Here is a 144,179-nt window from a genome sequence, read left to right as displayed (position 1 = left end):
TGTGAAAAAACATATTTAAAAAGCCACTTTGGACAAACAAGCCTCACATTTGGAAAAACAAATATTGTCTGTACTTAAACAGATTTTTTCTAATAACTTTGAAGAAATTGGGTGTTTGTCATAGACTGAAAATTTTGCTTTTCTATAACCTTTCATTGCTTGACACATGGAAAAAAACTAAATAGTGAAGGAAATCCGTAATAACTTAAGAAAAAATGAAACTCCACATAATATTTTGTTAATATATGACCATGAAAATGTATTTTCCATCAGACTATTAAGAAATGAAAGTGCCATATCTTCATTAAAAGCTGACTGTTACCCATGTACTTAGTAGTTTCGTGACTGGAGGCGATTTAGATGATAAACAATTAATAGAGAACATTACTCCCTTATTATCTGTACTAATAAGCAAGCGATGGTTACTAAAATATTTCCACCAAATTTTATAGCTACTGCAATTGGGAATAGTTCTAATAAAATGCTATTTTTTAATAAACCAAGATGTTTCCACCGTAAAGGCCATTTTTTTGCACACCAATGATTTTTCCATATTGCAGCAAAACCTACTGACCCAGAAGAGTCAGTTGCTAAGCAAAATTCTTTATCTGAAATAAATTCATGCTGCAATATGGTTCTTTCATTAAAGTGTGTTAAAAATTTTATCCACACAATCATGTCTTCTTTCATATCTGAGGACATGCGTATATAAGAATAAGGATTTTTTTTCCGACGAATTTTGGGCCAAACTTGTCTTGCATACACACGGTCGCACAAAGTTGTCGGAAAATCCGATCGTTCTGAACGCGGTGACGTAAAACACGTACATCAGGACTATAAACGGGGCAGTAGCCAATAGCTTTCGTCTCTTAATTTATTCTGAGCATGCGTGGCACTTTGTGTGTTGTATTTGTGTACACACGATCGGAATTTAAACGGTCAGATTTTGTTGTTGGAAAATTTTATATCCTGCTCTCAAACTTTGTGTGTCGGAAATTCCGATGGAAAAGTCAGATGGAGCCCACACACGATCGGAATTTCCGACAACACAATCCGATCGCACTTTTTCCATCGGAAAATCCGACCGTGTGTACAGGGCATTACTGTTAACTGGCAAAGTCTGAGGACGCACCATCTGAGGTTTTTGTGGCAATAAAAGATTTAGCAATAAGCTAATGTCTTTACTTCCCCATGGAAGGTTTTTGTGCACTGCTAATTTCTGTCTAAATGACTCATCATAGACGAACCAACCAAATCGTCCAAAATGTTTATAAGCTTCTAGAATGATGTCTATGTGATGAAATAGGCCCATACTACGCTCAGGGTATTTTTCACATATTATGCTTGCATAAATGCAAAAGGCCTGAAGCCAGTTGTTAAAATTCCTGGCAACAGGCCTTCTCCTATCATCTTCAGTTTTTTCTTTATCATTCCGAAGAAATTTTTTGCTGGAAGGAAGCAATGATAATAAATCAATGAATTCTTCATTCCGTATTTTCTCTTTAACCATTGAAGTTAAATGAAAACCCTGCGGTGAAGACTGACAAGGCATATTTTCTTTTATACATATTTCACGTACGTTATTTTTGGTTATTTAGCACAACTCCTAACTAAATGTTCTGAGTTAAATGTTGTAGCTTTATTTGTAACAGCTAAGTTAGCATTGGAATATAACTGATCTGGAACTGTCCCGATACTAATTCACTTCTGTGAATTACTACTATTACCAACTTGATTTGTTGACACATCTCTGATAAATGACAAAGAAGAAGCTAATTGAGAAATTGACCTATAATGAGGAAAATTGTTATCCATACTTACCGTAATTTTCCTTTCCTGGATCCTCCCCATGTCAGCCTACTATGGTTCAGCTCCGCCGCCTCTGACCCCTCCAGGACCACCTCTTTTCTAGCCCATAAAAGGACGGCTGTCTGCCCACACCAGTGTTCAAAAAAACCCTGCCTCGTGACGGATAAACTGGGTGGGAATCCTCCGGCTGACATGGGGAGGATCCAGGAAAGGGAAATTATGGCAAGTATGGATTTTCCTTACTCCTGGACCTCCCCATGTCAGCCTACTATGGGATTATACCAAGCAATATTAAGAAGGGAGGGAAGACAAAAAATAAAAAAAAAGCCAAACCCTCAATGCAATGCTACTCAAAATTTTTAATGGACAACAGCCGCCGTAATAACCGTAGAGCCAAATGTTTCCTCAGGCGGACAAGCCATATTAAGCCTGTAATGCCTAATAAAAGATGTTAGGCGTGCTTCAGCCTGCTGCTCTGCAAACTACCTCAGGGGCGACCTTCGCGTATGCCCAGAATGCTGCCATACTCATCGAATGTGCTTTGATCTCTGAAGGAGGAGGAAGGCCCAGCGTTTTGTATGCAATATGCATGGTCTTGACAAACCAGGAAGACACAACTCTGGATGTTGCTGGCATACCCTTTTTAGGCCCCATTGGGAAAACCTACAGCTGATCTTGTTTTCCAAAGCTTTTAGTCCATTTCAGGTAGGTTGAAACCACAGAGACCAGGTCTAACCTACTCCACTCATCATCAGCTGTATCCACCGGAAAGGCTTGGAGAATGACCTCCCAGTTCATACAAAATTATGTGGCCACCTTAGGTAGAAAGCTTGGTATCGGCCTAAGGACTATCTTGTCTGGGAGCACCAAACAATATGTTTCTTTAGATGAAAAGGCGCACAATTCGGAGTCTCTTCTGGCCGAGGCCACGGCTAGTAAAAAACAAAAACAAAAAACTGTTAAAAGAAATAATGAACAAGAGAAAACTTGATCAAATGGAGGAACCAGCAATGTTCCCAAAACTAGTGTTAAGTCCTCTTTTGGAAAAAACGATTTCAATGGAGGTCTGATTTCTATGGCTGCCCCTAAAAATCAGATTACCAATGGATGTAGAGCATATCCTGTACACGACATAGCTGATAAGACAGGGATTTGACCCTTCAGGGAATTATAAGCTAACCCTTGGAGACTACTCTGCAGAAACTCCAAAATGTTAGATACTGAAGGAGATCCAAGGTCCCAAGTTTTCCAGATCTGGTGATAGGTTACATTTGTTCTGACGATCCTGTAATAATGTCATTAACCTTATCCTCCTGCGGTTCGTGTGTCAGCCCCCACTCTGAAGAAGGAGATTTTGACAAGGAGGCAGAGGGATTGGTGAGCCCAGCGTTATCCTCCAAGCCAGAGGGAACCACAGCTCCCTGAGTCAGTAAGGTAGGACTACTATTGCTGTGACCTTTTCTCGCTGAATCTTCAGCAGGATTTCGAGAGCCAATGGAAGTGACGGGAACACATACACCAAGGGGAAGTTCCAAGACCTGGACAGAGCACCCTGACCCAATGCCTGTGGATGCTAGGTCCGGGAGAAGAAGCAAGGCAGTTGACAATTCTCCAATGCCATAAGATCTATCGAAGGCGTCCCTCAGGCCCTGAAGATCTTGTGTAGGTACTTGGGGTTGAGGCCCCATTTGTTGTGATCCCCAAAGCCTTGACTCAAGCGATCTGCTAAAACATTGCCAGGCCCTGGGAGTTAAGATGCTGTAAGAGAGCTGAGATTCTTCTCTGTGCATTGGAAGATTGACATGCCACCTGAAGGAGAGGGTGACTTCTTGTGCCCCTTTGATGAGACACATAAGCCACCGTAGTTTTGTTGTCCAAAAGAATCTTGACAGTTCCACCTCGCAACATAGGTTGGAATGCTAAGAGTGCGTCTGATAGCATCCAGTCCCAGGAAATTTGAACTCTTCGTCCCATAAAGGTTCCATTGGCCTTGAACCTGCTGTCCCAGGCAGTGTGCCCTGCAGCCTGCCAGACTGGCATTGGTCGACACCACTATTGGTTCTGAGGCCTTCAACGGAACTCCGCGGGAAAGATTGCAAGCTACTGACCACCAACCATGGACCAGATTATCGGAATTGGCAGACGATCCCACTGAAGAAGAAAGTTGCATTGAAACCTCCTTCTGCACCACCTGACCCGCGGGACTACTGGAACTGTGGCTGATAAAACTCTCAGATACTGCATGCATTCCTTCAGCATTATAGAAGGCCTGGCCATCACTGTTTTGTCTGAGACTGGATCTCCTGGACCTTCCTCTGAGGAAGAGAAACACGACCCCGATCTGTGTTGAATTGTACTCCTAAATACACCAACATTTGGGTCAGATACATCTGGCTCTTCCAAAAGTTGATCAACCAACCGAAACAAGCTAGTGTTTTGCAGGTGAATTCACATGAACTAGAAGGAGCTCATTTGACGGACCCAGAAATAGCATGTCGTCTAGATAATGGAATATTTGCACTCCGTTGACCCTGAGAGTCGCAACGACAGCAGACAGTAGCTTTAAAAATGTTCTCAAAGTCGTGTAGAGACCGAATGGGAGAGATTAAAAATGAAAATGAGAGCCTTCCATGGAAGGCCTGAGAAAGCGATGGTGAGATGCGTCTATCTCAGCCTCAGATAGATTCGAATTGCTATCGACTTCAGAGTTAAAACGCACTGAAAACACATGATATGAATCTGCAGAGGGTGAAGATACAGCAGGATTCCTTGAAACACTCCTTAAACCTTCCTTGACTGCGTGCTTAATGTAGGATTTAACCTGGCGTGCTTTCGCAGCATTGTCCTGAGCCGTCTGATGTCTTGACCTCTCTTGACTTGGGTCCGAGCGACTAAAGTGAGGTAAGAGCGAGGGAGATCTGGAATGCTGTGACAACAGGCGTCTATCCAGCTGCATGCGACTCTGCGATTTGTCATGTCTAGTCCCTTCTTTACTCTTTTTTTGCTGGAATGCTGATTTGGAACCTCTTTGCGGGAGTTTATCTCACAGTGGGCCCTTCTCTCGGTAAAACACAGAGGATGTGCTCTCTTTTAAAAAATAAATAAACAAAAATTTTTTTTTTTCAAAACAAAAATAAATAAATACAATTAAAATAAACTTCTCCATCCAAATCTTCAGTGCTAAGGCAGCTAGGCAGGAAGGCAAAATTTCCCAGTCCTAGAAGGTACAGGATAATAAAAATACTCTGACGGACAAGTAACACAGCAGAAAGTAATGAGAGACCTGGAAGGAGGCTTACCAGAGCAGAGCAGAGTAGCAGATTGGCCAGCTGGAGACTGAGATCAGCCTAGAGGACAGAGGCTGCTGCAAATCAGCAGTGAGCATTCTGGTGTTTTCTAGGCAACCCAAGAGGAAGCTGCCTCTGACCTCACCTGCTCAACTCTGAGCTTCCTGAAAGGAGTACATGTGGAGGCGGTCAACTATAAGTCCCAGCGAGCCAAACCACTGCCTGTACACAGAAAAACATGGAAGGAGAGAGTGCTAGCACCTGCCTAACGAAGGTATATACAGTCATTTATACTGCCAGTGACCTTTGCCAGTAATACACAGTCATTTATACTGTACCATACAATCCCAGCACCATGGGAACCCACCTCCTCAGGAGATTTACAGCCTATATGGGGGGGTCTTCTGAACCGGGAGAGGCTGAACTCGACAGGATGGATGGATGGAGAAGAAAAAAAAAAAAATATATATATATATATATATATATATATATATAAATAAATAAATAAATAAAAATAAACTTTAAAAGGCGTCCGGAGCGAGGACGAAAAAAGAACAATGGTGTGGGCAGACAGCCGCCTTTTTATGGGCTGGAAAAGAGGTGGTCCTGGAGGGGTCAGAGGAGGCAGAGCTAACCCATAGTAGGCTGACATGGGGAGGTCCAGGAAAAAGTAGTTATCATATTAGTATTATCTAACTCACCTCCTACAGCAGCAGAAGGCAATGGAATCTCATTGCTGCTGGAAAACTCATTGCCCCTCTCTGCTGCTGATTGAAACGATTTGTCTGTGTTGACACCTCTTCTGGGCATGTCACCGCTGCAGCTACTGCTTGCCCTTGGTTCTTTTGTAATCAGTTGCCTAGGGGACCGTCTTTCACTGCTCCCTGCTTGGCTCCATCCCTTCTTCTGAGCCACGCCTATATTGACATCATGCTGGTGTAGCCGCACCCCCAGCAACGCCGACTTCTCCGCTGCACTTCTGCTCTTCTTCACCGGGGGCTGTAAGGCCGCCAAGCTTTTCCTTTCCTCTTCTCTCGCTATACGCTGCCACCGGTTCCTCCTTATGACTCTTGAACTCGCCGCTTCAGAACTGGAAATGATTCCTTTTCTTCCTGCTGAATGTCTTTCGCACCAGCTTCTCCTTCGCTGTGACCACCACTTCTGTATCCCATGCCGCTTACATCTTGAGCAGATGTTTCAGCCTCCAGCCGTCCAGTAAGGTGAGGCACTGGCGCAGCCAATCTTTTCCTACTGTCTCCGCACTCTCGATCAGTCTTCTTAGTAGCATCTTCATGTCACCTCAGGAGTTAGCGTCAATGAGTATTACAGCCCTTTTGCGGAGCTCCGCCGTTGATGACTTCCTGAGGTGAGTGGCAGTTGAGCTCTGACGAACCCCCTTTATATAAGGGTCCTCCAGGCTTCTAGAAGCTTCCAAGACCAGAATATGGGTTTCAAGGATTCCCTTTTTTAACTGTTTCAAGGCACCTCACTACCTTGTGTGACCTACTTTCCAGGGGGAGCCTTGAAACCTCTTTCACATTCTCTACACACACACACCTACGCAGGTTGAACTGGGTAGGCTGTTGTCTTTATTCAACCTTAACAACTATGTAACTATGTAAAAATGCAGTTTTGTTCATTTTCCTTGCATGTGATTGGGTGTTCTTTGTAAAGTGAAGCTTTACCTCATTTACTAAGCTCTGGAGCAACTGCACTTGCAGCTGCTAAGTCTAGTGGCCTTTAGTAAATCAACCCCAATATGTCACCCATTTGAGTGGTGTCCTGTGCTGTTGTACTATGAGCTTAGGCTTGCTATTCTTATTATTTGATATTTTATTACATAATATTTTTTTTATTTTACTCACTAGATAAAATACAAGTATTAGGCTGCTTTCTTTTGGGTAAAATCTTTATGAAAATATACAACAAAGTTTGTTTTCATCAGTCACCATCAGTACAGCCTAGATCAGGTATAGGCAACCTTGACATGCTAGCTGTTGTGAACTACAAATCATACCATGCCTCTGTCTTTTGAAATCATGCCTATAGATGTCAGTCTTGCAATGATTTATGGGACTTGTAGTTTCACTGCAGCTGGAGTACTAATGTTCACAATGAAAAAGGGGCATTCCTACAGGGTGGTACTGTGGATGCAAATAAGATAAGAAGGCGCCACATCGTTAATTGAAGACAAATTTGGGAAAAATTAACTCTAGATGGACTTTATAGGCACCACAATATACACAGTCAACTAAAATAAAATAGTTTATTAATACAAAAATATGTAAAATTGACAAGAAAGTTCAGTTTAAAATTCTCAGCACCATATAATAGTAAAACTACCACATACGCTTCACCATAGCCACCCTTAGGCCACACTGTAACTTAGCATGAAACTTGTACAGATATAATCATCAATATCAGAAATGGGCCTGGTGTAGGTTGATGTCAGGGGTAGGAGAGCTCAGCGCTCTACATGTTTCACACTTGAGATCTTTTTCAGGAGCTTCAGGTAAGTACTATAGAAGGTAATAACAAGCCACGGGTTATCCTGCTGTTGTAAAATGTAGGCCAGGGTATATGGCGGCTAGGGTTCAGGTAGTAAGTAAGTCCACCGCAGTACTCAAAAACATAGTGAGACAAGGAATGGATAGTGACAGGGAGGATGGGGAGATTGTGTTATTAAGAAGGAATTAGTATGTAGATATCATATAGGGTAAATCAAAAGCTTCAAGTACTTGTGAAATAGCCTCTGCCCCAATAAATCTCACCAAACCTGCCGCCCACTCCAGCAAACAATGGAAAGCTGGTTCACAGTGTATAAGGCAAACTCCTGTTGTCCGCTCACCCAGGCAGCGTACTTGGGGCTTTTGATCTACCCCATATGATATCTACAGTATCTCACAAAAGTGAGTACACTCCTCACATTTTTGTAAATATTTTATTATATTTTTTCATGTGACAACACTGCAGAAATAACACTTTGCTACAATGTAAAGTAGTGACTGTACAGCTTGTATACCAGTGTAAATTTGCTGTCCCCTCAAAATAACTCAACACACAGCCATCAATGTCTAAACCTGTCTAATAGAGCTTTGTGGCCATAGACAACAAAAATTATCCATATATGGTACGTGTCTGTGTGCACGACTGTGTGTGTGTGTGTGTGTTTGTGTGTGTATACAGTGGGGACGGAAAGTATTCAGACCCCCTTACATTTTTCACTTTGTTATATTGCAAAGCTCTATTGCTAACGTAAATAGTTTTTTAAAAAAAAAAAATCCACATATATATATACATATATAGTTTGATTTTTAGATCACTGTGAACAATATATTGTGGTGATAAATTCCTCCCTTAAGTTGCAGACTTCTATAACAAGTCAACAAACTTAAAAGTTAAAAGAGAAATCTGTAATATTTAGACAAGGGATAGGCAACTTTGGCACTCCTTTGGGAAAGTGAACTCGAGATGGACTTTATAGGCACCACAATATACAGTGGGGACAGAAAGTATTCAGACCCCCTTAAATTTTTCACTCTTTGTTATATTGCAGCCATTTGCTAAAATCATTTAATGTACACACAGCATACCATATTGACAGAAAAACAAAGAATTGTTGACATTTTTGCAAGTTTATTAAAAAGGAAAAACTGAAATATCACATGGTCCTAAGTATTCGTACCCTTTGCTCAGTATTTAGTAGAAGCACCCTTTTGATCTAATACAGCCATGAGTCTTTTTGGGAAAGATGCAACAAGTTATGAAAAAAGGAAGACACACATAAAAGAGATAAGAAAGGCTGCGCACCCCGGAAATTGGATTAAAGAAAAATAATTTTCCCCATGGGGCTTTAAAACAGCAATGCACATAATGAAAGGAAGTTCTTAATAGATGTATAAAAAGTTTTATCCAATATCATGGTTTGAAGTACAGTATAGAGAATCATCTGGTACAGTAACACACATCTTATTCCCCAGTGCAGTAACAAACACATATTAATACACATAATTAGGTTACATAATGTTACATAAATAGCAAGCCCTGACGTGTTTCGACCTGTATATGGTCTCTTCAGGGGGACAGTTGGATCTAAAAAAGAATTACATAAATTAAATTCAAATAGATAAATATATATATTATTGTGCATCACTTGGATTAAACCAAGATAATGAGTCTTTACCGCTAAATGGTGGAATGGGTGTTCTCTAGTCCAGGATATGTGCTGAGGGCCAATGGAAACACCGGAGGGCTCGGGGGGCCACCCTCACTCTCCCAGGAGAGCCAGCCTCAAGGGGCTTACAAGGAGCCACACTTAGCGCGCCCCCCGGGATGGGGGGGAGGGGAGATGAGGGGGAGGAGCCCACACCTGCAACAGAAATCCAAGAATAGCCATGTATTAGTTAGAGGAAGTTTGATAATTAACTTGGTAATGTACTGAGTGTTTCCAATTTGTCTATGTGGAGACTGGCGTTGGATAGGATTTTTACTATGTAAATATTGAAATGTTAATTCCATTCCATGAATGTAATCGATAAGATTTAATGATCGTGTGATCCAACAATGCAGTGGTATGGTAGGTCTATTATACTGTTGTAATGGATAGGTAAATAAGAAGGATAAAATGGGTGAAAAAGAGGGAAAAAGATGTGTGTGTAAAAAAAAAAAAAAAAAAAAAAACCAGAGAGTGAGGGTGGCCCCCCGAGCCCTCCGGTGTTTCCATTGGCCCTCAGCACATATCCTGGACTAGAGAACACCCATTCCACCATTTAGCGGTAAAGACTCATTATCTTGGTTTAATCCAAGTGATGCACAATAATATATATATTTATCTATTTGAATTTAATTTATGTAATTCTTTTTTAGATCCAACTGTCCCCCTGAAGAGACCATATACAGGTCGAAACGCGTCGGGGCTTGCTATTTATGTAACATTATGTAACCTAATTATGTGTATTAATATGTGTTTGTTACTGCACTGGGGAATAAGATGTGTGTTACTGTACCAGATGATTCTCTATACTGTACTTCAAACCATGATATTGGATAAAACTTTTTATACATCTATTAAGAACTTCCTTTCATTATGTGCATTGCTGTTTTAAAGCCCCATGGGGAAAATTATTTTTCTTTAAGATGCAACAAGTTTTTCACACCTGGATTTGGGGATCCTCTGCCATTCCTTGCTTGCAGATCTTCTCCAGTTCTGTCAGGTTGGATGGTAAATGTTGGTGGACAGACATTTTTAGGTCTCTCCAGAGATGCTCAATTGGGTTTAAGTCAGGGCTCTGGCTGGGCCATTCAAAAACAGTCACTGAGTGGTTGTGAAGCCACTCCTTCATTATTTTAGCTCTGTGCTTAGGGTCATTGTCTTGTTGGAAGGTAAACCTTTGGCCCAGTCTGAGGTCCTGAGCACTCTGGAGAAGGTTTTCGTCCAGGATATCCCTGTACTTGGCCGCATTCATCTTTCCCTCGATTGCAACCAGTCGTCCTGTCCCTGCAGCTGAAAAACACCCCCACAGCATGATGCTGCCACCACTATGCTTCACGGTTGGGGCTGCATTGGACAGGTGATGAGCAGTGCCTGGTTTTCTCCACACATACCGCTTAGAATTAAGGCTGAAAAGTTCTATCTTGGTCTCATCAGACCAAAGAATCTTATTTCTCACCATCTTGGAGTCCTTCGGGTGTTTTTTTAGCAAACTCCATGCAGGCTTTCATGTGTCTTGCACTGAGGAGAGGCTTCCGTCGGGCCACTCTGCCATAAAGCCCCGACTGGTGGAGGGCTGCTGTGATGGTTGACTTTCTACAACTTTCTCCCATGTCCCGACTGCATCTCTGGACCTCAGCCACAGTGATCTTTGGGTTCTTCTTTACCTCTCTCACCAAGGCTCTTCTCCCCCGATAGCTCAGTTTGGCCAGACGGCAAGCTTTAGGAAGGGTTCTGGTTGTCCCAAACGTCTCCCATTTAAGGATTATGGAGGCCACTGTGCTCTTAGAAACCTTAAGTGCAGCAGACATTTTTTGTAACCTTGGCCAGATCTGTGCCTTGCCACAATTCTGTCTCTGAGCTCTTCAGGCACTTCCTTTGACCTCATGATTCTCATTTGCTCTGACATGCACTGTGAGCTGTAAGGTCTTATATAGACAGGTGTGTGGCTTTCCTAATCAAGTCCAATCAGTATAATCAAACACAGCTGGACTCAAATGAAGGTGTAGTACCATTTCAAGGATGATCAGAAGAAATCGACAGCACCTGAGTTTAATATATGAGTGTCACAGCAAAGGGTCTGAATACTTAGGACCATGTGATATTTCAGTTTTTCTTTTTTTTAATAAATCTGCAAAAATATCAACAATTCTGTGTTTTTCTGTCAATATGGGCTGCTGTGTGTATATTAATGAGGAAAAAAATGAACTTAAATGATTTTAGTAAATGGCTGCAATATAACAAAGAGTGAAACATTTAAGGGGGTCTGAATACTTTCTGTCCCCACTGTACATGAGTGCATATGTGTGTGTGTATGTAGGCCATATATTTTACAACAAAACATGCTAAAACTGGTCAGTTTCCAAGATCATTTTTGGTTACAAGATTCTTCAGTGGCTCAATATTGTTTTTTTCCACAAGCAGAGTACAAGCAATGTTTTAGCCCCGGAAATGTCATGAAAGGATTTCAGTTGCTCTTATTGTTGGCATCCTTTTAAAAAAATCTTGTTTCCTGGCTCTCTTGCTTATCTCTTGTTTACATTTGCTGGATGAACAGTTATTTTTATTCTATTTTTTTCATTTTGGAATGTATATCATCATAAGAGATTTACTACTGTCCTGTGCCGGTGACTTCCTCATTAGGACTGTGTCACAGAAGAACTTTTCATTTGATTATTACTATTGACAGTTACCTTACATAAACTACAGACTGGAGAGATCATTAGTGTACCATTCAAGTGTATCAAAAAGCTGACATAACATTAATCTCTCTATCCAAAACAAAACATATCTGGCTAAAGTTATGCCGCGTACACACGAGCGGACTTTTCTTTTTTTTTAAACAATAAATTTTTATTGGTATTTTTCCAAAATATACAAAATACAAGCTTTTTCATTTCTCATTTGTACATATTGTTCGCCATTCAGGAGCTTACTACATTAATAGAGTAAAACAGATTAACTGGTAGGGTTACTGAGAAATATCCTCAATGAAGCATTGTACCACGAGCGGACTTTTCGACGGACTAGGTCTGACAGTCTTTCCGACGGACTTTCCAGTGTAGGTCCGCTGGACTTTCAAACAAACGGACTTGGACATACACGATCACACCAAAGTCCAACGGATTCGTACGTGATGACGTACGACCGGACTAAAATAAGGATAAGGAAGTTGATAGCCAGTAGCCAATAGCTGCCCTAGCGTCCGTTTTAGTCCGTCGGACTAGCATACAGACGAGCAGATTTTTCGACTGGACTCAAGTCCATCGGAAAGATTTGAAACATGTTTTATTTCTAGGTCCGTCGGACTTTTGGGGAAAAAAAAGTCCGCTGGAGCCCACACACGATCGAATTGTCCGGTGGAATCCGGTCCGCCAGACCAAGTCTGCCAGAAAGTCCACTTGTGTGTACACGGCATTAAACTTTACATGCCAGAAATATCTACTAGATAGAATTTGTCTTTCATTGGCTTGACTATAATGAGTTGAAATCTAATTATATGACATGGCTTACTGTTTTTTACCTTACTGCAAGATTTACATTTTATATTTTAATTATGATTGATTTGGCTGTTTACAAGAAAATATTGCATTTTAAATTGTTTATAATTGCTATGTGTTATTTTCAATGACTTGTACATTTATGTGATGTAATTTGCTTATTTGTACTGTATATAGTACATACAGTATATAGTTACAGTACATGTATTCATATTTTCCAATATAAGTGATATAAAAGAGAGTTGCATACAGCGAATGGTAAACATGGCCAAACTGTATTGTAATTTACCTTGTGAAGATACCATAAAGCATACCATATCAAAAGAAGTAAATACAGTGGAATACTCTATAAAACATGCAGGTTTTGCCACAATACACTAGTGCTTGAACTTGTTCTGGGGTGTGTAATAAAAGTCAGGGAGATTTACAGATATAGCACATGGTGTCTACAGAAATATGTGTATGGGGACATAACACCAGAGAAAAACAGGCCAAGGATTAACAGCCCCTGAGAAAAAGTGAGACACGGTAACACCAACAGCGGCAACAGAAAAAGAACATTAAAACCCTATGTGTAATAGCTTTTGATATTAAACTGGACCTGATATTGATTGGGCAGAAAGCCCAGCTGCAAAACATGTCCCAGCCTAACATACTTACAGAACAGGAGAGAGATCTATTGACAGCAACCTTTGTACTTTTTCAGTCTGGCAAGACTTTGATGAAACATGATAAGGAGAATGACAGTAACTTGGTATTTGGCACCTCAACAAAAAATGAAATACTTTTAATGCAGAAGTGTAATACTGAAAAAATGTGACCTGACTAAAGATGGACAATGTTACAAAACTTAAGATCGCTATGTATCTAAATGTTTAATTTTTAACTCAAAATCAGGCTGAACAGATCATTTTTAACAAGTATTTTTAATATTTGTATTTCATCAAAATAATGTGGTTTATTGCTTTATTTCTCTAGCTTCTAATTTTATTTCTTTAGCATTGTACAAGGAACTAGTACCAGTTCCTCAGCCGCTGGTATAATATCAATATCTGGCCAGTGACCACAGTTTCTCCTCTGTTAGCTATATTCCTCTCCTACACTAGCTGTAGCTAATACCATTTACATATGCTTACATAAGCATATGGTCACTTTTGTTTTTACGCAACTGAAATATTATTTAAAACACAGTTGTAAAAGTCAGTGATATTAACATGAACAACAGTTAGTAATATTGGTTATAAAAGAGGTAGGTCAACGTGCATCTGAAATGTAGAAGCTATGTCCAAAAAATATATAAATAACAAAGCACTAATCAGCAGAATATTCTGAGGGCCCTCACCAGCTGATCGCTTCCCCATAACTGGACTAATTTTGCCCTCTACTGAACTGTGTCTGTGTGGTCAATTCACTAAGAGATAAATACCACACACATTTTTGCCTTAATAGGACCCATGCAGTAGGTATTAAATTCACAAAAATAAAAAAAATAATTATTTATGGCTTGTGATTTTTAGCATTTATTTATTTTGTTTGAGCTTGATTGTCAATTGTTTTTACAGGCTAACGCTACACCAAAGGATGATTGTCCTGTGAATGAAGGAACAAGGAAAAATTTTAAAACCATGAAACATTCTGGTGTGCATTCATTCAAAAATGATAATTCTCTAGTGCAATGTTACAATGAATTACATTTCTGAGCTAAGGGCATAACATTTACCACACCGATATTGTGTTTTCTTTTAACTTACTGATCAGTGCAGAGTTTCCCTCATTGTTATTTTGTACAAACCTAATATATTGATTGCCTACGCCAGTCTTTTTCAAACAGGATGCTGTGGCACCCCGGGGTCCCTAAAAATTAGCCCCAGATTTTCCAAAAAATATCAACAAGCCAGCAAGTAGATCAAACCTGCTTTTTCGTAACATAAAGGTATTTATTGTGAAGCAGTACAACATTGGGCACTGTGCAGGTCAGCCACTTGCATCCTAATAATCAATGACATCAACAGTTGATAGGAGAGAATGTCAGGCACCCACACAGCATCCTTGTTTGCCCTTCTCTCTCAGCATTGGGGTCAAATTAAAGCATTTGTTAACCCCCCCCCCAAAAAAAAAAATGGATCCTGCTCTTTTAAAGCATTTTATAAAGCACAGTACTTGTGCTGTGTAATTTGGCCCCCTTTAACACCTGAAATACCTGGCTGATCCTGACAGTTTCTACTCTGCCCTCTGTACGCTGACCATGATATATCAGGGCTTCTGAGCCCTGACATCATGGTCAGAGTTAATGCCTTTGTCATCCGCAGCTATCTGCAGCTCTCCTCTGTCTCCCTCTGTCCTCCTCCCCCCTCCACTCTCTGCCTGTCAGCTCTCACTAGCGCTGCTCTGCTCCTCTCCCTGTCGCTTCAAAACTATCTCATCTTTATATCACCCCCTTTGTCAGATAAAAGCTGTATCCTAGTGTCTGTGCACCTTTGCACACTTGTACTGATTCGTTTTCTAGGGTTTCTCTTCTCCCTAGGTTTCTATTCCTCTCTCTGTTAAAGTGGTTGTTAAGCCACTATATCATCTTTATATTATCCCCTCTGTTAGATAAAAAGCTGTATCCTAGTGCCTGGGCTTTATTAAAAAAAAAGCCGATTTCTACCTGTTTTAACAGCCTCTCCGAGCGATCATGTAACTCCAGGCTTTCTTTTCCTCCCCTCTCCACCTCCTTGGCTGACATCAGCAGGGGAATCTCGGCCCTGCCTGCTGAATCTATCAGACGGGGAGAGCAGAGAGCCTGGAGTTTACGTGATCGCTGGGAGAAATCTTCTTTCTTTCTTTTAAATAAAGCACAAGCACTAGGATACAGCTTTTTATCTAACAGAGGGGTGATATAAAGATGAGATAGTGGCTTATCAACCACTTTAACAGAGAGAGGAATAGAAACTGAGGGAGAAGAGAAACCCTAGAAAATGAATCAGTACAAGTGTGCAAAGGAGATCTAATGTTGGGTCCATGTGTGTGGATGCTGCTGCGATATGTAAAGCTATTCGTTTCATTTTTACATTTTGGAATGGGGTACCTCAAGATTATGCAGAGTTTTAAAGGGTGCCCTGACTGACAATTGACAAACACTGGCCTACACCAATTCAATATTTTACTTTGATTAATTGACTTTTTTTATTTAAAAAACACACAAATATCTTATGCACTAACCAATAATGAATTGACCCATCTGTGTCTAGATAGCCATCTTGGTACAGGAGAAGGCTTTGCCTCCTCATGTTCAGATCCCCCCCCCCCCCGATTTACTGGTGGGGTAATCAGCAGTAATGATTCAGAAATCACAAATCCACAGAATGAATGAAGCAGAGACAGCAGTGCCTTGGAATATCTTAGACTACAGATAGACAGGTATGAGATGTTAGTCAGAGGAGTGCCTAGGTGCAGGAATTCAAGACAACAGGTACATTTTCAGGGTACTACTTACAGTAGGTACTATTGGCAATGCTAGGAGACCCCTATAAAATTGCAAATCTCATTTTTTTTTTTAGTTTAGGTCCACTTTAATATGTGAGTGGTTAAAGAACATGGATAGCCTAAACAAGCCATAATTCCTCCAAAACGATCAAAGAACTGAATCAGAACCTCTATGATCCATTCTCCACAAAAACGAAACATATTGATCCCCACATAGCTGGAATGTAAAGGAAGGCCACCTTTCATAAACCACATGTATCAAATGCCAATACACAAAGAAGCACAATTTACTCTAATGCCCCGTACACACGGTCGGATTTTCCAACGAAAAATGTGCGATTGGAGCTTGTTGTCATAAATTCCGACCGTGTGTGGGCTCCATCGGACATTTTCCATCGGATTTTCTGACACACAAAGTTTGAGAGCAGGCTATAAAATTTTCCGACAACAAAATCCGATCGCATCAATTTCCGACCGTGTGTGGACAATTCCGACGCACAAAGTGCCACACATGCTCAGAAGAAATTCCGAGACGGAACAGCTCGGTCTGGTAAAATTAGCGATCGGAATGGATATAGCACTTTCGTCAGGCTACAATGTTTAAAATTGTTTAATGCAGCGCACGCTCTTCTTCTTTATAATGTGAGAAGAATGAAGTAGTTTTGCTGCTGATATTCACACAGACTTCTCACAAACTTCTTTATTATTTATCATGATTTCATCAATATATTTTGATTTGTCACACCTGACAAAAAAGCAATATGTTTATATTTTTGGGTTTGTATTTTTTTCAAGCCCGATCGTGTTTTATTTATTTATTTATTTATTTTTTACTCCAGAGTATTTTTGGGTGTGTTTTGTGTGTCAAGCTACCACAACACCATTATTATCTTGTATTATTTAATCTCAAGGAGATTGCTTGGTGTTGGTGTCTCTTGTTAATTTCACATTGTATTTTTGAAATGTACCTGCCTACTCACAAAAAACTGTCCTTTTTGAAGGAAAACACACATAGGCAATTATAATTGAAACAAAAATTCCTTTATTAAGGGATCCGAACCAAACAAAGATGGAGGCAATGCTGGAGAAACAGCGGAAATTGGCGAAGCCTTTGGCCCCCAGGGCACACATCAATTATTTTACTGCAAAATTGGTGGCCTGAGGAGTCCATATCTAAGGGAGTGCAGTCTGGTCCAGCAGTCCCAGAGATCATGAACAGCAGCAGATGACATATCTGTGTCCCCAGGCTGTGGTCATACAAGAGCCTGCATCTTTTGTCAGACCAGACTGAACCCAGGCCATCACTCTCTGGTCTTCCTCCCACGCTTCCTTCCACGCTGTGGCTCTGGTGGTGAAGTTGTGGCAGGAGGAGGAGGAGGATGGTCCAACTCACACAGATGGGTTTTGGGTGTGATTTCGCCCTTCACCCCCTTAGTTATGACTTTATAAAGAAGGTCCTCACACATGAGGCATTGGCCCTCTTGCATGCCCTGCAGTTTTGTGCCAGCCATGCAGGCAAAGGCCTCTTCAGGAGTGGGTAAGGCTCTGAGGGATGCAGAAGCCTCCTTAATCAGCCTTAGCGCTGAATCCTGCACATGACTCTCCTTCCTGGGTCTTTTGGTTGGAAGGCGGAGGGGAGGAACCTGCGATTCGGTAAGGTTCTACTGGGCCCGGACTTCTCCTGGCTGCCACTTAGGCCTGCCTCCTCCTGGCTGCCACTTAGCCCTGCCTCCTCCTGGCTGACACTTACCCCCGCCTCCTCCTGTGTGCCACATTCCAGAGCCTCGTCCTGGCTGTGGTCTTCCTGTGTATGAAAAAGGGACATAGTTTTAGTTTTTTCTTCATCAATCACACACAATTTTCATCTCATGACTGTTGCTAATTGAAAGTTAACAAATATAACAGACTATCATTCTGAGCCCAGCTTTTTTCATTCTTGTCCCAATTATATTTGCCCACTACTGTCTATTGATATGTAAAACACTTTATTAAATCAACAATTAGTGATCAATAATAACATCTAGTAAACATCATTTATTTATTGACCAGAAATCTGTAGAAGAATGCTATACCTGGCTCCAGCTGGGCTCCTCCACTTCTTCCTGGCTGGAAGTCCCAGGTTGGACATCGGAAGCCTCAGCTGGGATGGAAGATAGGGTGGAAGGAAGAGTGGAAGGAAGAGTGGAGAGGGATTCCCTGATTCCAGTCTGGTCTGACAGAAATCTCAGTCTCTCATAGTACCACAGCCTGGGGACAATAAACGTCAACTGCTGCAGCTCCGGATCTCTGGGAATCCGTGACCTTCTTGCGCTCCCTTAGATAAGTGCTCCTCAGGCCACCAATTTTGGCTTTTAAATAGGGAATGGTTGCCGTGGGGACCACTGGCTTCCCCAACTCCAGCAGTTTCTCCAGCGCTGCCTGCCTCTTTTGTTTATTGTTGTATTGGGGGTGTTTTATCTGCCATAGACAGGGCAGTTCCCTGTATTTGTCTATGAACAGGGGGAGGAAGTTGTAGTCATTGAAGCCATCCATTTTATCTGCAAGACACAACACAAGACAAATCCTAATGTCAGGCGAAACTCTCCTAATCTTGTTACAATATAGGCCTCAATCTAGAAGCAGTATAGGCCCAAAATTAGATCTTACCTTCGTGATCACGATCGGCACCTCCGATACTCCTTCCTCCGCTCACAGATCATACGTACTACGCACGCGTGTTATGCTTTATATACACTGCACATGCGTGAAACTCCGCCCGCCCCTGGCGTTCTTTCTAGTCTATTCCCTGCCCCTTCTCGTTTGGCGCAGTGGGGGAAGAGCAAATGGCGGAGACACAACAGGTGCATGCTAATTACAGCAACAAGGAGGAGGAGGAGGAAAGCCCGGAGCCAGAAACGTCCCGATCTCGGAAGAGACGATTTAAGGCCTCAAATATGTCCTTTAGGGAGATGTTGGAGATGGTCGACATACTGAAGAGGGCTGACTATGATGGGAAGTATGGACCTTACCCCAACCCCTATGTCAGAAAGGCCAAGATCATGGCGAAAGTAGTCAAGAGTCTGCACCGGAATTTTGGGGTACGACGATCGAAAGATCAACTCAGGAAGTGGTGGTCGGACCTCAAATTAAGGGAGCATGAGCAGTACAGAAGGATCAGGATAGTGCTGCAAAAAAGTAAGTACTTGTCCTGTGTTCCTATTCTTTATTTTTATAATGTTCGTGCTGCTCCATGTGCTTTTCTTTACTGTTGTACAGTTTAAAATGGCAACTTTCATGTTAATGGGCACATTGTTTGTTCGTATGAAACATTGTTCGTTCGGCATAGAAAACCCCATTGTTTTGGCCATATGCATTTGAATACCTTTTTTCTGGCCTACTTCTCTTAAAATAATTTGGGAGTCTAGATGGGTTGTTAACTAGAATGTAATGCAAACTAGATTCTGTGTAGGAGAGGACACTCAGCAGCTGTTTACACATCTGGACACTGGAGCACTAGTGTGGGACACCAGAACACCCTTTTTATTAGGGGATCCCACACAGGTGCTCCAGTGTATACTATAGGGATGACTCCATCTGTGAAGCTTGTACAAAACAGGTAAGTATTCAAGCTTGACAAAGGAAAACAATATTTCTTCATCTTGTAACTCTGACCAAACAGACAACTGTACCCCACTTCCAAGCAATGTTTCATATTCCTATTTCTGCCATCAAATATCTGTGTGCTAAGTTTACCTATTTTTTTTACATAGGGGAGAAAAGACTCGGAGGACACCACTCATCCGAGGAGACCACAGATCCCCCACCTCAGGAAGAAGGGGAAATCCACCAAAGCCAAGCAGAGCAGGAGGAGGAGGAGGGAGACGTGGTGGAAATTGTCACCACAACAGGTGAGTGTCTGTGACCACAGGCTCAGGTAAGAGATGGATGCCGGCATATTTATAATACATGTTTTTTTTTATTTATTTTTGTAGGTGATCGTGACGTTGTGGATCCAGGTCATTTCACCAGTGAGAGTGCCTAGATCCTGATCGGGGAGATCATGGGGTGTAATAGGGACTTGGAAAACATCCAGAAAAACATCAATGAGGTTAAAAACAAAATGAAGAACGTCATTGATGTTTTAGGGAGAGTTTAAAAGACCTCCAAATCCCTTCCTTTTTTGTGGTATTTGTAATTGAAGAATTTGTTTTTGACATTTTATAGAAAAGCCAAATTTTGAAGATGCACACAGTGTGTCAACATGTGCTATCTGCCATCACGGGAGATCAATGTAGGCATTTTGGGGGTGCAACTGCTTCCTTAATAATAAAGTAGCTGCGAGGAAGGGGTTGCACCCCCAAAACATGTCCCTTGATGCCCCATGATGGCAGCTAGCACATGTTGACATTCTGCAATTTGTGTGCATCTTCAAAATTTGGCTTTTCCAGGGGTGACTTCACCCCATCTAAACGCAATATCAAACACAGTTTCAAAATGCTCATGTCTGATATTGCTTTTAATTTCTACAAAAGTTGAACTTTGTAAGTTCCAGATTTGTGTATTTCTTGTTGGTTTGAAACATGCCTGTTTTACCTTAAATGGATATTTCTACTTTTATTAATGTAACACAAAAAATTGCTGTACAACAAACATGTTGGTTTGTTTTAAAAACCTTTTAAAAATGCACATGTGATTGTGCTGATATTAAAAAGATTGATACTCAAGAATGTGTGGATTATTGTTTCAATGCTGCTTAACCACTTCAGCCCCGGAAGGATTTACCCCCTTCCTGGCCAGAGCACTTTTTACAATTTGGCACTGCGTCGCTTTAACTGCTAATTGCGCAGTCATGCAATGCTGTACCCAAACGAAATTTGCGTCTTTTTCTTCCCATAAATAGAGCTTTCTTTTGATGGTATTTGATCACCTCTGCCATTTTTATTTTTTCCACTATAAACGGAATTGTTATAAAAAAAAATCCAATAAACTCAATTTTAGTCATACATTTAGGCCAAAATGTATTCGGCCACATGTCTTTGGTAAAAAAAATGTCAATAAGCGTATATTTATTGGATTGCGCAAAAGTTATAGCGTCTACAAACTAGGGTACATTTTCTGGAATTTACACAGCTTTTAGTTTATGACTGTCTATGTCATTTCTTGAGATGCTAAAATGGCAGGGCAGTACAAAACCACCCCAAATGACCCAATTTTGGAAAGTAGACACCCCAAGGAAATTGCTGAGAGGCATGTTGAGCCAATTGAATATTTATTTTTTTTGTCCCAAGTGATTGAATAATGACAAAAAAAAAAAATTACAAAAAGTTGTCACTAAATGATATATTGCTCACACAGGCCATGGGCATATGTGGAATTGCACCCCAAAATACATTCAGCTGGTTCTTCTGGGTATGGGAATACCACATGTGTGGGACTTTTTGGGAGCCTAGCCGCGTACGGGGCCCCGAAAACCAATCACTGCCTTCAGGATTTCTAAGGGCATAAATTTTTTATTTCACTCCTCACTACCTATCACAGTTTTGAAGGCCATAAAATGCCCAGATGCCACAAAACCCCCCCAAATGACCCCATTTTTGAAAGTAGACACCCCAAGCTATTTGCTGATAGGCATGTTGAGTCCATGGAATATTTTATTTTTTGACACAAGTTGCGGGACAGTGACAAATTTTTTTTTTTGCACAAAGTTGTCACTAAATGATATATTGCTCACACAGGCCATGGGCATATGTGGAATTGCACCCCAAAATACATTTAGATGCTTCTCCTGAGTATGGAGATACCACATGTGTGGGACTTTTTGGAAACCCTAGCCGCGTACGGGGCCCCAAAAACCAAGCACCGCCTTCAGGATTTCTAAGGGCGTAAAATTTTGATTTCACTCCTCACTACCTATCACAGTTTTGAAGGCCATAAAATGCCAAGATGGCACAAAACCCCCCCAAATGACCCTATTTTGGAAAGTAGACACCCCAAGCTATTTGCTGAGAGGCATGTTGAGTCCATGGAATATTTTATATTTTGCCACAAGTTGCAGGAAAATGACAAACTTTTATTTTTTTGCACAAAGTTGTCACTAAATGATATATTGCTCACACAGGCCATGGGCATATGTGGAATTGCACCCCAAAATACATTCTGCTGATTCTCCTGAGTACGGGGATACCACATGTGTGGGACTTTTTGGGAGCCTAGCTTCATACGGGGCCCCCGAAATCCAATCACCGCCTTCAGGATTTCTAAGGGCGTAGCTTTTTGATTTTACTCCTCACTACCTATCACAGTTTCGAAGCCCATAAAATGCCAAGATAGCACAGAACCCCACAAAATGACCCCATTTTGGAAAGTAGACATCCCAAGCTATTTGCTGAGAGGCATGGTGAGTATTTTTCAGGTCTCATTTGTTTTTGAAAATGAAGAAAGACAAGAAAAATGTATTTTTTTTCTTTTTTCAATTTTCAAAAGTTTGTGACAAAAAGTGAGGTCTGCAAAATACTCACTATACCTCTCAGCAAATAGCTTGGGGTGTCTATTTTCCAAAATGGGGTCATTTGGGAGGGGGGGGGGTTGTGCCATCTGGGCATTCCATGGCCTCCGAAACTGTGATAGGCAGTGAAGAGTGAAATAAAAAATTTACGCCCTTAGAAAGCCTGAAGGCAGTGCTTGGTTTTCAGGGTCCCGTACGCGGCTACGCTCCCAAAAAGTCCTAAACATGTGGTATCCCCGTACTCAGGAGAAGCAACAGAATGTATTTTGGGGTGTAATTTCACATATTCCCATGGCATGTTTGAGCAATAAATCATTTAGTGACAACTTTGTGCAAAAAAAAAAAAATTTGTCTTTTTCCCGCAACTTGTGTCACAATATAAAATATTCCATGGACTCGACATGCCTCTCAGCAAATAGCTTGGGGTGTCTACTTTCCAAAATGGGGTCATTTGGGGGGGTTTTGAACTGTCCTGGCATTTTATGCACAACATTTAGAAGCTTATGTCACACATTACCCACTCTTCTAACCACTTGAAGACAAAGCCCTTTCTGACACTTTTTGTTTACATGAAAAAATTATTTTTTTTTGCAAGAAAATTACTTTGAACCCCCAAACATTATGTATTTTTTTAAATCAAATGCCCTACAGATTAAAATGGTGGGTGTTTCATTTTTTTTTCACACAGTATTTGTGCAGCGATTTTTCAAATGCATTTTTTTGGGAAAAAACACACTTTTTTAAATTTTAATGCACTAAAACACACTATATTGCCCAAATGTTTGATGAAATAAAAAAGATGATCTTAGGCCGAGTACATGGATACCAAACATGACATGCTTTAAAATTGCGCACAAATGTGCAGTGGCGACAAACTAAATACATTTTTAAAAGCCTTTAAAAGCCTTAATAGGTTACCACTTTAGATTTACAGAGGAGGTCTACTGCTAAAATTACTGCCCTCGATCTGACCTTCACAGTGATACCTCACATGCATGGTGCAATTGCTGTTTACATTTGACGCCAGACCGACGCTTGCGTTCGCCTTTGCGCGAGAGCAGGGGGGGACAGGGGTGCTTTTTTTTTATTCTTTATTATTTTTTTGCTTTTTTATCTTATTTTTAAACTGTTCCTTTCATTTTTATTTTTTTAAATCATTTTTATTGTTATCTCAGGGAATGTAAATGTCCCCTATGATAGCAATAGGTAGTGACAGGTACTCTTTTTTGAAAAAAATTGGGGTCTATTAGACCCTAGATCTCTCCTCTGCCCTCAAAGCATCTGACCACACCAAGATCGGTGTGATAAAATGCTTTCCCAATTTCCCAATGGCGTTGTTTACATCCGGGAAAATCTAAGTCATGAAATGCTCTTAGCTTCTGGTTTCTTAGGCCATAGAGATGTTTGGAGCCATTCTGGTCTCTGATCAGCTCTATGGTCAGCTGGCTGAATCACCGGCTGCATTCTCAGGTTCCCTGTTGGGACAGGAGAGCCAGAGAAAAACATGGAAGACGGTGGGGGGGGTCATTCCCTCCCACTGCTTATAAAAGCAGTCTAGAGGCTAATTAGCCGTTAGGATTGCTTTTACATGAAAGCTGGCCGCTTGCTGGAAAGAATGATACCAAGATGATACCTAAACCTGCAGGCATCATTCTGGTATAACCACTCAAAGTCCAGCAACATACCAGTACGTTGCTGGTCCTTATTGGGCATATATTGTAAACTTTTTTTTCATGCAGCCTGTGGGCTGAATGAAAAAAAGATATTGGGGGGGCAGGAGGCGGAGCCTAGCAGAGCAGACATGCATTGTTAGAGCTCCACACCGCTGAGGAGAGAAGAGAAGGACAAAGCGGAGCCTGCAGGCTCAAAAGGTATCCATTTGAACCTTTTTGCCCCAGGGAACAAACTGTGAAAGTTTGGGCAGGAAATATGGTACTGGGAGGAAACCGTGGCAGAAATAAAAATCACCTCACAAAGAGCTCACAGGCACTCACTGCAGCTGAAGCAGCTCCAGTCACCTCACAAGATACAGCATCAGGGCGCTCTCACAGACAGAAAATGTCACAGCAAGACTCTCCATTTGAGTCAGATACAGAACAAATCCTCTCACAAACTTCTCCACAAGCCTCCTCAGCATCCCCAGTAATATTATTACAATTTGAAAAGATGCTTCATAAGGCTTTAAAACAAACCTCAGACCAAATAACAAAAAGCCTAACCAAAGAAATAAGAGAGCTGGGAAACCGCACCGCAGCTTTAGAAATAAAAATGGATGAAATTGAAATTACAACCCAAGAAAATATAACAGAATTGGAACAATTAAAAAAAGAGAATTTAATACTTCAAACTAAGCTCGAAGATTACGAAAATAGAGCCAGACGTTCAAACTTGCGCATAAGGGGAATACCTGAAACTGTGACAGACCTGCAATCTACTATTACTGCTCTATTACAAGAACTAAAGCCAGATATCCCTATTGAACGTTTAGAACTGGACAGAGTACACAGAGCCCTCACAGCCAAAAAGAAAGATGGACCCCCACGTGATATAATCACAAAATTTCATTATTACAGAACGAAAGTACAAATACTAATTGCTGCAAGAGAAAAAAAGGAACTTAATTTTCAAGGACACAATTATCAAATTTTTGCTGACCTATCCCAACTTACTATTACTAAAAGACGATTCATGAAACCCCAACTAATGGAACTGCAACGCCACAACATTATGTATCAATGGGGCTTCCCTTTTTCAGTCAGATTTAACTACCAAGGTACAATTTACAGAAGCAGATCAGCAGATGAACTACAACAAACCCTTTTAAAATTAAATCTGACAGAACCCACAAGCAGCAACACTCCCACACGCAGAAGAATGGCATCATCTTCACCTTCAGGCAGCACCCAGAAAATTTCAGAACAAAATGGGAATCATCATTCTCACAAAAGAGGCCGTTATGCCACATCATCCATGGACCAAGAAGATTCAATGGACTGACATCCTAATTCCTGATATCTCTTCATTTATTATACTAAGAGATGGTTCTCTATAAAAAACCTGTATTTATAACTGAATGTAACTGCATTCTGATAGTCACACACTGTGTGGGATCATGTTACATTCCAGTTATATTTCTTATTACTTCTGATTCATATAGCCTTAGAATATATAAGTGAAATAAGGAAATTCTTGTTCAGTTATATATTATCAGGTAATAACAATAGATTTATTACTTTTTAGGACAAATATGTTCAATAATCCAGAAGTAATGGAAGCTTTTTCTTTCTTTTCTTAAAACAAATATATTATTACCTAACTAGTTCCTAGAATTATGTTTTTGTTTATTCTAATCTGAAGCAATACAACCTCAATTTTATGAGTTAACATATCTAAACAGTTACATATGAATAAAATATGTAATTGTTTACTCTAAAAGGGTTAAAACCCCAAAATAATTCAAACTATCTTCATCAATACCAAAGTTATTAAAAGTACCTTTCTAACTGAATTATTTAGCCTAGGGCAAGACTAACCATATACAACCACCCTGGAATAAATAATTTCAAAAACTATATTCTGCACTCCAATTAATGAAACATCATTTTGATGTCTTTTGACATAGCACTTCTCTCCTGTAAGCGAAAGATCCGTGTACCCCCATTAGCCCTCCTCATTCTCCCAACCATATTATGTGGGAGTGTGACGAAGGCACTTATTCCCCTGAGAGAGATATTTATTCTCTTTCACGGGTAAATTGTGATTACTTGCAAAAAATAATTTATACAATGTATCATCTAATCTCATATGTTTTTTGTTTACTCTTTACTCCAGAATTCACTGGTTTCTTTTCTATCTATTCATCTCTTCAGTCCACACAGGTTGATCTGCGCAGTCAGCTCTGCATAACAAAAAGTAAGTCAAAACTATTTGATCTATTGCCATGGCACCACTGAATATACTTTCCCTGAATGTTCAGGGAATAAATGTCCCTCAAAAAAGGACCAAAGCCTTCCGTACTTTCCATAACAAGAAGGCTCACATAGTATGCCTCCAAGAAACACACTTCACCAAAGATTCTACTCCAAAATATATTTCTCCTTTTTATCAACAAATTTACACGGCTTCTGCCTGTACCAAGCAAAGGGGAACTCTAATTGCATTTCACCGATCTACACCATTCACCTTATCATCAGAAATTAAAGACCCAGAAGGTAGATACCTGATATTCATGGGTTATATAATGGATTCAGCAATCACGGTGATTTCCTACTACGCTCCTAACAAACAGCCTACACCATTCCTCTCACATATATTACAAGTGATTAATACACACAAAATAGGAACAGTGATAATGTGTGGGGATTCGAACCAGGTCCTCCTCCCATTTCTAGATAAATCACCTTTTACACCATCCAAAATAACCTCTAGATTACCTTTTTCTCAACTTCTTTCCAAATACAATCTGGTAGATTCGTGGAGAGAAAGTAACCCAATGAAAAAGAAATTCACTTATTTCTCGCACCCTCATCAAACCTTCACCAGAATAGATCATATTTTTCTAACAATAGGAATGATACCAGAAATTATTGCATCAGATATAATTCCGATTCCGTGGTCTGACCATAATGCAGTATACACTACTATAGCCTCAGCCATACCAAAAGCGCATGACCCAACGTGGTACTTACCGTACATAATGCTCAAACACCCACTACATCAGATGGCCATTGAACAAGCTTTAAAGGAATACATATCAATTAATAATACAACAGACATCTCCCCAATAACACTGTGGGAAGCTCATAAGCCTGTCTTGCGTGGTACAATACAAAGACAAATGGCACTATTTAAACGGGAACGCAAAAATCTAGCAAAAAAACTAGAACTCAATTTTAATGCAGCCTACATATCATTTCAAGATAATCCATCTCAGAGTACAAAATCTCATCTGGAAAAATCTAGATTGGAATACGATCTATTTCTCACTGAGTCAGTTGATAAATCCCTCAAACGCTCCAAACACAATTTCTACATGAATACAAACAAACCAGGTACATATTTGGCTCGGGCATTAAATTCAACTAACAAATCTTTCAAACCAATACGTTTGAAATTATCAAAAAATGTTTACACTTGTAATCCAGTTAAAATAGTCCATAAATTTCACTCACATCTCGCAACTTTATACAAGACAAACAATGAATTTAATCCTACAGAGGCTGAATCCTTATTCTCAAAAATAACCTTACCTGAGTTATCTCAGAATCAAAAAAGCAGTTTGGATGAGCCTATAACTATAGATGAAGTTGCTAACTCCATAAAAGACCTAAAACTTAACAAAAGACCAGGCCCAGACGGCTACTCGGCTTTATACTATAAAACATTCTCAGAAATACTCTCTCCCATTCTCACTGAAACTTTTAACAAACTTCTAGATGGACATTCTTTTCGGCAAGAAACACTAATGGCAATTGTTTGTATGATCCCAAAACCCCTTTCTGATGATACTTCCTGTGTGAATTATCGGCCTATCTCTCTGTTAAACCTCGATATTAAATTATTAGCAAAAATAATAGCAAAACGCCTCAATAGCATTATAGGAAAATTAATACATAGAGATCAAGTAGGCTTCATGCCAAATAGACAGGCAGGCGATAATATACGCAGGGCAGTGTTATTGGCACATATTGCTAAAAAACGGAAAATCCCTTTATGTTTTCTATCTCTCGATATTAAGAGGGCATTTGACACAGTATCCTGGCAATATATGCAATATTCATTACAAAAATGGGGTTTTGGACCCCACTTTTTAACATGGATCAAAGCATTATATAATAAACCCAAAGCCTATATAAAATATGCTGGATACAAATCTGAAGCCTTTAATATCGAAAGAGGTACCCGACAGGGTTGCCCATTATCTCCCTTATTATTTGCCCTTATACTCGAACCCATGGCCCAATACATCAGAACAAACCAAACTATAACTGGCATTGAAGTAGGAGGTATTACACACAAATTATGTATATTTGCAGACGATATATTACTTTTTCTATCATCACCACAGGTCTCTGGTCCTAACTTAATACCAGCTCTTGATGGATTTGCAGCCCTATCCGGCCTTATGATTAATCCTAAGAAATGCCTAGTGCTTAATATTTCACTCACAAACATGGAATTGATCCCGGCTAGGGCTGCACTCCCATTCACATGGGCAGAAAAATCAATCCCATATCTTGGAATTCATTTAACAGCATCTCATTCTGACTTATTCTCAACCAATTATCCTCCTGTATTAAGACAGATCACAAATCTAATAAAACAATGGTCGCAACTTCCTTTATCCTGGATAGGGAAGATTAATGCAATCAAAATGACTATTCTACCCAAATTGCTTTATCTATTCAGAGTCCTCCCTATTCCAATTCCTTCCTATTTTTTGAGAATAGTACAAAAAAGAGCAACTTCATTTATATGGGGCTCTTCTAAACCACGTATACCTATACACACACTACATCTTCCCAAAAATAAAGGAGGCCTGGGATACCCTAATTTTACTAACTACTACAGAGCAGCACATTTGGCCAGTCTGTCCAAATACCATGCAAAACAGGAAATCCCATTATGGGTATTTATAGAGGCTTCAGAAAATGACCCTCTATTAATATCAAATTTATTATGGCTTGATCCTAAAGACCGCTTTAAAATTCATAATCCCATAACTAAACACTTCTTATCTCTCTGGGATAAACTAAAAACCAAATATCAGTTACAATCTCCACACAATCCTCTCCTTTCTTTTATCAGAAATCCGGCTTTTTATCCGGCATGGATCTACCCAAATTCTTTTAAAGCTTGGACAACATCAGGCATTCAGACACTAAATGACTTCATAGCATCTAAATCATTCCTTTCATTCCCATCGCTTAGAGAAAAATACGATCTACCAAACTCTGAGATATTTAGATATCTCCAAATCAAAAATTTCTATACACCATTCCTAAAGGGGGATACACCATTATCCCAATTATCCATTTTTGAATCAATCTGTACAAAAGATCCATTTGCTAAAGGTACAATTTCATCACTTTATAATCAATTATATGGAGCAGCAAATCTTAATAGACCCTCTTACGTTCAGAGGTGGGAGGAGGACCTGGGACGAACTTTAGAAGACACGGACTGGTCTAACATATGGCTCACATCTAAGTCATCTTCACCCAACATCTTAGCACTGGAGACAAATTATAAAGTCCTAACTCGCTGGTACCTTGTACCCGCTAGAGTGGCAAAATATTCACCTAATACCTCAGCTCTTTGTTTTCGAGGATGCCCAGAAATAGGCACATATTTACACATATGGTGGACGTGCCCAGTAATCCAAACCTTCTGGAAGGAAGTCTTCGTGATTGCATCTAAAATATTTAAAAAAATTATACAACCAGATCCATATTTAACTTTACTTAATCTAAAACCGGAATGGTTAACACTCTCTCAATTCAAACTTATGATCCAACTAATAACGGCTGCAAAACAAACAGTGGCCAAGGCATGGAAATCTCCTACATTGGTACTAGCAGAAACAATTCACAGAATGAATAATACAATGTCCCATGCTAAGATGGTAGCCATCGATCAAAATCAAATTCCAAAATTTGAAAAACTTTGGCATCCTTGGATAAAACAACAGTTCCTGTCAAACTTCAATGACTCTGTCCTGTTGCCATGGTAACAGATTAAATGACTTACAGAGACACCCATTCTAAGGCTTCAAAGAGAACTAAAAAGAATAATAAACTGACGTGCGGGACAACCTTGTGGACCATACCTCTACCTTTCAACCTTTTTTCTTCTTTCTCTTTCCTTTTCTCCACCTTACGATTAAAGCTCATTATCAGAATTTATTTGACCTATATACACTCTACTTGTAAACAATATGTATAGTAGGTATAAATCATTTAAATACCTACAAAAGTAACTAAGGAAATGATATATATCTTTAATTTAGGTTTACGTGAACCCAATGTTTAATATTTGAAATTTCATGATATTTACCTATATAAACCCTACTGTAAAACAATGAGCTTACTTTATAGATCCTTGTAAACTTACTTTATGTATCTTTATAACACTGTATACTCAATAAACTTCTTTTGACAAGGAAAAAAAGATATTGATCGGTGGGTATGCCCACCATTAGAATACCTCCCTTCATCCACCCACTTCTAATGATGGGCATACATGCACCGTTTATATATGCCGAAGCATGGGGGCATCCTCCCGCAAAAGGCAGGAGCAAATCACTCCTCCACACACTGCTGCCCCCACGCTTCGGCATATATGCTGAAGTATGTAACTGTGGTGGTGAAATCACCTCCAACAGCGCTGGAGTCACGGCTTTATGTATCGTGGGAGCAAACGCTGTTGCTGTCAAGATAAATAAATCCACACTGCAACTGAATGGCGTACCTGCTAAGCAAATGATGGTTAACAAAAAACAAAGTAACATTACAGTATAACAGTAATACTTACCATACCTGCAAAGCAAATACAAAAAAAAACATATTATAAAATAAAACATTTAACGCAACCTGTGCCTACCTAAAATATATATATGCCGAAGCATGGGGGCATCCTCCCACAAAAGGCAGGAGCAAATTCCTCCTCCACCCACTGCTGCCCCCACGCTTCGGCATATATGCTGAAGTATGTAACTGTGGTGGTGAAATCACCTCCGACAGCGCTGGAATCACGGCTTTATGTATCATGGGAGCAAACGCTGTTGCTGTCAAGATAAATAAATCCGCGCTGCAGCTGAATGGTGTACCTGAAAACAAAAAAATGGTTAAAACACAGTAAACTATAAAAAAATTACATACCTGAAAAGCAAACATGATAAAACATAACAATAAAACATTGCAGAATAGAATAGAATAGAATAGTAAAAAAGAGCAGAACAATAGAGAGAAAATAGAGAGAGAGAGAGAACAATAAAACGACAACTATTTTCGTTTTTTTTATTTTATATTTTTTTGTGTATTTTTTTTTTTCTTTTAATTTTTTTTTATAACTGTAACTTTTAAAACTGTAACGGTTCCAGGTTTGGGTCTCTCAAAATGCGATGGCATCTTGGGAGACCCTGTGAAAGTGTGTCCTAGTCTGTGCAATGCTGTACCCTACGCTAAAACTCAACTAGTGTATGGTAGCACTCAAAACATTCACCAATGCAAAGACCAGGATTGCCAGGACAGGAGGGACAATAATACCGGGTGTCACGCCTAAATGCGTGCTTTCTGCGACACGACATTTTCTTTGGGGGGCTCGTTGGGTAGGGGTACTCTGGAGGACATAAGGAAAATGCCTCTCATGCAGCCAGCTAACTGCATTTGGTTGGGGAAGGTGAGGTGGAGCACCCTCTGGATACAGAAGTGCTCTGACGATCTCTTCCTGGAATTTAAGGAAGGATCCAGTCCGTCCTGAAGCTCTGTATAGCACATGAGCGTTCAGCAAAGCCAATTGAAATAAGTATACAGACACTTTTTTGTACCAGCGTCTGGCCTTATGGGCAATTAGGTACGGCGCCAACAACTGGTCGTTGAGGTCCACCCCTCCCATATTTTGGTTATATTCGTGGACACAGAGGGGTTTCTCCACAACACCAGTCGCCGTAGTAATTTGGATCGTCGTGTCTGCATGAAGGGAGGTAAGAACGAAAACATTCTTATTGTCCCTCCACTTCATAGCGAGCAAATTATTACACTGCAAGCAGGCTCTCTCCCCCAGCCTAAGACGGGAATCTACAAGCCGCTGGGGAAAGCCCCGGCAATTAGGTCGCACGGTGCCACATGCTCCAATTTGATGATCAAAAAGGTGACTAAAAAGTGGCACGCTCATGTAATAATTGTCCACATATAAATGGTACCCCTTTCCGAATAAGGGTGACACCAAGTCCCACACTATCTTGCCAGCGCTTCCTATGTAGTCAGGGCAGTTTGTCGGCTCTACGTGACTATCTTTGCCCTCGTAAACCATAAAACTACATGTATAGACTGTGGCCCTGTCACAGAGCTTATACATCTTGACCCCGTATCTGGCACGCTTGCTGGGAAGGTACTGTTTGAATGACAAGCGGCCAGAAAATTTAATCGGGGACTCATCAACGCAGACAACTTGATGGGGAGTAAACAAGTGTCAGGAGTCAGGGAGCATCTCCGCTCGCCGGGCTCCGGTGCGCATGCGCGGTGGACTGGCGCTTCGCCGCACACCCGTCCGCGGCCTGATGGTGCGGCGCGCGCGGGTGCACGGCGGTCCCCGTGTGGGCGCCATCGCCCGTGCGGGTGCCCGGTAGCGCGTCACGCTGACGCGCTCGCCGGGCAGGGAGACTATTTCTGATGGCTCCAGCGCCCAGTCAGGTTGCTGGTTCGTCGTCAGCTCTCTTGGCCTGTTTAACCACTACTCTGCTGGATTGTCCCATTATCTGCCTGCTCTGTGTACTGAACCCTTGGCCTGTTTAACCACTACTCTGCTGGATTGTCCCATTATCTGCCTGCTCTGTGTACTGAACCCTTGGCCTGTTTAACCACTACTCTGCTGGGTTGTCCCATTATCTTCCTGCTCTGTGTACTGAACCCTTGGCCTGTTTAACCATTACTCTGCTGGATTGCCGGATACCCTGACCTCTGCCTGTGTAACGGACTTGTCTCTGCCTGATTGCCTGATACCCTGACCTCTGCCTGCATAAAGGGACTTACCACTGTCTAACTGCCTGCTACCCATCTGACCCCTGCTTATCATTACAGTCTTGCCTCTGCCTTACTCAGTCCTGATCTTTGGTCCCGCCTACAGATCCCAGAGCATCCGTTTCCAATCTTCGGATCTCTTGCCTACCGGAAGCCCGTGCCTCCGCGTGCCCCCAGCTCTCTGTACCTACTTCGGGGGTCTGGGTGCGCGTGGTCGTAAGGGCGAGCCGCTCTCGGCATCTCGGCCTCGGTGAGTATTAGTCCGTGACAGTACGAACCAGCCAGATGTCCGAGGCCGACAGAGCGCGCTCTCCTCTGGAGATCCTGTGCCAACAGGTATCTACTCTTGCTGACTCAGTACAGAAATTACAGGAAGGTTATACCCAAATTGATAACCGTCTTCAGCAGATCACAGGGTCACTACCCTCTGCAGCCGCAGCTCCCACACCCAGCAGTGGGGGTTCGCTCCCTCAGGCTTCCGCCAACCCGTCATCATGGCACTTCCGGAAACCCAGGGTTCCTACACCAGAACGGTTCTCGGGGGACCGTAAGAAGTTCAGGGCCTTCAAAAATGCATGCTCCCTCTACTTCGCTCTCCAGCCGAGAACCTTCTCTTCAGAAATCGTTAAGGTGGGATTTGCGATTTCCCTACTATCCGAAGAACCCCAAGCTTGGGCCCACGGCTTGATGGAACAGAGCAGTCCTGTTCTGAATACAATCGAGGCCTTCTTTGAGAGTATGTCCCAGCTCTATGAAGACCTGCAGCGTATGGCTACAGCTGAGGCCATCCTGCACCATCTGTCCCAAGGAAGAAGACCTATTGAGGACTATACTGTGGAATTCCGTAAATGGGCGGCCGATACAAATTGGAACGAGCCGGCCCTACGCTATCAGTACCGCCAAGGCTTGTCCGAGTTACTCAAGGATGAATTAGCTAGGATGGAAACCCCTGCTTCCTTGGAAGAACTCATTCAAGCAGCCACAAAACTAGATAGGCAACTGCGGGAGCGACGCTCAGAGCGTTTCCAAGGCCCACGCCCCACCTGGGCGTTACCAAGACGCCACTCCGCACAGACCCCGACCTCAACTTCGGCTGCTGCTGCACTGGTCCCTGAGGTCGAACCAATGCAGCTCGGCCTGGTTCAGGGCCCGCTAACCTCCGAAGAGAATCAACGCAGGCGACAGTCCAACCTATGTCTCTACTGCGGAGGAACCGGACATTTCTTGCGCAGCTGTCCGATCAGGCCCAGTAAGTCTCCGCAGCCAAATGTGTTGAACTATCCAAACAATAATATTCCCAAGACTTATGTGATGTTGTTTATCTCCCTACAGCTTCCGGAAGGGGAGACCCGCTTGCAGGCCATCATTGATTCCGGAGCGCGCAGTTGCTTCATAGACTCTGCCTTGGCGCACAGTTTGAATATTCCTCTGCAAACTAAAGGTCAAGATTTACGGGTACATGTGGCCGACGGATCCCTTCCTCGCTCAGGTCCCATCACCCAGGAAACCCAACCTATTTCGGTAACCACTGATTCCGGCCACCGGGAGTTTTTACGGCTCGACCTGATTCATTCACCTATCTTCCCCGTTATACTAGGCTTGCCCTGGTTACAGGCTCACGACCCACAGATTAAATGGAGCACTAAGGCGGTATCCTTCTCTTCTCAGTACTGCTCTCAACATTGTTTGCTCCCGGCTCCCAAAGTCTGTGCTACAATGGCTGCGCCATCAGGCAACCTCCAACATGTTCCCTCCGAGTACCTTGAGTTTCAAGAGGTCTTCAGTAAACAGATGGCTGACCGCCTACCACCTCATCGGTCCTATGACTGTCCGATCGACCTCCATCCCGGATCCAAGATTCCATTCGGCCGGATATTCCCTGTCACGGGCATGGCCAGAGCGGAGGCTGTTGGAGAGGACTGTGTGCAAGCCTGTTGCCCACCGATTATGGGCCCTAGCATTTGAGGTGAATGAGAAATCCAGTCTGAACTGTATTAATCGGACTCAGTCATGTATATATTGTATGGGGACTCCTTACTGTATATTTGTGTCCCTGAAGAGGGAGGGGGGATTCCTCCAGCAGCCCCCTGCTGATAAGACTGATTCATTCTGCTGGGACACATCCTGTGAGGAGATGCTGGTGTTATCAACATGTGTTTATGTTAATTGAGAGAGCTGATCACATTAGCCACCAGCCCTGGCTAATAGACGAATGGTCTAGGCTGAGGAGGGGGGAGATTGTTGTTTGTATTGTTAATTGTATTAATGTGTGAAGCTCGGTGCCCACAAGACTGTCATCTGGTCTGGGTACATTTTGTAGTAAATTAGGTCATGTTAATTAGGTTAGCTTTGAGTCATCCCTGCTGTATAAAGGTCTGTGAGATCTCAAAATAAAGGTAGTTCTGATGTACTCCAAGACTGGTGTTGTCTAGTTCTTGGGGTTCCTATAGCCAGATCCATTGGACTCGTGTTCCAGAACTTAGGAAGCGGTATATGACGGAAGCACTCAAGCGGAGTGTGGGGCGTTCCGTGACATTCCCTCTCTCAGAAACCGAGCTAGAAGCTCTTAAACAATATATAGACGAAAATCTCAAGAAAGGCTTCATCCGTCCTTCATCTTCACCCGCTGGAGCAGGTATCTTTTTCGTTGGGAAAAAAGACGGTACCTTAAGACCCTGTGTAGATTATCGACAGCTCAATAACATCACGATTAAGAACCGGTATCCGCTACCACTCATTCACGAGCTATTTCAGAGGTTCAGATCAGCTAAGGTGTTCTCTAAACTTGATCTCCGGGGGGCCTACAATCTCGTCAGGATCAGGGCTGGGGACGAGTGGAAGACGGCTTTTAGGTCCAGATTCGGGCATTTTGAGTACTTAGTGATGCCATTCGAACTCTGTAATGCCCCGGCCACCTTTCAACACCTGGTAAATGACATATTTCGAGAATACCTGGATGACTTCCTTGTTGTAAAGCTGGATGATATTCTTATCTTCTCCCCCACTCTAGAGATACACAAGAGACACATAAAGAAAGTTCTTACCATACTTCAACAGCACAAGCTATACCTGAAAGCTGAAAAGTGCGAATTTGAAAAATCTACCATACAGTTTCTGGGATTCATCCTTTCAACCAATGGGGTCGCAATGGACCCACAGAAGATTCAGGCAATCCAAGAGTGGCCGGCTCCATCTAACAAGAAAGGGGTACAGAGGTTTATAGGGTTCGCCAACTTCTATCGAAAATTTATTGTTGGATTCTCGGCCATTGTGGCATCTATTACCCAATTAACTCGTCAGCACAGTTCTTTTCAGTGGTCCTCAGCCGCTCAAGAGGCTTTTCTAAAATTGAAGAAGTTGTTCAGTTCCGCCCCGATTCTCTGTCATACTGACCCGACTCAACCTTTCGTATTAGAGGTAGACACATCTGAGATCGCAACTGGAGCAATTCTCTCCCAGAGACAGGGACCTAAGGCCATTCTACATCCGGTAGCTTTCGCCTCCAGGAAACGCAGTCCACCGGAACTCAACTATGATGTGGGTGAAAGGGAGCTGCTGGCTATAAAGTTCGCTTTAGAGGAGTGGAGGTATTTGCTGGAAGGTGCAGTACACCCGGTCATGATCTTTACGGATCACAAGAATCTAGAGTACCTCCGAACAGCAAGACGATTAAAACCCCGCCAAGTCCGTTGGGCCCTCTTCTTTTCCTGTTTCAACTTTCATATAGCCTACAGACCTGGAGCAAAGAATGGAAAGGCCGATGCTCTCTCTCGGATGTTCTCCGCAGACTCTCAAACGTCAGCACCAAGCACGATCCTCTCTCCACAAAACTTCCTTGGATTAACTCAGGCGGACTTAATTTCATCCATTAGATCCTCATCTAGCTCGTGCACTGAACCAGTAGTGCACTCCTTGAGGAAATATGAGGATTTTTTTTTGGATTAAAGGAAAAATATTCGTACCACAAGTGACTCGGCCCTTAGCCCTTAAGATGTGTCTCGACCATAAGATGGCAGGACACTTCGGGATTAAGAAGACATCTGAACTACTTTCTCGCTCTTTCTGGTGGCCAGGATGGAGACGGGACTGTAAAGAGTATGTGGCATCCTGTTCCCTCTGCCAGCGGAACAAGGGCCAAAACACTAGATCCTGGGGTCTGCTCAAACCATTGCCCATCCCGGAACGGCCATGGGCTGATGTGTCCATGGATTTTATTGTCGACCTACCTACCTCAGAAAATTTCTCTACTATTCTTGTCGTTGTCGACCGCCTCTCCAAGATGGCCCATTTCTTGCCCACGAGGGGCACTCCCTCTGCGGTAGACACAGCCAATGTCTTCCTAAAAGAGGTCGTTAGGCTCCATGGTATACCAAGAAGCATTGTGGGGCGTACAATTTACGTCCAAATTCTGGAGAGAACTCTGCAAGTCCCTGGGCATCAACGTCTGTCTCTCTTCAGCTTACCACCCCAAAATCAACGGCCAAACGGAGAGGACAAACCAAATGTTAGAGCAATACCTCCGTTGCTTTTGCTCAGGTTCTCAGGATGATTGGGCGAGTCTTCTTCCCTACGCTGAATTTGCATACAACAATTCAATTCATGCCTCTACCAACCAGACACCCTTCTGGGCAAATTGTGGGTTCCATCCCACGTCCTTTGCTAACGACATTCCCGAAATGACAGTCCCCGCAGTCCAGGACAAGATAACCTTGTTGCAATCCAACTTTCAGAAAATCCAAGATATGTTACACAAGGCACAGGAAGACTACAAGAAACAGTACGATCGGGGCAGAAAGGCGAACCCAAAGTTTGACTTAGGAGAAGAGGTCTGGTTGTCCACCACTAACCTTAGATTACTGTTGCCATCTCGAAAACTTGGACCCAAGTTCATCGGTCCTTTCCAAGTCAAGAGAATCATTAACCCTGTGGCTGTTGAGCTAGCACTTCCCAAGACATATCGGATTCACCCTGTTTTCCACGTGTCATTGTTGAAGCCTGTGTTGCCTAGCTCTTTTCCAGGAAGAAGAGAGCCTCCTCCTCCGCCAGTCAGAATCGATGGCGAAAATGAGTTCGAAGTGGAGTCCATTCTGAGTTGTAGGAAGAAGGGCAGGCAGCTACAGTATCTGATTCAATGGAAGGGTTACCCACCTGCAGATAATTCTTTGGAACCCGCTAGGAACCTGCATGCTCCACGGTTAATCCAAACTTTCCACCAAGATCATCCAGAATTGATGGCTAGCCTAGGCGTCCAGTGTCTGCCCTTAGGAGGGGGGCACTGTCAGGAGTCAGGGAGCATCTCTGCTCGCCGGGCTCCGGTGTGCATGCACGGTGGACTGGCGCTTCGCCGCACACCCGTCCGCGGCCTGATGGTGCGGCGCGCGCGGGTGCACGGCGGTCCCCGTGTGCGCGCCGTCGCCCAGTCGGGTTGCTGGTTTGTCATCAGCTCTCCCAGATTCCCTGTGCCTGAAAGTATCCTGTTATCTGCCTGCTCTGTGTACTGAACCCTTGGCCTGTTTAACCACTACTCTGCTGGATTGTCCCATTATCTGCCTGCTCTGTGTACTGAACCCTTGGCCTGTTTAACCACTACTCTGCTGGATTGTCCCATTATCTGCCTGCTCTGTGTACTGAACCCTTGGCCTGTTTAACCACTACTCTGCTGGATTGTCCCATTATCTGCCTGCTCTGTGTACTGAACCCTTGGCCTGTTTAACCATTACTCTGCTGGATTGCCGGATACCCTGACCTCTGCCTGTGTAACGGACCTGCCTCTGCCTGATTGCCTGATACCCTGACCTCTGCCTGCATAAACGGACTTACCACTGTCTAACTGCCTGCTACCCATCTGACCCCTGCTTATCATTACAGTCTTGCCTCTGCCTTACTCAGTCCTGATCTTTGGTCCCACCTACAGATCCCAGAGCACCCGTTTCCAATCTTTGGATCTCTTGCCTACTGGAAGCCCGTGCCTCCGCATGCCCCCAGCTCTCTGTACCCACTTTGGGGGTCTGGGTGCGCGTGGTCGTAAGGGCGAGCCGCTCTCGGCATCTCGGCCTCGGTGAGTATTAGTCCGTGGCAACAAGTCTGCAAAACGTTGGTTGAAGTGGTTTACGAGGGGCCGAATTTTGTAGAGCCCATCGTATTCAGGGTCTCCACGAGGACGACAGAGTTCATTGTCGTTGAAGTGCATGAAACGCAAAATCTGCTCGTATCGTGCCCTGGCCATGGAAGCAGAGAACACGGGCATATGGTAAATTGGGTCAGTGGACCAATATGACCGCAACTCACTCTTTTTATTTATGCCCATGTTGAGGGAAAGGCCCAGAAAGAGCTTAAATTCGGAAACCGTAATTGGTTTCCAATCTCTGGCAAGGGAGGACTGGGGATTAGCGGCGATGTGTTGACCAGCGTATAAATTGCTTTGGTCCACAATAGATCTATAGAGATCTTCGGTGAAAAACAGTGAATAAAAATCCAGTGGCGTAAAATCAACTGTTTCCACCTGAATTCTGGGTTGGCCAGTGAATGGGGGCAGTACGGGTGCTGCAGAAGTGGTGGGTACCCAATTCGGATTGGCGAATGCAGCAGGAAGGGCACTATGGGCACGACGGGCCTGTGTTCGTCTTCTTGGTGGCAGCGGGACACTACTAGTGCTTGCCACCTCACCAGCTTGAACTGTACTTATGGGACGCGCCACGTCACCACGTGATACTGCAGTGCTGGATGTATGACCAGGGTGTACTAGGCCGCTGGTGCTTGCCAGTTCACCAGAAGGAATAGCGGCGCTAGTACTTCTCTGCTCCATACGAGGGACCTGCGGTTCTTGCACTTCAAGGACAGAAGAAGAAGTTTGGGGTCTGGTACGCCTGACCTTAGCAGGGACCACAACTCCGTCGTCAGAGCTATCTGTCATGGAGCCGCTGTCCTCTACAGGATCGTATTCTGAGCCTGAATCTGACAGATGAGTGACTTCCTCTTCACTATCTGTCATGCTCAGAAACGTGTAGGCCTCTTCACTAGTGTACCTTCGATTTGCCATTTTGGGCTCTAAATTTAGGGGCACACTAGTGAGACTCACAGGCAAAAAAGCTCCTGACTGTCAGCCACTGATTCAAAACACTACCAAAAAACTGTTAGCGATCGCAGGGATCAGGCCTGACTCTGCGAACGCTGCAGTTATGTGTGCTTAGTGTTTTGTAAGTGACAGCTATCGATCGATACTGCACTTGGGTGAGCTGGGCTGGGCTGGGCCGAGGGGCAAAACGCAGGTGCTAGCAGGTATCTGGGCTGATTCCGCTAACACTGCATTTTTTTGGGGGACCCTAAACTGCTGGGGAGTATAGATCTGATCGGATCAGATATCGATCCCTTCAGATACTATAGCACTAAGGGAGGTGTATGCTGCGTGCGTGGGTGTTAGCGGTACTGGCGCTTACCTGACGCTGCCTGGGGCGACGCAGACCTTATCTGACCCTAAAAACGTAACTTATATCACCGCCGGGCGATCAGGGGGTTAAACCTTTATAAGGTAATAAACGGCGGGTGCCCTAAAACTATAATAAACTATAATAAACAAACCAACTAACCAGCGTCACCCGTAACAATTATATGGTGATCACTGGTGAAAGGGTTAACTAGGGGGAAATCAGGGGGTTAAAACCTTTAGTAGGTAGTATGTAGGGGTCCTTGTCGCTATAAAACACTGACGGCAAATATACTTACCTCCCTAACTAGCGTCACCTGTGTCACTAATACAGTGAGCAGAAAAACGATTGCTTAGTGACACTGGCGACGGGGGGTAATCACGGGGTTAAAACTTTATTAGGGGGGGTTAGGGGGGTACCCTAGACCTAAAGGGGGGTACCCCAGACCTAAAGGGGGCTAACCCTAACTGCACTAACACTTATAACTGTCACAAACTGACACCAATGCAATAATCAGAAAAAAAAACTGCTTTTGGTGTCAGTGTGACAGGGGGTACAGGGGGGTGATCAGGGGGTGACTGGGGGGTAACAAGTGTGCCTGCGTGTTCTACTGTTAGTGTAGTATTGGTGCAAACTTACTTGGATGCCTTCTCTCCTCTGCGCCAGAACGAAAAGACCGGCTCGAGGAGAGTGATATCACTTCCTCCGCTTCTGTTTACATTCACAGAAGCCGAGGAAGCCCGTCATTGGCCAGGAGCGATCGCGAGGGGGGAGCCACGAATGAGTGGCCTCCCCCTCACCTTTGATCGCCCCTGACCTGAATCTGACCGCCGCAGGCACTGGGGGGGTCCAATCAGACCCCCCACACGCGGGCAGGCAAGGATGTACCTGTAAGTCCTTTTGCCTGCCCGTGCCATTCTGCCGACGTACATCGTCGTGCGGCGGTTGGCAACTGGTTAAATTTTGTGGTGGTAAAATTGTGGTTTTCAGTGACAATGGGGGTTATTTCCTAAGGGCAAATCCACTTTGCACTACAAGTGCAGTTTCAGTGCAGTCTCAAGTGCACTTGTAGTGCAAAGTGGATTTTCCTTTAGTAAATAAAACCCAACAGTGCTTTTTTATGTTACACAATCACGCCATTTTCTGGACTGCCCACATTTCTGTCAGGGTCAGCTAAAAGAAACACAAGCAGTAAATGTCACCAAAGATTTTAGTAGTTAAAATGCTTTTTTAATTAGAAAAATGTATCATACATTGTCTGGCATATTGATTGCCCCCCTACCCGCAAAGTATTCAAGGTAGCTAAGATGGACCTCGCGGGCACTCAGGGGGGGCAAGCCAGGACAGCCAGCCTCAAGCGCCGTCAGGGTTGTTTCAGTTCCAGGAATTCTGGCCTCAGGCCCAACTGAGGCAGCATAGTTGGCAGAATTTTGCCTTAAAAAGTTGTGGAGAACACAGCACGCCAGGATGATATGATTCAGTTTATACTCCGCCATGTGTATGGGTGTAAGAAATAGGCAGAACTGGATGGTTATGATTCCAAATGTATTCTCCACCACTCTTCTGGCTCTGGCCAGCCGGTAATTAAAAACCCTCTGGTCCGGGGTGAGGGTCCTCATAGGGAATGGCCGCATAAGATGGCCCCCCAGCGCAAACGCTTCATCCGCAACAAAGATGAATGGGAGTCCTTCCACATTGTCTTCTGGAGGTGGCAAGTCCAAGCTGCCATTCTGGAGACGCCTGTAGAACTCCGTCTGGGCAATGACTCCACCATCGGACATCCGGCCATTCTTCCCCATGTCCACATACAGGAACTCATAAGTAGCCGACACCACCGCCAACATCACAATACTATTGAACCCCTTGTAGTTGTAATAGTATGACCCCGAGATGGGTGGTGGGATGATGTGGACGTGTTTCCCATCAATTGCCCCTCTGCAGTTAGGAAAGTCCCACCGCTGGGCAAAGTGGGAGGCCACAGTCTGCCATTCCTGTGGCGTGGAAGGAAACTGTGGAGTCAAACAAGAAAAATAAATGAATCATTTTGCACATAAACATGGAAAGCAGATTAGACACAAACATTCTTGGCCAACATCGGCCGATCCCTGCCGATTTTGTGTGATCGGAGCAATCGCGGCGATTGCCGCGATCGCCGCCGACATACACAGCCGTGTGTAGATTCAAATATAGTGCCGAGACTGCAGACTGCAGACTGCAGGGATTCGTTGGAGCCGAGATACACATACCTGAGTGTTCTCGGCTTTTTTCGGCTTTTTTTGGTTATACACCAATAGTTTATTTGATTACCTGTTATGTTTTTTTCATTTTACAGTACTGTTAGAGATGGAAACTACCACATGTAAGTGCCCAATGCATATGGGTTATATATATTTTACTCTGAAGCAGAGCCGGGGTCCCTGAGCTCTTTATGCACTTTTTAGTCACTTGTTTGATCAGCAGATTGGAGCATGTGGCACCGTGCGACCTAATCGCCGGGGCTTTCCTCAGCGGCTTGTAGATTCCCGTCTTAGGCTGGAGGAGAGAGCCTGCTTGAAGTGTAAGAACTTACTCGCTATGAAGTGGAGGGATAAGAAGAATGTTTTCGTTCTCACCTCCCTTCATGGAGACACGACGACCCAAATTACTACGGTGGCTGGTGTTGTGGAGAAACCCCTCTGTGTCCACGAATATAACCAAAATATGGGAGGGGTGGACCTCAACGACCAGTTGTTGGCGCTGTACCTAGTTGCCCGTAAGGCCAGACGCTGGTACAAAAAAGTGTCTGTTTATTTATTTCAATTGGCTTTGCTGAACGCTCATGTGCTATACAGAGCTTCAGGACGGACTGGATACTTCCTTAAATTCCAGGAAGAGATCGTCAGAGCCCTTCTGTATCCAGATGGTGCTCCACCTCACCATCCCCAACCAAATGCAGTAGGCCGGCTGCATGAGAGGCATTTTCCTTATGCCCTCCCGAGTACCTCTACCCAACGAGCCCCCCAAAAAAGATGTTGTGTCTGTAGCAAGCGCGGATTTAGGCGTGACACCCGGTGTTATTATCCCTCCTGTCCTGGCAATCCTGGTCTTTGCATGGGTGAATGTTTTGAACGCTACCATACACTAGTTGAGTATTAGCGTAGGGTACAGCACTGCACAGACTAGGACACACTTTCACAGGGTCTCCCAAGATGCCATCGCATTTTGAAAGACCCAAACCTGGTACCAGTTACAAAAGTTAAAGTTACTAAAAAAAGTGTATAAAAAAAATAAAATAAATAAAAACACAAAAAAATATAAAATAAAAAAAACAAAAATAGTTGTTGTTGTTTTATTGTTCTCTCTCTCTATTCTCTCTCTATTGTTCTGCTCTTTTTTACTGTATTCTATTCTGCAATGTTTTATTGTTATTATGTTTTACCATGTTTGCTTTTCAGATATGCAATTCTTTTATACTTTACTGTTTACTGTGTTTTGTTGGTAACCATTTTATTGTTTTCAGGTACGCCATTCAGCTGCAGAGTGGATTTATTTATCTTGACAGCAACAGCGTTTGCTCCCACGATATATAAAGCCGTGACTCCAGCGCTGTCGGAGGTGATTTCACCACCACAGTTACATACTTCAGCATATATGCCGAAGCGTGGGGGCAGCAGTGGGTGGAGGAGCGATTTGCTCCTGCCTTTTGTGGGAGGATGCCCCCATGCTTCGGCATATATATTTTAGGCACAGGTTGCGTTAAATGTTTTATTTTTTACTATGTTTTTTTTGTATTTGCTTTGCAGGTATGGTAAGTATTACTGTTATACTGTAATGTTACTTTGTTTTTTGGTTAACCATCATTTGCTTAGCAGGTACGCCATTCAGTTGCAGCGCGGATTTATTTATTTTGACAGCAACAGTGTTTGCTCCAACGATATATAAAGCCGTGACTCCAGCGCTATCGGAGGTGATTTCACAACTACAGTTACATACTTCAGCATATATGCTGAAGCGTGGGGGCAGCAGTGGGTGGAGACGCGATTTGCTCCTGCCTTTTGCGGGAGGTTGCCCCCATGCTTCAGCATATATAAATGGTGCATGTATGCCCATCATTAGAAGTGAGTGGATGAAGGGAGGTATTCTAATGGTGGGCATACCCACCGATCAATATCTTATTTTCGTTCAGCCCACAGGCTGCATGAAAAAAAAGTTTACAATATATGCCCAACAAGGACCAGCAATGTACTGGTATGTTGCTGGACTTTGAGTGGTTATACCAGAATGATGCCTGCAGGTTTAGGTATCATCTTGGTATCATTCTTTTCAGCCAGCGGTCGGCTTTCATGTAAAAGCAATCCTAGCGGCTAATTAGCCTCTAGACTGCTTTTACAAGCAGTGGGAGGGAATGCCCCCCCCCCCCCCCCCACCGTCTTCCATGTTTTTCTCTGGCTCTCCTGTCCCAACAGGGAACCTGAAAATGCAGCTGGTGATTCAGCCAGCTGACCATAGAGCTGATCAGAGACCAGAATGGCTTCAAACATCTCTATGGCCTAAGAAACCGGAAGCTACAAGCATTTCATGACTTGGATTTCGCCATTGGGAAATTGGGAAAGCATTTTATCACACCGATCTTGGTGTGGTCAGATACTTTGAGGGCAGAGGAGAGATCTAGGGTCTAATTTTTTAAGACCCCAATCTAGACCCCAATTTTTTAAAAAAAAGAGTACCTGTCACTACCTATTGCTATCATAGGGGATAATTACATTCCCTGAGATAACAATAAAAATGATTAAAAAACATAAAAATGAAAGGAACAGTTTAAAAATAAGATAAAAAAATCAAAAAAAAAATAAAGAAAAAAAAAAAAAAAAAAGCACCCCTGTCCCTTCCTGCTCTCGCGCAAAGGTGAACGCAAGCGTCGGTCTGGCGTCAAATGTAAACAGCAATTGCACCATGCATGTAAGGTATCACCGCGAAGGTCAGGTCGAGGGCAGTAATTTTAGCAATAGACCTCCTCTGTAAATCTAAAGTGGTAACCTGTAAAGGCTTTTAAAGGCTTTTAAAAATGTATTTAGTTTGTCGCCACTGCACGTTTGTGCGCAATTTTAAAGCATGTCATGTTTGGTATCCATGTACTCGGCCTAAGATCATCTTTTTTATTTCATCAAACATTTGGGCAATATAGTGTGTTTTAGTGCATTAAAATTTAAAAAAGTGTGTTTTTTCCCCAAAAAATGCATTTGAAAAATCGCTGCGCAATTACTGTGTGAAAAAAAAAATGAAACACCCACCATTTTAATCTGTAGGGCATTTGCTTTAAAAAAATATATAATGTTTGGGGGTTCAAAGTAATTTTCTTGCAAAAAAAAGAATATTTTTTCATGTAAACAAAAAGTGTCAGAAAGGGCTTTGTCTTCAAGTGGTTAGAAGAGTGGGTAATGTGTGACATAAGCTTCTAAATGTTGTGCATAAAATGCCAGGACAGTTCAAAACCCTCCCAAATGACCCCATTTTAGAAAGTAGACACCCCAAGCTATTTGCTCAGAGGCATGTCGAGTCCATGGAATATTTTATATTGTGACACAAGTTGCGGGAAAAAGACACATTTTTTTTTTATGCACAAAGTTGTCACTAAATGATATATTGCTCAAACATGCCATGGGAATATGTGAAATTACACCCCAAAATACATTCTGTTGCTTCTCCTGAGTACAGGGATACCACATGTGTGGGATTTTTTGGGAGCCTAGCCGCGTACGGGTCCCCGAAAACCGAGCACTGCCTTCAGGCTTTCTAAGGGCGTAAATTTTTGATTTCACTCTTCACTACCTATCACAGTTTCGGAGGCCATGGAATGCCCAGATGGCACAATCCCCCCCAAATGACCCCATTTTGGAAAATAGACACCCCAAGCTATTTGCTGAGAGGTATAGTGAAGTGAGTATTTTGCAGACCTCACTTTTTGTCACAAACTTTTGAAAAATTTTTTCTTGTCTTTCTTCATTTTCAAAAACAAATGAGTGCTTCAAAATACTCACCATGCCTCTCAGCAAATAGGTTGGGGTGTCTACTTTCCAAAATGGGGTCATTTTGGGGAGTTTTGTGCTATCTTGGCATTTTATGGCCTTCGAAACTGTGATAGGTAGTGAGGAGTGAAATCAAAAATTTACGCCCTTAGAAATCCTGAAGGCGGTGATTGGATTTCGGGGCCCCGTATGAATATAGGCTCCCAAAAAGTCCCACACATGTGGTATCCCCGTACTCAGGAGAAGCAGCAGAATATATTTTGGGGTGTAATTCCATGTATGCCCATGGCATGTTTGAGCAATATATCATTTAGTGACAACTTTGTGCTAAAAAAAAAAAAAATTGTCACTTTCCCGCAACTTGTGTCAAAATATAAAATATTCCATGGACTCAACATGCCTCTCAGCAAATAGCTTGGGGTGTCTACTTTCCAAAATGGGGTCATTTGGGGGGGTTTTGTGCCATCTGGGCATTTTATGGCCTTCAAAACTGTGATAGGTAGGGAGGAGTGAAATCACAACTTTACGCCCTTAGAAATCCTGAAGGCAGTGATTGGTTTTCGGGGCCCCGTATGCGACTAGGCTCCCCAAAAGTCCCACACATGTGGTATCCCCATACTCAGGAGAAGCAGCTAAATGTATTTTGGGGTGCAATTCCACATATGCCCATGGCCTGTGTGAGAAATATATCATTTAGTGACAACTTTGTGCAAAAAAAAAATGTGTCACTTTCCCGCAACTTGTGTCAAAAAATAAAATATTCCTTGGACTCAACATGCCTCTCAGCAAATAGCGTGGGGTGTCTACTTTCCAAAATGGGGTCATTTGGGGGGTTTTGTGCCATCTGGGCATTTTATGGCCTTCAAAACTGTGATAGGTAGTGAGGAGTGAAATCAAAAATTTATGCCCTTAGAAATCCTGAAGGCGGTGCTTGGTTTTCGGGCCCTGTACGCGGCTAGGCTCCCAAAAAGTCCCACACATGTGGTATCCTCATACTCAGTGGAAGCAGCTAAATGTATTTTGGGGTGCAATTCCACATATGCCCATGGTCTGTGTGAGCAATATATCATTTAGTGACAACTTTGTGCAAAAAAAAAAAATTGTCACTTTCCCGCAACTTGTGTAAAAAAATAAAATATTCCATGGACTCAACATGCCTCTCAGCAAATAGCTTGGGGTGTCTACTTTCCAAAATGGGATCATTTGGGGGGGTTTGTGCCATCTGGGCATTTTATGGCCTTCAAAACTGTGATAAGTAGTGAGGAGTGAAATCAAAAATTTATGCCCTTAGAAATCCTGAAGGCAGTGATTGGTTTTCGGGGCCCCGTACGGGGCTAGGCTCCCCAAAAGTTCCACACATGTGGTATCCCTGTACTCAGGTGAAGCAGCTGAATGTATTTTGGGGTGCAATTCCACATAGGCCCATGGCCTGTGTGAGCAATATATCATTTAGTGAAAACTTTTTGTAAATATTTTTTTTTTTGTCATTATTCAATCACTTGGGACAAAAAAAATAAATATTCAATGGGTTCAACATGCCTCTCAGCAATTTCCTTGGGGTGTCTACTTTCCAAAATGGGGTCATTTGGGGGGGGGGGGTTGTACTGCCCTGCCATTTTAGCACCTCAAGAAATGACATAGGCAGTCATAAACTAAAAGCTGTGTAAATTCCAGAAAATGTACCCTAGTTTGTAGACGCTATAACTTTTGCGCAAACCAATAAATATACGCTTATTGACATTTTTTTACCAAAGACATATGGCTGAATACATTTTGGCCTAAATGTATGACTAAAATTGAGTTTATTGGATTTTTTTTATAACAAACAGTAGAAAATATAATTATTTTCAAAATTTTAGGTCTTTTTCCGTTTATAGCGCAAAAAATAAAAATGGCAGAGGTGATCAAATACCATCAAAAGAAAGCTCTATTTGTGGGAAGAAAAGGACGCAAATTTCGTTTGGGTACAGCATTGCATGACCGCGCAATTAGCAGTTAAAGCGACGCAGTGCCAAATTGGAAAAAGTCCTCTGGTCCTTAGGCAGCATAATGGTCCGGGGCTGAAGTGGTTAACAGCTAGATTAGCCCAAACAGCCAACAATGGCATGCCCCCCCAACACAAATTCCCTGGCTATTGTTCGAGACAATCTCCTCTCACCCATTTTACATTCCAGGCCTGCTGTGGAGGTCCAGGGCAAGGTCCAGGGAATGAAGCACTTTAAACAGTATTGTAAGCCAAACTATACATCTCTGGAATTTATACCAACTGAAATTGAAATTAATGTATGGAGAAAAGAAGGGAGCCCCAAGGATATTGCGGATACAGAGAAGAGTAAATGAGGGTATACCCATAAGTAAAAAATATGTATATTTTATTGATACAAAAATAGTAATAAACAATACAAAAAATATCTTGTACAAAAATCACCTAAAAACAATGTACAATAGAAACTACAGAAAATGAAACAGCCGCTGAGCTGGAAATGCACCACAGATCAAAAACATAAAGTTCGGCTAGTGGGGCATATATGCCAGAAAACCCAACATGTTTCGGAGAGCAAAGAGAGGGATTTTATGTATATTATTATAATTATGTATATTTCCTTCTTCAGGGGTAAAAAACAGACGTGCTGCTTGGTTTCTATTGAAAGAAAAGCATATAATAGATAGTGTATATATTAATATGTATTAATAACAAACCATTAGGTTTATGGCAACAGAATGGTACATGTAAGATAAATAGAGGTGATCTATACTTACATCAGAGTAATTTATATTTTTACTTTACACACCAGTAGACAGAGCATTGGGACTTGGATATTGCTTAGCCGTATTTTCAGAGTATATCTGTATTTAGGAAAAAACACTCTCATATAGTTGAAAATGATAGCTGGAAAATCCAAGCTAAATCGGTATGTGGATGCACCCGGGCGGTCCAACAATGCTCATGGGGATATCCCTAATGGATGGGGACGGACATCTAATAAAAATATAAAAATAGTGGATGGCAATAAGACTACATGCACTGAAGGTGTGTGGTTAAGTGAGCCAAAAAGACATCACTGCCCCAGAGTAAAATAGTGCTGATGGCAGTGCAGAGGATAAACAACAATAAGTATAATGTAAATACCTGGGGTGAGCATGTAGGTCGGTATCCACAGGGATCCCTGGCATTTACTGGCTGTGTAGCAATGACTGCTCACACAGTCAGACATATATACGCCCAGGGATCGAGGGGAGACCAATCAGGGCCATGATGTTTGGGCAGTAGGAGGAGGGAGAGAGGGACAGGCAGACACAGGTGCTGGGGATCGTCAACTGACGTCTCCCCCTATCACCTGTGCTGCTGAATCCAAGCCCATGTTTGTCTCTAATGGGAATCCTCTGGCCGATGCGGCATCTGGCATCACCGCGCATTACGCGTGCCACCATGGGGCCCCCCATGCCGGGGAGCTTCGGTGGACCATCAAGGACACCAACATTACCCCCAAAAAATTGAAGTATTTGAATACGGCTGTAGCAATCCAGTCCATCGGCTGCTGTCTGGACGATTGAAGTTAAACTTCAGTCATCTATTTTGGAAAAAAGCAGTAATTACAATACAGCAAATGTAGGTTTCCAATACATTACTGAACATTATAAAATAATCCTGCAAGCATGTACAGTATAGATAAAGCAATTGGCAAATATTACATGTACACATAACATCATATTGTGCTAATAGATTTGGAGAGGGAGAAAGATAGGGAAGAGAGAAAAAGGAGAATACAAAGAAATGTAATGGCAGAGAAAGAAAGAATTGATTGTTATTGATAGATTACCTAGATTTATTGATTTTTGTCATAAAGGCCTGATATGAAACCAGGTAGAAAGGACTTAAGATTAAAGCGCTCATTGAGGCCGGGAGGCACCGTGGCAATGAGGTTAAATATCCACCTAAGCTCTCGTTGTAGGATAAATATAAATAAAATATATAAAAAATTGAAATTAAGATGAATTAGACCCCCCCTTAGCCTTTTTCTTAGGAGACATAAAATTCCATTCGGCTTACAAATCACCTGACAAATTTTTCTTGTGGGAGGAAAAGGAACTCACCACACTGAAGGCTCTAACACACGGGACGCATTTTTGCTCCTTTGCTTCCCTCCAGGAACAACATAATATCCCAAGGTCTGAGTTCTATAAATACCTCCAAATAAGGCATTTCTATGAATCTATGTGCTCGCTGAACGCTAACCTCAGACTCTCTCAATTTGAGACAGTCTGCCATAATTTACCTAGAGAGAAAGGAGTCATCTCCTAATTGTATGGATACCTCAATGACCTGCACTTACCTGAGAAATCTACAGCTATGACCCACTGGGAAACAGACATGGGCCAAGAATTCTCCCTAGAGGATTTGCTAGAAATGGTAGAAAACTTGCATAAATGCTCATGCTCTATGTCAATCAAAGAAACAGTAGTGAAACTTCATACTAGGGTACATAGATGCTACCCTGGGTTTCCCGATACCTGCTTTAGGGGATGTCAGACCACGGGCACTTTACTCCACACTTTCTGGAGCTGTCCCCATATAAAACATATATGGGGTCTGGCAGCCAATAGGGTGGCACATATTTCGGTATCCCTGATTACTTTAACGGCTCCAATGTGCCTACTCTTTACCCCTATACCAAACATCCCCCCCACGAACCAAAATTAATGAATACCCTATTCAGTGCTATACTGTGGGCTATAGCCTTAAACTGGCATTCACACTCGGTGCTTTGGGCCCAAATACTCCAACGCATGGAAACCATTAAACTCATGAAGCGAATCCACCATACGATAATGCACACTATGCAGGTTTTCCATAGGAAATGGTCCGGCTGGTCCACTTATCGCATCTTATAGTAAAATGGGGAAGTTGGCAAGTGTTCTATTCATTTATTTCCCCCGGCTATATGTGTTCCCTCCCCAGGGCACATGGTACTGCCTCTGGGCCTAGCTTTGAATAACTGAGGGCACTACAGAAATTGTTTATTATATACGATTTTAGCTCCTGTCTTAACATACCTCTGACATCTAGATTTTATCTCATCTGTTTTTGTTGTGTCATTTTCACGTTATGTTCTTCACACCAATTTCTGGTAAAAATACTCAATTATACATTTCAACACGGTTCCATTATAACTATGTGTAATGTCTACCATTCTGTGTTGCAACCCTCACCTGTTCCTATTTTTTTTTATTTTGTACCGTCTTTTTCTACTCTCCAATAAAAACGTTTGTATTTTTAAAAAAAAGATTAGTTGGAGACATTATAAGCTTCCCGGAAGAGATGAGTTTTCAGGGATCACCTGAAGGTATCAAGAGTAGGGGATAGCTGGACGGGTTGAGGTAGCGAGTTCCAGAGGATGGGGGAAGCTCTGGAGAAATCCTGGAGATGAGCATGGGAGGAGGAGATGAGAGAACTTGAGAGTAGGAGGTCTTGAGAAGAGCGGAGAGGACGGTTTGTGTAATATTTGGAGACAAGGTTGGTGATGTAGCTCAGGGCAGAGCTGTGAATGGCTTTGTATGTTGTGGTTAGTCGTAAATGAAAAACCTAAAAAGCTAATGGCAGCGCTTGTATAATGATTGGTCAAAAACTGAACAATCTAAACCATATATAATATAAAGTCCGTGTACACTTTTAAATGCTAACATGGATGATCCTGAAGACAAGTGTGAGTCCTTCAAAAGTCTATGGAGCATGATCATCAAGGATAGTTGTATTCATTCCACAATGTTTTTACAAGAGGGGGTTTCCTTGCACACCCCCCCTCTTTTCGAGCACGTGTGATGTGAAACATTGTGGAATGAATACAACTATCCTTGATGATCACGCTCCATAGAATTTTGAAGGACTCACACTTGTCTTCAGGATCATCCATGTTAGCATGTAAAAGTGTACACGGACTTTATATTATATATGGTTTAGATTGTTCAGTTTTTGACCAATCATTACACAAGCGCTGCCATTAGCTTTTTAGGCTTTTCGTTTATGATTTTGCAGTGTTTTTTCTAGTTTTAGAGGCACTATTTTAGGCGGCTGCTGTTGCCATTCATTTTTGGCTGTTATTTACTCTACTTACAATATTCACTTCCCCTAAGCGCTCGTTTTTAGATGTGACATTGGGCCTTGTCAGATTTAGCTTTGTTGTGGTTAGTATTTTGAACTTAATTCTCTGGGTGATTGGGAGCCAGTGTAGGGATTGAAGGAGAGGGTTGGCAGACACTGAGCGGTTAGTAAGGTGGATAAGTCTGGCAGCAGCATTCAAGATAGACTGTGTTAGGTTGTTCCTGTACTCTGTTCTGCTGCCCAGGCTGGACTTATGGGTGTATGGATAAAAACTCTCTGATCAATCGGGTAATCAAGACTCCATACACACAGGGATGGTGAATCAAGATTACATTGGTTTAATGGGTTTGCATACTTCTTATACACTTACAGCCAACCTCCCTCGCATCAGCCAATGAGATTGAAGCAAAAACGTTATACATTATACAACTTAAGCATCATAGATAACATATCTTGCCTGGAGACAACTCTCAGGCCATATCTAAATATACATATAAAACCAAGTAAGTTAGGCAACCTGCCAGTAATATAACTTTAACTTGCTATCTATTGTCAACATCCGTCGGAAAAAATCCATGTATTTTGTTGTCGGAATGTCCGATCAATGTCCGACCGTGTGTACAGGGCATAAGCGTACTAGAAGTTTGGAGGTGAATGGGAGCAATGAGATGGGTCTTAAGTTGTTCAGGTTGGTGGGGTCCAGTGAGGGCTTTATAAGTATGGGAGTGATCTGCGCATGTTTTAGAGGGGAGGAGAAGGTGCCACTAGAGAGGGAGACATTGATGATGTGTAAGAGGGAGCATAGGATAGAAGAAGAGTGTGACTGTGGTAGTTGTGAGGGAACAGGATCCAAGGGACAATTGGTTAGGTGGGCATCTGAGAAAAGTTTTGTAACCTCTTCAGTAGTAGCCAATTCAAAAGAGGAGAGTGTTGAATGTGCTGTTAGACAAGGTATGTTGGGTGGGGAAGATGTACGCACAGTGGAGGTGTCCTCACGATTTGCACCAATCTTGTCTTTGAAGTGATTGGCAATCTCTTGGGCAGTGAGTGAGTTAGTGGGTAGAGGGGGTGGGGGACGAAGCAGAGAGTTAACGGTTGAGAAGAGCTGACATGGACTGGATGACAAGGTATTAATAAGAGAAACAAAGTAGGCTTGTTTGGCAGCAAGGAGGCAGGAACTGTATTTTAGAAGGGCAGATTTATATAGGGTGAAGTCTTGCAGGCATTTGGTTTTACACCACAGTCGTTCAAGAGCACGGCAATGTCTCTTGAGATTGTAACGGTCAGGGCCTGATTCTCTGTGTGGTTAGAGGAGCAAGTGCATCTAGTGATGATGAGAGTCAACTTTTGTAGACAGAGGTGGCCAGGTCAGCACAGGACAGGGGAGAGATTATGTCATATAGGTGGTCAGTAGCAGAATAGAGAAGAGAAGGGTTTCAGTGGCAAAGGTTCCTACAAGTAATTGTTTGCTGCTTGGAGGGATGGGTAGTTGCAGGCAAGGATACAGTAAAACTGATGAGGTTGTGATCAGAGAGAGAAATGGGTGTGTTGGTGAGGTTGCCAGGATTGCACAGATGGGAGAATACATTACCATTGGAGTGAGTGGAAATGTGTCCATTGGGTTAGGTTAAAAGATGAGGTTAAGTTGAGAAATTGAGCTGTAGTTGGGCTGTTAACATTGACAGGAATGTTGAAGTCACCAAGAATGATACTGGGTACTTCAGAGGAGAGAAAGTAGGGTAGCCAGGCAGCAAAGTCGTCAAGAAAGCGTGATACCAGTCCAGGAGGCCAATAAATTGCTGCAATCCTCAGAGAAATATGAGAAAACAGACGAATACAGTGCATCTCAAAAGAAGAGAGTTATAGAGAGGGAGGGATAGGAAGGACTTGGAAGGTGCTTTGTGGGGATAGAAGGAATCCAACTCCACCTCCTTTCTGTCCGTTGGTTCTTGGGGAGTGAGTCCAATGGATACCACCATGGGAGAGGGCAGCAGAAGAAGCTGAGTCAAAATTTTGAAGCCCTTATACTTACCTGAGCCCCAAAATTTGCACGACGGGAATAAGCACACCGGCTCTGGACGGTGTCTCGTGTCCTGATTGGATAGATTGATAGCAGCACAGCCACTGGCTCCCGCTGCTGTCAATCAAATCCAATGACGTGGGCGCCGGGGTGGAGGTGCAGAATGCTAGAATCGGGAACGCGCCCGCAAGGTAACCCCCCGGGAGAGCGCTTCTCCTAGGGGGTTATACAATGCGAGGAGGAGCCACGAGAGCAGCTGAGGGACCCCAGAAAAGCAGGTTCAGGGCCACTCTGTGTAAAACGAACTGCACAGTGGAGGTAAGTATGACATTTTTATTATAAAAAAAAAACAAAAAACGAAGCCTTATAATCACTTCAAATTGGCGATTCCATTTTTCTAAACCTGTTGTAATTGGATGTACAGTGGTTTGTAACTTTTCAAGATTAATAACTTGCATTAAATGCTTAGATACATTAGCTAAGCTGCATTGAAGTTCTGGAATCATTTTCAAATTTGATATCTATATCTATGTAAACCAGTTTTTATTTTAAACGATTTCTAGGTGGAGCTTTTATGTCCTGCGTTAGGCAGTTTTCTATACTTGGGAAGTCTGACAGTTACAAATTTGATTTTAGAGAGCTTCACTTCAACCTTTCACAATGGAAGTATTTCATTTTGTTCTCCTTCCCTGCTGAAACTCCTCACCAAGAACAGAATACATTTACTGTGATAGGAGAATTAGAAAAATGTTTGATGAAGCACAGAGCAAATGTAATGCAATTTTTCCCTAAAGCTGAGCAAAGACAATTGATAAACGTCATAAATATCATATTGTCAGGTTTTGATGGCAAAAATTAATATTCACTCAGGTGACCACTGAAATGTTAATGATATACAGAAGGGTAGAATCCTATTGTGAGGAGGCTTGTTCACATAGCCTCTTGAAGCCTTATTTCTCCACATCGAAGGGAATAGTGTACAATACTGTTTTTTTTTTTTTTCCTTTTATTGTATGTATATTGTTTTCCAAGATATATGTGGATCTAATATGTTTTAGCTTACAGGCATTTCGTTTTTGACGCTGTCTTGCTCTGACCTCCTTCTATCTTTCTATTGTACTGGTCTGGCTAATAGGGTATGTGAGATATGAATAAAAAAACAAAGGGATTTGACTTAGGCAAAATTAAGGTTTTCTTAGATTAAAGATTTACTTTTACTGCCTTCAGTCCAGTGAAAGAAGATATTCTTTGCATAAGTTTCTAATGCCACACACACACGATCGGACTTTACGGCATACTTAATCCGGCATACCGGATTTCGTTGGACAATTCGATCATGTGTGGGCTCCAGCGGACTTTGTTTACTCAAAAGTTTGATGGACTTAAATTTGAAACATGTTTCAAATCTGTCCGACGGACTCGAGTCTGGTCGAAAAGTCCGCTCGTCTGTATGCTAGTCCGACGGACAAAAATCGACGCTAGGGCAGCTATTGACTACTGGCTATGAACTTCCTTGTTTTAGTCCGGTCATACGTCATCACGTACGAATCCGTCAGACTTTGGTTGATTGTGTGTAGGCAAGTCCGTTCATTCGGAAAGTCCATCGTAAAGTCCGTCAAAAAGTACGCCGGACAAAGTCTGCCGTAAAGTCCGCTCGTGTGTATGCGGCATAATAGTTTATTGGTTTGGTTTATCTCTTTTACACTATCCTAGTGTCTGTCTTTTCTGTTTTTATGTTTCTTTTCTCCAATCTTTTATTATGAATCCTGCTCACAGTAAAATCAAATGTGGGACAAGCCAAGTAAATTTGAAAGCTATATTAAAGGCTCTTTTTTTCCCCATAAATAAAAAATGAGCTTAAACTTACCTGCTCTGTGCAAAAGTATTGCACAGAGTGGTGCCAAACCTCCTCTTTTGGGGTCCCTATCCAGTGCTCTCAGCTCCTCTTCTTCTCTGTACACCATCATAGGAAACAGCTTCATATGGTGGCACATGTATGGGCTTGCTCCCATGTTGGGCTACGTGCATCTTTAAACACACACAGTGTGGCTCAGCCCCCCCCGATCCCCCCTCACAGAACTTGACTGCATATTGCTCCTGCTTCTCTCACTGAATCATGTGAGGAGAAAAACAGAGTGCTTGGGCACAGTGCTGCATTGAGATTGGACTCAAGTAAGTATAGTGGGAAAAGAGACGGGGGGGTGAGAGGGCAATACAACCACTGGGACATTTTTTACCTTAATGTAGGGAGTACATTAAACTGGTTGTAAAGGATGTGGCTCAGCAAAAGGGAACTCCACGTACATCTGATGGGAGTGACGCAGGATTAAACCCTTTTACGGTCTATAATAAAATGTATAATAAATCCCTACAACCAACCCCAGAGGTAGCACATATGTCTATACTTCCGGGCTCGATGGCGTCTCAAAAACTAAGCTTGTTATGCTTCTTCCTTTCTGCAGCAAGTTCTGGGAAACAGATACATCTCCTTCATTAACCTTGTGGGTTTCTACCGTCAACTACATCATGTAGATGGAGGAGATGCTAGCGCTGGATAATGATACATTTGAGAAGTATAAAATCCTATGGTATGTTTGGCTTGATTTCTCCGCCTCTGATGCCCTTAAAGAGATGTTGTAACTAATCATTATCTTGTGTTTTTATAGTTGTAATATTTCTTTTTTTTCTTTTTATCACTCGGTCATGGAGTGTTGCTCAAGATTTCTTTCCTTTTTCCTCTCTAAGCCTCTCTGGGCCTACTTCTCTTCCTCCATTCCATCCTTTCCTTCTCTTTTCTATTTCTCTCTATCTCTAAGTATTTTTATGCCTTTATGTTTGCTATTTATGCACCTATGGCATAATATCTATAACTGGGATGTCTACCTTTTCCATGATAATCAATATACTATTGTCATATGCCTATTCAGGCCCTGTTATCTTTGCCAAAAAGCTTTAAAGCTTTGATGTTTGGGTATGTCCCTACTGCTGTTCTACTTTATTTTTCTGTAAAACGATAACGATTTATTTGCCTCGAAAGAGGTTGTAAAAGCTCAAGGTTTTTTACCTTCATGCATTCAATGCATGAAGGTAAAAAACCTTCTGTGTGCAGCAGTTCCCCTAGTCCCCCCCCCCATACTTACCTGAGCCCCATCTCAATGTGCAATATATTTGCCTCTAAAGTGGTTGGAAAGGCTCAAAGTTTTTTACCTTCATGCATTCTAGGGAGGGCCCAGGAGCACAGGCGGGGGACCCGAGAAGTGGAGGATTGGGGCTGCTCTATGCAAAACCACTGCACAGAACATGTGAGTATGACATGTTTGTTATTTTAAAAAAATGCATTTAATTTCACTTTAAAATAAAAAATGTGAGCACATATTTGAAAGCATTGATTTGTAAAACAGGCTATAATGACAGTGACAGTGTCATGTACAGTAGTTTGTCTCCAGTCTATAACTTTTCTTGTAGCATGCCTGCAGTCTCTAACCTTCTCTTGTACCATGACTGTAGTCTTTGATCATCTCCAGTCATACATCTGCAGTCTCTCACAGCTTTCTGTAGCATTACATTCCTTGAATATTATTAAACTGCCATTTGGTGTTGCAAAGGGACACATTTGAGGCCCTTTATATATAGAAAAATGACCTCCACTGATTTAAAGTGTGAGTGGTGGTGGGGAGTTGGGTCCACTGAGGGTACTTTAGTTTCCTAAATTAAGGCTGCTTTTTGTTCATGCAGCACACACAGTAATATACACATGTAGGCCCTTAGTGTCTTTTTTTTGAGTGTCTCATTGCTATTTATGTACTGTCTATTCTGACTACGTTTGTTGTAATAGTGACTATCCTTTTATGAGAAGCTGCCACACCCAGAAATACTTCTGAAGATCAGGAAGATCGACCCCACCTATCAGTTTTGAGAGTGTAAGGATCTGAATATTTAAATTGTAGGGGAGAATTATTCTAATGAAATGCTGAACATTGTTGCTTATACAAAGATAGAAGAAGATGAATTGAGATAGTTTGCAGACGATACAACAGTTGTGGGAGTATATGAAAATGGGATGTCATTTTAACAGTTTACCAAAATCTGAATACATTTATGAGATCATTGGTATAGTGGTATAACAGTGGTATAAATCATCTAAAAACTGGTCCTATATATCGTGGAATTTATGTGTGAGTATCAGAGATAAACATCAGAATCCCACTCCAAAAAAGCCTGCATTTTATTCCACTGGTAATTCTATGCTCAGTGGGGCACACTTGAATTCATAACTTCTCCCCTGAAAAGCAATGAAGCCCTCATAGGTAAATGGACAAAGGAGAATTAGCCTACAAGCTAAACTACAAGCCTATCCAAACAGACCAGCTTTGATGAGTCTCTTTCTCAGCAATTCCTGATCACTCACCAACAAGATCAATTAAGGGCTGAGGATTACTATGGTAATAGGTATGCCCTGTACACACGGTAGTATTTTCCGACAGAAAATGTGTGATAGGACCTTGTTGTCGGAAATTCCGACCGTGTGTGGGCTCCATCACACATTTTCCATCGGAATTTCGACACATAAAGTTGGAGAACTTGCTATAAAATTTTCCGAAACAAAATCCGTTGTCGGAAATTCCGATCGTGTGTACACAAATCCGACGCACAAAGTGCCACGCATGCTCAGAATAAATTAAGAGACGAAAGCTATTGGCTACTACCCCGTTTATAGTCCCGACGTACGTGTTTTACGTCACCGCGTTCAGAACGATCGGATTTTCCAACAACTTTGTGCAGCCATGTGTATGCAAGACAAGTTTGAGCCAACATCCGTCGGAAAAAATCCATGGATTTTGTTGTCGGAATGTCCGATCAAAATCCGATCGTGTGTACGGGGCATTGCTGCCACATATATACCCCCACAAGCAAATGCTAAGTTAACTCTGGAGAAATTAACTAATGCTACTAACATCCAGCTAAAAGTGGTTCTAAAGGCAGAAGGTTCTTTCCTTAATGCATTCTATTAGGGATGGACCGAACACCCCCTGGTTCGGTTCGTACCAGAACATACGAACAGGCAAAAAATTTGTGCGAACATGCGAACCCTATTAAAGTATATAAGTCCATGAACATGAAAAATCAAAAGTGCTAATTTTAAAGGCTTGTATGCAAGGTATTGCCAAAAAAGTGTATGGGGACCTGGGTACTGCCCCAGGGGACATGTATCAATGCAAAAAAGTTTTTAAAACAACTGTTTTTTCAGGAGCAGTGATTTTAATAATGCTAACTGAAACAATAAAAATGAAATATTCCTTTAAATATCATGCCTGGGGGGCGGGCCTTAGTCTGACTGTAAAATGGTGCATCTTTGTGATGTGTTTTACAGTGCCGCAGCAAAAACATATTTCTAAAGGCTTGTGGCTGTAATTTATTGCTGGCTCCCAGCAATATAGATAAAAATCAAGGAAAAAAATCAGCATGAGTCCCCCCCAGTCCATAGCAGGCCATACGGGGCGGTGTGATTGAAGATGGATCGACATCGCAGGACACTTTTTTTGCATTATGGGGCACTCCGCGGCGCTCGAATTTGCCGCAAGTGCCCCATATGTTCAGTTTGTTTGCGAGCAAACGAACACCCAATGTTCGAGTCAAACTTACGTTCAACTTGAACATCGGGACCATCCCTACATTCTAAGCATTAAGGTAAAAAACCTTCTGGGTGCAACTCCCCTCCAGCCCCTACCTATACTTAGCTGAGCCCCATCTCGATCAAGTGATGTACATGAGAGCAGCCGTTCTCCCAGGTTTCTCTCCCCTCATTGGCTCATACAGCAGCAGGAGCCATTGGCTCCTACTGCTGCCAATTATAGCCAGTAAGCCAATGAGGAGAGAGCGGGGGTAGGGCCAAGCTACATTCCACATGTAAATGGACAATGTCCATTCACAGGAGCGCAGCTAGGGAGGGAGCCTGCTTAAGTGCCCCATAGCAAAAGGCTTGCTATTAGGGGCACTTGGTGGGGGGAGGAGCCAGGACTGCCAGCAGGGACCCAAAAAGAAGAGGACTGGGGCTGTTCTGTGCAAAATATTACACAGAGGAGGTAAGTATAACCAGAGTTGGGAGAACAGTTTAAGTCGCGCAAAAGTTTGGCCTGATCATCACCTGTTTGAACGTTCGGCGAACACCCGGATTTTTGGGGTGCTCGGCAGGATGTTTGCCTGTCAAGCACCCCACAATGCACTGCCCACAATGCACTGCGCACAATGCACTGCGCACAATGCACTGCGCACATATTGTGGGTTAAAGAGTGAGACACCCGCTACACCAGTAACTATTAAATTTGGGTAATAAACCCCCATCATGTCTGGGGAGCCAACAAGGAGGGGCAGACATTCCAATGCCACTATGAGGGGGCCAGCAGTATCTGTTTTCACAGGCAAAGGTGGACGTCATCTGTCCTCAGGCATGGCACATTTTTATCTTAGTGATGTTGCCCATGCTATCCAGCCAAAACATGCAGAGACCATGGTGGACTGGCTTACTAAACCATCCTCATCCTCTATCACCCAAGCTGAGACTAGTACGCAGTCCACCGCAGCTGCCAGAGTGGTATATTCTGCCTCCTTGTCCACAGCTATTCCTGCCATAGCCCCAGCATCACACATGGAGGAGTGAGCTGAATCATCAGCATCAGCCACTTGCTTCTTGACGATGCACAGGCATTACTTGATTTTGATGTTGGATTCTGATTGGTTGTCAGGTTGAGGAAGGGAGTAGCATGAGCCTATAGAGATGTGAGAACACAGATAAACAACAAATTGGCAGTCGTGTTCCCCCCAGCCGCAGAGTATTGCCAAGTTTTCTCCAGTGATGATGAGGATGGAGGAGATGATAATGATGAGGTCAATGACACGACTTGGGTGCTGGATAGAGCAGAGGAGGAAAGTGAGGGGGAGAAACAACCCCAACGAGGCAGGATGTTCTTCAGAGGCAGCCATCATGGAAGAGTAAAAAGCAGCCACCCTATTCCATCAGATTGTGGCGCAGTTATCTCCTGGCCCACTTCCCACAGCTCAGCTGTATAGGCCTTTTTTAGCATGCGTGCAGCTGATCACACTGTTGCAATCTGCAATCTCTGCTGCAAGCAAATCAAGAGTGGCAAAAACACCAGTTATTTGGGTACCACATGCTTGCAAAGGCCTTTAACCCACACAAAACGGACACAATTCTTCTCCTCCTCACTCCTCACCTTTCATGTCTACCCCTGCTATATCTTTTGACCTCTCAGCAGCTTCCACTGAAAGGGTGTCACAGGTCCTTGCAACATGTCTGCCAGCAGCACACCACCAGCTGTACAGTATAGCAGGCAAATTTCTCTGCCCCAGCTGCTGCATCAAAAAAAAAAAAAAGCACTCCCTGCTACCCACATGCCCAGTTTTTAAATTCCAGCTTGATGAATTATTGTGAACCCGGCCCATGGACATTTTAACCCCCGGTCGGCTTTCTTGGAATAACAACCGATGCAGCCAAGAAGCCGCTCAGCTGTTATGCCAAGCAGTGCCACCTTCTGCAGCTCGCCTGGGCTCTCCCATCCCACCGGGTGGCCTGAGCGGCCAGCTGGCACATCATCTGCCTGGCCGGAGACCCGAATGAAGCTGGAATCGGCTTCAATTGGGTCTAAGATCTAGTAACCTGGAAGCAATGTCATGATATCACTTCCGGTTTACAGAAGACTTAAAGGCACCAAATTAAAAAAAAAAAATGACAGCATTCAAAACAGCCAAACTTGATGTTTTCAATGCTTTTAAGTGCAAAGGAGGGATTTGGGGTCTTATAGACCCCAGCTCCCTCCATAAAGAGTACCTGTCACATGCCTATTACTGTCACAAGGGATGTTTACAGGGGAGAGTCTGGAACATCAATCTCAATATGAGCAGGGGCATCCTGTCCCAAGGTTTGTTTAAAAATGCCTTGTAAAGTGGGGATAATGTCCCAGGAGGAGGTACATTTCGGCAGACCTGTGATCCGAATGTTTGCTTTGAAACTTCTGTTTTAATAGTCATCCAACTGATCAAGCAATGAATCAATCCATTTATCCTGTACCATACATCGATCTTTTAAAGCCTGTAGAAAACCCTTTTTTCAAGTGATTTAACTCTACTCCCTAGCTACGTTGTTTCTGCTTGCAAGTTTTCAAAGTCCTGTCTCAGGGCCTACTCCACACACGTGGCAAATCTTTCTAAGACCTTCTTGATGGGAAGAGACCAGATATGAGAGTGAAGGTCTCTATCCCTCAGGGCCTCTCCAACTTCATAGCCCTTGTCCTGGCTATCTGGTGAACCAGGGGTGGTGGGGGGGAGACAGCAAGGCCGGTACTAACTTTGAAGAAGGAATAGGAGAAGCCGCGTGGGAGACGGTGGCGTCTCGCTCCAGTGCCATCTTGGAAAGCTCAGCGGGTCCCTGAAAAGTAGGCATCTATGGACTGGAATGTTGCCAGGGGTCCGTTGAGGCTTGGGAGGCATCCTATGGGGGGGAAGAAAGCCCCTGTAAGACCGCTGCTGGTGCTGATTAAGAAGCGGTATGCCAGGAGCTCAAGGTTTGGACCTCCTCACTCTCTCATGCCAAAACCACACCCCCCCTTCACCTTTTAGAATAATTTGGTTGGGTTTCAGGTCTTCATATTCATACCCAAAAATCAAATGCTCTTAATGTTTCTCTCCCTCTTACCCTCTTAGACCAACTGAAATCTGTCCTCCCCTTTTCTTGGTCCCCAAACTATATCACTTATCTTGACATAAAATTAACGTCAAATCCATCTGATTTATTTTCTGCAAACTATCTCTCTGTGCTAGCGCACTAATCTCATGGCTAAATGTTCCCCATTACCCCTAGCCTGGATGGGTAGGATCACTGTGGGTAAGATGATCCTCTCGCTGAAAATTTTATACCTATTCTGAGTATTACCTATCCTTGTATCAGCTCATATCCTCTGCCAACTGCAACGCCACGTCTCAACATATATTTGGAGTACACTCTGCCCTCGTCTCTCGCGCTAGACTTTATGGACACCCAAACTGCAAGGGGGTTTGGGTCTACCCAATTACTGTATTATTACCTCTTAAGCTTTCCACATACCCTTTTTTTTTTACATTTTATAATTAGTGACTGAGGAACATATCTGACTACAGTATATATTGTTTAGTAGCTGTGAGTTACCTAACCTCTGGTTTATTCAGTTTCTATACATACTTTTGGTAAACCAAGATAGTACTATCTTGACTTTATAGCTTCCTTCCCTATCTCCTATGTACAAATATGTTAACACAATGACTATCACCTGCTATTGATATTCTGTATTCCACGTGTATTCCTTTATCACTCCAGCCCCTTTTATTTTTATTGCATTCTAGTGCTCTAAAATATTCTGTACTTCTGGATAACAGTTTTCCAACATACATGTCTTCATGTTTTTGTCATGTTACGATTACGTACTCTTATTTGTTCTCCTTTTTTTATTCAATAAAAAATTGAACAAGAAAAAAGATGACATGCATTACTGCAACTGGTATGCTTAGGGGACAAGAACCTCACTAGGGCAGAGATTCTTTCAACCCTACAGGGGAGGCTCAGAGGTGGTTAACCTCATGGCAACTTGTGCCAAGAATAATGGTGTGCACCAATGGCACTGCTGTCTGACTTCCAACAGGGAAAGCTGACACTTGTGCTTTGCTTGGCACACATTCCCAATCTGGTTCCTGGTTCCCAATTTTTAGGAGTTCCTGTATAGGTACCTATGGTTACATGATCTTCTGAGGCAGGCCAGCATTTGTAGCCATTTCAGCCAGTGTTTGGCTAGGTGATCCGTGACATGTTCACTAGGTGGAACTTAACTTTGGCCATGCTACAGCAACTGCACATGCAGCAGAGGGCCAGCAATGCATACCTGTGCCAGTGTGGCACAAATGCAGGCTTAGGTGGGCTGAACTTTTTTCCCCCACACAAGTAACTACTGATACAGGATGCATACACTCAATTGTCACCGTATGAATAAGCAGTTTAAGAATGATGAGCTGACAATGATGATGCATGATGAGTGCATCAGAGATATTGTACCTACTGGACCACATGCCTCATGACATCATGGACAGGGCACGTGAGGCAGAGCAGCAGGAGGAAGAGGAGCACTTCTTTAAATTACAGGTCCCACTATATTCAGATACTGTTCCTGTGGGGTCACAGCAGACACAGCAGAAGGAGGAGCAGTATGATTTATGTGGGGACATTGAAACTGAAAATGACATGAGGCAGTTTTCCAGGGGTGGGTTTCCTGCCTCCCAAACCCCAGGAGGAGTAGCTAGCTGAGGGAAGATAGCTCAGGATAATATCCTCAGAGACCATGAAGACTTGGGTTCCTCTGCCTCCAGTAAGCAGTGAATAGGATCCCTCATGCTCCAGAGCCTGCAAAAGAACCATAGGATTCTTGGCATTAAGGAGTGGGACCATTACTGGAGCAGAGAATAAAACATATGGAGGATGTACTACAGAGGAACATGTGTCACCTGTCCATATACTGGCAGATTAAAGTCTCATAGACAAGGTGTCTCTCATGCCGTGTACACACTACCGGACTTTTCGACCAAACTGGTCCGACGGAACGAATCCACTGGACAATTCGAACGTGTGTGGGCTTCTTCGGACCTTTTCTGTTGAAAAATCTGTTGGACTTTACAAATAGAACATGTTTCAAATCTTTCCGACGGACTTGAGTTCGATCGAAAAATCCGTTCGTCTGTATGCTAGTCCGACGGACAAAAAAGGACGCAAGGTGTGATCGTGTGTATGCAAGTCCGTTTCATTGAAACTCCGTCGGAACTCCGTCAGAACTCCGTCGAAAAGTCCTTCGGAGTTCAGTCCGACGAAAAGTCCGGTCGTGTGTACATGGCATAAGCTTTCTGTGAAAGGAGGAGTGTCTGAACACAGGCAGTGTTGACCACCTGACATTTGTGAAAATGAACCAGTCTTTGATGAGCAGCAGCTACCCAGTCCCTGCTACAGATGCTGTTGATTAAGTATATGGGGGATTCTGACACAGTCTTTTTTTTTGGTACATTCAAAGCTGCAGGTCACACAAAAAAAAAAATCTGATACTGCCACTAGGTCTTATATGAATTATATGAAGTTAAATCTGTAAACTCTGTCCTTCAGAGATAGTGGCCTCTCCAAAAAGGGTAAAAAAGTTGTGTTGGCCTGTACTTTAATCATCTGTTGTGTAGAAAGAAAAAACAACTGTAAGGTGCAATCTGCTTAATCTTTTTCTCTCTCTCATAAAAAATGGAGAGTCTGAAAAGATTTAAAAAAGTTATGCATCATATTAGTAAAATGTGTCCTTCCTCACTCTATGAAAAAGTAAGGCCCATTTTTTGGGGGACAATTCCAATATGGTTACTCCCTCATAAATTGAGTGAGATGTATGCTGTTCCCATCTTCAAACTTGAGAAACACTTTTCCAATGTAAAATATCTGCCTGCTCTAATCCTGCAAAACTGTGAACTGTCCACAATGGTTTGTTACTTGTGTTGCCAAGCTGTTTGCTTTTTCCATCCTCAGTGTGTGAAAAAAAACCCCACTAATGCCTCGTACACACAATAGGATTTTCCGACGGCAAATGTGGACAATTCCGACGCACAAAGTGCCACGCATGCTCAGAATAAATTACAAGACGGAAGAGCTTGGTCTGGTAAAGCTAGCGTTCATAATGGAGATAGCACATTCGTCACATTCATCACTCTGCAATTTTTAAAATATTTTAATGCAGCGCATTCTCTTCTTTATAATGCTATAATAATGAAGTTGTTTTGCTGCTCATATTCACACATATTTGAGTTTTGACAAACTGATTTCTTTATTATTTCTCGTGATCTCCTGAATAATATTTTTTTTTTCGTCAGATCTCCATAATAATGTTTAGAAATTTTGTTTATATATATATATATATATATATATATATATATATATATATTTTTTTTTTTTTTATCAAGATCTCCTATTTTTTTGTTTTTTATAGTGATCTCCATAATATTATTTCTCCTTTTGTGTGCCAAGTTACCACAACACCATTATTATCTTGTATTTTTTAACCTCAAAGAGGTTGTTTGTGTTGGTGTCCCTTGTTAATTTGACCTTGTATTTAGAAAATGTAACTGCCTACTCACAAACAAACTGTCCTTTTTGAAGTAAAACACATAGGCAAAATAAAGAGGAAGGCAACGCTGGAGAACCTGCTGAGATTGGCAAAACCTTTGTACCCCAGGGCACACATCAACTATTTGCCAGCCAAAATTGGTGGCCTGAGAATCCGGTCCAGGACTCCAAGAGATCAGGAACAGCAGCAGATGACATCTATGTCCCCAGGTTGTGGTCATACAACAGCCTGCATCTTTTGCCAGACTAGACTGAACCCAGGCCATCACTTTTTTTCCTTCCTTACACGGTTCCTTCCAGGCTGTGGCTGTGGTGTTAGAGATGTGGCAGGAGGTGGAGGAGGGGGAGGATGGTTCAACTCACACAGGTGTGTTTTGGTTGTGAGTTGGCCCCTCAACCCTTTATTTTGGATGATCACCATAAGTTCCTCACACAAGAGGCGTTGGCCCTCCTCCATTTGTATGCAGTCATGCATGTAAAGGCCTCCTGGAGAGTGGGGTTGGCTTTGAGGGCCTCATTAGCCTCCCTAATCAGCCTGAGCGCTGCCTCCTCCACGTTACTCCCCTTCCTGGCCATTTTGTTTGGAAGGTGGAGGGGAGGGACTTGCAATTTCATAAATGCTCCTACTGGGCCCGGCCACCTCCTGGCTGCCATTTACCCCCGCCACCTCCTGGCTGCCACATTCCCCAGCCTCCTCCTGGCTGCCACATTCCACAGCCTCCTCCTGGCTGAGGCTTTCCTGTGTATGGAAAAGGGACATAGTTTTGGTTTATTGTTCATCAATTACACACAATTTTCAGCTCATGACTGTTGCAAATTGAATGTTAACAAATAGAAAAGACTATCATTCTGACCCCAGCATTTTTCATTCTTGTCCCAATCATTTTTGGCTGCTACTGTCTATTGATATATAAAACATGCTGCCTGCCTCTTTATTTTGTTATTATAATGTGAGTGTTTCACCTGCCACAGACAGGGCAGCTCCCTGTATTTATCAATGAATATTGGGAGGAAGCTGTGGTCTTTGAACCCATCCATTTTCTCTGCAAGACACAACACAAGGCAAACACTAATGTCAGGTGAAACTCTCCTAATCTTGACCCAATATAGGCCTCAATCTATAAGCAGTATAGGCCACTGATGCACCAAGTTAAAATTACACCTTCGTTTTAACGATCGTCACTTCTGCTACTCCGTTCTCCGCTCACAGATTGTACGTACGACGCGTGTTACGCTTTATATACACTGCGCATGAGTGAAACTCCGCCTGCCCCTGACGTTATTGTTAGTATATTCTCCAGGCCCCTTCTCTTTCGGCGCAGTGGGTAGAGAACATGGTGGAGACACAGCAGGTGCATGCAGAGGAGAGCAGCAATGACGAAAGCCTGGAGCCACAAACGTCCCGATCCCGGAGGAGATTTAAGGCCTCAAATATGTCCTTTATAGAGATGGTGGAGATGGTGGACATCTTGAAGAGGGCCGACTATGATGGGAAGTATGGACCTTACCTAAACCCAAATGTGAGAAAGGCCAAGATCATGACTAAAGTTGTGAAGAGTCTGCACAGGAATTTTGGGTTACGACGATCCAAGGATCAACTGAGGAAACGATGGTCAAACTTGAAATTGAGGGTGAGTGTCTGAGACCACAGCTTCAGGTAATAGATGTATGCCTGCATATTTATAATAGATGGTGTGTTTTTTTTTATTTAAGGTGATGTGGATGTTGTGTAAGAAGAATCTCATTTCACAAGTGAAAGTGCCAGATCCTCATCAGGGAGATAATGGGGTGCAATCGTGATTTAGAAAATTTAAAGGAAAACAACAAATGATGTTCAACAAAAAATGAAGAACATCATTGATGTTTTAGGCAGAATATAAAACACACCAAAATTGTACCGTTTTATCGTGTATTTTTTCTTTTAAAAACAAGTTTTAAAGTATTTTAAAAGCCAAATTTTGAAGATGCACACGGTGTGTCAACAAGTGCTATCTGCCACCATGGGATATCAAGGTACACGTTTTGTGGGTGCAACCCCTTCCTCGCAACTCAAGTAGGTGTGAGGAAGGGGTTGCACCCCCAAAACACGTCCATTGAAAAAAAAAATTAGTCATTTTGCACATAAACATTGCAAGCAGTTTAGACACAAACATTCTTGCCAAAATCAGTATTAACATTTATTTGAAAACAAAACATTTATTAACATTTATTTAAAGACAAAAATATTAGGTCCACTTATCAGATTCCTCACCCCCTCTGATGGCCCATTGTAAAAATTTTAGGGGGGAGGAGATGTTTTGGACAGGTAACTCTCTCCACTTCATTGAGAGCTGAATGCATACATAACGTGTGTTACTTTGGCCAGCCTCTCCTTACTTACACTATTGGCAGTCCATTGAACAGGTAAGAAGTGTCATAATACAAAAATATGAATACACACTGTACAAATTGAAGCACTTTTTTACATTCTGCAATTACCTATCAAGATAATAGGAGAACAAAACTTTAAATAGTACCATTTGAAAGTATTCAGGCAGGCCCTTTCACTACATGCTTTGGTGAATTCATCCATAAATATGACCTAAAGAGGTAGGTATAGTGTGTATGGGTTTGGCAAAGTCAGCAGATAGAGGATTGGTATCGGTTGACTTAGCGGTTAGGGGGAGGGAGGGTTGAAAATGATTTTGGGACCCCAAAAAAAGCCTCTGTCACTCTGCATGAATTTAAGGACAAAAATAACATTACACAATACACATTTTAGGGGGTGTTTAGGGTAAAGCACTACTATGGAACTGACAAAATACATTGTTAAGTGACTAGACTAGGTGTGTATGGGCCCAGGATAGCATGCTGGGGAGGTTAGTGAAGGCAAATATGCATGAAGGACAAAAAAGGAAGTTTAAAAGGTTCCGGCATGCATGAGGACAAAGGGGACATTCACAGCATATTACAATCATGGTAATTAGGGAATGATGAAAGAAATACAATACATTAGCAAACATTAAATACATATAATGTGATCTTAATGAAGAAATCTTACCTTAATATAGTCCTTCTGCAGGACCTGAATGATGGCAGAAAAGGTCTCTGGAATAATGAACCCCAGAGCCTGGGGGGAGATGCCTGTCGAGAACTTGATGTCCTGCAGACTTCTCCCCATTGCCATCTACCACAATGTGGTGACTAGCCTCTGCTCTGGAGTGATGGCTTGCCGCATGCAGGTGTCCTGCCTGCTAATATAAGGGGACAGCAAAGCCAACAGATGGTGAAAAACAGGGTCCATCATCCAGAGATAATTCCTGAAATTGTCAGGATTATTCTCACAGATCTCCCACAACAAAGGCATGTGAGAGAATTGGTCACACTGGAGCAACCAATTCTTCGTCCATGAACTCCTCCCCATCCTTTTCATGAACTGGGCTTTGGTCAAAGCAAGAACCCCAACACCAAGCCCCCACACAGCACAAAATCTACGACGAGTACGTAAACACAACATGGCTTCAAAATGGTCGGCTGGTCAGAGCGAACTAACAGAAAGCACTGAAAAACAGGCCTGAGAAGAGCGAGCTGAAAATCAGAAACGAGCGGACAAGAATGCACTGAAAATCAAATACGTACTATAATAATAATACGCACTGACAAACAAATGCGAACTGACTACATGCACTGAAGAACAGATAAGAAACCACAAGCACAAACTGAAGAGCAGTAACGATCCGAAAAGCACGAGGCTGAAAAGCGCAAATTGTCTCTCACCAAACTTCTACTAACACGAGATTAGCAGAAGGAGCCGAAAGGGTGGCGCACTTGGTAGTGAACTTCCCTTTTCTAGTGTCGTCGTAAGCCACCGTGTTATTAACGTTCAGAATTTATGACAACTTTGGGTGACCGTGTGTATGCAAGACAAGTTTGAGCCAACATCCATTGGAAAAAAAACATGGATTTTGTTGTCGGAATGTGCGATCGTGTGTATGCGGCATAATTGTTTATTTCTTCATGCTATAAGGTCTTCTCAATCTCTCAGAAATTGCAGCCTGTTCAAACAGGCTACCTAGCTGTGAAGCAAACCTGTTTGTATATATAGGCAGTCCCGGAATTACAAACATCGGACTTACACGCAACTCTTACAAATGGAAGGAGACAACAGAAAGTGAGAGAAAATCTACCCCAGGAAGGAAAATTCACTCCTGTTATGCCCCGTACACACGGTCAGACATTGATCGGACATTCCGACAACAAAATCCTAGGATTTTTTCCGACGGACGTTGGCTCAAACTTGTTTTGCGTACACACGGTCGCACAAAGTTGTTGGAAAATGCGATCGCCAAGAACGCGGTGACGTCAACCACGTACGATGAGACTAGAAAAGGCCATTTTAGAACCAAGCGCGGCACCCTTTGGGCTCCTTTTGCTAATCTCGTGTTAGTAAAAGTTTGGTGAGAGACGATTCGCACTTTTTCAGACTCGTGGCTTTCAGATCGTTTTCTGCGGTTCAGTTTGTGCTTGTGGGTTTGTATCTGCTCTTAAGTGCATGCAAGCAAGCTACGCGTGACTTGTCATTGTGTTCTTGTTCGTTCGTTACTGTTTTTCAGGTCGCTCTTCACAGGCCTTGCTGTTCTTCAGTGCGTTCTGTTACTTCGTTCTGAGCAGCCGACCGTTTTCTAGCCATGTTGCGTATACGTACTCCTCGTAGAGTTTGTGCTGTGCGGGGGCTTGGTGTTGGGGTCCTGACCTTGACAAAAGTCCAGTCCATGAACAGGTTGGGGAGGAGTTCATGGACCAAGAATTGGTTGCTTCAGCGTGACCAGTTCTCTCATATGCCTTTGCTCCGTGAGATCCGTGAGAATAATCCTGATGATTTCAGGAACTTTCTCAGGATGACGGACCCCGTATTTCACCGTTTGTTGGCTTCGCTGACCCCCTATATCAGCAGGCAGGATACCTGCATGAGGCAAGCCATCACTCCGGAGCAGAGGCTCATCTCCACCCTTTGGTACTTGGCGACGGGGAGAAGCCTGCAGGACTTGAAGTTCTCAACAGGCATCTCCCCCCAGGCTCTGGGAATCATTATCCCGGAGACCTGTTCTGCCATCATCCAGGTCCTGCAGAAGGAGTATATGAAGGTAAGATTTTTATCAATTAATATCACATTTTATTGTATTTAATGTTTGATAATATATTGTATTTCTTTCCTCATTCCCTAATTACCATGATTGGAATATGCAGTGAATTTCCCCTTTGTCCTCATGCATGCTGGATTTTTATGTAATTATTATTTTGCTCCTTCATACATATTTGCCTTCACTTACCTCCCCAGCATGGTCTACAGGCCCTATATTCACCTCATGTAGTCACTTAACAATGTATTTTATCAGCTCCATAGTAGTGCTTTACCCCAAACACCCCCTAAAATGTTTTAAAATGTGATTGGTGCTTTAAATTCAGGCAGAGTGCCAGAGGCTTTTTTTTGTGGGTCCCCAAATCATTTTTAACCCTCCCTCCCCCCCAACTGCTAAGTCAGCTGATAACAATTATCTATCTATCCTCAATCATCTATCTGCTGACTTTGCCAAACCCATACACACTATACCCACCTCTTTTGTGGTCAGATTTATTGTTATATTCCCCAAAGCATGTAGTGCAAGGGCCTGCCTGTATACTTTCAAATTGTACTGTTTAAAGTTTTTGTATCCTATTATTATCTTGATAGGTAAAAGCAGAATGTCCAAATGTGCTCAAATGTGTACAGTGTGCATTTATATCTTTGTATTATGACACTTCTTACCTGTCCAGTGGGCTGCCAATATTGTAACTAAGGAGGGGCTGTTCAAAGTAATACCCATTATTTAGGCATTCATCTCTCAATGAAGTGGAGAGGGTTACCTGTCCAAGAGCTCCCCCCCTATAATGTTAGAAATGGCTCATGAGAGGGGGTGGGGGAGGGGGAATCTGATAGGTGTACCTTATACTTTGGTGTTTAAAAATTCCCATTAATAAATGTTATGTTGATGTTGGCCAAGAATGTTTGTGTCTAATCTGCTTTCCATGTTTTAATGTGCAAAAAGACTATTTTTTTTTTTCCTCCACAGTTTCCTTTCATGCCACAGGAATGGCAGACTGTGGCCTCCCACTTTGCCCAGCGGTGGGACTTTCCTAACTGCGGAGGGGCAATTGATGGGAAACACGTCCACATCGTCCCACCACCCAACTCGGGGTCATACTATTATAATTATAAAGGGTTCAATAGTATTGTGATGTTGGCGGTGGTGTCGGCTAATTATGAGTTCCTGTATGTGGACGTGGGGAAGAATGGCCGGATGTCCGATGGTGGAGTCATCACCCAGATGGAGTTTTACAGGCGTCTCCAGAAGACAATGTGGAAGGACTCCCATTCGTCTTCGTTGCGGATGAAGCCTTTGCACTGGGGGACCACCTTATGCTGCCATTCCCGATGAGGACCCTCACCCTGGACCAGAGGGTTTTTAATTACCGGCTGGCCAGAGCCAGAAGAGTGGTGGAGAACACATTTGGAATCATGGCCAGCCGGTTCTGCCTATTTCTTACACCCATCCATATGGCAGAGTATAAAATGAATCATATAATCCTGGCGTGCTGTGTTCTACATAACTTTTTACAGCAACATTCTGCCAACTATGCTGGCTCAGTTGGGCCTGAGACTGGAATTATAAATGAAACAACCCTGATGGCACTTGAAAGTGGCCGTCCTGGCTTGCCCTTCCTGAGTGCCCGTGATGTCCGGCTAAGATACCTTGAGTTGTTTGCGGGTAGGGGGGCCATCAATATGCCAGACAATTTGTGAAACCTTGATCAAATAAAAAAAATTAAGCAAATCTTTGGTGACATTTACTGCTTGTGTTTGTTTTAGCTGACCCTGACCGAAATGTGGTGAGTCCTGAAAATGGCGTGATTGTGTAACCTTATACAAAGCAACTGTTGGGTGTTATTTACTAAAGGCAAATGCACTTTGCACTACAAGTGCACTTGAAAATGCACAGAAACTGCACTTGTAGTGCAAAGTGGATTTGCCCTTAGGAAATAACACCCATTGTCACAGAAAGCAGCAATTACATCACCACAAAAGTGTTGTAGCGTTGAGACAATAATCCACACATTCTTGATTAACAATCTTTTTAATACCTGCACAATCACATGTGCATTTAGAAAAGGTTTTTAAAACAAACCAACATGTTTGTTGTATAACAATTTTTGGGGTGGCATTATCAAAAATAGAAATGTCCATTTAAGATAAAACAGGCATGTTTCAAAACAACAAGAAAGACACAAATCTTGAACTTACAAAGTTCATATTAGTTAAAAATTGAAGGCAATATCAGACATGAGTATTTAGGAACTGTGTTTGATATTGCTTTCAGATGGAGTGAAGTCACCCCAGGAAAAGCCAAATTTTGAAGATGCACCCCAATTTACGAATGTCAACATGTGCTAGCTGCCAACACGGGGGATCAAGGGACGTGTTTTGGGGGAGCAACCCCTTCCTCTCAGCTACTTTATTATTGAGGAAGGGGTTGCACCCCCAAAACCCCCATTGATCTCCCGTGATGGCAGATAGCACATATTGACACACTGTGTGCATCCTCAAAATTTGGCTTTTCTAAAAATCGCTAAAAAAATTTTAACATTGTAGCACACAAAAAAACAAAGGGATTTGGAGGGATTTTAAACTCTCCCCAAAACATCAATGATGTTATTATTTTTTTGAATAACATCATTGATGTTTTTCTTGAGGTTTTCCAATGCAACATTACACCCCATGATCTCCCCGATCAGGATCTGTGCACTTTCCGAGGTGAAATGCCCTGGATCTACAACATCACGATCACCTAAAAAGAGAGAAACCAAAAAAAAAAACAGGTATTATAAATATGCCGGCATCCATCTCTTACCTGAGCCTGTGGTCGCAGACACTCACCTGTTGTGGTGCCTATTTCCACCACGTCTTCCTCCTCCTGTTCTGCTTGTTCTGGGTTGATTTCCCCTTCTTCCTGAGGTGGGGGGTCTGTGGTCTCCTCGGATGAGGGGTGTCCTCCGAGTCTTTTCTCCCCTATGTAAAACAAAAATGATATACTTAGCACACAGATATTTGATGGCAGAACTATAAAGATGAAACATTGCTTGGAAGTGGGGTACAATTGTCTATTTTTGCAGAGTTCCAAGATGTAGAATTTTTAGTGTCCTTTGTCAAGCTTCAATACTTTACCTGTTTTGTACAAGCTTCACAGATGGAGACCCCCCTATAGTATCCACTGGAGCACCTGCGTGGCCCCCCTAATAAAAAGGGTGTTCTTGTGTCCCACACTAGTGCTCCAGCGTCCAGATGTGAAAACAGCTGATGAGTGTCCTCTCCTTACACAGAATCTAGTTTGCATTTCATTCTAGTCACAAACCCATCTACACAACCAAATATTTTTCATACAAGTAGGCCCTAAAAAATGTGGGCAAATGCATATGGCCAAAACAATGGTGTTTTATAGGCCGAAAGAAAAATGTTTGATACGAACTAATAATGTGCCCATGAACATGAGAGTTGCCATTTTAAACTGTACAACACTTAAGAAAAGCACATGGAGCAGCATGAACGTAATAAAGCCAAAAAGAATAGGAACACAGCACAACTACTTACTTTTTTGCAGCACTCTCCAGGTCTTTCTGTACTGCTCGGGCTCTCTTAATTTCAGGTCCGACCACCGCTTCCTGAGCTGATCTTTCGATCGTCGTACCCCAAAATTCCGGTGCAGACTTTTGACCACTTTCGCCATGATCTTGGCCTTTCTGATATTGGGGTTGGGGTAAGGTCCATACTTTCCATCATAGTCGGCCTTCTTCAGGATGTCGACCATCTCCAACATCTCACCAAAGGACATATTTGAGGCCTTAAATCGTCTCCTTCTGGATCGGGATGTTTCCGGATCTGGGCTTTCCTCCTCCTCCTCCTCATTGCTATAATTAGCACGCACCTGTTCTGACTCCACCATGTGCTCTTCACCCACTGCGCCGAACGAAAAGGGGCGGTAAATAGACTAGAAAGAACGTCAGGGGCGGGCGGAGTTACACGCATGCGCAGTGTGTATAAAGCGTAACGCGCGTGCGTAGTATGTACGATCTGTGAGCGGAGGAAGGAGTATCGGAGGCGCCGATCGTGATAACGAAGGTAAGAGCCAAACTTGGGCCTATACTGCTTCTAGATTGAGGCCTTTATTGTAACTAGATTAGGAGAGTTTTGCGTGACATTAGGGTTTGTCTTGTGTTGTGTCTTGCAGTGAAAATGGATATCTTGAAAGATAACGACTTTATGGCAATCTTCATAGATATGTTCAGGAAGCTGCCTTGTCTTTGGGAGATAACCCACCCACATTATAAGAACCAAACAAAGAGGAAGGCAGCACTGGATCAATTGCTGGAATTTGTGAAGACGGTGATCCCCACGGCAGACATGACCTATTTGAAAGTCCTAATTGGTGGCCTGAGGAGCACTTATCTAAGGGAGCACAAGAAGGTCCAGGATTCCCAGAGATCCGGAGCTGCAGATGACATCTATGTCCCCAGGATGTGGTACTATGACAGGCTGCATTTTCTGGCAGGCCAGACTGAACCCAGGTCATCGCTCTACAGTCTTCCTTCCACGCTTCCTTCCCCCCCAGCTGAGGCTTCTGAAGCCCAACCTGGGCCTTCCAGGCAGCAACATGTGGAGGAGCCCAGCTTGAGCCAGGTATAGCATTCCTCTAAATATTTGTGGTTGTCCCATCAATGATGTTAACTAGATGTTAGTTTGGAGTACTAATTTATGATTGTGACTGATGATGCAAAAACTAAAACAATGTCTCTTTTTCATACACAGGGAAGTCTCAGCCAGGAGGTGGCCGGGCCGAGCAGGCTGCCTGATATCCAGGTCCCTCCCAGCCACCTGCAAAGAGAAAGTGGCAGGTAGAGGAGTACCCTGGAGGAGGCTGCCATAGGCCTCTTTCGGAAGGCTACAGAGGCCCTGACAGCCCCCCACACTGTGGTGGAGGACTTTGCTGGCATAATTGCCTGCAAAATGCAGCGGATGGAGGAGGGCCAACACCTCATGTGTGAGTCCTTAATGTTGGAAGCTCTCAATAAGGGGTTGAGGGGCCAAATAACATCTGCTACCCACATTTGTGACCTCACACATGGTCCTCCTCCAGGTCCTACTATTCCTCCTCCTCCTCCAGGTCCTATTAGTCCTCCTCCTCCTCCAGGTCTTACTCCTCCTCCTGCCACATCTCCAACAGCAGAGCCACAGCCAGGAAGGAAGTGTGGAAAGAAGACCAGAAAGTGATGACCCTGGGTCCAGTCTGGGCCGGCAAAAGATGCAGGCTCTTGTATTACCACAGCCTGGGGACACAGATGTCATCTGCTGCTTTCCGGATCTCGGGGACTTCTGGACCAGACTGCACTCCCTTAGATATGGACTCCTCAGGCCACCAATTTTGATGTTAAAGAATTGATATCTGCCCTGGGGGTCCAAGGCTTCGCCAATTTCTGCTGTTTCTCCAGCGTTGCCTCCCTCTTTGTTTGGTTCTGAGCTCTTAATAAAGGAATTTTTGTTTCAATTATACTCGCCTATGCGTGTGTTCCTTCAAAAAGGACAGTTTGTTTGTGAGGATTCAGGTACATTTCAAACATACAATGTGAAATTAACAAGGGACACCAACACCAAGCAATCTCCTTGAGATTAAATAATACAAGATATCAATGGTGTTGTGGTAACTTGACACACAAAACACACAAAAAAATATTCTGGAGTAAAACTAAAAATAAAATAAAACAAAGATCAGCCTTGAAAAAAATACAAACCAAAAAAAAAATAATCTGCCTTAAAACAAACAAAAAAAAAAATACAACACAAAAATAATGTTGTCAGATGTGACAAATCAAAATATATTGAGGGAATCCCGATAAATAGTAAAGAAAGAAGTTTGTTAGAAGTCTGTGTGAATATGAGCAGCAAAACTACTTAATTCTTCTCACATTATAAAGAAGAAGAGAGTGCGCTGTATTAAACTATTTTTAACATTGCAGCGTGACGAAAGTGCTGTATCCATTGCGAACGCTAAGTTTACCAGACCGAGCTGTTCCGTCTCGGAATTTCTTCTGAGCATGCGTGGCACTTTGTGCATCGGAACAGGCCACACACGGTCGGAATTGACGCAATCGGATTTTGTTGTCGGAAAATTTTATAGCCTGCTCTCAAACTTTGTGTGTCGGAAAATCCGATGGAAAATGTCTGATGGAGCCCACAAACAGTCGGAATTTCCGACAACACGCTCCGATCGGACATTTTCCATTGGAAAATCCGACCATGTGTACGGGGCATTATAGTTATGGGAAAAAGGTGTCTCATCTGAAGCCTTATCACCAATCCTTGTTTCCACAACAATCCCACATTTTCAAAATCCATTTATCACAGGGGCAGAAAGTGAGGTGAAATCTTCGGAACAAAAGTACAAACAGCAAAATACACATTACAGGGGTGTTAACCCTTCCTTATGCTATCCAAAAAACGTAACTTTTTTTTTTGGCTGTAGTTACACTTAAAAAATGTACCTGTTCCACCTTACATACAAATTCAACTTATGAACAAACCTACAAACCTACAGAAAATTATTATTATTATTCAGGATTTATATAGCGCCGACAGTTTACGCAGCGCTTTACAACATTAGGGCAGACAGTACAATAACAATACAATTCAATACAGGAGGAATCAGAGAGCCCTGCTCGTTAGAGCTTACAATCTAGGAGGGAGGGTCAAGTTTTACAAAAGGGTAATAGCTGTGGGGGATGAGCTAATGGAGAAAATAGTGTAGTTGTTAGATGGAGGCAGGATAGGCTTCTCTGAAGAGGAAAGCTTTCAGGGATTGCCTAAAAATGGATAAATCTGGAGACAGTCTAACAGATTGGGGTAGGAAATTCCAGAGGATGGGCGAGGCCCGGAAGAAGTCCTGAAGGCGGATATGGGAGGAGGTGATGAGGGAGCTAGAGAGCAGGAGGTCTTGGGGGGAACGAAGAGGGCGATTAGGTTGGTATTTTGAGACTAGGCTAGTGATGTAACTGGGGGCAGAGTTGTGGATGGCTTTGTAACTTATCGTTAGTATTTTGAATTTAATTTGTTGGGTGAGTGGCAGCCAATGAAGGGATTGGCAGAGAGGGGTAGCAGACACTGAGCGGTTTGTAAGGTGGATGAGTCTGGCAGCAATATTCATGATGGATTGAAGGGGGGACAGTCTATTTAAAGGTAAGCCAATGAAGAGTGAGTTGCAGTAGTCAAGGCGAGAGATAACCATGGAGTGAATCAGGAGCTTTGTGGTTTCATTGCTTAGAAAGGGACATAGTTTAGAGATGTTGCGGAGGTTGAGGCGGCAAGCTTTGGAAAGTGATTTGATGTGGGGCCTAAAGGAGCGTTCAGAGTCCAGGATAACACCTAGCACCCTGACATGTGGGGATGGGTGGATGGTTGTGCCATTGCACTTGACAGATAAAACAGGGGAAGAGGCACGTGGGGGAGGAAATATTATAAGCTCAGTTTTGGACAAGTTGAGTTTGAGGAAGTGGTGTGACATCCATACAGATATGTCTGTTAGTAAGTTAGTGATGCGTGAGGAGACTGATGGAGCAAGTTGAGGGGTGGAGAAATAGATTTGTGTGTCGTCAGCATAGAAATGATATTGAAAGCCGTGAGAGGCTATCAGCTGTCCCAGGGAAGAGGTGTAGATTGAAAAGAGGCCCAAGAACAGAACCTTGGGGGACCCCGACGGAGAAGGGAAGAGGAGTGGAGGAAGTAGAATTGTAAGTGACACTTAAGGTGCATTGGGATAGGTAGGATGAGAGCCACTGAAGAGCACAGTCATGGAGACCGAGGGAGTAAAGTTTTTGGAGGAGGAGGGGGTGGTCAACCGTGTCAAAGGCAGCTGAAAAGTCCAGAAGTAGGAGTACAGAATAGTGTCCATTGGTTTTTGCAGTTAGTAGGTCATTTGTGATTTTTAAAAGAGCAGTTTCTGTGGCGTGTTGAGGGTGAAATCCAGATTGGAGGGGATCAAGAAGGTTATTCTTAATAAGGTGGTCACTCAGTTGGTTGTAAACCAGGCGTTCAAGGAGTTTAGAGGAAAAGGGGAGCAAGGAGATAGGGCATAGGTTGTTAAGATTGGTAGGGTCCAAGGACGGCTTTTTAAGTATGGGGGTGACCAGTGCATGTTTTAAAGCATTGGGGAAGATGCCAGAGGTGATGGAGAGATTGAAGATGTGGGTAAGAGAGTGTAGGATGGAGTCAGAGGGCGACCGAAGCATTTGAGAGGGAATGGGGTCCAGGGAACAGGTGGTTAAGTGGGCGATAGAAAGGAGTTTAGCAACTTCATCTGTAGTAGCAGATTTGAATAAGGGGAGTGTCAGTTGTACCTATTGACATGGGGTCTCAACTGGGTGAGATATCTGTAGAGTGGAGATTTTATCACGGATTATATTAATCTTGTTTTTGAAGTGACTAGCAATCTCCTGGGCAGTGAGTGAGTCCGTGGGAGGACAAAGTAGAGAGTTAAAGGTAGAGAAGAGTTTACGGGGACTGGATGAGAAGGTGTTAATAAGAGTTGTAAAATAGGTCTGCTTGGCAGTGTGGAAGAAAGAATAGTATTTTTGTAGGGCAGATTTGTATTGGTTGAAGTCTTTGAGAGACTTAGTCTTGTGTCACAGACGCTTAAGAGCGCGACTACGTTTTTTGAAAATTTTAGTGTCATCTGTTTGCCAGGGTTGTAGGGGTCGAGGCCTGATTCTGTGTGTAGTGAGGGGAGCGAGCTTGTCCAGGGTGGAGGACAGGGATTTATTGTAGATGGACGTGGCTTGGTTGGGGCAGGATAGGGGAGAGATTTTGTCATAGAGGTGGTCAGTAGCAGAATAGAGGAGAGAGGAGTTGAAGTTTCGAAAATTTCTACGGGTGATGGTAAGGCGATTGGAGGGAAAGGTGGTGGAAGACAGGGGGAGAGAGAAAGTAATAAGGTGGTGGTCGGAGAGAGGAAACGGATTGTTTGAGAAGCTGCATGGAGTGCATAGGTAGGAGAATACAAGGTCGAGGGTGTTGCCATCAGAGTGAGTAGGAGCCTGTAGCCCTCTGGCTTTCCCGTAGCATCAGAGGGGGCAGGACCCCGCCCCCCTGTGATGCTATGGGAAAGCCATAGGGATATCCCTTTACGTCAGGGGGGGAGGGGTCACCCGGTGAGGACATTGTGTGGCTCCGCCCTCACTTATAAAAGAACTGTCACCTGAGAGGCCCGTCATTACGGCCGCAGCCTCCCATGGAGGCAGATCGTAGGCGGCTTGTGGGGGTTTTTTTTTGGTCCGTCAGAGCACAAGAAGAAGAAGACTCCGTGGGACAGTTTTATTTATTTTTTTTAATAAAGGACTTGTCCCAAGGCGTGTAGTGTCTTTTTTTTACCATTTTCACACATTTTTTGTGAAATGGTAGGGGTACATTTGTATCCCGTTACCATTTCACATGGGGGGGCGGGATCTGGGGGTCCCCTTGTTAAAGGGGGCTTCCAGATTCCGATAAGCCCCCCGCCCACAGACCCCCACAACCACTGGGCAAGGGTTGTGGGGATGAGGCCCTTCTTCCCATCAACATTGGGACAAGGTGCTTTGGGGGGCTACCCCAAAGCACCCTCCCAATGTTGAGGGCATGTGGCCTGGTATGGTTCAGGAGGGGGGGCGCTCTCTCATCCCCCCTCTTTTCCTGTGGCCTGCCAGGTTGTGTGCTTGGATAAGGGTCTGGTATGGATTTTTGGGGGGACCCTACGCCATTTTCTTTTTTAATTTTGGCATGGGGTTCCCCTTAAAATCCATACCAGACCTGAAGGGTCTGGTATGGAATTCAGGGGGACCCCCACGCATTTTTTTTATTTTGGTTCGGGGTTCCCCTGTGGGGAAATTCCATGCTGTTTTTCGGGGTCCCCCCAAAAATCCATACCAGACCCTTATCTGAGCATGCAACCTGGCAGGCCACAGGAAAATAGGGGGAATGAGAGAGCGCCCCCCCTCTGAACTGTACCAGGCCACATGCCCTCAACATTGGGAGGGTGCTTTGGGGTAGCGGCCCCCCCAAAAGCACCTTGTCCCCATGTTGATGGGGAGAAAGGCCTCATCCCCACAACCCTTGCCCGGTGGTTGTGGGGGTCTGCGGGCGGGGGGCTTATCAGAATCTGGAAGCCCCCTTTAACAAGGGGACCCCCAGATCCCGCCCCCCCGTGTGAAATTGTAATGGAGTACAACTGTACCCCTACCATTTCACAAAAAATGTGTGAAAATGGTAAAAAAAAAAAGACACTACATGCCTTGGGACAAGTCCTTTATTAAAAAAATTTAAAAAATAAAACTGTCCCACGGAGTCGTGTTCTTCTCGCGCTCCGACGGACCGAAAAAGAAAAAAAAAGCCGCAAGCCACCTATGATCTGCCTCCATGGGAGGCACCCGCTGTAATGACGGGCCTCTCAGGTGACAGAGGGGGGGCCACCCGGGTTACGTAATCAAGTGACCCCGCCCCCCTCTGATGCCATGGGAAAGCCATAGGGATACCCCTTTACGTCAGAGGGGGGCAGGGCAACCTGGCAATGACATCATGTGGCTCCGCCCTCACTTTTAAATGAACTGTCACCTGAGAGGCCCGTAATTACAGCGGGTGCCTCCCATGAAGGCAGATCGTAGGCGGCTCGTGGCTTTTTTTTTTCTTTTTTGGTCCGTCGGAGCATGAGAAGAAGACTCCGTGGGACAGTTTTATTTAAAAAAAATTTTAATAAAGGACTTGTCCCAAGGCGTGTAGTGTCTTTTTTTTATCATTTTCACACATTTTTTGTGAAATGATAGGGGTACATTTGTACCCTGTTACCAGGGGGGCGGGATCTAGGGGTCCCCTTGTTAAAGGGGGCTTCCAAATTCTGATAAGCCCCCTGCCCGCAGACACCCACAACCACTGGGCAAGCTTTGTGGGGATGAGGCCCTTCTCCCCATCAATATGGGGACAAGGTGCTTTGGGGGGGCCGCTACCCCAATGCACCCTCCCAGTGTTGAGGGCATGTGGCCTGTTACGGTTCAGGAGGGGAGCCGCTCTCTCGTCCCCCCCTTGTCCTGGGGCCTGCCAGGTTGTGTGCTCGGATAAGGGTCTGGTATAGATTTTGAGGGGGACCCCCACACCATTCTTTTTTTAAATTTTGGCGCGAGGTTCCCCTTAAGATCTATACCAGACCTGAAGGGCCTGGTATGGAATTTAGGGGGGACCCCCATGCATTTTTTAAAAAAATTTTGTTCGGTGTATCCCTGTGGGGAAATTTCATGCCGTTTTTATCAATTAACTTTTTTTTATGTGTATTGCCGGACAGACAATTCATTATAGCTGGCACTAGCTGCTGTAGCACTTTTAAATGACTTTTTTTCCCGACAATTCATTATAGCTGGCACCAGCTCTAGCTCTTTTAAATGACTTTTTTTCCCCAAAAATTCATTATAGCCGGCACTAGCTCTAGCACTTTTAAATAACTTTTTTTTCCCGACAATTCATTGAGTGAAGGAGGGTCCTCCCTGGAATCAGCTATAGTGAAGCCACCAGTGTGAACGGGCAGTTTAAAGAGCATAAGATCCTTACCGGAAAAGAAAATAGGGAAATTGGCGCTGCCTTACTCAAATAAATTTTCCCAAATCTTACTAGTAATGAATAAGTGTGTAAAACAAAAAAGGTTACAAGTATTAAGTAAGTGTGTAAAATAAAAATGGGGGTACTTTTGTGAGTGATTTCCCCTACATTTGTGCTATAATTTATAAATACGTGAAAAATATATATTTTATTAAAAGTAAACGTGCGACTCCTCTGTGTGACTTAAATAAATATCATGATGTGTAAATATGATTAAAATGTGCTCCACCTCTATTACAACGTATCACAAAATGTCAATCATTAGCTTACTATAGTATTAATGCCACAAAATCAAGGGTTAACATTAACCATGTAAGGGTCTCCTTATATCCCTTATAAATGTGGTACCAAAAAGTGCACTGTGCATAAAATAGATTAAAGTGCATTAAACTTATATATATTAAATTACATAAAGCCTCAATTCATATGAGCAAACCCATGAGGGCATAAATCCAAACATTAATGTTCATATAAAAAGTACATCTGTGGACAATGAAAGTCCCTAAAATGAATACCAAACCAGGGAAAAACTCTTAATAAAGTCTATTTTGGAAGAAAAAATATTTAGGTACGTCAGGATCAATTATCATGCATTCCCAGCTGTCCAGGGGGTAGTAGTAAGTGACTCCTGTGCATATAGAAACTGGTGACTTCAAGTGCTCCCCCCGTGCTACCCCACTCACCGGACTCCGTCACCCTCAAGGGGGTACTAAGCAAGAGAGTGGGTGCCTCAGGATGGCTGCTGTTGTGGGATGTCCCTCTACCGCTCTGCTTGTTCGTTCATAGATCCCTCCTTATGTGCTGGTAATGAGGTTCCCCTTATCCGGATCTGGATGTATTCACTATTTACCACCTCCGTGCTGTTAAAGACTCCTCCCGTGAAGAAAACAGACAAGGGGCTTGTATGGTGAAGTACTTCCAGTTTAATCAAGGATAATTATATTTAAATGAAAACGTTGTAAAATCAAAAGCGTTTAAAAACAAAAACAACCGCCGCTGCCTGCAAGAGATGGGACCAGGAAGCAATTCCGAGCGTGCGTCCCACCTTGCGTTCCAGCCGGCTCTTCCGGGTATGACGTGTGAGCGTGACTCTGCCTTACGCGTTTCGTCATCAGACGTTGTCAAAGACGGTGTCGACGCTTCACGCTGCACACACAGATATAGTCCTCCCGGCTCCATCGAACCTCCCCTAATTATGTAGATGCCACTCGGGGGGTGTATATGATTTGACGAAGCCGTAGGTCTATATAAAACCTACCATTTATTTATCATCATTGATTATCTCCCATATACTATTCCAATACCATTACCATCTGTAAAATTAATTGTAAAATCATTTATAAAATCATTAGTGAGATTAAAGACAATACTGTACAGTACATCTAATTAACTCCTAATTAGGAATTAATTAAGGGAAGGCAGCAGCCCTGTTAAAATCCTAAGCGCAGACTCTCAATCTATTATTTCTATAAGATCCTTACCACCAATAAGCCGAGAAGTAGAAAGGAATGAGGAGGATTTGAATGCAAGATCTTTTCTATGAGTTTTTAACTCATCCTTGAGAGTTACTGAGGCCCATGGGAGATTCACAGCATCAACATCATTGGAGCATACAGATAATCTATTTGGTTGCACCTGTCTGGACGTTCCTCTCGCTCAAGCAAAGGCCTTGGATGGGCTATAGCCATCCGCTTGCTTCCGCTTGCCATCTGATAAGCAAGTTTTTCATTAGTTGGTGACACTTAATAAGGATCTAGCTCACCTGGGTGTTCTTTGTGGATTTGTTTGAACTGCAATTCACTACCTTGGAAAATACAAGCCATTGTTGGCCTGCACCTCTATATAGCGCAGCTTCTCTTTCCCAATTCATTATAGCCGCCACTAGCTCTAGCACTTTTAAATGACATTTTTTTTCTTTAGAAATGTCATTTTGCTGTAAGACTGTTCTAAACATGGGAAACATGCGCCCCTTTACAGGCATACTATAGACACCCCCCAGGTACGAAATTTAAAGGAATATTACACTTTTATTGTTTCACTTTAAGCATTATTAAAATCACTGCTTCCGAAAAAAAGTTCATTTTTAAAACTTCTTTTTGCATTGATACATGTCCCTGGGGCAGGACCCGGGACCCCAAACACTTTTTATGACAATACCATGCATATAAGCCTTTAAAATTAGCACTTTTGATTTTTAGACTTTTAAAGGGTGTTCCGCGGCTTATGAATTTGCCGCAAACATCCCAAATTGTTCGCTGTTCAGCGAACGGGCGAACAGCCAATGTTTGAGTCAAACTCATGTTCGACCCGAACATAAAGCCCATCCCTATTGTTTAAACAGGATTTTTAGCTTGGTGCAATCCTGCATGCTAGTTCTATCATAGTTACACAGTTACATAGTAGGTGAAGTTGAAAAAAGACACAAGTCCATCAAGTCCAGCCCATTTGTGTGATTATATGTCAGTATTACATTGTATATCCCTGTATGTTGCGGTCGTTCGGGTGCTTATCTAATAGGTTTTTGAAACTATCGATGCCCCCCGCTGAGACCACCGCCTGTAGAAGAGAATTCCACATCCTTGACGCTCTTACAGTAAAGAACCCTCTACGTAGTTTAAGGTTAAACCTCTTTTTTTCTCATTTTAATGAGTGGCCATGTGTCTTGTTAAACTCCCTTACACAAAAAAGTTGTATCCCTATTGTGGGGTCACCAGTATGGTATTTGGAAATTGAAATCATATCACCTCCCAAGCGTCTCTTCTCCAGAGAAAATGAGTTCAGTGCTAGCAACCTTTCCTCATAACTAATATCCTTCAGACCCTTTATTTGCTTTATATAAACAGGGCCAAGGATAAATCCAAGGGAAAAAAACAAGCTTACTTACTGACCAGCTCGTAGACAACCAATTAAACCTATCTAACAGTATACGTTAAAAGCAGGGGTTTAGTCTGCACGCATTTGCAATGCATGCGTAAGCCACAGAGCCTCGCCATGGCACCCTGGTATCTGTGGTACCTAACACTAACTTATAAGTGTCCCCACAGTGGAGGCACATGCATTCTGATGGATAGGTGAGGGCAGGTGGACTGAAGGGGAGCCCATACCTTCTTAAAGGTACAGGAGCACACTGAACTCCCAGCATGTAGCTCAATGGCTGCAAAGGTGTCAGTGCGTTGCCTGATCAATATACACGACAGTGATAAAAAAAGACACCACTGCCCCCATCTATAGCTGGCCATTGCAGTAAGCAGCATTGGAAGGTTACATAAGATATAAACAGGGCCAAAGATAAATCCAAGGAAGAAAAACAAGCTTAGTTACCGACCAGCTCGCAGACAACCAATTAAACCTGTCTAACAGTATTTGTTAAAAGCAGGGGTTTAGTCTGCACACATCTGCAAATGCATGCGTAAGCCCTTCTTTGTTGCCCTTTTTTGTAATCGCTCCATTTCCAGTATATTTAGTATATCATCATGTACTAAAAATACATACAAAAAACATATATATTTTTGGCTGGACTGAACATATACATACAGATGCTCACAAAACTACACTCCTCACATTTTTGTAAATATTTTATTATATGTTTTTATGTGACAACACTGAAGAAAACACTTTGCTACAATATAAAGTAGTGAACAGCTTGTATAACAGTGTACATTTGCTGTCCCCTCAAAATAACTCAACACACAGCCATTAATGTCTAAACCGCTGGCAACAAAAGTGAGTACACCCCTAAGTGAAAATGCCCAAATTGGGCCCAAAGTGTCAATATTTTGTGTGGCCACCATTATTTTCCAGCACTGCCTTAACCCTCTTGGGCATGGAGTTCACCAGAGCTTCACAGGTTGCCACTGGAGTCCTCTTCCACTCCTCCATGACGACATCATGGAGCTGGTGGATGTTAGAGACCTTGCACACTTCCACCTTCCATTTGAGGATGACCCACAGATGCTCAATATGGTTTATGTCGGGAGACATGCTTAGCCAGTCCATCACCTTTACCCTCAGCTTCTTTAGCAACATGATGGGGTCGTTATCATGTTGGAACACTGCCCTGCGGCCCAGTCTCCGAAGGGAGGGGATCATGCTCTGCTTTAGTATGTCACAGTACATGTTGGCATTCATGGTCCTCTCAATATACTGTAGCTTCTCAGTGCCAACAGCACTCATGCAGCCCCAGACCATGACACTCCCACCACCATGCTTGACTGTAGGCAAGATACACTTGTCTTTGCACTCCTCACCTGGTTGGCGCCACACACGCTTGACACCATCTGAACTAAATAAGTTTATCTTGGTTTCATCAGACCACAGGACATGGTTCCAGTAATCCATGTCCTTAGTTTGCTTGTCTTCAGCAAACTGTGGGTTTTCTTGTGCATCATCTTTAGAAGAGGCTTCCTTATGGGATGACAGCCATGCAGACCAATTTGATGCAGTGAGCGGCGTATGGTCTTAGCACTGATAGGCTGACCCCCCACCCCTCCAACCTCTGCAGCAATGCTGGAAGCACTCATATGTCAATTTCCCAAAGGCAACCTCTGGATATGACTGTCAGGATCACTTAGTGCTTCTGCTATTCATTCCAGCATCCGGATGTTGGCTGTTGCTTTCCCCCGTCTGTGTTCACCTGGAAGGTGATTGATCTGGTCAGTCACCTGATATAAGCAAACTGAACACTCTATCCCTTGCTTGTGATAGAGACATTCAGCTTGTGATGGTGCCCATTCAGCTGAAGCTAACCTTAGGTCACTATGTCAGGATAAACGCACCGCTGAACAATACTGTTCTGATTTCCGCCACTGGGCACCTGACTCAGGGTGGAAAAACCAAGCTCTAAAAAGCCAGTTCAGGTTAGGCTTATCAGACTCCATCAAAGACTCCTTAGTTCACTACCCTGAACCGAAGTAGTTGAATGAAGCCATGCAAGTAGCCATCAGCATTGACAGACGTTTACGGGAAAGGCGTACAGAGACGTTTATTTCTTTGCCCCAGTATGCTGCCTACCTTTTCTTCATTTCCTGAGCCCTCTAAGCCTCTTCAGGAGGATGAGCCCATTCAAATTGGGGCTACCCATTTATCCTCTGGGGAATAGGCTAGAAGGAGATCTTAGGGTCTCTACTTATTTTGTGGCAACCATGGCCACTTTGTTGCTAGCTGTCCTAATAAGCCAAGAAATGGAAAGAGTCTAGTGTGGGTGGGGTCTGCTTCTATAGACCACACTGTGTCTGTTTACCTCAGAGATGGCTTATTTGTTCCTGCACAACTTAGTTCTGCCAAGTTTTCTCACCACATCTCCGCTTTCATTGATTCTGTTGCTGCTAGCAATTTCATTGATAGGGACCTAGCACACCGTCTACAGATTCCGAAGACTAAGGTGCACAGACCCTTCTCAGTCTTAGCTGTTGATAATTGTCCCTTGTCCATGGGTCTGATGACCTTGTGTACGGCACCTATTATTCTGACCATTGGGGAATTTCACAGAAGCTGACCAGCTTCTACCTGATCTCTTCTCCTGCTTATCCCCTTATCTTGGGGCATCCGTAGCTTAAGCTTCACAACCCGCACATAGACTGGGCTGCAGACGAGATTGGGTCCTGGTCCCAGACCTGCATCCAGAATTGCATTAAAACCGCTGACCAGTTGCCCATGTATAACTCTTGTGTGGCCAGTACCAGTCATGTGCCTTTATTACAGTCCTATTCAGATCCCGATCATGACAACGTTTCCAAATATGACTATAGTTTACATAACCATGTGCCTTTTTTCGACTCTGTTATAACAAAAGACATTGACAAGTCTATTGAATTCGCTACAGGTTACCTCTCCAGCCAATTGCCACAGCCTGAACCTTCTCCTCCTAGAAACCGAGCTTATACATTGTCTCGTAGCCCTGAGCCCTGTTTGTTCAATTTAAGTGGTTTACACAGTGGCTTGTATTAGTTTAATTGAATGAAATATTGCTGCTTTTGGATATTTATGTTTTATTTTGTTCACATTTATACACTTTAGCACTGTTTTTCACGTTTGTATATTTCATCTTATGTGCATGGGGGTGTAAGGGTTGCGGACCACACCTGGGTGACACCCGCCAAAGGGGTGACACCATCCTGAGGGCGACGAGGGTCCTGGGTCCTGGAGGCAGGGTTTTATTTCAGCCAGAAACATGGCAAAACATTTCCACCACCTCTGGCACTAGACTTTTGTTCTCTTCTCACTGCTGCTGTCACTTCTAATACAGAAGCCTGGCTTTTGCATTTTGAGTGACAGCGCATCTGGCGGTGCGGCTGCACTGAATCCTTCCTGCCCGGGTGCAGCTGTGCTGGTGTGATGTGGAGGGAGGGCCAATGACATTGCTGGTGCCGGGGCCCTGAGGGCGGGCATCCATTCATTCGTGTTGCCGCCAGGTTGCCCGTTGCAATTGCTGGCACCCACAGCATCTTCCCCACAGCCATCCAGACCCCGATTCCAGTGGGGATGCAGTCGGCTAGAGCTGATGAGGTTTTTGGGTAAGCATTGTCATTCCCCCTACTTCCTGCTGCCTGACCTTAAGAGGTACTAGTGGATTGGTGATAGGTCCTGTCTGTTGATTGCGTGGTGCACATTAGTAAAATATTGTGGCCCTGGAATATATAGTTCCCATCCACCATTGCTGCCATGGGGTGATAGTGCCCAGCCTCTGAACCCCCTATTACATGTTGTCCACCATCGTGTCATGTACAATACATGGTATACATCTGCTTATCTTCCTTTTAACACAGTGGCGTCACTTTAGGGGTGGGGGAGTGTGGAGCGCCCCCGGGTAACATCTGCCAGAGGGTCGGCACCATCAAGTAGGAAGTGATAGCCGATCGCAATGGTGTCACCCTTATCCGTGCCAGCCCAAAACTAGCCTGCCCAGTGCCCTGCAGGGCACTATGGCAGGCTAGACAGAAGAGAGCCTGATGGGAGGGGGGGGTGGGGTGTTTGGGGTGACACCATGTTGTACTGCACTAGGTGACACCAATTCTAGTGTGGCCACTAATTTAAGGGATTAGCATATCTATTATGTCTTCCTTTAGGGTGCTCAAAAATGGCCTCTTCCTTTTGAACAACAACTTCTAATTTTATTCTTTTGCCCCATTCTACATGCCCTTTCTTTCTCAAACGAATGGCTTTTAGTTTAGAAAATGGCCATGATAGAAAACAAACTTTCTACTCCTATTGATTTCGATGGGGTTTGAGTTCCGGATTCAAACTTTGATAACGTTTGCCTAACCTTCGCCAAACCCAGGGATGTCAGCTCATCACTACTGGGGGAATTTGGTAGACCAGGGTCTGGCAGAGGAACATAGAAACAGGGAACAAGACAGGTCAGAAATAGGGAGGAGAATGAACAGAAGAAGCAGGTACAAAGGCAATGAGTACAGGTAGAAGCAGGTGGGTTATGGAAGTAGCAGGTACAAGGGCAATGGGTAAAAAGAGCAGCTTCAAGAGCAGGTGATCAACAAAAATGGGCACACAAGCAAAACACTGAGGAACTTTGGAAGACCTGTGAAAGAGCTAAATACCCTTCTGCATCAGGTGGAGACTAATTTCTGTGACCTGCTGGCTCCTGGAAGACACCTACTAGTGAACTCTAAAACCACGCCCTTTAGGTCCAGGAACCACACTGATACCACAGGTTATTTAGTTCCAAACAAACATGGAGGGACCCTTTAAATAACTTTCAGATCTCAGGAAACACTTGCAAATAATTGCTATACAGTGCTTTGAAATAGTGTTCATACCCCTTCAAATTTTCCACATTTTGTCATGTTACAACCAAAAAAATTAAATGTATTTTATTGGAATTGTATGTGATAGACCAACACAGAGTGGCACATAATTGTGAAGTGGAAGGAAAATGATAAATGGTTTTCAAAATGTTTTACAAATAAATATGTGAAAAGTGTGGCGTGCATTTGTATTCAGCCCCCCCCCCCCCGAGACAATACTTTGTAGAGACACCCCTTGCTGCAAATACAGCTGCAAGTCTTTTTGGGGATGTCTCTATCAGCTTTGCACATCTAGGAGAGTGAAATTTTTGTGCATTCCTCTTTTAGAAAAACTGCTCAAGCTCTGTCAGATTGGATGGAGAGCATCTGTGAACAGCAATTTTCAAGTCTTGTTACAGATTTTCAATTGGATTTAGGTCTGTACTTTGACTGGGCCATTCTAACACATGAATATGCTTTGATCTAAATCATTCCATTGTAGCTCTGGCTGTATGTTTAGAGTCGTTGTCCTGCTGGAAGGTGAACCTCTGCCTCAGTCTCAAGTCTTTTGCAGACTCTAACAGGTTTTTATTCTAGGATTGCCCTGTATTTGGCTCTATCCATCTTCCCATCAACTCTGACCAGCTTCCCTGTCCCTGGTGAAGACAAGCATCCCCACAACATGATGCTGCCACCACCATGTTTCATGGTGGGGATGGTGTGTTCAGGGTAATGTGCAGTGTTACTTTTCCACCACACATAGCATTTTGCTTTTAGGCCAAAAAGTTTAATTTTGGTTTCATCTGACCAGAGCACCTTCTTCCAAATGTTTGCTGTGTCCCCCACACAGCTTCTTGTAAACTGCAAACTGGACTTCCTACAGGTTTCTTCTTGCCACTCTTCCATAAAGGCCAGATTTGTGGAGAGCACGACTAATAGTTGTCCAGTGGAAAGATTCTCCCACCTGAGCTGTGGATCTCTGCAGCTCCTCCAGAGTTAACATGGGTCTCTTGGCTGCTTTTCTGATTAATGCTCTCCTTGCCCGGCCTGTCAGTTTAGGTGGATGGCCATGTCTTGGCGGGTTTGCAGTTGTGCCATATGCTTTCCATTTTCGGATGATTGGTTGAACAGTGCTCCATGACATGTTCAAAGCTTGGGATATTTTTTTATAACCTAGCCCTGCTTTAAGCTTCTCCACAACTTTATCCCTGACCTGTCTTGTGTGTTTCTTGGCCTTCATGATGCTGTTTGTTTACTAAGGTTCTCAAACAAACCTCTGAGGGCTTCACAGAACAGCTGTATTTATACTGAGTTTAAATTACACACAGGTGGACTATTTACTAATTAGGCGACTTTTGAAGGCAATTGGTTCCACTAGATTTTAGTTTTTAGGGGTATCAGAGTAAAGGGGGCTGAATATAAATGCACGCCATACTCTTAAGATATTTACTTGTAATAAATTTGGAAAACCATTTATCATTTTCCTTCTACTTCACAATTATGTGCCACTTGGTGTTGGTCTATCACATAAAATCCCAATAAAATACATTTACGTTTTTGGTTGTAACATAACAAAATGTGGAAAATGTCAAGGGGTATGAATATGTAGCGGGCACCTACTTTTAGGTAGGTGACCTTTTTGTTACTTTATAGTGTCAGGTAAATTTAGACAGGCTTATGCTATTACAGCAGGCCTGTTCTTGTTTATTTCTCATTTGAGTGGCAGGTAGTTTGTATGCTAGTCTCGGCCAATCATTAATTTGCTTGGTAATGCCTGGGACTCTCATATAAAAGCCGGGTCACATGGTCAGTCAAGAGTTGGTAGAGAGTCTTCTGGGAATGCGTGTAGAAGCCAGCCTGGTTCCCGGAGGGGAGAGGTTTCCCCTCCGGGGAGCCAACGGCCCTCCCCCCTTGCGAGAAGGGTGGGGAACCGGTCTCCATGGAGGAAGAGACGACACCTTACAGCATGTAGTCGCTGGTGTCGTTGGCCGCCCCTGCGGGGAAGGGAGCGGGCCATAAAGAAGAAAAAGGAACTAAGAATCATTGCGGGAGAAGTAGCAACAAAGCAGAAGGAAACTGGGCGATTGATCGTTTATGGGTGGCACATGGACTATTGATCATGTGAGTGAAAGCCAAATGGAAGGGTACTACCAGAGGCTGAGGGATGTTGGTACGCAAGTCAGTGAGACAGGTGGTGATGGCCTGTGACTTTGGGTTCAGAAATGCCCCGGGATTCCAATCAGTCGGGCGGGAGAGGTTATTCAGAGTGACTCTTTCTTGGCTCAACCTGGAAGTACCATGTAGATGGGAAGTAGTGGTAAAAAGGTAGCGGTGAAGCTGCAAGTACACATATAGCGATACAGACTGTTCTTGAAAAGTCATGCAGATGAAAATGTTATTCAGAGTGACTCTTTATCAATTATTCTCTATCAAATCTATTTCCATCTTCCCTGATTGAAGAAATCACACAAAGTGATTTCCTAATTATCCGCAAATGATTCTAGTTTTCCCGTAAGAGACAGCGAGAAGATGATAATGTAACAAAAGAGCATCTCAAAAGAAGTCCTTCCCCCATCCCAGTTCATGTTAATTAATAAAGCAAGAGAAAAAGTATTATGGACTGTGTTTGAATTTTATGGGCTGTGATGGGTTGGGTGGTAAACGTGAATTACGGATATAACAATTATTCAGCCGCTCCTTCGGGGGTAAGCGCTTCAAATACTTTTTCAAGACAGTGTATCTACAGCGCACTGTACATTAGTGTTATCATTAGTGAACAGTGCTCAAGAAACCCCTTGCAGCCTCTGGAGGGATCCTAGTTAGGAAGTTCTGATCTATATCATTTTAATAAGGTTTAGAAACTATACACATATTGTGATATTTTAAGGAGGGGGCTCATTCAAGTGTAGTGCTTACCAATGAGTTCTGTCGAGCCAGGAAATACATTTTAGGGCTTGTTGGCCCACTTTTAGAAATAAAGTAAAAGTTTTACAAAAATAAACAGTTGCCTATGCAGAGGTTTCCACCATCACTTCAGAACTTGAAAGAAAAATTACCTTAAGCTGCTTTGCTTTCTTTGGTGCACCGCTGTTCAGGACTCCTATGTAGACCTTTGGCTGATCCCTCACACCATTACAGAGCACTGCTATGCTCATGTACAATGCTGTACCTCTTGCATCTCCCTGCTTCTCTTTCCCATGTCCTGGCCTTTGAGCAGGGACCTAATTTCTTCTGAGTGCAACCCTGAACTGCAGACAGCCCCTTGACTATAAGGGACATGCATCCCTGTATGCATCCCTACACACAGCCTGCTGGACTTCGGTAATACCTGAGCATAGGGCTAGAGGCCTCATCCCTCTCAAGACTCCTTGAAGTCTGCGGCCTCCAGAAACCAATCTGGGAATTACAAAAATCTGAGAAAACTGAAAGACTGGTTTTCTCCACTTAGAGCAGCCATTACAGAGCCTCTCAATCTGTATTCATGAAAACCCTGTGTGTCTTTTAACTCTTTTTCCATAGTGGCAGGGTCACATTCTGATATAGCAGTATTATTGCAACAGACCTGAAAAGTTACCATATGATTATCCATTCACCACTACTCTCTACCCCTATCCTATTTCTTCATAACTTATGCTGGTTATTTTACTGTAACATGAAGTATGTTTACATAGTATCACAAATGGGACATCTAATACTGCTTTGTTTATAGATACTTTTATGTTAGTTTATGCATAGAAAGATGCATTACGAGGTGCGGAACAGTCATGGTTAACAGGTGGTTCACATGCTGGTACTTGCATTTTTTAGCAGAAATTTATTGTAGTTACAGAAGGAATTCTGATTGGGAAGAGTTAAAGCACTTTGTTCATTTCTCTTTGCCATAAGGCAAGCTCACTCACACATCTGCATTGGGCAGAATTACCCACAAACCTCCCTACCTCTTGCACATACTGCAGAAATATTTTTTTACCTGTTGTGAGAAACAGTTTTAATTTCTCACATGGACAAAATAAAAAGGTTTGTAAAAGTCTTGTAGCAGCAGATGTAGGCTTGCCCCCAGAAATACATCTCTCAAAAGTTCCCAAAAAGATGTATGATGTAGAGAGAGACTGAGATGGTGAAGATTGAGGGCTTCTGTGGTCTAGCAAGCAGGGCTAACAATGCTGCTCAAAACTTCAGTACAGTAGAGTGTTGACAGGCCAAGCAGGACATTAAGAGCACACTGTGGCGGATCAAACTGGTATTTTTTTGTACAAGCAGCTTTATAAAGGGATAAAACATGGGGAAATGTGCAGTGACAAACACTTAAAGTATTACTTTATTGTATCCCATGGTCCACTTCAGCCACTTCACAGAAAGTGTAGAGGGGTCTATTGACACCCCATTGTGCTTCTCTCTGTCAGTGTGACCCAATGGCCAACATCTATCTGTAAACAGCACAAGATTTCTTATCAAGCTCTGAATTATGGAAAATGTGTAATAGGAAAAAAATTACAATGAGGGGAGTTGCTAGAGGTCAATATCTGAAAAGGAATAATGGTGCTGATTACTGTAGATACTAAGGGCAGAAAAGAATAGTTCTGGCTTCATGCATTATCTGGCATTATCCCTCTGCTATGCACACACTCTTTTAAATTACCCTCTTTAATATGACCACAGGTGAACTTAGCATTATCTATCTAATGCTGTTGTTTTGACTCTACATCCCATGAACTTAATGTACCTGTTCACTCCCTGCCCTTCTAAAAAAATATTTTACAAATTAAATTTGCTACAATTGTCAAAAATCGATTTCCAATGCATTGCATATTTGGTAGTTGTGGGGGATGTAAATATGTAAGATCCAAACTCGTTGAACAAATAAAAGGACATTGTTTTAGGATATTAAATAAAAAATGAATATAAAAAATGGCATAATACTAACTAGACTGGCTTAGTTACATTTTTATATCTACTGACGATATTCTCAGAAGATTGAGAAAATTAGCACCCCATCTCTCTTTGCCCTATTTGCACAGGTTGTCTATTTGGTGATAGCTTATTAGGAAGAAAACCTGTACAAAGGGACAGAACGGTACATTGACAACACCATCTAATTGATCATGTACAATGGAATGGAAATGTCATATCTTTCCTCTTCCATTATTGTTTATGACATGATCCACCTATTGCACAACTGCTCGCTATGACAGATTTGGGAATGCTCTTAAAACCAATTAACTGTGAATTATTTATATTAACAGCTGCTGTGTGGCTTGTCCCAGCTGTTATTTTACACTTAAAAGTATCTCTTGAATTTAGCCCTAGGACTACATAAGTGCTTGTATTTGTCATCAGATTTAAAAAAATTATTAATAAGTGTGAACATAGAAAGAAACCAGCAAATCAGAGTTCTATGCATGTTTCGTCCTTGCTGTCAGCTGAGAATTGAGTTGAGGAGGATTACGTTTTCCGCAAGAGAGAGACAATTATGAATTGACTGTTCTATTTGGACCAGAAATAAAAGTGACACATATTGGAAGAATTTGGCTGCAGATATGGATAGGTAACAAAAGAAGCAAATCCTGCTCGGGGCAGTATGAGTCTGTGGAATACAGCCTGTGAATCCTAGGAAATGGTGCAGATGTTGATAAATGTGTTAGCACCTATTTACTATTATCCATTTTAATTACATTATGATGAACATTTAGCTTCACAAGCTTACAGATTTCATATGAAATATAAACAAGTATATATATATATATATTTTTTTTTTGCTTTTTTTCTTAAAGAACTTACAGAACCTTGCCTAAATGCCTAATGGATAAATTACAGGGAAAAACTAGGAAAAAAAAAATTGTTAATTGATTTTAATTAGTCAAGTTAATAATAGCTCTCCCCCCCCCCAACCACAGGACATGGTTCCAGCAATCCATATCCTTAGTCTGCTTGTCTTCAGCAAACTGTTTGCGGGCTTTCTTGTGCATCATCTTTAGAAGAGGCTTCCTTCTGAGACGACAGCCATGCAGACCAATTTGATGCAATGTGCAACATATGATCTGAGTACTGACAGGCTGACCCCCCCCCCACCCCTTCAACCTCTGTAGCAATGCTAGCATCACTCATACATCTATTTCCCAAAGACAACCTCTGGATACCTCTGGACACTGAGCACCTACCCTCAACTTCTTTGGTCGACCATGGTGAGGCCTGTTCTGAGTGGAACCTGTCCTGTTAAACTGCTGTATGGTCTTGGCCACCATGCTGCAACTCAGTTTCAAGGTCTTGGCAATCATCTTATAGCCTAGGCCATCTTTATGTAGAGCAATGATTGTTTTTTTCAGAACCTTAGAGCGTTCTTTGCCATGAGGTGCCATGTTGTACTTCCAGCGACCAGTATGCGAGAGTGAGAGTAATAACACCAAATTTAACACAGCTGCTCCCCATTCACACCTCAGTCCTTGTAGCACTAACGAATCACATGACACCGGCGAGGAAAAATGGCTAATTGGGCCCAATTTGGACATTTTCACTTAGGGGTGTACTCACTTTTGTTGCCAGTGGTTTAGACATTAATGGTTGTGCGTTTAGTTATTTTGAGGGGACAGCAAACTTTACAATGTTATACAAGCTGTACAATCACTACTTTACATTGTAGCAAAGTGTAATTTCTTCAGTGTTGTCACATGAAAAGATATAATAAAATATTTACAAAAATGTGAGGGGTGTACTCACTTTTGTGAGATATTATATATATATACAGTGGGGATGGAAAGTATTCAGACCTCCTTAAATTTTTCACTCTTTGTTTTATTGCAGCCATTTGCTAAAATCATTTCTTCATTTTTTTTTCCTCAATAATGTACACACAGCACCCCATATTGACAGAAAAACACAGAATTGTTGACATTTTTGCAGATTTATTAAAAAAGAAAAACTGAAATATCACATGGTCCTAAGTATTCAGACCCTTTGCTGTGACACTCATATATTTAACTCAGGTGCTGTCCATTTATTCTGATCATCCTTGAGATGGTTCTACACCTTCATTTGAGTCCAGCTGTGTTTGATTATACTGATTGGACTTGATTAGGAAAGCCACACACCTGACTATATAAGACCTTACAGCTCACAGTGCATGTCAGAGCAAATGAGAATCATGAGGTCAAAGGAACTGCCTGAAGAGCTCAGAGACAGAATTGTGGCAAGGCACAGATCTGGCCAAAGTTAAAAAAAAAATTCTGCTGCACTTAAAGTTCCTAAGAGCACAGTGGCCTCCATAATCCTTAAATGGAAGACATTTGTGACGACCAGAACCCTTCCTAGAGCTGGCCGTCCGGCCAAACTGAGCTATGGGGGGAGAAGAGCCTCGTTGAGAGAGGTAAAGAAGAACCCAAAGATCACTGTGGCTGAGCTCCAGAGATGCAGTCAGGAGATGGGAGAAAGTTGTAGAAAGTCAACCATCACTGCAGCCCTCCACCAGTCGGGGCTTTATGGCAGAGTGGCCTGACGGAAGCCTCTCCTCAGTGCAAGACACATGAAAGCCCACATGCAGTTTGCTAAAAAACACCTGAAGGACTCCAAGATGGTGAGAAATAAGATTCTCTGGTCTGATGAGACCAAGATAGAACTTTTTGACCTAATTCTAAGCGGTATGTGTGGAGAAAACCAAGCACTGCTCATCACCTGTCCAATACAGTCCCAACAGTGAAGCATAGTGGTGGCAGCATCATGCTGTGGGGGTGTTTTTCAGCTGCAGGGACAGGACGACTGGTTGCAATCGAAAGATGAATGCGGCCAAGAACAGGGATATCCTGGATGAAATCCTTCTCCAGAGTGCTTAGGACCTCAGACTGGGCCGAAGGTTTACCTTTCAACAAGACAATGACCATAAGCACACAGCTAAAATAACGAAGGAGTGGCTTCACAACAACTCCGTGACTGTTCTTGAATGGTCCAGCCAGAGCCCTGACTTAAACCCAATTGAGCATCTCTGGAGAGACCTAAAAATGGCAGTCCACCAACATTTACCATCCTAACAGAACTGGAGAGGATCTGCAAGGAGGAATGGCAGAGGATTCCCAAAAGTGAAAAACTTGTTGCATCTTTCCCAAAAAGACTCATGGCTGTATTAGATCAAAAGGGTGCTTCTACTAAATACTGAGCAAAGGGTCTGAATACTTAGGACCATGTGATACTTCAGTTTTTCTTTTCTGATAAATCTGCAAAAATGTCAACAATTCTGTGTTTTTCTGTAAATATGGGGTGCTGTGTGTACATTAATGAGGAAAAAAAATGAACTTAAATGATTTTAGCAAATGGCTGCAATATAACAAAGAGTGAAAAATTTAAGGGGGTCTGAATAATTTCTGTCCCCACTATGTATATATATATATATATATATATATATATATATAATGTATCTCACTATTTATTCCCCCTTTATGGGCTTATTTCAAATTTAGAACAGGTATTTAAGATAGAATTAGCATGGGAATTTACACTAGTGTAAGGGCTTCTTCACTTTACATTTGCTTGTTTTGCCTTGGTGCATTATCTCATGCTCATTATAGTGCAATCTTTTTTGTGTTGACTTAGGGCAGCCTATTTGCTAAGGCCCCTTTCACACTGATGAACATTAGCTCTACTAAAACGCAGCTATAAAGGGTACCAAAACCCAATAAAAAGATTTCCCTTTAAATCCTATTGAGCTCTTCACATCACATGTGCTGAGGGTGTGGTGCATTTTTAAAAAGTCTTGCATGCGGCATCTTTGGTGTCCTGTTTCAAAAACATCAAAAACACAGCTCCCATTGATATCTATAGGAAACACACAAAAACACATCAAAAACACATCTGCAGTGTTTTTGGTCTATTTTTTTGAGTTACATGTCCAAGTTTCACAGGTGCATGGTGGGAATCAGGAGTCCAGAAAATGCATCAAAACGCATTAAAAGCACAATATGTGTTTTTGCAAAATGTATACCACATTGTTAAGTGTGCCAATGTGAATAGACACTTATACTATACTATCAATGTATGCCAATGGAACAAAAATGTTGATATGCACCTTTTATTTAAATGCAGCACACAACACCTGTGGTGCGCTGCAGTGAATGTTTGTTAGCACCTACTGCACTGTGCATTGTGGTGCCATTCTAAATGAATTGTACTGCAAGGCATCGCATGTTTTTTTAACCACTTCCAGACTGTAGCACGCCTATATACGTCCTTCTTTGAAGAGGAATATTGTTGTTATGGCAGCAGCTAGCTGCCATAACCCCAGTATCCTCTTCTTCGCAGGCGGTCCGCTTTCCATTAAGAGTGGACTCTGTGGTGGATTTGCAGCGAGATCACTTATAGCGGCGGGGGGGAGAGGACACACCCCAGTGCCCTCCGCTGCTTACTGGTGCCATTGGCAGCGACGGAGGAGATCAGATCTTCACCCTTGCTGGGCATGGAGACAAGTGAGGGGAAGATGGCCCCCACCCGTCTCCATAGCATAGTCAAAACGTCACTTCCGCCCATAGCTCTTAAAGGGCCATTTTTTAATTTTTTTTTCTAAATGACAATTTTTTTATTTTTTTTTATTGCATTTTAGTGTAAATATGAGATCTGAGGTCTTTTCGACCCCAGATCTCATATTTAAGAGGTCCTGTCATGCTTTTTTTCTATTACAAGGGATGTTTACATTCCTTGTAATAGGAATAAAAGTGACACCATTTTTTTTTTAAGTAAACTGTGTAAAAATACAAAATAAAAGGTAAAATAAATAAGAATTTTTTTTTTTTTAAACGTGCCCTGTCCCGCTGAGCTCGCGCACAGAAGCGAACGCATACGTGAGTAGTGCCCGCATATGAAAATGGTGGTCAAACCACACATGTGAGGTATTGCTGCGATCGGTAGAGCGAGAGCAATAATTCTAGCCCTAGACCTCCTCTGTAACTCAAAACATGCAACCTGTAGAATTTTGTAAACGTCGACTATTGGAGATTTTAAAGGGTAACATTTTGTCGCCATTCCACGAGCGGGCGCAATTTTGAAGCGTTACATGTTGGGTATCAATTTACTCGGTGTAACATTATCTTTCACAAAAAAAAAAAATTGGGCTAACTTAACTGTTATCTTATTTTTTTAATTCAAAAAGGTGTATTTATTCCAAAAAAAGTGCGCTTGTAAGACCGCTGCGCAAATACGGTGCGACAGAAAGTATTGCAACATCCGCCATTTTATTCTCTAGGGTGTTAGCAAAAAAAATCTATAATGTTTGGGGGTTCTAAGTAATTTTCTAGCAAAAAAAAATGTTTTTAACTTGTAAACAACACATCTCAAAAAGAGGCTCGGTCCTTAAGTGGTTAAAGCACTACTACAACACATACTGTAATGCCGCATACACACGGTCGGATTTTTCGAAGGGAAATGTTCCATGGGAGCTTGTTGTCGGAAATTCCAACCATGTGTAGGCTCCATTGGACATTTTCCATCAGAATTTACGACAAACAAAATTTGAGATATGGATCTCAAATTTTCCGACAACAAAATCTGTTGTCGGAAATTCCGATCGCGTGTACACAATTCCGACGTACAAAATTCCATGCATGCTCAGAATCAAGCAGAAGAGCCGCACTGGCTATTGAACTTAATTTTTCTCGGCTCGTCATATGTGTTGTACGTCACCGCGTTCTTGACGTTCGGAATTTCCAACAAGATTTGTGTGACCGTGTGTATGCAAGTCAAGTTTGAGCCAACATCCGTCGGAAAAAAAACATGGATTTTGTTGTCGGAATTTCCGATTGTGTGTATGCGGTATAAGTTTGCTCCTTCATTGTTCAATCACATACTGTTGTGGGTCTTGTATAGGGATGAGCTCGATGTTCGGGTGTTCACCCGTTCGCAGGACAGCAAACATTATGGGGAGTTCGCACTGCGAGATCGCAGTGCATTGCTGTATGACTATTATATTATATTATACACGATTTATGTAGCGCCAGTTTAACAGTAACAGTTTATGCAGCACTTCACAATGTAGAGGGGGACAGCACAATTACAGTACAGTTCAATACAGAAGGCACAGGAGGGCCCTGCTCATAGAGCTTACATTCTAAAGGGAGAGGGTGGTGGTACAAAAGGTAATAGATGCAGGGAATGATTTGATGGGGGTGGCTCGGGGACAGTTGTTAGGCGGGTGTGGGATAGGCTTCCCTGAATAAGTGAGTTTTCAGGGATCTCCTAAAGGTGGACAGGTTAGGGGCTGATCGGATATACCGGGACAGGGAGTTCCAGAGGATGGGAGAGGCTTTGGAGAAGTCCTGAAGACAAAAATGAGAGGAGGTAACAAGGGAGCTAGAGAGCAGGAGGTGCTGAGAGGAGCCGAGGGGACGATTAGGGTGATATCTGTACCTGACCTGCATGCTTTGGCCAATCACAACGCACTCTGCTGAGAGAGCCATAATTGGCCAAATCATGGCTCAGGGGGACTAAGTCCACGCCCCACACTATATAAGGCTGCTTACACGGCGGTCGTGTGTAGGGATGAGCCGAACACCCCCCTGTTCAGTTCACCCCAGAACATGCGAACAGGCAAAAAATTTGTTCGGACACGCGAACACCGTTAAAGTCTATGGGACACGAACATGAATAATCAAAAGTGCTAATTTTAAAGGCTTATATGCAAGTTATTGTCATAAAAAGTGTTTGGGGACCTGGGTTCTGCCCCAAGGGACATGGATCAATTAAAAAAAAAGTTTTAAAAACGGCCGTTTTTTCGGGAGCAGTGATTTTAATAATGCTTAAAGTGAAACAATAAAAGTGTAATATCCCTTTAGATTTCGTACCTGGGGGGTGTCTATAGTATGCCTGTAAAGGGGCGCATGTTTCCCATGTTTAGAACAGTCTGACAGCAAAATGACATTTCAAAGGAAAAAAGTCATTTAAAACTACTCGCGGCTATTAATGAATTGCCAGTCCGACAATACACATAGAAGTTCATTGATAAAAACGGCATGGGAATTCCCCACAGGGGAACCCCGAACCAAAATTAAAAAAAAAATGACATGTGGGGTCCCCCTAAATTTCATACCAGGCCCTTCAGGTCTGGTATGGATATTAAGGGGAACCCCGGCCAAAATTTTTTTAAAAAAATGGTGTGGGGTCCCCCTCAAAATCTATACCAGACCCTCCAGGTCTAGTATGGATTTTAAGGGGAACCCCGCGCCAAATTTTTTTTAAAAAAATGGCGCGGGGTCCCCCTAAGGATCCATACCAGACCCTTATCTGAGCACGCAACCTGGCAGGTCACAGGAAAAGAGGGGGGGACGAGAGAGTGCCCCCTCTCCTGAACCGTACCAGGCCACATGCCCTCAACATTGGGAGGGTGCTTTGGGGTAGCCCCCCAATACACCTTGTCCCCATGTTGATGAGGACAAGGGCCTCATCCCCACAACCCTGGCCGGTGGTTGTGGGGGTCTGCAGGTGGGGGTCTTATCGAAATCTGGAAGCCCCCTTTAACAGCCACCACCATGCTTCACTGTTGGGACTGTATTGGACAGGTGATGAGCAGTGCCTGGTTTTCTCCACACATACCGCTTAGAATTAAGGCCAGAAAGTTCTATCTTGGTCTCATTAGATCAAAGAATCTTATTTCTCACCATCTTGGAGTCCTTCAGGTGTTTTTTAGCAAACTACATGCAGGCTTTCATGTGTCTTGCACTGAGGAGAGGCTTCCGTCGGGCCACTCTGCCATAAAGCCCCAACTGAAGGAGGGCTGCAGGGATGGTTGACTTTCTACAACTTTCTCCCATATCCCGACTGCATCTCTGGAGCTCGGCCACAGTGATCTTTGGGTTCTTCTTTACCTCTGTCACCAAGGCTCTTCTCCCCCGATAGCTCAGTTTGGCCGCACGGCCAGCTCTAGGAAGGGTTCTGTTCATCCCAAACGTCTTCCATTTAAGGATTATGGAGGCCACAGTGCTCTTAGGAACCTAAAATGCAGCACAAATCCCTTCTTCGGGGCCATGAAGGAGACAATGGTTGGAAATGCTCTGAAACAGAAAAAACGGATCAAATCTAGACTTACAGAAAGAGAAAAGGCAAAACAATGTCGAGCATGGAAAACATCACCGCTTAAAATGTACATACCAATGTTGTTTCATGAAATTTTAACTTTAATGATAAAAGATGATACCAAACAGGTCTAGAGAAATAATCCAGGCGGGAAAGAGGATTACCCAAGTGGAAAAACAGATCTTCTCAGCAAAAAAGGAGGGTGTAGACTGATGTATAGCTACACTTATTGAGGAGAACAGTCCTATGGAGCAAATAACAAAAAAATGAAAAAATATGCTTGATATTTTCCAAAAGGAAGGGGCAGAGCAAGAGCATGTAACATGCATCTGGTAGTGCCCTCATATAAACAAAAAATATAAAACTTTTTGCTACCTCTCATAGAAGAGAGGGAAAAATAAACAAAGGAGCAGATTGATGGAGATGTGGTAAATATGAAAGTAGGACTGTACCTTGATGAGAAGATGGCGGCGTTTATCTCACAACACAATCCCGGAAGATAGCAACCGCATAGAGCAGATGCGCCATCCAGGATTATATAGAAACGCTGGTGCATGCGCACTTTGAGACGCGGCAGATCATCGCGATCACATGATCAATGCAAATTGTCTAGGCTTGAATGCAGAAGGACCGGAACGGACCCACTAGGACTGGAACACAAAAAGATCAACAAGGCAATTACTTCAGCCCAGATGAAAAATAAAAATAAAAAAGGGGGAGAGGATAATGATAAAAGCAATTGCTGAAAAGAGTTATTATAAAAAAAATTCACGGAGGACATACATGGGGAGCCTCAGAGCAAAGTTTGCTCGGCGCGACCCCAGGACACCCAACTAAAATGTGGGGGGCTGGGGAGGCATCATGCAAAAGGAGCTCACTGGCGCGAACAGGAGGTAAAGGCATGGAGAAATGGGAAGGCACCAAACTGTGCTGGGACCCCCTCAGATCATCCGCCACAACCTGCGAAACAGAGGCTCGCCCCCAGGGACTGGGGTGACAAGCCCCCACGCGCCGGGTGGGGGAACCAACAGGCCACGAGGTTAAGGAAGAAAAGATTATTCTTATTTATCCTGACTTTGTGAGGAGTCAGAAAAACACCTGGGTATGGTCAACACTGGCATCTATTACAGATTGACCCCACCTTGAATGTACACATACCGAACAGTCCCGCCATTACATATAATAGAACTCATTCTTTAAAAGATCAACTTGTTAAGAGTGAATATGTAGGTACTTTTAGGTCTGATCCTTGTAAAAGTTTAGGCACCTTCACTTGTGGGGGCTGCTCATTCAGCAGATATATGAACACACAAACTAATATCTCCTTACCCAATGGAAAACCTTATAAGCCAAAGCGCTTTGCAAACTGTAAAACTGTTGGGGTTATTTATCTGTTAACATGTCAATGCCAAAGTTTACGTAGGAAAAAACAAACTTGAATTCTGGAGAAGAGCCGCCAGACATATAATGCTAATGCTAATGCTAGTCCTGACCTCCCTTTAGGACATCAGAGATGTCAGAGATTGCCATCAAGGCCGACCTCCCCGTATACTCTTCACTATCCTAGATCGGATGCACCCTGATAATAGAGGTGGTGATTGAAACAAGCTCCTGCTCCAACGTGAATTGCGTTTGATTGTTGAGCTAAACGCCACCTCCTTTCCAGGCCTCAACACACAATTAAGCTATCGTCCTTTCCTAAAAGGCTTTGCCTCAGCAGGATCTGAGAAAGAATAAACTCATCTAGTGACTTTCTCTCTTTTAAAAGTTGGTACTGAAGAAAGTCCTTCTCTGTTCTTGCTATGTAACATGTGTTATATGATATTTGGAATTATTAATCTTGTTATCCCTTTGTACTTCTAGCCAGCCTGCTCCATTTTTCTGGTAAATTACATGTAAGTCGATTATGTAAGCATCATGATGCTTTTTATGTACATACCTAAAACTTCATTTCCTAATTTCTATCATTCATATTTGTATTTTTATTTTTAGGTAACCATTGTTGACCATACCCAGGTGTTTTCCTGACTCCTTACAAAGTCAAGATAAATAAGAATAATCTTTTTTGATCTTTTCTTCCTTAACCTCGTGGCCTGCTGGTCCCCCCACCCAGCGCGCAGGGGCTCATCACCCCAGTCCCTGGGGGCAAGCCTCTGTTTTGTGGGGTGTGGCGGATGATCTGAGGGGGTCCCAGCACAGTTTGGTGCCTTCCCATTTCTCCATGCCTTTACCCCCTGTTCGCCCCGGTGAGCTCCTTTTGCATGACGCCTCCCCAGCCCTACGCTTTTTAGTCTGGTGACCTGGGGTCGCGCCGTGCAAACTTTGCTCTGAGGCTCCCCATGTATGTCCTCCGTGAATTTTTTTTTTTTTTGATAATAACTCTTTTCAGCTATTGCTTTTATCATTATCCTCTCCCCCTTTTTTATTTTTATTTTTCATCTGGGCTGAAGTAATTGCCTTGTTGATCTTTGTGTGTTCCAGTCCTAGTGGGTCCGTTCCGGTCCTTCTGCATTCAAGCCTAGACAATTTGCTTTGATCATGTGATTGCGATGATTGCGGGACGTGCCGTCATCACACCCGTCATGTGATCTGCCTCGATGACGTGGTACGTCATCACGTCTCAAACTGCGCATGCGCCAGCGTTCCTATATAATCCCGGATGGCGCATCTGCTCCATGCGGTTCCTACCTTCCGGGATTGTGTTGTGAGATAAACACCGCCTTTTTCTCATCAAGGTACAGTCCTCCTTTCATATTTACTACATCACCATCAATCTGCTCCTTTGTTTATTTTTCCCTCTCTTCTATGAGAGGTAGCAAAAAGTTTTATTTTTTTTGTTTAAATGAGGGCACTGCTGGATGCATGTTACATGCTCTTGCTTTGCCCCTTCCTTTTGGAAAATATCGAGCCTATTTTTTTCATTTTTTTGTTATTTGCTCCATAGGACTGTTCTCCTCAATAAGTGTAGCTATACATCAGTCTACACTCTCCTTTTTTGCTGAGAGGACCTACTTTACCTTTGGGGACCCTTGTGAGGGATCTTTCATGTCTCGAGGATCTAGTTTTCCACTCAGGTAATCATCTTTCCCACCTGTATTATTTGTCTCTACACCTGTTTGGTATCATCTTTTATCATCACAGTTAAAATTTCATAAAAACAACATTGCTATGTACATTATAAGCAGTGATGTTTTCCAAACTCGACATTGTTTTGCCTTTTCTCTTTCTGTAAGTCTAGATTTGATCCGTTTTTCTGTTTCAGAGCATTTCCAACCATTGTCTCCTTCATTCCCCTGAAGAAGGGATTTATTTTGAACATCCTGAAATGCGTCGGGTTACAGGAGAAGTGCTGTGTTGTTTTGCTCATATGCTACATATGAATATTGTATACTACTTTCCACATCACTGTCATGTTTGCTTACGACAGGGTTTTTATGCAATACATTTTTCTATTTTTCTAAGTATTAGTATATTTCTTTCAAAAAAGTTTGCCCTTAAAGTCCCTTTTAGTATCGAGGGGTACTTACCTTTATTTATGTAAAAAGAAATTAGTTCCCAGCCATCCACATGCTCAGCGTCTAAATGCTAGCTTGGCCAAATTGCTAGCATTTCAACTGCTGTCTTTTCAACTGGTAGACTCTGCCCCCTTTTGTGAATTTGTGGAATGTGCTGTGGCAGGTTCCAAAACGCCATTTCTTTCATGGAAAGCCATTCTGGCTCTCTACATGTGGAAGGCAATGTTTTGGACTCGTTGGACAGGGCGGTCAGCAGTAAGGTTCATATTACCGCTGACTCAGCAGGCATGGACAGGGACGTTACCTTTCCTTCATGGCGCGCAAAGTAACTCTGCTGGCAGATGGCAGCTGGGAAGGATGCAGGACAGGGTTCAGTGTTGTTGGAGCTTGTTCCACCACCACGCCTCCAAAATGCTAGTGGTGATTCTGCCACAGCTCTCTCCTCCACCTTCTCCTCTTCTTCTTCCTTTATGGCCTCTTCTGCAGATTTGTCCTCTGAACCAGCGGTGCTCTGTAAGCGTTTAAGGAGCTACACAAGCAGTCAGGCTAAAAGATGGCATGCGGTGGTGAGTTGGTCTGCCTAGAGGACAGGAGCCACACTGGGGCAAAGATTCTGTCAGCTCTGCAGGGGCAGGCTCAGAGGTGGTTGATGCCACACCAGCGTCAGTCAGGAATGGTGGTATATGAAAATTGACACCAACCTTCTCTCTGCCCTCCAACAGGGACACTTGATCCATGTTTGGCACTAGGGATGAGCCCGATGTTCGTGTCGAACGTAAGTGCGGTGTTCAGTATGTGGTGTCCGCGGCAAATTTGAAAGCCGCAAAACACCATTAAAGTCTATGGGACACTAACATGAAAAAACAAAAGTGCTCATTTTAAAGGCTTATATGCTCATAAGCCTTTAAAGGCTTTTTATTGCCATTGTGTTTGGGGACCTGGGTCCTGCCCCAGGGGAATGTATCAATGCAAAAAAAAGTTTTAAAAACGGCTGTTTTTTCGGAAGCAGTGATTTTAATAATGCTTAAAGTGAAACAATAAAAATGAAATATTCCTTTAAATATCATGCCTGTGGGGTGTCCTTAATATGCCTGTACAGTAGTTTCCCATGTTTATAACAGTACCACAGCAAAATGACATTTCTAAAGGAAAAAAAGTCATTTAAAACTGCACGTGGCTGTAATGTATTGTCGTGTCCCAGCAATATAGATAAAAATCATTGAAAAAAACGGCATGGGTCCCCCCCCCTAGTCTGTTACCAGGCCCTTTGGGTCTAGTATGAATATTAAGGGGAAGCCTGTGCCAAAATGTAAAAAAAAAATGGCTTAGGGGCCCCCCCAAAATCCATACCAGACCCTTATCCGAGCATGCAACCTGTCAGGCCGCAGGAAAAGAGAGGGGCGAGAGAGCGGCCCCCCTCCTGGACCGTACCAGGCCACATGCCCTCAACATGGGGAGGATGCTTTGGGGTTGCCCCCAAAGCACCTTGCCACCATGTTGATGGGTACAAGGGCCTCATCCCTACAACCCTTGCTCGGTGGTTGTGGGGGTCTACGGGCATAGGGCTTATCGGAATCTGGAAGCCCCCTTTACCAAAGAGACCCCCAGATCCCGACCCCCCCCCACTGTGTGAATGGGTATCGGGTACATTGTACCCCTACTCATTCACCAAAATAAGTGTCAAAATAGTAAAAATGACAGTAGATGGCTGTTATATAGCTGAGGGCGGGGCCACCCGTAACGTAAATGGGTGACTCCACCCCCTTCTGACTTTAAGTGACGTTACATAACATCAGAGGGGGCAGGGTCACCCGTTTACATCACCGGGTGGCCCTGCCCTCAGCTATATAACAGCTGTCATCACGAAGAGGCTTCAGTTAGCGTTTTTTCCGTGTTTATTATTTTTTTTAATCGGGTCGCCGGACGCTGTGATCGAAGATGGATGGACAGTGCGGGACAAATTGTCTCTTGTCATTTTTAACATTTTGACACTTTTTTGGTGAATGTGTAGGGGTACAATGTACCCGACACCCATTCACACGGGGGGGGCGGGATCTGGGTGTCCCCCAGATTCTGATAAGCCTCCCACCCGCAGACCCCCACAACCACCTGGCAAGGGTTGTGGGGATGAAGCCCTTGTCCCCAGCAACATGGGGACAAGGTGCTTTGTGGCCTGGTACGATTCAGGAGGGGGGAGCACTCTCTCGTCCCCCCTCTTTTCCTATGGCTGCCAGGTTACGTGCTCGGATAAGGGTCTGATATGGATTTTGGAAGACCCCTTTTTTTTACATTTAGTCGCAGGGTTCCCCTTAATATCCATACCATTAAGCATTATTAAAATCACTGCTCCCGAAAAAACTGCAGTTTTTGAAACTTTTTTTTGCATTGATACATGTCCCCTGGGGAACACTTTTTATGGCAATAACTTGCATATAAGCCTTTAAAATTAGCAATTTTAGTTTTTCATGTTCGCGTCCCATAGACTTTAATGGTGTTCGCACAAATTTTTTGTTCTGCTGCGAACTGAACCAGGGGGTGTTCAGCTCATCCCTATTGGCGACACAGTATTGACAGATGAAGATCATCATGGGACCGTAAGAATACACCTTGAAAGGCGTTATAGTGACTGTAGATGAATCACAATAGTGCCTTTTACACTATCCCCTGCAGAGAATCCACTCTAAGTTGTCCTTAGAGCTACATTTGATAATTATGTCAAACATAATAAAGTAATCCACCTCTATATAGAGATGGATTATCTGCTGTGTCTCTCAAACTCAGAGAGATACACAGAAGGCATGCTGGACATGTCTACAGCATAGTCAGCATCTGCCAAGCATGTCTCAATTATATGTCAGACAACAGAGTTAATCAAAGCAAATGTACCAACTTTGATCTAGTTCTGTGGCTATAGGTAAATAGTGGATAAAGTATCACCAATCCCATTCCCAACCGTTACATACTACTTGAGGCCTTACTCCATTACATGCCAAACAAGTGTGGCAGAATTTGTCCCTACTACAAGGTCATCAAAATCAGGTCCATTTTAGTGCTGCACGGATGATTGAAATACATGTCAATACTTATTATAAAGTTACTGTGTTGCTCTGTAAACACTGGAGAGGTATGAATATATGGAGGACATTGTCTAAAAAGGATCTGTTTGATTGAGTATGCTTCAAATAATGATGGATAAAGCTTTCTATACAGTATAGTGTTTTTTTTTTTTTTTAATTTAACATGAACAAAGGTATGACCATGTTTGTTAAACATTGTTAATGGTAGGTCAGTTTGTGGGCTATTAGATATAGGATATAGGATCAACAATAATATTATTGATTATCACTGTGGTAATAGTGTATTAGGTGGTAACATTGTGTATGAAACCCTGTTCATATATAGTGCTGTGACCTGCATTTTACCGCACTGGATGAATGCAGGTCACCGCTTGGACACACAAAAAACAATTGTTTTCTATGTGTCTAGTTCATACTGCACTGCAGCCCAGAGGTGCAGTACCTTGAGCGGTGACAAAATGCAGACATGCTGTATTTTATCGCACCCTACAGGAAGGCATCATATGCACCGTGCTTCTGTGCAATGACATGAATGAAGTGCATTATGGGACGCTCGTTGGCGCGTGAAGGTCCTGGGAGTGTCCCATATGTTTGTTTGTTCTACGAACAAACAAACCCTCAGTGTTTGAGTCGAATTTGTGTTCGACTTGAACATCAGGACCATCATTATTGCAGATAAACAAGTAAAACTTATGTAGGAGGATTGGTTTAATCTCTGTGTATCACCTGAAGCTATTCACTTCACTGAGTAGATGAGAGGGTTTACAACCACTTTAAACCACTGTGGTTTAGTGTGCGGGCAGTGCAAAGGGCTCTTCAAAAAGAATGTATGTTGTTTGCTTTGTTGCCGATAAAGTCATAATGACAAGCATAAGAAGAGTTAAAGCGGAGGTCCACCCATCGCTCCAAAAATTAAAAGCCAGCAGCTGCACATACTGCAGCTGCTGACTTTTAATAATCGGTCAACTTACCTGTCCTGTAGTCCAGCGATGTCGGCACCGAGGCTGATGTTTACATCAGCTGTTGGGTGTATGCCTCCTCCATTGCGAGTAAGGGAACCCGGCAGTGTAGCCTTACAGCTTCACACCAGGAACCCTACTGCGCATGCGCAAAGCTCCGCTCCTCTCTCCTACTGGCCCGGCGACTGGGGAAGGAGGAGGGACGAGGAGGGAGCCCCAGCAATGACGCAAATACCAGTGGCTGAGGCTCCCAGAAGTGGAGACAGGATACCTGTGAAAGACAGGTATCCTGTTCCCCCCCCCAAAAGATGCCAAATGTGGCACCAGAGGGGCAAAGGAGTACAATGAGCGGAAGTTCCACTTTTGGGTGAAACTCCACTTTAATGACATTATCTTTCATGCAGGGTAATAAGAAGATAATGGCTTTTGAGGGGTTTTTACATGCTGTATTGTGTTGAGCAAGAACTCAAATGCACAATAGTATGTGAGTACTTTTTTATGGTCTGTAATAATGCTTAAGATTGTGGAATGATATTATTATCCTGCTATATCTACAATGGTTTACACTATGCAGGGATCTAATAATATAGATTTTCTCATAGCACTGTTCTGTGTATATACTGTATATACATATATTTTGGATATTGTAGTCATTGTGTTAGAGATTTCTGTACTAAGTGGTTTTGGGGTGTTTTAAGGAGTAATAAGCATAGAGCATAGACAATGTTTTACTTTTTATCCCTAAGTAAAAGACGAACCTTGATAGATCTCTTTGGGCAACAACTCAACTTTTTCACTTATTTTCCTTCTCTTTTTGATAACAAATGGGGTCCTAAGGGAATATAGTTACTGTATTGTAAGCAGGGAGTATTATGCTGGGGACAAGACAAGATTGGTCCATTAACACCTTGAATAAAAAGCTAGTCTATTTTTGGAGAACTACACTTAACAGTCATTTTCCCATATGAATCTTTAATAACTTATTTTTCTTCACTGAACTTCTAGGTGACAGACATCTGATGCTTTAAGCTATTTTCTGCTTAAACAACTGTGATAAACAATAGGGCAGGTGAATGAGAACTTAACACAGAAGAATAAGAAAAACGCTCTATGGAGTTTCAGTGCTAAACAATCAACCTTTCACAGATCATATATTTGAAAACACTAACTTAAACAAAGGAAAAAAAAGTATTTGATATAAAAAACAAAACTTCACTGCTGCCTTGAGTTAGGTTACTGTCATTTACTAGAAACAGGCATGGACACTGTGCTTGAATATATTGTGGCTTGTTAGAAATGAATGCACATAGATCTAAAGACCATACCTCCAAATAATCTCACAAGCAAATTACATGCTAACTCACCCCTTTTTATTTATGTCAACTGTTTTCTACTGACTTTTTCCTTTTTCTGTATGAAAAAGCCAAACAAAGCTTTTACAAAAACATATAGTCCATGTTGCATTGTCATGGGCCCACCAATCTTACCCTTTATTGTTACCGTATATACTCAAGTATAAGCCGAAATTTTCAGCCCTTTTTTTTAGGCTGAAAGTGCCCCCCTTGGCTAATACTCGAGTCACCACCATCTGCCTACCTGATCAGCGTGTCATGCAGACAGACGGCGGCCAGCGTGTCATAAAAACATATGGCGGCCATTCCAGTGTTTAAAAGCCGTGCCTCCTCCTTGTCTGTGATAGGCAGAACACTCAATTTTCCAGCAGTCAGTGTTCAGCCTATCACGGACATCCTCTCATCCTCGTCCGAGGAGGAGGCGTGGCTTTTGAACAATGGAATGGCTGCTATATGGTTTTATGACACGCTAATTGGTGGATACAGAGCGGCACACGGAGGATGCAGATCGGCACACGGAGGCTGCAGATCGGCACAAGAGGGATGCAGATTGGCACAGGTAGGCTGCAATGGACACAGGGAGGTATACACAGGACACAGTGAGGTAGGCAGATCTGCACAGGTAGGCATGCACAGGACACAGGGAGGTATGCAATAGACACAGTGAGGTATGCAAAGGACACAGGGAGGTATGCAATAGACACAGGGAGGCATGCAGCTGCAGATGGGCATTGTTGACCCTCTTTTCATTTACAGTAGCTTCTGCATTTCTCACCCTCGGCTTATACTCGGGTCAATACGTTTTCCCAGTTATTTGTGGAAAATTAGGGGCCTCAGCTTATATTCGGATCGACCTATACTCGAGTATATATGGTAAGCTTTAGTTGCATCAGTTTGGCGATTAACTCTAGGCAATCATTGCATTGCCTAAATGTAATCAGCCCCAATCTATGTAACGCATTTGTTGAAACAACACAAATCTGGGGGTTTACCCATTTGCATCTTTATCTTTTTTTTCTTGAAATAAAATAAAACACGTACTAATTAAAGTGCAATAAGTGCCATCAACTGCAAAATCTAGAAATTCAGCTAGAGATTAATTTCAAACATAAATACCAGTGCAATATATAAAAAGGGTGCAAATCTCTGCAAAAAATCATGTAGGACTAAAGTCCATGGGTAATGTCCATTGCTAAACCATGTTGAAATGATGATCAAACACCTAGCTGTGTGACACCCATTACCAAAGTAAAAATGGAGGCTTACCAGAAAGCCTGCGACCCCCCCTTACTCCCTTATTTAGGGAGGTCATACAGCGCTTGACCAAATCTCTGATTCACTGAAGAAAAGAGCAGGTGCTCTCTCAGGTGTCCTTAATTGGTAAACCAAAAGGCTCTCAACAGACCAGGAAGTAGTGGTAGATCAGCTAGCTGAAGTATATATAGAACACAAAACTCCACATAGTGTGATACTGTATCAGCTTTGAATTAAATAAAAAGTAATGCACTTACATCAGATTAGTAGAATGCAGGCAGATAGATACATAAATCCAAACAAATCCCTTGTAAATGGCCAGATAGCGATCGTGCATGCACAGTAGCGTGTGTACGTATCAGTCCCAACGATCGTTTCATCATAAATGACATCATCAGGGGTATCCCTGATGATGTCATTTATGACAAAACGATCGTTGGGACTGATACGTACACACGCTACTGTGCATGTGCGATCGCTAGGCCTTTCATCAGTGGATCATAGATCCAGTCAAGCGCTGTATGACCTCCCTGTGTAAGGGGGGTTGCAGGCTTTCTGGTAAGCCTCCATTTTTACTTTGGTGATGGGTGTCACACAGCTGGGTGTTTGGTTATCATTTCAACATGGTTTAGCAATCGATTTTACACATGAGCTGTAGTCCTACATGATTTTTTGCAGAGATCTGCAACCTTTTTATATATCGCACTGGTATTTATGTTTGAAATTCATCTCTAGCTGAATTTTAGGTTTTGCACAATTGATGGCACTTATTGCACTTTAATTAGTAAGTTTTATTTTATTTTTTTGCATATTTTTATGCAATATTTGCCATTGATTTCCTATATTGTTCATACACTACTGATTGCACTGAATGCACTTTAGTAATCTTTCCGCCTGTTATATATTGCAAGTATTTTTAGCACTGCACTTCTTATTTACATGTTGTTTGTGCCTGGTATCTGTTTTGTTTTAGTTTCTAAGCGCAAATACAATTTTTACACTTTTTTTCTTGAGAAGCGAAGGTGATCTTCAACAAGTGCTGGATTTTAGTGTGTAGGAATTTTTAGGGGAGTGTTTCTGTGATGTTTCTGTGATGTTCTCTGTGAGATCATTGGAGTAAAATCTTATTTGTTATTAGTCCAACAATGTAACTATTACAAGCTCAAGGACATGTAGGCTGGTTTAGGCAAGGAAAGGAGCAGGCAATACATTCATTACAATGAGACTGTTAGGCTTTAAAAACGACCAATAGGTCTTAAGGGAAATGACTGTTCTGTTTTTTTTTTTAAAGAAAAAAAATGTAAAAACAAGTTACTTAGTGTGGTCTCCATTAACAATGCCTTTTCATTAAAATGTAATGTTTTATCATCTTAGTCTGGCAAAAGTTTAAATAAATTCACCCTAATATACACAGAGCAAATTTTACAGTTAGTACCTTTCCCATTGAAGATTGAATACATTTTGACAAAGGTACTTTGAACATTACTAAATATCACTGCGAATATTACTCAGAATATATGTATAGCCAAAGTTCCAGCAAATCATTTATAATAATGCCTAATTTGCATTTTATGTGCAAGCAAAAGTGATTTCTTGAGACGCATAATAGAAAATTAAAAGTTCTTTCTTTTTGCACAATAAAACATTATAATAAATATTACCATGAAAAGCATCAATAAATTACATTTACATACAGTGAACAGGACTGACCTTTTAAAGAGTTAATAACCTTGATGGAATTGTACAGTAAGGCATTATCTAAATTAGTATTATGAATAAGCAGGTTATGAACAAGGCAGTTTACCAAACTTACTTAACACACAGGGGTATAGTAGTATCTGCAAGTTTTGAAATCTTAAATATCTATGAGTCAAGAGGTTAAAGAAAGGCAAAACATCCTGAAATACATAATTAAAAGGGATACTGTGTAGAATACTTTGGAAATTAGGAAAGTCATGTTTTGTTGATAGCTCTAGAGAATTAAAAAGTCTCAATTATCTACAAAGAAATACTGTATTATAAGAAAACCAGTAATACATGTATTAAATAGAATCAGAAATAAAAGATAAAAAAGAGGAATGTTTTAGGGAAGTAATTCAGGAAAAATGTATTTACTATCTTCCCTAATGGACTATTCTATGTATTCTAGGTATGCTAGATCTTTGATTTAGGATTAGATGAGTGCAGTTATGTGCATTATACTGAGCTCTCCAACCTGATCCAGAGTTTTTTAATGCCACAGTTCCATCCTCTGTTCTGTGCTAAATGACCTGAAACAGTTGGAAGCCCCATAGAATAGGGAACCAGTAAAGAGGTAGACATATAGCAGCATGACAACTCTTAGGAGAAAGACTTCTGTAAAATTAGTTTGGATATCATAGTACTAATTTCAGTCCAGCATAGGGATATACCATTTCCAGTGTTCTCATTAATATTCCTAATCTGTTAATTTGGTTTTCACTGTAATGACAGTATTCTGTTGCCTGGAATTGTACTGTAGCCAAATAGTTCTTAGCAATTACACCAGAGCCAGATTGCAGCTATCCCACTTATAACTGCTTTACTTTTTGCTATCTCATATCATGATATGACCATGAATATCCATGAATATATTTAGCAATAGCTACAAATAGCTATCTTCCGTAGGCATCAAATACAGTAGTTACATGTCAGTTTGCCTATACTTTCTCCCTTATGTAGGAAACTCTATTGATTTAAATGTTGTACTACCAGGCCATGTTTGTCTTGCTTTTCCACTGACTGTATATCTTTCTTTAGTTATAAATATCCGATGCAAAATATAAAATATAGTACATATCAATAAAAAGAAAATATTTTGTTTGCATAGTTAAAGTTGTTAGTCATTTTAAGTCAGATACATATGAAACGCTGCATATTAATATTTTAAATTTACCACAAGGTGGAGCTTTGGGCTCCATTTTATTGTTGGAGAGCTTAATAGCTCAAGGTCAAGTTTACAGAAATGTATAAATCAGAGTGACCAATAAAGCCATCTGTAAGCTTAACCACTTTCCGTTCGCGCTGTAGCTGAAAGACAGCTACAGCACAGGCTTCCAGTGCTAGGAGGGTGTCAATAGACATCCTCCTATGATCTCGCTGCTCGTGCACCCCCTGCAGTGAGCAGGTGGTGGGCTCTGTGATTGTCGAGTCGCACGTAGGGGCGGCAGAAAAACAGCCCTGCCCCCTGAACAGCAGACAGCGGAAGTAGTCCAGTAATAGGGGAAAGAGCATACAAAATAGTCCAACATGGACTGAATACCTTGAGTTTCATACATATATACATTTATACACACAAGCAAAAATATATCACAGAAATCATATATGCATGGTTCCATGAAGTACATTCCAATTTAATAAATCACAATTGGAGGTGGAGCAATAGGGATAGAGAGAGTCGGGACCAGTTACCCTATATTTTTTATTTTTATCCTCACATATGGAAAATAGCCCCATCTAGTAGGTATAAAGATATATCATTTGTGGGGCTGTGAAGCTGAAAGTAGATGACGGCTCATCAACAGAGTCCTGTATGTATCATAAATGGCAAACATATGGATGTGGAGGCACATAGCAAATTTTCCATGTGATTTCAGTTAATTGTTTATAACTCAATCGTTTTCTGCAGCCAAATCCGTCACAGAAAAGGCTTGAATGAGAGTGCAGTGTTGAGCCCAGGTGGATAAGTCGCACGCTGGTTGAATATCCACCTAGCCTCACGCTGCAATATTATTTTGTCCACATTCCCACCCCTCTCTAGGTCAGGTACAACCTTCAAGGCAAAGAAGGATACATAGCTGGGGTCGAAGCTATGTCGCAGACCAATATGTTTACAAATGGGAGTATAAAGTAGCCCTGCGTCTAAGTAATATAAATGGTCCTGAATTCTTCTAGCAAACGGACGCTTCGTTCTGCCTATATAAAATGCGCCACAACGGCACATAGCCAGATACACAATGCCGTGCTACTGATTAGGTTTCGAATTGTCTGTTGATGGGCTGTGAATGTTGTAATTAGTTTTGTAGTAGGATGTGGGTCACATGCTTTTTGTTTGAAAATAAGAGTGTCACATAAATTCTGTTTGGCCCGTTGGTAGGCCCTCTTTAAAACTTTTTTGCTATAGCCTCGGCTAAGCAACCTGTCATAAAGTGCTTTAGCTTCTCTTTCGAAATCCTCGTTCCTAGCACAATTCCGTCGTAGTCGGAGTTACTGACTGTAGGGTATACTGTATATCAATGTACGAGGATGGGAGCTGGAAAAGTGCAGGATAGTATTCCCAGCCGTCTCCTTTCTGTAGAGTGTACTGAAGATGGAGCCGTCCTCTCTGAGAACAAGTCGTAAATCCAAAAAGGGGATAGTGGTTGTGTCAGATTGAATGGTAAACTTGAGATTAAATTTGTTGTGAGAAAGAAGTTCCATAAAACTGTTAAGTAGTTCAGCCAACCCTGTCCAGATGAGGAGGACATCATCGATGTACCTCCGCCATAAAAGAATATGGCAGAGGTACATCGCGGCCTCCTCACTAGAAAAAAGAGTGCGTTCCCATCCCCCCAGGTACAGGTTGGCATACGATGGGGCACAAGATGTCCCCATCGCTACCCCCTGCACCTGGAGGTAGGTAACGCCATTAAAAAGGAACATGTTATTGGTGAGAATATGTTCCAATAGAGTTGTAATAAATTGGCCTAATTCCCAGCTGTCAGTATCTCTTTCTCTTAAGAACTCCGCAATTGTCCACCTGTGTCACCTATCAGTGCCCATCAATGCCCACCAGTGCCAGTTATCAGTGCCCACCAGTGCTGTCAATGAGTGCCCACCAATGGCACCTAGCAGTGCCCATCAGTGTTGCCAATCAGTGCCCATCAGTGCCTCATCATCAGTGCTACCTATTAGTGCTGCCTATCAGTGCTGCCTACCAGTACCTATCAGTGCCACCTATTAGTACCCATCTGTGCTGCCTCATCAGTGCCCATTAGTGCAGCTTCATCAGTGCCCATCAGTGCCCCTTCATCATTGCCTATCAGTGCAGCCTCATCAGCGCACTTCAGTGAAGAAAAATTACCTGTTTGCAAGTAATACCACCAAAAGAAAGCTATATTTGTGTGAAAAAATTATACAAATTTTGTTTGGGTACAGTGTTTCATGACCGCGCAATTGTCATTCAAAGTGTGACAGTGCTGAAAGCTAAAAAAAAATGGATTGGGCAGGAAGAGGGTATAAGTGCCCAAGAAGCAAGTGGTTAAGGAGGAGCTTCAATCAGGTGAAATTCTCTTCTGTGCACACATCAGGGATTCATGCACGTATGCACATATGCCATAGGTTCTGTGGTATCTGGGGCCTTGTAGAGACCTGCATCATTTGTGTACATATGCAAGAGGCCCCCATCCATGTGCTGACATGCTTCATGTCTTTGTTATTTCCCCTGGCAGAGACCAGCCTCATTTCCATGTGTGTGTGGATCCAGTTCTAATCAAAAATAAACTGAAAACAAACAGTTTCTGTTGTTACTTTATAATATCTACACTATTCAGTAAATCCTTTTCCATGGGTGAAACTTGTATTAATCGTTTTTGGAAAACTACTATGTTATATAAATAGTGAATTAAAAAAAATCATACATTTACAAATTTCTACACCTAAAATTAAAAAAATAAAATAAAATTCTGTACATTTGACATCAAACTATTACAGTCTCCCTTTAAATCATACATAACAATTGTATAAAAGGTAATTGTTTTAGAATGATTATCTTTGAAGTGTGCGTGTTAATATTTAAAAATAATTAATATTATTAATATTAATATTTAAAAACCTTGCTTTCAGGAATAGGGTTAATATACATGTACATAATGGCAGCCATATTTGCCTCTTAAAATACAACAAAAATAGTCTTTGCGCTAGAAATGTCCAATCCAAAGTGATAACACACTGACCAAGGAATGCCTTAATGAGAATGCTTAATGTGAAACAATCTGGCCAGCATCATGCTCCTTGCAGCTCAGCGATCAACGAGAAATTGATAGCTGTGAAAACAAAAGAGAATATGAGCGCACAGGCTCATGGTGCAATAACGTCTTTTATTGGATATTTAACCACTAGAGATCCATGCTATAGCCGAATGACGGCTACAGCGCGGACCTGCTTTGCCTGGACTGCGTCCATTGACGTTGTCCCATGCATGAGCAGCCTGTGCGCCCCCTGCAGGGCGCGCATAGCGCGCAGCGCACTCTGTGATCAAAGAGTCTATGTGACTCACCTGATCACAGATCGGAGTAGGGGGTCGATCCCGACCCTTTACCACATGATCAGCTGTCAGCCAATGACAGCTGATCGTGTGACATTGGCTATTTTTTCTCCTTGCGCTGACAGCGTGAGGAGGAAAAAAAAGACGATCACATCAGTCCCGATCACGGCGAGCGCCACCAGATCCTCAGTGCCCACCTGTACCCTCTGCCAGTGCCACCTAGCAATAGGCAGCAGTGCCGCCTGTAGTGATATAAAAATATTGTGGTGATATGATGTAGAGTGCAGAGAGTGGGTATGATAATTAATTAGTAAGTACTCTTCCGCAGCAACCCAATTCTTCCAGAGAGATGCACTTTATTGACTTCCAATACAGAACAAAGTCCAAAGTCCACAGATGACAAAAAAATCCAACAGAGGAAATATAATTCAGAACCCCAGGTCTGCATGTTCATACACAGACAAGCCTAACTAAAACTATAGACTGAATGCCGTGTTATATTCCCTAGATATTGAATGGCTGAGCAATTTGATTGGCTGTCTCCATTCAGGTCTTTTATATACTTTAGTCTTTCAGATAGACAACAACTCCCAGCCGTGAACAGCTGCAGTCATAAACCACCCCAATTTGCACTCCCGCATATCAACATCAACAAGTCCCCTTAGATATGTGTAATTAGATTAGATTAACAGATACTACCTGAACACCCTTTGAGATGTTCAAATAGACTTGCATAAGATTAACACATTAAAGGGTCTTCAGCTGTCCCCTCGGTATGTTAAAATTCAGTTGACTTGGACAATTCAACTGAATTTCTGCTCAACATGGCACTCCAATACAATATTATACATAAATTGGCCAACATATTACAACACTGCCTACCAGTGCCCACCAGTGCCACCCATCAGTGCCCACAGTGCCACCTATCAGTGCCCACAATCAGTGCCTCAACAGTGCTGCACATCAGTGCCGCCTATCAGTGCCCATCAGTGTCACCTACCAGTGCCTATCAGTGCCGCCCATCAGTGCCGCCCATCAGTGCCGCCCATCAGTGCCACCTATCAGTGGTACCTATCAGTGCCCATCAGTGCCACCCATCTATGCCACCCATCTGGGCCCATCAGTGGCCATCAGTGCTGCCTTATCTGTGCCTATCAGTGCCGCCTTAACTGTGCCTATCAGTGCCGCCTTAACTGTGCCTATCAGTGCTGCCTTAACTGTGCCTATCTGTGTCCATCAGTGCAGCCTATCAGTGCCCATCAGTGCCGCCTCATCAGCGCATATCAATGAAGGAGAAAAATTACCTGTTTGCAAAATGTTATAACAAACTATAAAACATGAGTTTTTTTTTTTTCAAAATTTTCCATCTTTTTTTGTTTGTTTAGCAAAAAATAAAAATCCCAGCTGTGATTAAATACCACCAAAATAAAGCTCTATTTGTGGGAAAAAAATGATAAAAATTTCATTTGGGTACAGTGTTGTATGACCGCACAATTGTCATTCAAAGTGCGTCAGCGCTGAAAGCTGAAAATTGGTCTGGGCAGCAAGGGGGTTTAAGTGCCCAGTAAGCAAGTGGTTGATATGTAGCGCCCACCTACTTAGGTGTGTGCTAACTAGTTAGTGAGGGTTAGTGTTAGGTAAAATTGCCAGTGCATTGCCCTGTTGGTTTAAGCCTGGTTGGGTTTGATTTGGTTGGGAGAAGTGACAGAGTAGAACTGGGAGTGTGATCACCTGTATTCTGTTATGAGTGATGCCCTGTTCTTCCAGTGAGAGGTGCTGGAGGGAAGGTGGTTTGGAAACAGGATGCTGTTAGTTTGTATGGGCTACCCTGAACCAATCATTAATTTGAGTGGGCAGGGGCTATATAAACTGAGGATCACATGCTCCAAGGGGGGAGATTTGCAGAAGACAGCATGTAGAAGTTGGTGCAGCTCAGGAGCTCTCCCCTCTGGGGGGGGGGGGGGTTGAACGTACCATGCGGGAAAGGAGGTGGCTGGAGATGGGACTGTAATCCAGAGAAGCAGCAAGAATGTGACCCTTAGGGGTCCAGGCTTGAAGGCCTGGGGGTGTAATGCTCTCAGCGCTGGATAGCACTAGATCATGAACCTGAAGGCCTGAGGGTTCAGAGACCTCAGTGCTGAATGGTTCATTTGCTAAAGACACTTAAAGAATCTCCAGGAGTCATGGATTAGACATTACCGTATGGGATGATTCTGAACATGCGGAGCAGGAAGTGACTGTCACGAGGATGCGGTAGATCGGGGCAATCTCTGACTTTTCCTAAACCAACCAGGGAGGATTGCAGGAGTCAAGATGGGCAGGTGAGGCCTATCACTTCTTAAAAATCTGAGTCCCAAGGTGTCTTTCAGAGGAGCGCTGTTGGTTCACCAAGGGAAAAGGATATAACTACCATTACAGGAACCAAAGATTATAGAGGCAGTTCATACTTCCTGAGGATACACACTGTACATATTGCACATTCTTTTCTGCTATGCACCAAGGGAAAAGAATAAAGTTCCATGTTTAACTGTTTTGGACCGTCTGCTGTGTTATTAGTTCAAGGAAGGGGGGGTAACAGAACCACACTAGCGAAAAGGAATGAACTACCCAGCAGCTCTTACGGGGGTAGTGCACTACAATAATAAAATCGATACACTCACAAGTGAAGGTGAATAAACAGCGTCAAACAGTTCCTCCAATAGAGAGCCTTAGCGAGGGACACGCCCGTGCTTCAGAGTAGATGAGAAGACCGCTGTATGGATACATGGGCTGGTTGCACAAACACAGGTTCATCAAGCAGCTGCCGTCAGGCCGCGAGTGAGCCGCTCACTGACTGAAGAGACGGCCAGGGATCTGAGGAAGGAGGCCGCGCTCTCCGAAATATGTTATCCTGACAACTACAGCATTCTCTACCAGAGCTCTCCCTGGGACAAATGTCTCTTCAGTCAGTGAGCGGCTCACCCGCAGCCTGTTGGCAGCTGCTTAATGAGCCTGTGTCTGTGGAGCCAGCTCATCCATCCATACAGCAGTCTTCTCATCTACTCTGAAGCACGGATGTGTCCCTCGCTAAGGCTCTCTATTGGAGGAACTGTTTGATGCTTATTCACCTTCACTTGTGAGTGTATAGATTTTATAATTTTATATCCAATAAAAGACATTATTGAACCATGAGCTTGTGCGCTCGTATTCCCTTTTATATTTGCCTCTTAAAATGCAGGATTTACATCCCTTTTAGAAATGCTTCATATAGTTGTGTTTAGTCTGCCTTTCTGGTTTACATTTCTTAAGCTGAGCCAATGAACTCTTGTGAATGGATCATTCTTTCTGCCTTCTACATTGGGTCATGTTGGTGACCTGGGAACCCCAAAGACGCTTGTGCTAACCAGTGATCGTGTAACCTTTGCCCAGGCATTAGGTAATTTGATGGAGCTTTAATTTGTGGCACAAAGGTAATTTTTGTGCCATGATTTCTACATTATTGTGAGGTGTTAAATGTAATGACAGATTTACTTTGCAGTTTCTCAGGGAGAAAAACAGCAGGCTTTTTTTTTTAAATTGTGTTTCTATGTTGTGTTTGTGGTTAATATTGCAAAAGTGAAATTGGCTACATGCAAATCTCCATATTTTGTTGTGGTGTATATATAAACCAAAAAAGAATATTGGGACTTTATATGAGACCATGACTATACCGCACACAGGTCTCCATCTCTATTAATTGAAAAAAGAAGGGGAAAAAATGGGAAGGGGGAAATTGGGACTTTATATGATACACAGCACCTGGGTAGAATGAATCAACCAAAATGGTAATTAGAATATTTATTGACGCACACCGCTGTCATCCCCCAACCCCCTCCCGATCGCCATGATTGCCGGGGTTGGGGGCATGCATGCGCTGTGCGTCGACGCCACGCCCACACATCTTACAAGCAACGTCATTCTTGACGCCGTATGCAGACGTGTTTTCCAGCTGCGTGCACCATGAGGGAGACTAGGCGCCCATTTATGAGCACTTGCCACTCTGACATGGTCGCCCCCTCTCTCCTAGCATGCCACGTGACGTTGGTGGGGCTCTGTTGGCGGACGGGCTGCTCTTCCATCTTTATTCCTCTTCGGTCTTCACCAGATTCGATCTGATTTTGGTTTATCTTGGTTGGCACCTTTATTTATCACTGGAGTTCACTATGTTTACTTCAGCCTCTGGTAACTTATATCCCATGGATTATACCTCTGGCCTTATGGTGGCAAGTTTACCCTTTTTGCACCTTTAATCTTCACAACTTTCCTATTTTCCTTCCCCATGCACTTCGGGTGTCTCCTGCATTTTTTCCACTTCTTATTACCCTGCACTTTCCTTTCACATCTGTTCTTTACATTTACTGATTTGTTTTTATGATGCAAATACCTCTCATTTAATTATTGCTACAGAAGCCCCATTGGGCTCATACCTATCACTACATATTTGTTGAAGGGCGATCCATCTCAGGTGATGTTCTCTTATTCCTACTCTCTTGGCCCTCTTGTCGCCTGCATAGCCCTCACCTCAGCTCCCGGGAGGGTTGTTATTTGCCTCCTAGTACCTCCTGCACATCATCATTATCATTACCATCTACGTTTTTTACAAGCTACCCATAGGTAAGAGTGCTAGGATCATAGCATGTGTGTTCCCTCTCTTCCTATTCTTTCATCAATTACCATTGATGAATAATTTTTAATTCATTATAGATACCTCCAATGTATAGCTGCTCCTGATGAGTGGAAACAACCCACGAAATGCGTCGAGCATTCATATTTGATGCTATGCCACAGCAATCATGTGTACACTATGGGTTTTATTTGTCTGAATCAATCATATAACTATTAATCGAATTTATATTTCTTATCATGTTTTTTCATATATTGGGTATGTTGTTGGTTCATTATCTATTATGTGCAATAATGTCTATCATGCTACTTGTATTATTATATGATTTACTAACTATGTTCTTCATAATTCTGTACTGTACATATTGGTTTACTAATAATATTATCTGTACACCATGCCCAGTTATGTTTAACAATAAATACTCTAATTACCATTTTGGTTGATTCATTCTATCCAGGTGCTGTGTATCATATAAAGTCCCAATTTCCCCCTTCCCATTTTTTTCCCTTCTTTTTTCAGTTGTGGTATATATGTAACAAAGAACTTTCAAAATTTCAAATATGTGTTTCTCCAACATTTCTAAAACATTTACAGCATTCAGTGCATAAAGATAAGTTTTGATTGCAGAGCTGTGTTTGTATCCTTAACCTTAGAAGAAGACTAGCATCTTTCACTACAAGTGCACACTAGTACTTGGAGACTTGACTCAGAGACCAGGCAAACCAGCAACAGACAAGACTAGATGAAAAGCTGTCAGTAAACCCTGTGAGAAAAGACGATTTGTACAGAAATTGTATTTGGAGCAGCACATTTTATACCACAAAAGCAAAATATCTATTTTGGCTTAATAAAGAAGTATTGCTCAAAGGAGGAGAAAAAACATTCTAAGGAAGGAAAAATATGGAACTGATTTGGCTTTGAATCAAATAGTTACAGTTCATCTTGATCCAGGAATAAAAGAAAGTAGCTTTCATCAGCCGATGGCTTCTTATTTGTTTGGAATACCTTTTGCCCCATAGCAAAATGTTGTATGGGGCCCCCCTGCAAACAGCCCCCCCCCCCCACAGCTGCCCTACTGTCAATGCAGCGTGACCTGTACCACATACAGCGTGACCTGTGCCCAATGCAGCGTGACCTGTGCCCAATACAGCGTGACCTGTGCCCAATACAGCGTGACCTGTGCCCCATACAGCTTGACCTGTGCCCAATACAGCCTGGTCTGCCTGTGCCCCATACAGCCCCACCTATGCAGAGGAAGGGGCAAGCCACCCAGATCCGCAGAGAGCGGGATTGCCCGCTGTAATAGCTTTCATTTGAATTTCCCGTCTTCCCGGGGCTCATCGTCACATAGCCCCACCTCTTGGCCCGACGCCTTTGATGACGTCACATGTCCCGCATTGGATCGGCGTTCTGTCTATCAAAGGCACTGGGCCAAAAGGTGGAGCTATGTGACGTGAGCCCTGGGAACACTGGAAGTTCTAATGAAAGCTCTTACATCGGGCAATTCAGCTCTCTGCTGATACGGACAGCTCGCCTCTTCCTTTCCTCTCTCTTCCCCTGGCTGGGAGACTGTGCCGGCGGTGCTCTTATCCTCACTGGGCCCCACTCGGCTGCGGGCCCCATAGCACCCACATGGGTCGCTATGGTGGTAGTTACCCCCTGTGCACATGTTAATAAGTTCACAGTTGGCTTTACATCACTGGAGCCTGAGGACACACAATGTTTGGGACCAAAAGCAAAATCCCTCCACTGCAATAACTTCCCAGTGAGACATATTTTTAAAAAAAGCTCAGTATTTTGATATTATTTCCTTTTTTGACTCAAGTGCCTTTGTGCCTGCTGTAACAACATTGTGTAGAAGTGAAAGTTCTGCACATGTTTTTCTTCTCATAATAGGTGTAATATTCTCATTTGTAATAATATAATATAATATACCCCCTTCCTACCCAGGCCAATTTTCAGCCTTCAGCGCTCTCACACTTTGAATGACAATTGCACGGTCATGCAACACTGTACCCATATGAAATTTGTATAATTATTTTCACACAAATAGAGATTTCTTTTGGTGGTATTTAATCACCACTGGGTTTTTTATTTTTTGCTAAACAAACAAAAAAAAAAAAAAACTTTTTAAATATTTTGTTATAACATTTTGCAAACAGGTAATTTTTCTCCTCCACTGGTGTGCACTGATGAGGCTGCACTGGTGGGCACTGATGAGGTGGCACTGATAGGTGGTACTGATGGACACTGATAGGTTTCACTGATGGGCAATGATCAGGAGGCACTGATGAGGCTGCACTGATGGGTGGCACTGATGGGCACTGATAGGTGGCATTGATAGGTGGCACTGATAGGCGGCACTGATGGTCACTGATACAGTGCCTTGCAAAAGCATTCACCCCCTGTGGCTATTTATCTATTTTGTTACATTACAGCCTTTAGTTCAATGGTTTTGTTTTTTTTTTCAATAATTTTATTTACTCAAAGAACATGGTCAAAGACAGACATCACATTGCAGATATACATTATATACGAGACCACATTATTACGTCCAAAGGACAGTATGGCATTCTGCTATCTGCATCTCTCATATTCTGTGTAGAGGGTGCCTGAAACAGTGCCTTGGTACTGGGTGTACGCAAGGTGGCAAGACTAGAGGTGCAGTTATCCATTTTTAAAATTTCATATATTGGAAAAGTTTTGGAACCCGGAAATTCGGGTCCATAGAACTAGGAAAGAGGAGAGAGAGGAGAATAGTAAAGGAATAAGGAGGAGAAAAGAAAATAAGAAAAGAGGTAGGAAAGAAGTTAGAGGAAAGGGATTGAGGAGAGGTGGAGGGAGAGAGAGCGGGGGGTGGGGGGAGGAGGGGGATGGGAATATGGAGGTTAACTTTGTGTGGACCCGCCGAACGCGGGGGCAACAAGGGAAGGCCCCTGGATGCTCTATAGCTGGTAGGGTCATTAGTTAGTGGGGTGATTTTAGTCATTCAGGTCACCGTCAAGGAGGGTTCTTCCTTCGTCAGTAGGGATGAGCCGAACACCCCCCGGTTCGGTTCGCACCAGAACCCGCGAACGGACCGAAAGTTCGCACGAACGTTAGAACCCCATTGACGTCTATGGGACTCGAACGTTCGAAATCAAAAGTGCTCATTTTAAAGGCTAATTTGCATGGTATTGTCCTAAAAAGGGTTTGGGGACCCGGGTCCTACCCCAGGGGACATGTATCAATGCAAAAAAACTTTTAAAAACGGCCGTTTTTTCGGGAGCAATGATTTTAATGATGCTTAAAGTAAAAAAAAAAAAAGTGAAATATTCCTTTAAATATCGTACCTGGGGGGTGTCTATAGTATGCCTGTAAAGTGACGCGTGTTTCCCATGTTTAGAACAGTCCCTGCACCAAATGTCATTTTTAAAGGAAAAAATCTCATTTAAAACTGCTTGCGGGTTTAATGTCATGTCGGGTCATGGCAATATGGATGAAAATCAGTGAGACAAACGGCATGGGTACCCCCCAGTCCATTACCAGGCCCTTTGGGTCTTGTATGGATATTAAGGGGAACCCCGCACCCAAATTAAAATAAGGAAAGGTGTGGGGCCACCAGGCCCTATATACTCTGAACAGCAGTATACAGGCGGTGCAAACAAGACAGGGACTGTAGGTTTGTTGTTAAGTAGAATCTGTTTGTAATTTTGAACATTTTTAACGTGTTTATCTCCAGCCAAAAAATCTTTTCTAAGCTTTTTGGAAAACATAGGGAAGGGTTATCACCCCTGTGACATTTGTTTTGCTGTCTTTCCTCCTCTTCAGAAGATTTCACCTCACTTTTTTGTCCCAATGAAAAATGTTTTTTGAAAATTTGGGTTTTTTTGTGGAACAAGGATTGGAAAGCATCAGTGGAAAGGAGAAATTGTTTTCCCATATTAACTCTTACAGGAGAGAATTTCCCTTCCTAGGGGTAGATTTCATCTCACTTCCTGTTGTCTCCTTCCGTTTGCAAGTAGGAGTCGTTTGTAAGTTAGATGTTTGAAAGTAGGGTCCTGCCCTATATACTCAGCAGAAATTTGGGCCTTAGGTGTTGCTGTGGCCACAACACTGTAAGCCCTCACAGGGCCCTGCTGTGAAATATTAGATCAAGAATTGTAATTACATGCCCCTGTTGAACAGGAGCTGAAAAATTAGGCCTTAGGCACTGGTGCTGGTGCCACAACACTGCAACCCCTCACAGACACTCTAGTTGGAACGCAGGAACGAGCCCTGCTGCAAATTATTGCTTCAAAAATTGTAATTACACGCCCCTGTTAGACAGGGGCAGAAAAATTGGGCCTTAGGCACTGGTGCTGGTGCCACAACACTGCAACCCCTCACAGACACTCTAGTTGGAACGCAGGAACGAGCCCTGCTGCAAAGTATTGCATCAAAAATTGTAATTACACGCCCCTGTTAGACAGGGGCAGAAAAATTGGGCCTTAGGCACTGGTGCTGGTGCCACAACACTGCAACCCCTCACAGACACTCTAGTTGGAACGCAGGAACGAGCCCTGCTGCAAAGTATTGCATCAAAAATTGTAATTACACGCCCCTGTTAGACAGGGGCAGAAAAATTGGGCCCTAGGCACTGGTGCTGGTGCCACAACACTGCAACCCCTCACAGACACTCTAGTTGGAATGCAGGAACGAGCCCTGCTGCAAAGTATTACATCAAAAATTGTAATTACACGCCCCTGTTAAACAGGGGCTGAAAAATTGTGCCTTAGGCACTGGTGGTGGCGCCCAGAACCAAAAATGTTCTTACAAGCTATCAGCGTGATGATTGAGGAGGAAGAGGATAATTACTCAGGGATAGTCACTCAGCATCAGCATAGGCAGTCTTTGAAGGGATCTGAGATTTCAAAAAAAATTATTCGGTTACATCAGCATCAGGTGCTTGGTAGCTGGTGGTGATCCAAGACTCATTCATTTTTATGAAGGTCAGCCGATCGACCGAGTCGGTGGACAGACGCACCCTGTGATCGGTTACCACGCCTCCAGCAGCACTGAATGTGCGTTCCGAAAGAACGCTGGATGCAGGACAGGCCAGTAGCTCAATTGCATACTGTGCAAGCTCTGGCCAGTGATCCATCCTCAAGACCCAGTAACCCAGAGGATTTTCGGTGGGAAAGGTGTCCAAGTCTGATCTTGCCCCTAGGTATTCCTGCACCATGTAAAACAGACGCTGGCGATGGTTGCTGGAACCGATCATACCTTGGGGCTGCGGACCAAAAAATTGTCTGAACGCATCGGTCAGACGGCCACCTTCTCCACCGCTCCTTCTTTGACTGACCGAAGCCTCAGCAACACGTTGTCCAGAAACAGGAGTTTGTAACCTCCCAGTCTCTGGGAACGCGTTGCACAGACCTTTCTGCAAGGCCTCCCGAAGATGTTTCATCCTCTGCTCCCTCTGCGATGGCAAGATAAGGTCCGCAACCTTACCCTTGTAACGTGGATCAAGGAGGGTTGCCAGCCAGTATTGGTCCTTCTCCTTGATACCACGAATACGAGGATCCTTACGCAGGCTTTGCAGGATCAGGGAGGCCATGCAGCGTAGGTTTGCTGAGGCATTCGGTCCGGAGTCCTCTGGGTCACTAAGAACGACATGGTCCGCAGCCACCTCCTCCCAGCCACGTACAAGTCCATGTGTTTCTTGGGACTGATCCCTTAAAGACTGCTGCTGATGCTGAGTGCCAGGCTCCACCTCCATACTGACACAATCTTCCTCCTCCTCCTCTTCCTCCTCGTCCTCTTCCTGTGTGATCGGCGGGCACGCAGGAACACTGTCTGGATAAAGGGGGCCTTGAGAGCTAAGGAAGTCCTCCTCTTCCTGCCTCTGTTCTGCCTCAAGTGCCCTGTCCATTATTCCACGCAGCGTGTGCTCCAACAGGTGGACAAGGGGGACAGTGTCACTGATGCATGCACTGTCACTGCTCACCATCCTCGTGGCCTCCTCGAATGGTGACAGGACAGTGCATGCATCCCTGATCATGGCCCACTGGCGTGGGGAAAAAAAACCAAGCTCCCCTGACCCTGTCCTGGTGCCATAGTCGCACAGGTACTCATTGATGGCCCTCTGCTGCGTGTGCAGCCGCTGCAGCATGGCCAATGTTGAGTTCCACCTGGTGGGCATGTCACAGATTAGGCGGTTCTTGGGCAGGTTAAACTCCTTTTGGAGGTCCGTCAGCCGAGCACTGGCATTATATGACCGGCGGAAATGCACACAGACTTTCCTGGCCTGCCTCAGGACATCCTGTAAGCCCGGGTACCTGCCCAAGAACCGCTGCACCACCAAGTTAAGGACGTGAGCCAAACAGGGCACATGGGTCATTTGTCCCTGTCGGAGGGCAGAGAGGAGGTTGGTGCCATTGTCGCAAACCACCATTCCTGCCTTAAGTTGGCGTGGCGTCAACCACCTCTGAACCTGCCCCTGCAGAGCTGACAGAACCTCTGCCCCAGTGTGGCTCCTGTCCCCCAAGCACACCAGCTCAAGCACCGCATGGCATCTTTTGGCCTGCGTACTTGCGTAGCCCCTTGAACGCCTACGGAGCACCGCTGGTTCCGAGGAAGAGGCCATGGAGGAAGAAGAAGAGGAGGGGGTGGAGGAGAGAGGTGTGTCACAATCAGCATTTTGGAGGCGTGGTGGCGGAACAACCTCCAACACTACTGCACCTTGTCCTGCATCCTTCCCAGCTGCCAGCAGAGTCACCCAATGCGCCGTGAAACTTAGGTAACGTCCCTGTCCATGCCTGCTGGACCATGAGTCAGCGGTAATATGCACCTTACCGCTGACCGCCCTGTCCAGCGAGGCATGGACATTGCCTTCCACATGCCGGTAGAGAGCCGGAATCGCCTTCCGTGAGAAAAAGTGGCGTTTGGGTACCTGCCACTGAGGAACCGCACATTCCACAAACTCACGGAAGGGGGCAGAGTCTACCAACTGAAAAGGCAGCAGTTGAAGTGCTAGCAATTTTGCCAAGCTAGCATTCAACCGCTGGGCATGTGGATGGCTGGGAGCAAACTTCTTTCGGCGGTGCAGCAGCTGGGGCAGGGAAATTTGCCTGGTACAATCTGACGTCGGTGTACCAAAAGCAGATTGCCCACAAGTACTTGGCTGTGACACACCTAATTCTACACCTTCATTCCTCTCACTGCAGGTCTCAGAGAGGACTGAAGGTCTAGTGGGGTTGGAAATCTCAGCTGATGAGGAGCTAGGAGAGATCCTCTTTGTTCTTTGGTGTGGGTCTTTTAGATACGCTTGCCAACGAACTGCATGGCAGGTCAACATATGTCTGGTCAAGCATGTGGTACCCAAGCGGGAGATATTTTGGCCACGCGAGATACGCTTGAGACATATGTTGCAAATAGCAGCGGTGCGATCTGATGCACTCGTCTCAAAAAAGGCCCACACCAAAGAACTTTTTGAATAACGCGCAGAGACTGCAGCGCCCTGCACATGTGGAGCTTTGGGGTGTGATGCAGTCAATGTGCTGCCCTTAGGCTGGCCCCTGGAGGGCATCCTGCCTCGTTGGTGATGTGCTGCCGCCTCCTCCTCCTCCTCCTCCTCCTCCTCCTCCTCTCTCCTATCAGGCACCCACGTTGAGTCAGTGACCTCATCATCCCCTCCCTCCTCATCACTGGAGCAAACCTGGCAGTATGCTGCAGCAGGGGGAGCATGACTGCCAGATTGCTGTCCTTCTTGGGCACCCCCTCTGTCCGCGCTCATGTTACTGCCTTCATCGAGCTCAGTATCGTCATCAGAGCCTTCCAAACCCTGGGCATCCTCCTGGAGCATGTACCCAACACTGTGGTCAAACAGTTCGAGGGAATCCTCATGAGGACATGGTGGAGCTAGGGAAGGAGTCACTGATGACATTGAGCTGAGGGAAGAGGCCGCTGCTTTGCCAGACAAAGCACCCTGGGCATGGGTGAGAGAGGATGAGGAGGATGAGGACGGCTTGGTCATCCACTCGACCAAGTCTTCCGCATGTTGCGGCTCAACACGGCCAGCTGCCGAAAAAAAGGCCAAGCGTGTCCCATGGCCACGTGCTGATGAGGATGCACCGTCTCCACGACCAGCACTAGACACAGAGCCTGCTTGCCCTCTCTTATTGGCTTGTGACTGTCTGCCTCTCCTTCTTGGCCTTCCAGACATACTAATGGCCTGTAGCTGCACTAAGCTGGGATAGAACACCTGTAATTTTCTTCAAGTAGCTTTATATACTGTAACCAGACAAGCCTGCCTGTCAGTAGGAAGATAACAGGAACGGATCTAGCTGAACACTGTGAGCAGGACGCACTGTACTAAATGTAAATAGTCTAGCTGCCTGACCGTGGTACTAATAGGATCAAATAGAACACCTGTAATTTTCTTCAGGTAGCTTTATATACTGTAACCAGACAAGCCTGCCTGTCAGTAGGAAGATAACAGGAACGGATCTAGCTGTACACTGTGAGCAGGACGCACTGTACTAAATGTAAATAGTCTAGCTGCCTGACCGTGGTACTAATAGGATCAAATAGAACACCTGTAATTTTCTTCAGGTAGCTTTATATACTGTAACCAGACAAGCCTGCCTGTCAGTAGGAAGATAACAGGAACGGATCTAGCTGAACACTGTGAGCAGGACGCACTGTACTAAATGTAAATAGTCTAGCTGCCTGACCGTGGTACTAATAGGATCAAATAGAACACCTGTAATTTTCTTCAGGTAGCTTTATATACTGTAACCAGACAAGCCTGCCTGTCAGTAGGAATTTAACAGGAACGGATCTAGCTGAACACTGTGAGCAGGACGCACTGCACTAAATGTAAATAGCAGGAACGGATCTAGCTGAACACTGTGAGCAGGACGCACTGCACTAAATGTAAATAGTCTAGAAGATAACAGGAACGGATCTAGCTGAACACTGTGAGCAGGACGCACTGCACTAAATGTAAATAGTCTAGAAGATAACAGGAACGGATCTAGCTGAACACTGTGAGCAGGACGCACTGCACTAAATGTAAATAGCAGGAACGGATCTAGCTGAACACTGTGAGCAGGACGCACTGCACTAAATGTAAATAGTCTAGAAGATAACAGGAACGGATCTAGCTGAACACTGTGAGCAGGACGCACTGCACTAAATGTAAATAGCAGGAACGGCTCTAGCTGAACACTGTGCGCAGGACGCACTGCACTAAATGTAAATAGCAGGAACGGATCTAGCTGAACACTGTGAGCAGGACGCACTGCACTAAATGTAAATAGCAGGAACGGATCTAGCTGAACACTGTGAGCAGGACGCACTGCACTAAATGTAAATAGCAGGAACGGATCTAGCTGAACACTGTGAGCAGGACGCACTGCACTAAATGTAAATAGCAGGAACGGATCTAGCTGAACACTGTGAGCAGGACGCACTGCACTAAATGTAAATAGCAGGAACGGATCTAGCTGAACACTGTGAGCAGGACGCACTGCACTAAATGTAAATAGCAGGAACGGATCTAGCTGAACACTGTGAGCAGGACGCACTGCACTAAATGTAAATAGTCTAGAAGATAGCAGGAACGGATCTAGCTGAACACTGTGAGCAGGACGCACTGCACTAAATGTAAATAGCAGGAACGGATCTAGCTGAACACTGTGAGCAGGACGCACTGCACTAAATGTAAATAGCAGGAACGGATCTAGCTGAACACTGTGAGCAGGACGCACTGCACTAAATGTAAATAGCAGGAACGGATCTAGCTGAACACTGTGAGCAGGACGCACTGCACTAAATGTAAATAGCAGGAACGGATCTAGCTGAACACTGTGAGCAGGACGCACTGCACTAAATGTAAATAGCAGGAACGGATCTAGCTGAACACTGTGAGCAGGACGCACTGCACTAAATGTAAATTGCAGGAACGGATCTAGCTGAACACTGTGAGCAGGACGCACTGCACTAAATGTAAATAGTCTAGAAGATAACAGGAACGGATCTAGCTGAACACTGTGAGCAGGACGCACTGCACTAAATGTAAATAGCAGGAACGGATCTAGCTGAACACTGTGAGCAGGACGCACTGCATTAAATGTAAATAGTCTAGATAGAAGATAACAGGAACGGATCTAGCTAAACTGAATACAGTGTATATATATATATATGCAACACCTGGGATGCATATATATACACAATACACTGTAAGTGCAGCTAACTGACTGACTGTTCTGCCTAATCTATCTAACTCAAATCAAATGACACTGTCTCTCTCTCTCTCTATCTCTCAGCACACCGGAACACACACTACACAGGGCCGCCGTGCAGGCGGCCTTATATAGTGTGGGGTGTGTACTAAATCCCCTGAGCCATAATTGGCCAAAGCCACCCTGGCTTTGGCCAATTACAGCTCTCTCTACTGACGGCGCTGTGATTGGCCAAGCATGCGGGTCATAGTGCATGCTTGGCCAATCATCAGCCAGCAATGCACTGCGATGCCGCAGTGAATTATGGGCCGTGACGCGCCACACGAATTTAGCGCGAACGGCCCATAACGTTCGCAATTCGGCGAACGATCGAACAGCCGATGTTCGAGTCGAACATGGGTTTGACTCGAACACGAAGCTCATCCCTATTCGTCAGAAAAGATAAAGACGTTCCAGAGCGACCAGGTCTTGGAGTATCGTTCCTGTTGGTGTCGCGCCGTCAGAACTAGATCTTCCATTCTACTTATTTCCTTTACTTTTGGAATCCACATCCTTATTGTCGGGGGTTGTGGGGATTTCCACTTATGCCTTGCAAAAGTATTCACCACCCCCCCCCCCCCCCCCGCCTTTTTACCTATTTTGTTACATTACAGCTTTTAGTTCAATGTTTTTTTTTTTCTAATTATTTTATTTTTTCAAAGAACAGGGTCAAAGGCAGACATCTGGGTACACACAATTTTGTTGTCTTACATCACATTGAAGGTATACATTGTATACGAGAGCACATTATTACATCCAAAGGACAGTATGGCATTCTGCTATCTGAGGCGTCTCTCATATTCCATGTAGAGGGTGCCTGAAACAATGCCCTTACTTATTTCCTATACTTTTCAAATCCCCATTTCCTATTGTCGGGGGTTGTGGGGATTTCCACTTAAGGGGGATGCAGGCCTTAGCAGCGTCAAGAAGGTGAAGGATAATAGATTTTTTGTATATCTTCCCTGGTATATTGGAAGCATGTAGGAGGAAGAATGCTGGGTCATTCCATATTTCGCGTTCTGTGAATTTTTGGAGAATGTGTTGGACCTCCGTCCAAAAGTGTTGTAGTTCGGGGCAGGTCCAAAAAATATGTATGATGGTACCCTTATCTCCCTGGCATCTCCAACATTGATCAGAAGTGTCTGGAAAGATTTTCTTCAGTCTCACTGGGGTTCTGTACCACCTGTGAGAATCTTAAAATTGGTCTCCTGTGTTCTCGCGCAAATAAAAGATTTGTACGTGAACCTGAGAATGTGTTGTCGTTGTGTTGTACTGAAAGTTTTCCCTAGGTCACGTTCCCATTCCTGTATGCAGTTCAAAACGTGAAGTTTCACAGGGGTAATTAATAAGTCGTAATTAGCAGAGAGTGTATGGGGCATTGCCCCCGTTTCCGAACAGAATTCTTCATAAGTGGTAAGGGGTCTGGCAAACAGTCCCAGGGTCGGGAGAGTTCTGAAGAAGTGAGAGAGCTGGAGAGCACTCCAGAAACCTAGTCGGAAAGAACCCGACTGGTCTATCAGCGTCTGGACTGTCGGCCACGCCCCCTCTTTTATGTATCGGGAGGCTTGTGTGAGGCCCAAGTCCTTCAGGTTCCGGAAGTTGGCATCACCAATTCCCGGGGGGAAAAGGGGATTCCCCAGAATTAGGTACAAAGGTGACGTCTTTGAGTATATGGGGGTGGATGAAAGTAGGACTGAACATAGTTTGGCTGTGTTGCCTATTAGAGGGTGGTTCTTAATCCCCCTTGAAAAGGGTGGTATAACACCAGGGGGCTCCACCAAGAGGAACATCCATTGAACTTGTTTGATACTAACTCATTGTTTAAAATCTGCGTGTCTGTTCCAGTCTACCAGCCTACTCAAGTGTATACCTTGGTAGTGCTTGCATATGTCCGGTACTGCCAGTCCCCCATATTGCTTAGGTAGCATTAACTGGTTACGCTGTAACCATGGACATTTGTGTGCCCAGATGAAGTCAAAGAATGTTGTTTGAATCTGGTTGAAATAGCTAGATGGGATATGGACCAGGAGTGGTCCATTTCCCGTAGAAGATAGAGAAACTTGGGGAGGATGCTCATTTTAATAATGTTGCAGCGACCTAACCAAGAATAAAGACCGGTATACCACTTGTCTAGAAGCTGTTTAACTCTACAAAGTAGTGGGGGGAAGTTTAGCTCAAAGATTTTGGCTGTGTTGGAGGGGACCAATGTACCCAAGTACATCAGTGCTTTGTCAGTCCATTTGAATTTAAAATTGTTCTGTAGCTGTACGATTTTTGTGGAAAATTAACCCCCATTGCTTCCCACTTGGAGAAGTTAATCTGGAGGTTTGAGAGAGCTCCGTATCCCTTAAACTCTGTCATCAAGTTAGGGAGTGAGACCAGAGAGTTCATAAGGGAGAATAACATGTCGTCGGTGTAGGCCGAAATTTTGTGTTGGGAGTCTCTTATCTTAACTCCCTCAATAGCTGGGTTACGTCAGACTGCACAGATAAATGGTTCCAATGACAGGGCGAAAAGGAGTGGTTACAGTGGGCACCCCTGGCGTGTCCCGTTAGTAATTCCAAAGATGTCTGATAGAACAGCGTTGCCCATACTCTTGCTGCTGGTCGGGAGTAAATTGTGGAAATCCACTGTAGCATTTTTCTCCCGAAGCCAGCATTTCGTAAGGCTGTAAGCATAAAATTCCAGTTCACCCTGTCAAAGGACTTATCTGCGTTGGTACTAAGAAACACACACTGTGTGATTGGTTTACTGCCTGAAGTAAATTCAGTACATTCGTAGTGTTGTCCCTAGCCTCCCGTGTAGGGACAAAGCCCACTTGAGCCAAGTGGATCAGGCTCGGGATAAGGTGTTGAATCCTATTCACCAGTATCTTGGTAAAGATTTTGAGATCCAAATTAGGCAGCAAGATCGGCCGGTAATTTCCACATGATGTTGGATCTCTCCCCTCCTTAGGGATCACCGAGATGTGTGCAAGTAGAGTGTTGGTTGTAAATGTTGCAGTCGAGCCTAGTGCATTAAACAGCTTGACCATGTATGGGGCAAGAGAAGGAAGTAGGGTCTTGTAGTATTGGGCCATAAGGCCATCTGGGCCAGGTGCTTTACCCTGTTTAGTGACACCAACCGCCCCTGGAGTTCCTCTATAGTGATGGGGTCTTCAAGGATGTCCTTGTCTGCGTCTTATAATCGGGCCATCGGGCTTGGTCGTCAGATTATATAAGGAATTATAGAATTCCCGGGATTCTCTTGCTATATCGCATGGTTTTGTAACCATTGGTCTGATGGGGGGGTACTAGTTGTGGGATATATGTTGCTAGTCTCTGTTCTCGCAAAGTTCTGGCCAGCAGCTTCCCACATTTATCTCCTGATTCATATGAAAATTTCCTGCATATCTGCAGTGTTGCCTTGGCTTTAAATTGTAGGAGATCCGTGATTTGTGTACGTTTGACAAGGAGGTCTCTCTCTAGAGATGGGGACTCTGTCCGTTTATGACGGATCTCTAGGGCAGCAGGATCTGTAAGTAGGGTCTTAAGTTGTCGGTTCATTTCTGTTCGATCTTGGCCCCGTGTTTAATCAACATGCCACAAATAACCGCCTTATGTGCTTTCCAGATAATGCCAAGGTCACAGTCTGGGGTGTCATTGATTCTAAAGTAGCAGTTCAGTTGCCTAGTAACGTCTGCTAGGACGTCTTTGTCTTGTAAGACAAAGACTTTCGTTCAGTCTCCATTGGTTATTCCTGGTGGTCATGGAGTCATGAAGAGCATAGGACAGAAAAATAGGCGCGTGATCGGACCAGGTAATGGAGCCTATGGTTGAGGTGTGTACTGCATGTAGCTGGGCGTGGGGGACAAGGAAATAGTCAATGCGCGAGTATGTCTTATGGGGGAGAGAGTAGAAGGTGAAATCTCTTTCCGTGGGATGAAGAAGACGTCATACGTCAATTAGTTGGCTTTCGCGCAGGGAATGAGCAATGCGTTTTCAGGAGCCAAGGGAGATGGATGACAGACCAGATGATGTGTCTTCTGCTGGAATTAATGGGACGTTCAGGTCTCCTCCTACAATCAGGTGGTCTTCTGTAAAATTGGTCAGCTTCACAAGTGTCCTACCCAAAAAAGCCTCTTGTTGTTCGTTAGGGGCGTAGAGATTTGCTAATGTAATTTTGACATCGGCGACCATGCCCTTTACAAACAGGTAGGGACCACCAGGGTCAATAATTGAGTCTACAAGCGACCATGGTACTCTGCCTGAAAGGAGAATAGAAACACCCCTTGACTTAGTTGTCCGGTTGGTGGAGTGGTACACCATCGGGAATGACTTGTTTTTAAGAATGGGTAATTTGTAATCCCTAAAATGTGTCTCCTGTATGAAGGCCACATCTGATTTAAGGCGATGCATATCCTGTAAAAGCATCAGTCTTTTGTCGGGTGTGTTAAGGCCCTTAGCGTTAAGCAAGATCACATTCAGAACCTCCATGGGAAGGGGTGGGTAAAGGAGGGAGTGGGAACGGTAGGAGGAGGGGGGGCGGGGGGTAAGAGGAGAGGAAGTGGATGAGAGAGAGGAAGGAGTAGAGCTGAGAAGAAAAGAAAGAAGTTCCCCTGTGGAAATTTCCAAAAGGGGGGAGTATTAAAGGGAGGTGGATACCTTAAAACTGGGCACCACTTCCTTTGGAAAAGGAAAAAGGAAAAGCTATCACCTAACTTGCAGCAAAATACTCCTTAAACGCTTCCCAGCAACAGACTGGGGGTTAAGCATTGGCCTATGTGGGAGTGTGGTCAGCGGAGGCCAAAAAGCAGCCCACCGGCCTCCCCCGACCCCCCGACCAAAATAGGTAAAAAAACTGTCATACGAACATGAGCAAACCATGCAAACAAACATGTAGTTATCTAGAGCATGCGATTATAGAATTCAAATATTTTCTCTAGTAACTTTATAGTACATAATAACATCTATATGAAATGGAATCCAATCTGACGGTCATAGGAGTGTGGGCACTGCTGTTCCCCCTGTGTCTGGTAGTTGTATCTGGGGAATATATTCTGGACCCAGATCTTAGGAGAGGAGGGCCATAGGGGGTCATGTAGAAACTTGTTCTCCTGGCGTTGCTCAACCAGCTCTAATGAGTTCTTTCTGATTCAAACTGTGGTAGGGATTCAGGCACCAGCCCCAGAAGGAGGGATCCGGGTGCTTCTCAAGGCGGGGAGCAAAGGTAACATCCACGGACTAGGCCTGGGAGTTTCTGAGCAATCCCAGGCTTCTCGGATGGAGGTAGCAGAAGGGTAGTAAGTGCATAGTAAAGTGGAGGAGTGTGAAGGGGGGCAAAAAGTGGTGGGGTGAACAGTCAACTAGCGGGGGAATTGGAAATCTGTGCTCGGGAAGAGGGGGTACTTTATGACTCACTTGTCTGCTCCGCTGGCGGTCCCCGTGAATGCCTCCTGGATCTCTGGAAGCAGGTAGGCTGGGAATGTTGGGTCATAGAGGGGCATGTGCAGCCGGATGGCTGATGATCTGTAACCAATTTTGTACTCGCACGGGTTCAGCATCCATAAATGTGAAGAGTGCCGGCAGGTCTGCAGGGGAGCGGAGCATGAATGACGTCTGGGCCTTTTGGAATGTCACCACTAAGGTGTACCCCCATCTGTAAGTGCAGTCATGTCTTCTTGCTGTTTCCCATTTTTCCCTTTATTGAGCCCCTAACCATTCCTTTTAGGAGATACCTTGGACCTACCATCTATTTCCTCGGCAATCCCCAACACTGACCTCCTATGAGCTATATTCTCTGCTACACGGCTGATCAGGTAAACCGCTCCCTGCCTCTTCAGCAGTTTTATTGTTCCCTATAACACAGTTTGTACTGCCCTAACATCGCCCCCCTCTATCCATCTCTCTTCAGGACCCAATGCACCTGTTGCATTTTCTAAAATACTCTACCTCATGCACTTGACTCTGTCAAATCAGCCATTTACCTCAATAAGTAAGTTCCTCTTTGGAGGTTTTTTCTCTGTTATCTCTATAACGATCATTAGCTCCACCCCTAAAGCAAATTTATTTTCCTATTTAGGCCATTTTCCAATTGATTGCTGATCCCGTTAACTGCTCTGCTGTGTGTTTGCATTTATCTATAGGCACCTCGTGCCCCCTGCAATCTACTGTTTTTAAAGAATATTGTGAGTTCTTTACATCTTTTTAAATACATGTATTTTCTTTGCTTCATGCAACCGATGCATAATTGCATCATTTCTAGTACTTCCTTAAACGCAATGTTTAATTTATATCTACTCACACATTTCCAATGCATTCCTTTGCCAGGTTTACTGTATGCCCCCTGCAGGCACACTACACGGCGTGGCCTGCCCCTTTTTTCCCCTGTGGTGGCGCTTTCCGTGCCCCCCCGAGTGTCGGCTTTTCAGGTACGTTTGCGTCACTGGAATTAGTGGGGCCACCTCCTTGCACGATTGTCCAGCCACAATACTGAATCTCTTTAGTGTGCATTAAATATTGTACTGTTAAATATCTTTGTTTATATGATGTTTTCTGCATCCCCACATACAGACCCTTTTATACCCTTTTTGAGCTCTTGTTCCCTGAGGAAGCCAATGTCTTGGCGAAACATGTAGGAAATCGAGCCCCCAATTCGACGGCCATTTCCATCTGGCCTATTCTACTATACCCTGGGTCGCATGCAATTTATAAGTCTATTTTAAGTGCAATCGATTTAACTGTGTTTTTCTTGTATGTATCATTACCAATAAATAAATTTTGTAATTTTGCCTCTTTTAAACTTTTTTTCTTTTCTTGCATTATTTGACCTTAGCACCATTATAATCCCCTGTCCCCACATCCACTAGCTATTTGATTTTTCTGGGATGAGGTGCTGTATCCTAAGTGTACCATCTAGCCACCACTACATCCCCTAGTTCAATGTTTTTTTAATATGAATTATATGTGATGGATCAGAACACGAAAGTCTAAGTTGGTGAAGTAAAATTAGAAAAACATATACATAAAACTATTTTTCAGAAAAAAAAAACTGATACTTGGCATGTGCTTATGTATTCACCCCCTTTGTTATGAAGCCCATAAAAAGCTCTGGTGCAACCAATTTCCTTCAGAAGTCACATAATTAGTGAAATGATGTCCACCTGTGTGCTATCTAAGTGTCACATGATCTGTCATTACATACACACATTTTTGAAAGGCCACCAAGGCCGCAACACCTAAGCAAGAGGCACCACTAACCAAACACTGCCATGAAGACCAAGGAACTCCCCAAACAAGTAAGGGACAATGTTGTTGAGAAGTACAAGTCAGGGTTAGGTTATAAAAAAAAAATATCCAAATCTTTGATGATCCCTAGGAGCACCATCAAATCTATCATAACCAAATGGAAAGAACATGGCACAACAGCAAACCTGCCAAGATACAGCTGCGCACCAAAACTCACGGACCGTGCAAGGAGGGCAATAATCAGAGAGGCAGCACAGAGACCTAAGGTAATCCTGGAGGAGCTGCAGAGTTCCACAGGAGAGACTGGAGTATCTGTACATAGGACGAAAATAAACCGTATGCTCCATAGAGCGCTTGTTTCCTGATAATAGTCAAGAAAGACCAAAATATAGGATAGCATAACAGAACATTGAACAATCAGTTAGCCCAAATTATTAGGAATATAAGCATACAGGATTATCGGGAGATTAACCATGTGGGTGGAGCTCATTGGAGCTTAGGGGTGTGGTACTGTGAATCCATAGGGTAGCGGCGAAAATACTGTGATCTGAACCAAATGAGGAATGGAAAAAAGGAGGAGGGAGAGGAGTAGGGGAGAGGAGCAGAAAAGAAGAGAGGAAGTCAAGAGTGGGGAGAGGAAAGAGAAGGATCTTGGAGTAGGGTGCAGCTCCAAGCACATGGTACGCATATAATGCGTACTGAGAAAGATTACCAGGGCATCAATAAACAGAGTGCTTAGCGTTTAACCACTTGTAAGAAGGTGTACAGTATGGCTATGACCATATTTACATTTTTAGATTTTTTTTAGTGTAATAAGTCATATGAGATGACCCCTACCTCACAGAACACTTGCTTCACCCCCTTTTCTGGCAGCCCAGGCTGCATGCCCAGATAGTCTGAATT

Source organism: Aquarana catesbeiana, linkage group LG01, assembly GCF_042186555.1.
Source record: "Aquarana catesbeiana isolate 2022-GZ linkage group LG01, ASM4218655v1, whole genome shotgun sequence".
NCBI classification, from domain to species: domain Eukaryota; kingdom Metazoa; phylum Chordata; class Amphibia; order Anura; family Ranidae; genus Aquarana; species Aquarana catesbeiana.
Note: the sequence above shows the minus strand (reverse complement) of the source record.